Below are 141,471 nucleotides of genomic sequence, written 5' to 3'. Positions count from 1 at the left end.
ATTATAAATTAGAATTTTAAGTAAAATTTTTATATTTATTATTTTTTAGAAATTAAGTTTTTTTATACTAATTTTTTTTATATAAACCTCCAAAAAAATTAACTCATAGTAAAAACTAAAAATTTCAAACAATCAATTTTGATGCTAAGTTCTGAAAAACAAAATTTAGAACTTGCTTTGTGGTTAGAGTTGTAATACCTTGGCCTAGAATTTAGCATGGGATAAAATTGTAAAGACCCGAAACCTTAAAAGAAATGAATTTATAATTTAAATACGGAAGTGATTAATAAAATTAGAGTTTACATTCCTTACACAATAATTTATAATGCCCAATAGGGGTACGGGAATATCTATACTAAAAAACATACGGTAATTAAGAAAATAAAAAAAATAACGAATAAATAAGCCTCCTATGACAACCTTTACTTGCACTTGAAGAGAGTTCGGGTGGTGAACTACTCACAACCCTCTTGCTGATCGGGATCTAAATCTTGATATTCTTGATTTAAAATGGTTAATGAAATGGTGAGCTACACTAACTCAGTAAAAATATCACACTAATAACAAATACGAAAAACTGAAGATTGGTAAAAATCATAAAATAACTAATAAAGCCCTTAATTTGAGTAAATTCATTCAATATAAAGAAAATCGTTTATTACATACTTACTGTAATGAATTTTTCAAAAATAACCTATAAAGACCCATATTCATATTACTTTTTATTTTCATACATAAGAGAACAAGAGATGATAATTTTTCTTTCTTATTTGTTTACTGGTATCCCTATGGATCCATAGAGATGTTCATACTCGTAAACTCAATATCTAATTTAAATAATTAACTGACCATCTCCATACCCCGTTCGATAATGGGCGCCAAACGTTCTATCGTCTCAATATTTCGTCCGGTACGAAGGTGAACTATATCTCTCATACATTCTCGGTAAGGGACTTTCCAGTCTCGTTCGACTGAGGTAACGTTCATAATAGAGTTCTTTATATAACGGGTTTGTCTGCTCTTTCCCTAAGTACTCAGTAAGTCTTTTACATAAAGATTCTCATCAACAAAACAACCAATCACACACACCAATATCTTATATTACATTTACAGATCAATTAAACTATATTCATGCTATATAATCGAATAAACCAGATAAATCGATAAGGCTATAAAAAATATAATTTAAGAACATGCACCATATAATAACAAGTGAATAGAATAGTACAGGAAAATAAACAAGAAATTCGGACAATCTTGAACTAACCGGTTCTGTCTTCACTAATGACCTGTAATTATTTTTAGAGTTCTTTAATTTTTTATAAAAATACGAATTTATACAATGTTAAGCCTCATTTTATCATAATAAAGAATAGTCTGAGGGATCTTATCCAGATCGGTGTTTCGAGACGTCACTATCTACTACGCCTCTCAACGGGCACCAGATTTCCTAATTTTTCTTGTGAAAATCCAAAACATTCGTCACATACCTAAAAATTCAAAATCAGTGTCCAAAATTCTTTTTAGTCAATTTTGGAATTCTGGCACGGTGGCATCACCGTGCTCCAGCGTCAGCTCTGTTGTCCATGGCGGCGATTCACCTCAGCTTGGCTAGTTTTGACCGATTTTAGTCGATTTTACACATATCCCTGCAGAAAAACACGTTAGGAGGCATCGATTGGTCGAAAAATTATAAAATTGAACCTATCGATGGGGGGCACCTCCGGGTGCGGTAGCTCCACCGGTCCTCCTTCGCGGTCGAGATTCTTTCTTCAGCTAATTTGCACAGAAAAAGACGGTGAACACAATGACCAAAACATTGCATGAAATGGGAAGCGGGAATGGGCTCATCGGAGGAATTTTTGGGTTTTGGCCGCAACGGCTTCGCGGGACTTTGCCCATAGTTTTCGGCTCACCTGTCGTCCCTCTTGCTTTGACTTGGCCACAAGGATGCTCGGAATTGAATTCCGAATGGGTAGAGAGAATTTTTACCTTTTTGGTAGTCGGTAGTGGCTCCAGTGCAGCGGCGGTTAGCGGTCGACCTCATTATCTGGTGCCTAATTTTTCTTCTCCAGCGGCGGCTGGCGGGTAGGATTTGAGCTCTCATGCCACGTGAAGTATTTATACCCATCCTGCGTCGATCTGGGCCATTCATTACGATTGATATCGTCTGTTCGATCGTGTCTAAAGATAAAACGAATCTGAATTGTTCATCGCGATTGATCTCATCCGTCCAATCGCGCCTAAGGAAGGAATGAATCTTAGTCGTCCACGCGCCGGGATCGAACCTGGGCGGTCCGATCGTTAGGCATGCGGATCACTTGTGTTGCCTCTTGCGTGGCACGCGTGGCACCAACGTCAACGTGTCTTGCCACGCGGCATGCTCCGATTCGTCGTAGCTATTGACTAGACCATCCTACGTAACCAAATTTTCTCTTTTTGTATTTTGACCCCCTATTTCTAATTTTCTTTCAAAAATACCCCCCGAACTCAAATTTTTACCTATTTTTTCTAAAATTATTTTCGATTACATCTCTAACATATTTTTTTAAATAATTTAACAAAATTTAAATTAAATTAATTTAAAATAATATTTTTATTTATTTTTAAATTGCCAAAGTTGATCCCGGGCAAATTTTTTAGCTTGTGTATTACAAAAATTTTCTCATTTAAAAAATATACATAAATAATTAAAAAATTATTTTAATTTTAATTTTATTAAATATTTGAGAAAAAATGAATTATGGACGAAATTGAAAGAAATTTTGAGAAAAATTAGTGAAATTTGAATAAGCGGGTATTTTTGAAAGAAAAATTAGAAATATGGGGCGAAATCACAAAAAAAAATGATCACGTGAGACAGCTACGTCAACAGTCACGGCGAACCAGAACACGCCGTGTGGTCGAGATGCTAACATCAGCTCCACGCGAGAGGCCATATGGGCAATCTGCGTGTCTGAGCGATCTAACGGTCCAGACCGCATCTCGCACGCACGAACGACTCAAATATGTTTCTCCTTCATGCATGATCGAATGGTTATATTCGATCCGATCATGCGGTCCAGATTTATTCTCTGAATAAGAAGGATCCAACGGACAGGAGAAGGCAACGTGTCTCTGCACGGACGGTCTAGATCAACTTGGAGAGGGTATTTAAACATCACGTTATAGGGAACCCTAACCCTAGTCGCACCAGTCCTCGCCGGAGAAGAAAAAGAAGGGCGACCAGAAAAGAAACCGACCACCATCGTCGCCGCACCGGAGCCACCGCCGATCGCTAAAAAAGATAAAATTTTTCACTTCCCACTCAAAATTCGATCCCGAGTATTCGTATGCCTAAATCAGAGCTAAATGGTCGATGGATGAGCTAGAAATCGCAGGCAAATCTCTATCGAGCTGCTGCAGCCAAAATCCAAAACCCTCTCCGATGACCCCCTTTCTATTTTTTGTTTTATGTGATTTTATGACCACTGTGTCCACCATTCTTTTCTGGTGCAAGTTAGTTGAAGAAGAACCCCAATCGCGAAGGAGAACTGGTGGAGCCACAGCACCCGAGGACTGCCATGCTGGTAAGTTTTGATTTTTTTGTCTTTTCAGCCAGCCGTGGCTTCCTAACTCATTTTTTTGAAGGTTTACGCGTAAAATCAGCCTAAATTAGCCTAAACTAACCGAAACAAGCCAAGCCAAGGCGAACTGTCACTGTACGGCGGTGGAGATGGCACTGGAGTACGGCAGCGCCACCATGTTGAAACCCTAAAATTTACCGAAAAGATTTTAAAACGCCTATTCTGATCTTTCAGGGTATTTTTTAATACTTGACAGGCGTTTTAATTTTCACATAAAAATCTAAGAAATTTAGGGACTGCCAAGAGGTGCAATAGATAGCACAGTATTTCGAACACCGATCTGGAGTAAGAATGTAATACTTTGGCCCGAAATTTAGTCCGAGATTAATTTTAACATCAAAAAGTATATAAAAACTTATTTTTTAAATTAATAAATTTTAATTTAATGTGGAATTATAAAAAAAATAGGTTAAGAATGAAATTGAAAATAATTTTGAGAAAAATGGATGAAAATTTATGTTCGGATGGTGTTTTGAAAGAAAAATCGAAAACTGGAAGTCAGAACGTAATTAAGAAAAATTCTGCCATGTAGGACTACTCAGTCAGTAGCATCGACGAACCAGAGCGGGCTGCGTGGTAAGGCACACTGACTCGGTGCCACGCGGGAGGCCAAGCTAGTGATCCGCATGCCCCACAAATCAAAAGGCCCAAAAGCGTTCCTTCATGCGTGGACGGTCCGGATCCATTCCCTCCTCAGGCGCGATCGGACGATCACGATTAAATGCGATGAACGGTCCTGATTCGTTCTCTCTTTAAACGGAATCGAATGGTTGAGATCAAATCACGATCAACGGTTTAGATCATTTTCTCTTTAAACACGATCGAACGATCAAGATCAAACACGATGAACGACCCAGATTAACGCGAGACGAATATAAATATTTCACATCACACCAAACCCAAATCCTAGCCGCCAGCCTCCTGCCGAAGAAGAAAAATCAGTCGTCGGAGAAGGGAGTCGACCGTTGCCCGCCACTGCACCGGAGCCACCTCCGACCACCAAAAAATGTAAAAATTATTTTATTCGCTCGAAATTTGATTCTGAACACCTTCATGACTAAATCGGAGCAAAAAGAATGGCGGGTGAGTGAAAAATTATGGGCAAAACCTGCAACCTCCTCCAATGAGTCCCTTCTCATTTTTTATTTCGTGCGATTTTTTCACCATTGTGTTTGTCGTTCTATTTTCTACAAGTTGACTGAAAAAAAACACTCAACCGCGAAGGTGAGTCCGCGAAGCCGTCGTACTGAAAAATCTTACCACCGGTAGATTTCTATTTTTGGACATTTTTCGATAAACTGAGGTCCTCTAACATGTTTTCTCATAGGGATGGGTATAAATAAGCCAAAACTGGCCGAAAACGGCCAGACCAAGGCAAACTGCTGCCGCGGGTGGTAGTGCTACCGCGGGCGGCGGTGCTGTCGCAGGCGGTGGTGCTATTGCGGGCAACGGTGCCGTCGCTATAGCACATGATGCTGCTATGCCAGAATTCTAAAATTGACCGAAAAAGATTTTTAACACCGATTTTGAATTTTTGGGGGTATTTTTAGGTATGTGAAGCGTGTTTTAATCTCCACATAAATATTCAAAAAACCCGAGAACCGCCAGCAGGCACAGTAGAAAGTTCAGTATTTCAGACACCGATTCAGGTAAGAATCTCTCACCTTATTCTCTGTTATGGGATTGAAGCTTAATAATCGATAATATACTATTTTGTGTAATTTAGAAAACTTGAGAATAATTACAGGTTAGTAATGGAGTCATAACCGGTTACTTATTTATTTGTCATATTTAACTGATTGTTGAATTTATAGCTTAAAATACATGATGAGGAATGGTTGAATGATTTAGTTGTGCTTCCTTAATATATATATTACTTGTCTTGCATGATTTACGGTTGATTTATGAAATTAAAAATTAATATGCAAACGAAAAATTATTTGGTCATGTGAATTAATAAATGGCAGCCTTATTGGATATCCTAGAAGATGGTGGATGGACTGGGTACATAAAAACTCTACCGTGAATGTTGCCCCATACTGGACAGGGTATCGAGGAATGGTATTTTTGATGCTCATACCAGACAGAATATGGGGACGACTCGTTTAACCCTCATATCGGACAGGGTATTGAGGGATGGTACTTTTGATACTTATACCGGATGGGGTATGGGGACAGTCTGTTAGTTAACAATGTTGAATATTGGTTCACGTATAATGGGGCATCCTTATGGGCCCTCAGGGATACTAGTAAGCAAATAAAAAGGAAAAGTGGTTGTTATTGCTTACTTGAAAATAAGATTGGAATTTTATTTGAGTTATTATCTCTATAGGTCGATTTTGAAAATCTCGCAACGGTAAATATATGCAATAAATAATTTTTCTTATGGTAAATGAATTTACTTAAATCAAGAGCTCTATCGATTGTTTAATTGATTTTTATCAACATTCAGTTTCTGTATCAGTGAGTAGTGTGAATTTCTTACTAGGGTAGTGTAGCTCACTATTTTATTAACTATTTCATATCAAGAGGACCAAGACCCAGATCCTGATCAATAAGAGGGTTGTGAATAGTTCACCGCCCAGACTCCCTTCAAAAGTTAGCAAACGTCATCCTAGAATGTTCAATATATTGTCTTTTGTTTATTTCTTTGATTTTCATTTCTTCTTTGAGAAAGAATATTTCTGTAATTCTATTGGGCATTCTAAATTATTGTGTAAGGAATGTAAACTCTAAACTCTATTATTTCGCTTCTGCATTTAATTTATGATTTTATTTCTATTTAAGTTCCGGGCATTTACAGTTGGTATCAGAGTTGCATTTCTCGGAACTATTTCTTACACAAAGATCTAAGGCAACACCAAGAAAATGAATTATCAGTCAACTATTTCTTATGAATACAGTTACAGATAGATGAGGAGAGGAAGACCCCCACTAAACCGAGTAGCCTAGGAGGGTTTACTTCTAGAGAATGTTGACCGACTATTTGAAATGCTGGAGAGACTCATCGTTGCCCAGTAAGCTCGAGAGGAAAGGAGGGAGCTACCTGACCTTCTCTCACTACCACAGTTTGAGCCACCCCTGCAGCGGGAGGATACTGAGCCACCCCGATACAATCCTGCTCCTCCACAGTATCATCCGGCACCAACACAGTATAATCTAGTGCCCCAACTGCATCATCCGGCACCACCACAGTACAATTTAACACCTCTACCGTATCATCCAATACCACCACAGGGCCTTCCGGGCCCTCTTCAGCATATTCCAGTCCCTCTTCCACGGGACCCAATTCCACCCATGATGGATCCAGACTACATCGAAATGTATAAAAGACTAAACTTATCTAATTTTGTAGATGCATCCTCATTTGAAGAGGCCGAGTACTGGTTTGCTGAGACAGAGAAGGCTTTCAAGACTCTTGTGGTGGTTCCCGAATAGAGAATCATACTTGCCACCTACATGCTGGTGGGAGATGTAGGTAGCTAATGGCAGCTCAAGCAAGCCACCGTACCCATTCCAATCACTTGGGAACAGTTCCTGATGGCTTTCAATGCAGAGTACCTCCTAGAGCATCTCCGACATCTGAAAGAAATGAAGTTTGCACACCTAATCCAGGGTGATATGACTATCTCAGAGTATGCTCGAAAGTTCCTAGAGTTGGGCTAGTATTCTCCCTGAAAACATTATGGATGAAGGCAGAAAGGTTAGAAAGTTTGAGTGGGGCCTCCATCCTGAGATTAGACAGCAGTTGTATGTGTTCGAGCTCAGTACTTACTCAGCCGTTCTGGCCAAGGGATAACTAGTGGAGAGGAATCTTTGTGTTTTTCCTCCTGCAGTAGGGAACCTCAAGCCCCCAGTTTCATATCGCAGACCAGCACCCACTGCAATTGTTCAATAAAACAAGAGATCTAGACTAGTGACCCAGGCTCCTTCTCATATTCCGGTAATAGGACGCAATAAGACTTGCCAATATTGTGGCAAGGATCATGAGGACTGACTCTACTATTATCTCAATAATATTTGTCGTATATGTGGGAGTGCCCAGCATTACATGAGAGAGTGCCCGAGGAATCAGAACTAGGTTAAACCTCCCATCTAGGGCAGAACTTACAACCTCACTTAGCAAGATGCAGAAGCCGACCCAGACGTGATACAGGATACATACACTATCTGTAATCATTTTGCATATATTTTGATTGATACTAGTATCTCACATTCATTTGTCTCATATACTTTTACATCAAATTTGAATATATTACCTGAAAGAGTTGATTATGTGTTGTTTGTGTCTATTCTTGGGAGTAGGACACTACTATGAGAGGTTATATACAAAGCCTGTATCATAGATATAGCAGATAAGAAATTGAGTATAGGTCTAATAGAGATTGATACAGGGGGACTTTGATGTAATCTTAGGAATGAATTGGCTAGCAGCGTATTACGCCACCGTATATTATTTTTACAAGAAACTTGTATTCAACCATCCTAATGAAGAGTTATTTACAAATTAATGAAATTCTTAAAACATTATTCCCTCATAGAAAACTTTTTATTACCAAGTGCTTTAACTCGGCTGTTTTCTCTAATTAGGTAAACCTAAGAAAGAAATTTGCATTCGAGAGATTCTGGTAGTCCAAGACTTCCCAAATGTATTTTTTGATGAACTACCCGGATTGCTAGTGGACAGAGAAGTTGAATTCACCATAGACCATCAGCCAAGTACCCAGCCTATCTCGATTGCCCCTTTCTGCGTGAGTCGTGTTGAGATGGAAGAGTTGAGAATACATATCAATGAATTGCAAGATAGTGGATTCATCTGACATAAGTGTCTCCTTGGAGTGTTGGAGTCACATTTATAAGGAAGGAGGATGAGACGTTAAGGTTATGTATTGAGTACAAGGAACTGAACAGGGTCATGATCAAGAACAAATACCCCCTCCGCAGGATCGATAACCTTTTTGATCAGTTGCAGGATGTTCAGGTCTTTTCTAAAATAGACCTGCGTTTGGGTTACCATCAGGTAAAGATCAAGGTAAAAGATATTCCCAAAATAGTTTTTCGAACTTAGTACGGACACTATGAGTTCCTAGCCATGTCATTCGGACTAACCAATGGATCAGCCATCTTTATAGATTTGATGAACAGAGTTTTCAGACAATTCCTGGATCAGTTCGTCATTGTATTTATCGATGCTATCCTATTCTATTCAAAAAGCATAGAGGAACACGTTCACTATCTGACTCAGTTTTTGTAAGTTCTTAAACAAAAAAAGTTGTATGCAAAGTTGAGTAAGTGTGGATTCTGTCTCGAGTAAACTACCTTCCTATTGCGCACATATCAAGGGATGAAGTGTCAGTGAATCTCAAAAAAGTTAAGACAGTGCTCGGTTGGGAGAAATTTACGTTGGTCAAGGAGATTCGTAGCTTTATGGGGATGACAGGTTAATACCGCAGGTTTGTGAAAGGATTTTCTAGCCTAACTACTCCTTTGACTCGACTCACAAAGAAGAACGTCAAGTTTGAGTGGAACTAGGACTGTGAAATGAGCTTTTTATAACTAAAGAAATGGTTGACTACTGCATTTATGCTGGCTTTGCTGAGTGGGATAGGTAGATATACAGTTTATAGTGATGTCTCCTACCTGGGGTTGGATTGTGTTCTGATGCAGCATGGGAAGGTCATAACCTATGGGTCCAGACAGTTGAAGAGTCACGAAAAAAACTGCCCCACCCATGACTTAGAACTTGCGACGATTATTCACGTCTTGAAGACTTGCACCATTATTTATATGGGGAGACTTTCAGATCTATACCAACCATAAGAGCTTGAAACACATACTCACTAAAAATAATCTCAACATGCATCAGAAACGATGGATAGAACTTCTTAAGGACTACGATTGTAACATTTTATATACGGATAAGGACAACGTGGTAGCCAACGCACTCAGCAGAAAGAGTGCAGGTATGTTAGCTCACCTAATAGTTTCAGAATGCAGGGTAATAGGGACCACACAACATGTATGACTTCAGGACCTGAAGAGAGTTACATATTTGACCCACCTGACTGTTCAACCTGAGTTGATCCAGAGAATAAAGGAAACCAAGTCCACCGATTCCACACTAGCAGCTATCAAAAAAGATACAAAATATGGAGTAAATTAAGAATCTCGAGTCTCTGCCGATGGGTTACTCAGATTTCATGACAGAGTGTGTGTTGCATATGACAGTGAGTTGAAAAGAGACATCATGATAGAGGTTCATAGCTCAAAGTGCATCCTGGAAGCACTAAAATGTATCAAAATATGTGACCCCGATTTTGGTAGAATGAGATGAAAGAGAGGTGACCGACTTTGTTTCCAAGTGTCTAGTGTGTCAACATATCAAAACAGAGCATCAACATCTAAGCAGGCTAATTCGGCCATTACCGATTCTGGAGTGAAAGTTGAAACACATCACAATAGATTTCGTGACAAGATTGCCTAGGGCACGCTCAAAACATGATGCCATTTAGGTAATTATTGACCGGCTCACCAAGTTTTCTCATTTCTTGGCTATCAAGATGATCGACCCCTTAGACAAGATAGTAAGAATGAATATCCGGGAGATTGTCAAATTACATAGAGTGGCAGTGACAGTAGTATCTGATAGGGACTGCAAGTCCATTTCTCGATTCTAGTCTAGTTTTTAGCAAGACATAAGAACGAAACTGTCTTTTAGTACCGTATTCCACTCTCAGACCGATAGACAATCAGAAAGGACAATTTGTACACTAGATGATATGCTTCAAGCTTATGTTCTTGACTTTGGAGGCCATTGAGATGATCATTTACTCTTAATAGAATTTGCCTATAATAATAGTTACCAAACAAGTATCGACATGGCTTCATACAATGCGTTATATGGCCGCCCATACAGATCACCGATCTATTGGGAAAAGGTGTGTGATAGAAAATTATTCGGCTTAAATCTTGTGGAGGAGACTACAACCAAAATAGTTAAAATCAGGAAGAACATCTAGACGGCTCAGAATAAGCAGAAGAGCTATGCGGACACCGGGACGAAGGACTTGGAATTTGAGAAAAGTGATCTAGTGTTCCTTAAAGTCACCCATTTCAAGGGAATCAGTAGGTTTGGCAAGAGAGAGAAACTAAATCCTCCGCTTTATTGGACCATTTGAGATCTTAGACAAAATTGGTACCGCCGCCTACAGACTGACACTACCTCCAAAATTATCCAGAGTCCATAATGTATTTCGTATATCTATGCTGCACAACTACAACTCGGACCCCTCTCACATCTTGGCTCTCGAGTCCTTTTCATTCCAAAAAGATCTGTCCTATGAGGAGATACCGATGGGCATTATGGACCGAAAGAGAAAAGTATAAAGCAACCAGAAAATTTTATTCGTTAAGATCTTATGACAGAATCACACACAGAGAGAGGTCACATGGGAGCTAGAATCAGACTTCAGAGCCTAGTATCCCCAACTGTTTGATTGGGTAAGAATCCATCACCTTATTCTCTGTTATGGGATTGAAACTTAATAATCGATAATATATTATTTTGTGTAATTTAAAAAATTTGAGAATAATTACAGGTTACTAATTGAGCCGGAACGGGTTAGTTATTTATTTGTCTTGTTTAACTGATTGTTCAATTTATAACTTTAAATACATGATGATATACTGAAATAGTTGAATGATTCAGTTGTACTTTCTTGATATATATATATATATATATATATCTTGTCTTGCGTGATTTATGGTTGATTTGTGAAATTAAAAATTAATATACAAACGAAAAATTATTTGGTCATGTGAATTAATGAATGGCAACCTTACTGGATATCATAAGAGATGGTGGACGGACCGGGTACATAAAGAACCCTACCGCAAACATTGCTTCATACCGAACGAAGTATCGATGAATGGTATTTTTAGCGCTCATACAGGACGGGGTATGGGGACAACGCGATTCACCCTCATACCAAACAGAGTATTGAGGGATAGTACTTTTGGAACTCATACCAGATGAGGTATGAGGACGACCGGTTAGTTGACAATGTTGAATATTGGTTCACGCGTAGTGGGATATCCTTATGGGTTCCCAAAGATACTAATAAGCAAATAAAAAAAGAAAGTGGTTATTATTGCTCATTTAAAAATGAGATTGGAATTTTATTTGAGTTATTGTTTCTATAGGTCGATTTTAAAAATCTCGCAATGGTAAATATATGCAATAAATAATTTTCCTTATGGTAAATGAATTTACTTAAATTAAGAGCTTCATTGGTTGTTTTTATGATTTTTACCAACTTTCAGTTTCTGTATCAATGAGTAATGTGATATTCTTACTGGGTTAGTATAGCTCACCCTTTCATTAACTATTTCATATCAAGAAGACCAAGACCCAGATCCCGATCAATAAGGGGGTTATGAATAGTTCATCAGCCAGACTCCCTTCAAAAGCTAGTGAAGGTCGTCCTAGAATGCTCAGTATATTGTCTTTTGTTTATTTTTTAATTTTCGTTTGTTCTTTTAGAATGGACATTCTTGTAGTGTTATTGGACATTCTAAATTATTATATAAGGAATGTAAACCGTAAACTCTATTATTTCACTTCCACATTTAATTTATGATTTTATTTCCATTTAAGTTTCGGGCATTTAATAAGAATTTTTCACCCGATTCGCTATTATATAAATTGAAGATTAATAATCGATAATATTGTATTTATTGAAAATTAAAAAACTTTAAGAATAATTACAAGTCTCTAATGAAGTAAGAACCGATCAGTTCATATTTATCATGGTTTACTATTTATTTTACCTGTACTACTTAAAATGTTTACTATTATATTGTGTGAATTAAATTGATAGACTTAATTGCTCTCTCGGTTATTTACGTTACCTCACTTCATATCCCTCATTTGTTGGTTCATTTTACAATAAATGTTCAATTAGATTTTCTGATGTACGTATCACCTATTTGCATTACCTACTATTGATATGTAAATATAAGTTACTAGTATGTAACTAGTAATCAGTTTATGCTTGGAATTTATGTAAGAAAGGCTTACTGGGTACCTTAGGAAATAGTGGACGGACTCAGTATATAAAGAACCCTACTATGGATATTGCCTCAGTTGAACGGGACAGAGAAGTCTCATACCTTAAGGGTTTAGGAAATCTGTTTCACCCTTATACCGGACGGTGTATCGAGACGATAGTTGTTTGGCACCCATTACCGGATGGGGTATGGAGATGGCTGGATTAATTGACAAATCTGAATATTGGGTTCACGAGTAGGGGAATATCCCTATGGACCTCCAAGAATTTCAGTAAGCAGGTAAAAAGAAAAATTGTTGTTTTTTATCACTTGTAAATGAAATTATAACATTATCTAAGTAGTTGTGTTTATAGGTTGATTTTAAAAAATTCATAACGGTAAGTATGGAATAAACAGTTTTCTTTATGTTAAATGAATTTATTTAAATTAAGGACTCCATTAGTTGTTTTATATTTTTTACCAACCTTCAGTTTCTGTATTAGTAATTAGTGTGATATTCTTACTGATCTAGTGTAGCTTACCATCCTATTAATTGTTTTAGATCAAGAAGACCAATATCCAGATCTTGATCAGTAGGAGGATTGTGAATAGGTTTCCTCCCAGACCCTACCAAGTGGTAGTGAAGGTTAACCCCTTAAAATATTTATTTACTATTTTTAGTTATTTATTTTGTTTCTTTTTACGAACCGCTGTAAAAAAGACATTCATATAACTCTATTGGGTACTCTAATTTACAATATAAAGAATGTAAACTCTAATTATTGTTTGCTTCCGCATTTAAAGTATGAATTCGTTTTTTTAAGTTACGGGCCTTTACAAGATTAATATTTGTAATATCATTTTTTTTTTTGTTACTCAAAAACAAAATCCGGTATATTATTAAGATTATCCATGAATATTTTAAGATAAATTAAATAAAATTTTTGAAGTTTGGATATACCATTTTTTTTAAAAGTAAAATTACCTATTATATTACAATTTTTATTACTTCATAATCTGATAACTGCAATATTATAACTTAATATTGTTTAAGATCTATTAGAAAAACTAAATTTAATTGCAAAGCTAATTATAATTATACTCAAATCTGGAAAACTTCTAATTTACCATAAATAATGCAAAATCAGTAGCCTATATCACTCATCATAAAATGTCACCAGTGATTTCTTGTTTAGATGGCTCTCTATTAAAAAATTATATTATTATTTATATATATGCTACCTACTTAGTAAAATATATAAATTTTCGTTAAAAAAAATATTTGCTCAAAAATGTTGAACTGCTTCCTTGAGTTAAACTCATAAAATAATTTTTCTTTTTATTAATATTACTTCTGTTGTTGATAAAATATGCAAATGTGAATTTGGCATGGATTCAGAACCAGCAAATTTCTGAAAAGACAAATTCAATTTCTGCTGCAAATGCATCTGAGCTTCCCATCATGGACAATTAGGCAATTGTTAGTTCAATCTCCATTTCTTATCACACACATTCCATGAAAATGGTGTACCAAATGTCTGCATTTCTTACAGTTTTGGGTTACCCATAAAAGTCATGCCAAATACCTACTAGGCATTTTAGATACACAGATCATATCCTAAAAAGTAGAAATTTACAAAAACCTTGTATTGATAAAATTTCCAATCAAGTTGGTTAATCCACATTCGAGGGAGATCTGATGCACGGATGAAAATACCTCCAAAACATTTACTTCAGGATAACAGCTGCATTTCTAAGAGCCAAGTACCTTTGCACGTATTCATTGGGAAGGGATCGTATGAGCTTGAAGACATCAGCATTCGCGTAGCGAAGATTGGTCCTCGGATCATAGTAAGGTGCCTGCATAATGTACCACCCAGTTATCCTCCCCAGAGAAGTATAGATATATAAAACAAATAGATGATTCATAGACCAAGATCTTGAGGACTGATGATCAAGTCCTCGCCTCCACACAAGGGAGGCATAGGTTTCACTGCCTACTAGCAATTTTATGCCCAAAAGAATAGATTAATGAACCGGAGCTTATTATGGTAAATGCTGTGACATTTATATGCACAAATTTGTTATTAGTAGCATCTGAAAGAGATCTGTTGATGATATAAAGAAGAACGTCAAGTAGGTAGTTATTTTCTGAAGGTTAAAATAACAGAGCTATAAGAAGCAGTTGCCACACTCCTTGACAATCCAAGCACAAGCTGAGACATTAACCTTTCAATTAAAAAAAAGAAACTGAGACATTAACCTTGACTCTTTCAAGGTTAAGCTAAATAGTATGAGTGCAACTCAAACAGCAGACTAAACCCATAGCTACTTTCAAAAGTGCAGAATGCATAGGTTCGCTTAACAATAGAATTTCCTGAAACAATTTTGGAAAGAGGAAAAATGTAATCATAGTTCTGCTCTGACGATATAGTCAATAGTTCCACGTGAACACTCAAAAAATGGTCCATGAAGCAGGCACTTTGTTGACCAGGAAATCCATGAGGAAACTCACCAGCATTTTGCCATAAGCGTTCTTTGAGGAAAAGAAATTAGAGCAAGGATGGGTGTGAATAAAGGGGATTTTGTTGAAGGCATGAAAGATACAACTGCTCATCTTGGAACCATGTGTGGGAATATTCTAGAAAATCCCTCTAACTAACTATTTATAGTCACTAGAGCTGCATACCTCGTATCCAGTTATATCGCAAATTCTCTTGCATGGATGCATTGAAGGTGGTGACTCTATATTGACATCTGCATCCATAGATGAATAGTTTGTATTAGGATTACAGTTAATATCGATTTCGGTAACCGAATTAACTAAAGAGCTAACAGGTTCTCTTTTTCTAGATTCAGTCACCAATTTAAGCAATTGAAATGTTTAAACCAAACTCGTGTCATCTAATCTTAGATATCTGCTATTTTAACAGCGCTCAATTCCACCCCGCTATGCAGGTTCGGTAAGATGCAAGTCTCTGAGTAGACCTACTATCCTATTTCTGAAACACTATTTAACCAGATAAATCTATGACCACCTACCTGTACAACTATCACTAAAAGATGGAAAAGAAGAATAAATAAGAATCCCAAGAAGTTGTTAGAACACCCTATCATTGATATTGTTTGAACCTGAGTAATCTTTTACTACTTATAGTTATCATCAGTGACTTTTCCTTGTAAGGAAACTTATGGTTTAAAGTAACGGAACTTTTAATTAATTGAAGAAAAACTGATAGCATTGCTTGAGCTACTAGTCTAGCTAAGTAAAGCAGAAAAGGCAAATCTAATGCAGTAACATATTACATCAAAGGAGAAAATGCAAGATTCAGACTGGTGTATAATGCAAACTAAAGTTGCAAAAAGCAAATACTTAAGCGAAAAAAAAGAAAGAAAAGAAACAACAATTCCAGCAATCAATATGAAGGATCATTTAAAGCCATCATTATGTTAATTTTGATTAGTCGATAAACATCCATCTAGAAACACCAGTTCCATATTTTAAACCTATTCATCCGGAACAAAATCGACTAAGTAACAAATATGAACCAAAATCTTCAGTCAATTCAAAATCAACAAAAAAGGAGATAAAAAGCATGAGTTTTTCTCCATTCTTCCTCAAACATGTACTCCCGGTTTCAAAGCAAAATATTTTTATCAGGCCTATTTTGATTCTGTCTCCAGGTTAACATCCGTGAATTATATTTTTCTCCCTAAAATTGCTCTCTTTACCTCATCAGATAGCGTTAAGTATGCAGTTATCTCTATATTTTGAATTCATCCAGAAAAATGCATTCAAGTAGAATGTTTAGCTTTCAGGTTGGGAGAACCTTGGCCACTTGTAACTAAAAAAGATATGATCACAGCTAGAGTAGCCAAGAGATATATAAACTGTTACAGATCCTCGTTAACTTGAAATGATATCCCTTGATAGAAACCTAGATTCTAATGGGTAGAAATCATGAACCAAAACTATGCAGCCATTTTATCAGAATCTTAATAACACCAAAGTAAAAGAAAAGAGGATGCATACTAACAATTGGGTTCATCAGGAGAATAATTTTGGTAATTCTCAGCTTGGAGGATCTGCTTGAGATGTTTCCAATGCCTGCCTCTTGATTGGCCTTTTGGATACTTCTCATACATCTGTATCTTCTTGAAACTAAGGTGAGTTGGCAACACTAGCTCTGCTTTTATAACCTCTGGTTCCATATCTCTATGATTGGATTGAATGACCCAGTATAGAGAAACTCCAGAAGAGATATTGCAGAAACCAAATTCAATAAGCCTAAACACCAAATTAAACTAGTCGAACGAGCAACTATGCAACTAATATATCACTCGGAAATCAGATGACGAAGAAAAGAAGTACAAAATGAAAGAAATCAGAATGTCGAACACTGAAACCCTAACCCCACCCGAGAGACGAGAAAGAAGAAGGACGAAGATGAAGAAGACTATAAACGGCACCGTTTGGTTATACTCTGTAAGTCCGTATTATTACGCGGCAACTATCCGGACGCAAGAACGAGGCAGGCAGGGAGCAATATGGCCGTGGCCCATTACGACGCCGTTTAGTTCTTCTCTCTGATTCGATTTCGTCCCTCTCTTATAAAATTTAATTTCTGTAACTTTATTTAGCAAATTTTAAGTTATATTATGATTTTTTCTAATTTTGTCTTCCAATTTATTTAATAAAGTAAATATTGAGAATTAGTCAAGTAAACAATTCAAATTCTCTCTTCAATTAATTTTCTTCTCAATTAATTTTCTTCTCAAAGAAAATTTATGAGAACAAAAATTAAAATTAGATTTTAAGTGTAAGGTTATTTTCGCATTTACTTATTGCATTTAAAATTATAATATAAAAATTAAACCCAAATGAATAAAGTAAAACCCACATTTCCTTAATCTTATTTGTTTCTGGGTATTTTATATTGTTCAACTCAAAAGGGAGGAAAACTGGCATGATAAATGCAAAATACATATCTGGATCTGCTCACTCCAATTTCATTAATCAAATTCTACTAAAACCTAAAGATGAAATCAAGATATAAATCATCTTTCAAATACTTTAATACAAGTGAAATTACCCACAAAACAAAAAAAATTGTGTTCCTGTTCCCATATATATAAGTTTATTGATCTCTTTCTCTCAGTTCCAAACTCTTCTGAAATGCACATGCAGTAGATATCTAGCTAGGCTGACCAAGAAGTGAAGGCCTGTAGAAAGAATGGGTCTGTGCAATCTCAATGCGTTCCCGAGGATCATTCAAAGTCTCATCTCTAAGTGCTTGCAGAATAGCTTCTGACGATTCTTCCCTGCAGAAATTTCCGAAAACATCAGCGTTTCAAATGAAATAATCACAATTCAAATTTTCAATCTCTAACTTTAATATCATATCAAATAAGTACTCCAACTTTAGCATTTATACCGTAATGAAAATGAAATTATTCTATGTAAATTAGGCTAAAAAGCATTAAGATAAAACACACTATATGTAAATAATTATTTTTTTATTTAAAAAAAAAACTATATATATAAAATTGTAATATTTGATCAAATACATATTTAATCATTTTAAACATTTGCAAAACAATAATCGTTTTTTATTGTCGAAATAAACCACAAAGTCATAAGGGATCAGCCTTCATTGTCCACCACCACCACCATCCAGTTGCTAACTCCAAAATCAGCCTTCACTGCTGGTGCCAGAATCCACCAGCCATGCAGCCAACATCCTTCTGCGTGCTGTCCAACCAGCTCTGTTGTTGCTTCTGGCTGTTGCACCACCACCAGCATCTGTCTGCGTGGAGGTTGGACCTCCACTGGCGTCTCCGCCACGCGCCCAAACCTGCACCACATGCAAATAACTGCAGCTAATCCCTACAGCACATGCTACCAATAGTTGTCCCCTATAGCCACGACCACCAACCATGCCACCATCCGCAGATCTACCTCCCTATCGCAACAGTAGTCACAGTAGCCGAGAAACAGCCAGTCATCACCGTGCAGCTCCCCTATGCTACGCCAACCCAAACAGCGCCTTTGGCCATGTGTTTGATGCCTCCAACCGCACCTCCTGCTCAGCAACGCGATCAATCTAGCTGCAGGTATGTCCTTTTGCGCGCAACCAACAGCCATGCAGCCTCCACTTGATGCGTCTGCTTGCTGCACATAGTCCAGAAGCACAATCGATTCCTCACACGCGTAGCCTTTTGCTGCGGACAACTTGAAAATTATGTTCAAGCCTAATAGTTCCTAAATCTTGTTCTATTTAATCGGCTTCAGGTCACGCAAGAGGTTATATTTCAAGTTACTAGTGCAAAACCCACTCTAGTTACTAGTGCAATCGATTCCACAGGTACAGGCTTAGTAATATGTTCAAGTACATTTTCTTTCTCATATGGTTTAAATGTCTTGGATAACCTTTTTGAGAGGTCATGGATTATAGATTTAGGATTACTGACCATAAGACCAACTTTTGAAAATACTTCTGCATATATATTCCATGTCCAAGTAGCAGAGAACTTACTAATACTGATGGTTCGCTAATCACCATTGCAAGAATGGGCAACATTAAGTAAATTTAGTTTTACCATACTTCGAGAAAATATGTTACACGTTCCTAAACTTTGTACTAATTTTGTGTCAATCACTAAAATATCAAATATTTGAATTATAAAGTAAGCTTCTTCCCTTCTCATTATGCCTTCCAAGACTAGAGGTTGAGAAAATAATTGAACATTCAGAAGCTACAAACAGATTACTTTGTAGCTCAAATCTTTGCTTATTTATGGATTGTGGGAAAATAATTGGATATGTTCAAGCAAGAAAGGGATTATACTACTTGGAGCACCTAAGTTATCTTTCTCTGCCACTACATCAGATCCTATTAACAAGTTTTGACTCTACCACAAAAGATTTGGGGACATATTTTTCAATCTTAAAAATTATATTTTTTTTTTTATTTAAAAATTCTGTTGATAAAAAATTTATATTATGATATATGCGAATGTGCCAAATATAAGCGTAAAATATTTTCTAATAGTAACAAATGAAGTATATTCCCATTTTTGTTAATTCATAGTAACATTTGGAGACCATCACAAATTCTTAATATTTCTAAGGTTAGATGGTTTGTCTCGTTTATTGATGATCATATAAAGTCATATAATTTTTTCTACTCAAATCTAAATCAAATATTAGCCATATAATTCCTCAATTTTGTAATATTAAAAAAAGACCCAATTTTGAACTTAGCATAAACTAATTCTGTAGTAACAATACAAAATACTTTTTAATCACACATGTTCATCGTTTTTTCACTAATAAGAGATTCTTCATGAATCATTTTGTATCCATACTTCACAACAAAATGGATAGCAAAGCTCAAAAATAATGATCTTCTAGCCACCAATAGGTCTTTCTCTTTCAAAACAACATTCCAGAACAATATTATGGCAAAGAAGTGCTTACAGCCACCTACACTACTAAACTCTTGCCCTCTAGTGTCCTAGATTTCAAAATTCTTCTAGAAGCACTCTCCAAGTTTACCTAGAAATAAGTGTTACAAACAATCTGATTTCTCAAATATTTGGGTATGTAGCCTTCATTCATAATCACAACCATCAAATGAAGAAACTTGATCTCACAACCTTAAAATGTGTGTTTCTAGGGTAACCCTCATCTAAAAAGTGATACAAGTATTACCACCTAGCTACACAAAAATTCTGTGTCAATAAAAGCCATCTTGTTGAACAAGTCCCTATATCATTCAATCTTATCTTTAAGAGGAATCTATAATGGAAGATAAGAATATAAATTTCTAACTGAATTTACTCTGCCATCCTTGTTATATACTCAAATACCATCAACACCACCATCACAAGAAAAATCCATAGAACTCTTTAGATAAACTATCTACTCAAGAAATTGTCCTGATTCCAAATTCACTCAGGTCTATACAAGGAGGAAGAATCTAAGTTCTTAGTTTAAGCCGGTCCAAGCATCCAACCTTAATTTTGGAACTAATTTAAGTCTTGAATCTACACAGTCTAATTATTTACATATTGTACTTCATAAAGATATAAGGAAATGCACTAAATGTCATCTTTATCCGATATCACAATTTATATCACTCGATAAGTTTTCACAATTCCATAAAAATTTTCTTACAAGTTTGAATACTAAATCTATCTCTAAAACTGTATTTAAGATACTATCCTGTTAAAAATAGAAAAATGTTATGAATATAGAAATGCAGCCAATAAAAAAGAACCAAACAAGGAAGTAGTGGACATACTCGAAGGAAAAAAAAAACTATGAGATGCAAGTGAATGTTTACAATCAAATACAAGATAGTAGGAATAATTGAGGTATAATGCAAGATTGGTGGCAAATGACTATACATAGACTTATAGAATAGATTATCAAAAAACATCCGCACGAGTAGTCAAAATGAACATAGTGTGAATCTTATTATCTTTATTTACTCATTTTGATTGGCAATTATGATAATTCAATGTAAAAAAAATATCTTCCTGCATTGAGATCTGGAACAAAAAATCTACATAAAAACTCTACCAAATTTTGCCTGAGAAACAAAACCAAATAAAGTTTGTAAGCTGAAGAATGCACTTTATAGACTCAAGAAATTGCCAAGAGCATGATTTAATAGATTTGCGAGATGATGATAGGTTTGGGATATAGATAGACTCAGATAGACCATACTCTATTTATATATGTTGATGACATTATTATAACAAGAAAAAAATGAAAAAAAAATTTAATGCTATGGCAACGCCTAACATAAGAGTTTGAAATCTAAGTGTTAAGTTGAATTATTTTTTTTTGGAATTGCAATCACTCCCTCAAAATCCAAGACTTCCCAATCTCAACCAAAATTCATTTATGACCTGTTAAGAGATATTTGCAGACTAACATATAAACCAATTAATACTTTCATTAAATCCCAATTATAAATTGGGAGTGGTAGAAGAAGATACACTAATAGATAAAGAATGCATAAGATATTGTTTGCAGATTGATATACCTGTTCCACAAATGACCATACATCATCTATGCAATAAGCGTTATAAATCACTTCATGCACAAGAAATATACTTACAGGAAGCCTACAGAGTGCTGCATTACTTAAAAAGATCACCTAAAAAAGAGACCTTATTCATAAAGTGATAGATTGCTCCTAGAAACTTATATGGGATGCAAATTATGCAGGGTTAGTGCTGGTCAAAAACTTTACAACAGATTATTGTATATTCCTTTGGGATAACCTAATTAATTGAAGAAGTAATAAGCAAAATATAGTTATAAGATTAAGTGCAGCATTTGAGTTTCAAGCAATAGTCTAAAGGGCGTGCGAATTATTACGAGTAAGAGGAATTTTAGAAAATCTAAGAATCAAGTGGGAATACTCTATGCACTTATATTATGACTATAAATTGAGCATAAACAATGGCCTAAAAGATATGTGAATTATTATGGTTAAAATGAATTTTAAAAAATCTGATAATCAAGTGGGAATACTCTATGCATACAATCCGATACAATATAATCGTACTAAACATATTGAAATCGACAAACACTTTATTAAAGAAAGATTTGACAGTGACCTACTATGTATTCCATACATGAGAAAATTTTCTAGGAGCAAGAAACACTTTTCCATTTCGAACCAATGCTTCAATTGGGAGAAAACTTTCCATTTAGGTGAAAGTCCCCAAAGTGGCACTAGAAGTCCCTTAAATAGGAGTTCCCCGAATGATCAGAATCCCTTAGAGGGAAGAAAATTTTCTAGTGTGATAAATTTTCTCACATAGCAGGCAGGTTTTCCGAATAAGAACAACATTTCTTAAATAAGAGACATTCCTTAAGTGGAAAGAAAATCCATCGAGTGAGAAAATTTTTCAATATGAAGAAATTCTCAAAATGAGAGAAGTCCCCAAATAGACATACTCTATCTAACAAATTTTAGACCTAATAGGAACCAAATGACGATTTAAATTTTTATAAAAATTCTCGTTGCATCCCTCTATGGAAACAAATACCCTCACTATTCTAAAATTCTTTTCCAATTATGTTTAAAGACTCCAATAGTAGTTCTGAATTCTAGAAAAAAAAATAACCATATTCTTAAAAATTAAATTGTCATCCCAGGAACTAAAATCAAACAATGTCTAACTAGAATTCTCATTTTTAAGAGTTCTAATACTCTTAGGAAAATTTTGTAGGTGAGGGATATAGTTGTAGGAGTTGTGCTCACATCCAGCTATTCAACAAATTTTCAATGTGTTTCCTACCAAAGTAGCACAACGGAAGTGTGATGAACCATCACCACACCAAATGATTTTTTTCTTCAAACCAAAAAGAATAAATTGATGGTGTGATAAACCAGTAATTCATATCTTAGAATCATACTTAAGAGCAGTCTTTTGGAATTCTTGAGAACTTGGAGTGTACTTGCGAGAATTAGAACTAAACATAACTACTTGCAACAAAACTAATGATTAAATATGCTATTAAAAGAATATCTAATCACCTTAAAAAATAATCATCAATTCTATAACACTCTAATCCCATTTCAACCAGTCACATATTAATTGTTAAAAGTTAGAAAACCAATGAATTAAACTAGGCACTTAAGGATTGATATGGTTTTAGATAAAATAATATTTTTCTAACTATACCAACTGTTTTTAAGAAAATTTGAATAAAACACCATCCCGTTTAAATTCGCAAATAGAGAAACATGCTTTAGAAACTAATCCAATGAAATGAAATTAAGAAAAACATGATTACGATTTCACTAAAGATATTTTCACCCAATGAAAATATTATAACATCACCACTTGATTGGAATTGAAATTTCTGAATGATCGTGCTTATGAAATTAAATTCTTAAGAGAGAGGAAACAAAGTTCCTAAAGAAGTGTTCTGATAACATAATCATTACAACAATAAATTTTAAAAAATAAACTCCCTTGCACTGAGAAATAAAATAAAAATAATTAGGTAAAAAAAAACACCCTTAAACCTACAGACCTTTACTAATAAGAAATTAAAAAAGAAAATATCTGAAAATAAAACGATTCCGTTAAAGAATATGTCATAATCGCTCTAATTTGTTGACGAAAATGTCAATAGAATACATAGATGGTTGTTTCAAGTTCTCGCAAATGAAAATTTAAAAGATTACATTTCTTAGGAGGAGAAGAGATTCGCACATGAGAAGAATTTCTCTAAGTAACAAATAAAAATTTCCCCAAGTAGAGAGATGAGTGATTCCAACTTCTTGACAAACAATTTGGAGGACCAAATTGTTTTAAGGGGGAAAGATTTGTAATATCTAGCTGGGTACAAAAAAAAACAAAAAAAAATCTATGGAATATATATATATATGTATATGTATATATATAATTAAACAAAAGAAAAGAAATTAAAGAAAGAAAGAAAACAAAAACCTAGAGTGTGCTCTGGGAGCAGAAGAAGAAAACATGTGACCATATATATAATATATATATGTATATATATATAATTAAGTAACAGAAAAAGAAAAGAAAGGAAGAAAAAAATATAGATGGAGAAGAGAGAGGGTCGAGCGGCATCGACGAGAGAGAGAGAAGGGTCGCACGGTGTTGCACGACGCTGCAATCGAAGAAGAAAGAAAGAAGAGAGGAATCGCCATCGGTTAGAGAGAGAAAAAGAGGAGAGAGAGAGAAGACACACGGTGGGTAGAGAGAGAAAGAGAGAAGAAAGAAGAAGAAGAAAGAAGAAGGAAAAAGGAATAAGAAAGAAATAAGAGAGGAATCGCCATCGGTTAGAGAGAGAAAAAGAGGAGAGAGAGAGAAGACACACGGTGGATAGAGAGAGAAAGAGAGAAGAAAGAAGAAGAAGAAAGAAGGAAGGAAAAAGAAAGAAGAAGAAGTAGAAGAAGAAGAAAGGAAAAAAGAAAGAAGAAAGAAAAAAAAAGAAGAGGAGTTGTGGGAAAAGAGGAAGAAGAAGAAAAAAAAACGAAGAGGAGTTGCAGGAAAGGAGGAGGAAGAAGAAAAAATAATGAAGTACGAGAAAATGGAAGTGTGGTGACCAATATGATATTGATGCGCCACATGCGATAACGCGCGCTAATTCAATCATCAGCGCTTGACATTTTCGGTGACACGCGTGTGATGGCATGTGGTGACGCTGGCGACTGGCACCGCGTGTGCGAAAGTAAAATCTCTTCCTAATTTTGCGTAATATAGTTTTTAAAATTATTTATAATTTAACTTATGTGTTTTCTATTATAAACGAGAAAAATTATCCAAACGGTATTTAGATTTTCGAGAGAACCGTAGATCAAGTTAGAAAGGATTTCCAAAACTTTCATGATCACACCATAAATAAGAATTATGTGTATTCTGTACGGAGACATAATATTGTGCTTATAAATTATATATGATGTGTGTAAATAAAAATGTGTATAAATTGTGTGTATGTATGTTTTGTGTAGATATGAATTGATAAGAACAGAATTAATAAAAACAAATACGTTAATAAATATATATATGATATGTTGTCTATGATTGTGTGTACGTGTTTAAGTATGAACGTGTGCGTATGTATTTGTAGAAATTGTGTGTGTATAAATATAAATATATATTTTATTTGAGATATGTAATGAAAATACATGTCTGCATTCTAATATATATGCGTGTGTATTAATATGTGTGTACATATGTTATATATGTGAAATGGATAACCAGTGTATGCATGTGAAATTTGAGTACACTGTACTTGTTGTATGATCTGGTGCAGATATAAGACACATTGTACTTATTGTATGATCTAGTACAGTTGTGCGAGAAATCTGAGTATCATGTGCTTGCTGTGTGATCTGGTATAGGATGACTCAGAAAGTGGGTTGGAAAATGTATGGTTCTTATGTGCGTGATGATATCGTGTATTGTCTGTGTGTTTGTGTTTAATTATGTATAAAAATTGAGATCTTATCTATGAAATGAATGAATTAGGAATAAGAGACATTTGGAAAGAGTGTAGAGTGTAAGGACCCTACATACCTACTCGTTTAGTCTGAATTGAGGAGGGGAGGATGTGTGTGTGCCTGAAGTTCAGCAATCATGGTAAACCTGCACATGGATAGAGTTTGAAAGCTAATCCAAACGTGGATGGGTATTTGTGACAGTGGGTAACCTAGGAAATATATCTGCTGTGGTCATTGTAAAATTTATGTGTGTGTTATCCATGCGATTGGGAGATCCATTTCGCCTCTCCTCGATGACAATATAAATGGCATCGTGCGATAAAACCTTAGATATGATATTTCAAGTGTATTGTGATATTTCAAGTGTGAGCATGATTTGAAAGGAAAATAAGAATTAGATTAAAAGAGTGAGATTTGGAATGTGTTTCGTGTGATGATTTGTTTTGTTATATATTTTAATTGAGATACTTTATTTGATATTTTCTTGATTATAAATATTATTATATTTTACATATTGCGTAAATGTATGTACGTAAATTTCCATTATAGAATTTTTTTCTTATTGAACTCGTGAAACTCACCCCAATTCACCCTCATCCAGATCAGAATAAGTCAAAGATCAAAAGAAGATGACGAAGAAAATTTTATTAGCTTTATTTTAATATTGTAAATTAATTTATATGTCTTAATTATTTTAAAATAATTCCGCTGCATATTTAATTTTTATCTGCTCCACTAGTTGAAAATGTTGTGATAACGTTTATACCTACTGACATTAGAGTTCGAGATGTTATAGGTGGTCTTAGCAAACATGTTGACCAAAAGTTTGATCATTTTAGCATTCTAAACTATTAATGGCAAGTTAATAATGAACAATATCTATTCTCCAACTTAAGGAACAATGTTAAAGAGAGTGTATTGTATGTAAATTAAGTTAAAGAGTATTAGGGTTAAATACACCCCACATAATTAATTATTTATTTTCTTTTTCTATCCTCAAAAATTTGTATATATCTTAATATTCAATAAAATACATGTTCAACCATTCCTATTAGAAACCACGATTGACAAAAAAGAGTTGTCGGTCTTGCATTTTAACTCAGAATTCATTAAGGAGATTCAGAGCTTTTCTCAAATCTTAAGAAAGTTAGAAGTACCTTGTTATCAATATCTTGTATAGTGTCTTTAATATAGGACACAGCTCAGCAGGAGCCACAGGCTTGTTTTCCTCAGGATGCAATACACTTAAGCTTGACTGACTGAGGAGTTCATAGAATGCACCGACTGCAGAGACACCCTGGAAAACAAAATTTCAGGCAGCTATTAATCTAGGTTTCCTAGCATATAAATCTTTTTTTCCTTGGTCTTTTTCTTGTCTTTTTTTTGGCTTAAGCACACAAAAATTAATTAATGAGCAATATTAAATTTCTTCCTGAACTTTTTCACATTCACCAATTATTACGACACTTAAACACAGCAAATAAATTGAAACTATAAGAAGAATCCATCCCATACTAATCAGAAATGAAATAGAAAAAAGTCAGCATCAGTACCTGAATCATTCCTTTGCCCCTAATGTTCTCACCCATATCCCGGCTGATTTCCCCCTTGGCTAACATTTGTCCATACCAAGCATTACGACCCTTTAGTAAGGTTACGTAAGTGTCAGCCAGCAAAGGTCCTGCAAGTTTCTCAGGTTCTTCTGCTAATAAATGAGTTATAAATATCATCTCTGATGTACAATGTGCAAAATATACGGATTTGCTGGTAGCACTCTCATTGGTAAGGGCTGCAACCATTCCTGAAAAAAATCAATTTAAAGTTGAGTAATGTGTATAGGTCCATGGTTAAAACCTACTATTGTCGTAAAAGATTTACAACTGGTGGATTGTTTTGTTCACATATAGATACTTAAGTTCTTCTCCAAGGAAATTGATAACATAATGTTTATTATGTGTTTCCGATGTGCAGATAGAATTTTGATCATATGCATCAACTATTAAATCCTCTGCTTTTAGGTGCATGTTGCGCTTTATAATGTCCCGTCTGCGAAGGAAGAACCTAAGATCATACAAAACGTTTTCCCCACTGAGAGAATCTACAAGACACCCCCCCAACCACTTGATGCCAGTTCAAACTTGAATCTTATGTGACTAAGATTGACAGGCCAAAAGATATAACCCCAACTACCTAATTTTATAACAATGCAATATAGAATGTCATACTCTTGGTTGATTGTGCTGCACCTGTTTATTCCCTTGCCAATCTATAAAGAAAGCATTTGAAATTTACATATCATAACTTGAAAAGTCAATATCAAGAACATATCCAAAATAATGAATTAGTTCATAACTTATGGAAGATCGGTTACTTAGTGTTGTGTTATTAATAGGCATGTATTGGTGTCTAAATATACTCAGATTGTCTTTTTAAAGATCTTGCTTTTATGTCAAAAATAAACATCAAAAGCTTCTGTTGTTATTGCTGAGGCTTGTCTAATTGCAAAATGCAAAGTAAGTTTTCAGTTCTACCAGCAGCCTACTCATTCTATGAGGCCAATTCAACATCAATCTGAAATTACAGTTCACTATATGAACATTTTTGTTGACAAGTGAGGCAGTGAACTTACCAGCTCCGATAGCATATACATTCTTCAGGCCTCCCATGACTTCATGAGTGACTAAGTCACTGTTATCCCATACTATGAAATGCGGCTGTCTTAAAAATTTTGCTAGTGGTTTCCTCCACTTTTCAGCTCCACATATCCGAGCATTAGCATATTCTTTGTTGTAAATTTCTGAAGCAATATTCGGTCCACCAAGGTAAAGTATATTTTCTATAGGTAAGCCAGCTGCCAGGCACAAATACTACAAAGCTTAATGAAGGAAGTTAAGAGGTTCTCAAGTTAGGAAAAGATACTATGAGAAGAGACAGATAATTAAGCAGGTGAAAAGGAGTGGGACTTGAAACTACATAGATCAAACAAAATAGCAGCAGAAATAGGAAACAAATACTTGTTAATACGTTTTAAAGGCAGAGTTGGAATTCTTTCTTGAATAAGGATTGAGTTTATCAAAACCTCTGTCCATATCCAACAGAAAAATAACAAGATCCTTGTTAGTTCCAAATCACAGATAAGCTGCTAGGAATTAAATATCAGTGTTGTCATTATCTCATCATAAGAGCAAAATATGACTAAATCAATGTTGGTTAGAAGCAGTGAATTCTTCATGATGAAATTGCAAAAATGCCCAGATAAATATTAGACATCCAAGTCTGGAGGTTAAGGTCAATTTGCAGTTAGTAGGACCATATTCAAAAGTTTGATCTTGGCCAATCTTTAGGGGTCGTGTTCAATTCTTTCATTCTACCTTACAAATTTATATCCTGCTCCCATTATGGACTGACTACACAATGATTGAAGAACAAATAACTGTAATTAACAATAAAAAAGTTCAATGGGGTCATTTGTTTCAGAATTCTGTTAATCTTCAAAAATGCTGCTAGCAAGATGAGATACGAGAACCTATTAGTTGGAAAGAAACCTGGAGTTGAATTTATCCTTGGCCCTATTAGGTGGAAAGAAACCTGGAGATGTTTTCAACTTCATTTATCCTTGGCAAAGACAAAGCTAAAAGAACACAAAAATGGCTGGAAGTAACATAGGATAATTCTTACTTGCGCTGTTGATCATTCTTGTTGGTGTAATTATGTGGGGAACCGGCTCCAAAGCAGCTTCTATACCCTTTGCCAGAGATATAATGATGGGAACTGTAATCCTCTCCTTCCAATACTTATTGATTTCTTCAAACACTTCACGTGTTTCGGTTGAAGGCAAGCCATTCACCACAATATCAGCATCCCATACAGCCTCTTGAAGATTAGTCACAACCTTCAAAGGACAAAGTGGCGTATCAATCATGTTCAAGCAAAACCCATCTTTTAGAATTTCATCTGCATAAAGAGTCCGATCACCTAACCTCGCTTCAACATACTTCAAATATGCACAGCGCCGGATCAGCCTCCTCAGTACATCCTCTCTTGAATTGATTACTTCGAAAAGATGTTCAGCCGTGGCTCTATCAACAGCCCTTCCTGGCCTTCTCCAAATCCTGATTTGGAACTTGTCCCGAAATGAGCCATAGCTATCTTGCAACAAAGCTGCAAAAACACTTCCCCAAGCACCAGCTCCTACACTGACAATCCGCAAGGGATCACCATCAGCCTTTCCAAGAAGGCCTCGAAGCTCATCGAGCTTCTCTTCCAAACCATTACAATTATGGAAAGACCCATTTGAGTGCAAACTGTTCACCTCAATACTACCCACCATCTTCTCCACCACCGATAAATTAACTAACAATACCAAAAAAATGCCTTTTCTTAAGCTCCAATTGATGTTGAAAAAAATCTCAATCAGAACATATAATGAGAACGAGTGACCTCGGATGTTATATCATTTTCTTCTATACTAATCCAACACTAAACCATTTCTAGACTTGAAATAACAAATACCAGCTTCCCAAGTTGCACTTTGCATCAAAATAATAAAAATTTTATTGGTAACTTCCTTCACCAAAACCAAAGCTAATCATTTCAGATCTCTCCACTCAGATTTTCTTACCGACCCATCAAAGATTATTATTGTAACTTCAACACAAAAAGTCCAATGTCTTAAACAGCAGACTAATGACAGCCCATGAATCTCTCTCTAGCAATTATTTATTAGCAGTACATGCTGAGCCCATCCCAAAGAAAAAAAATCCAAGACTATGTTCAAGTCTAGAGCTTTGTTTTCTCCGTCTGAGTTCGTTCATCTACCCAACAGTAAACTTCAAAAGAAAAACAAAAAGAAAAAATCTCATATTAAAAAAAATAATAATAAACCGTGTAGAAAAAGAACAATTAGTCAAACTCCTACCTGCTGGTTTTTCGTGTAGGTAACTACAAAGGTCAGGGAAGGGAAAAGGCAGGAATTAAAACAAACACCATGCGTGGACTCTGCAGAAAGAAAAAGAGAGCATAAAAGGTGCATGAAAATGGAGAAGAAATAAGAAACTTATGAGCCATAATAAAGAGCTTCACATTGCTGACCATCTTACCCGATTGAGAAAGAAAGAGAGAGAGAGAGAGAGAGAGAGGCATTGATGGGTCACAGAAGAGAGAGGTTGGTGTAGAGAGCAGAGGAGCATTAAGTGTTTGGATGCTGCCAACTCCCTCAGCGATCATTAATGTTATATAATGTATATATACGTATGTATACAGTATCAGTATATACATTGACATGGAAAGGGTATCAAGAGAATTCCAGCTAGTAAAATTTCTTAATTCATACTTATTTTTTAAAAATACAAATAAAAATATAAAATTTACATTAGATTGTGAGTTCAGTCTCTAAAAATTATGAATTTGGATTGAGTTATAATTTTTTTTTATATTTTTAATAAAAAAATATCGTATATTATTTAATTAATAAAATACATAAATTAATTCGTATCTATTTCTTTATTTTAATATTATAAAATTATAAGCAATTTTATTAATTAAGTAAATAAATCTTGCATATTTTTCTTTTTCTTTTGAATACTATAAGATTATAAGCAAATTCTTAATAGAGCCAAAAATACAATAAGATAAGTTTTTAACTTTATTTATCACCGTATGATCTCATTAAGCATTTTAGATGATTATTTTAACACCATAATAAATCTAATACTTTTAGAACGTATAGCTTTCTTAATAGTTTAACACAAATGATCATTATATGTATTCGTACCTTATTATAATATTGTTTATTATCTAAGAATTTCACCTTTCAACTTTACTCTGTGTGTGTGTGTGTTGTATATATATATATATAGAGAGAGAGAGACAGAGAGAGAGTTATAGTTAAGTATTTGATAATTAATGATTTAATACCCAAAATTAATCATAATTCATATTACATAAAATATATAATTTTATTTCTTGAATTCCTTTCACACTCATTAAAATTTTACATTGAGATATTGTGTTTTCACCTATTAATTAAAAATTTACCAAAAACATATAAATTAAATTAATGACTTAAAATTAAAATGTTATTTTTACTATATCTCAATTTTTGTTCCACATAATTGAAATTTGAACTAAATAAAACATAAAAATTTGTGTATGTTAAATTATTCAAAACAAGATTTTAAGATTATTAAAACATGTAATAATTTCTCATAATATTAATTAATACATACTATATATTTCAATGGGATAATAACTACGAATCAAATCAAAACTTGTGCAACGATTGAGATTACATATTATGAATTTGGATTTTTTTTTTAAATATTTTATTTAATAATAATAATATAAATTTTTATTTAAGATATATTTTTAATGGGAGTTAATTTGATCTTCAAACGGGTTCTCCAATGTGATAATTATATATCTCATCATTTATTATTTTTTTTTCTTTCTCTCCAATTAAATGTTATCCATCTTTTTTCATAAATGAGATGAGCTTGAATTTCATCAATTGCAGTATTTTAGAATGTAAATAATAAAATAGGATTATTTATTCTAGAAATTTTAAATTTTTATTTGCAAAATTAATTATATTATGAGAGTTTAACAGTCAAGAGTACGTTGGTATCAGGTAAGGCTCTAAAATGATTTAACCAGAGCCCGTTAGAACTAGACAACTCAGATTGTATCCGGTCTAAATTGTAAAACTAGCTTAATGTAACCCACCGCTTAATTTTCCCTTTTTTTTTTTTTCTGTATAAATATTATACATATATCACTAATTCAGGAAATTCTTTTTTTAAAAATGAATTTACGAAACAGAAAACAGGCAATCACATTAAGTTTCCAATTTAGGAATGAGAGAGACACAACATAAAATATGTATACATTCTATTCTAACCTTAGATTGATCCAAAACATCTTCCAAGTAATGGATGTTCTTCCTATTCAACTCAACGAAAGTGCCTTACTGATTTAACTGCAAATTTACAAACACAACCACTTGATACCTCATCACCCGAAAATGCCACCAGGCATTCATAAGAATGATGAGTGATGGACAGCATCATATTTATTTCTTAAGACAAACAGGCCCTTGAAAATGCAAAGGACTTTCAGTTCTAAAAAAGACTCAACCTTATTTAGAAAAGCTATAGCCTAAGGGCTTGAGCATGATGGTGGATATGGTCATCGATGAAGGTTGCAATAAAATAGTAGGAATGGTCATAACCAGGCTGCAATCGCATTAAAAGTGGAACATTAACCTTCCTGCATGCTTCCTCAAATTTCTGGGGCAGCAACTGATTGTGTAAGAATGTGTCATTCTCCCCCTGAAATTACAAAAGAGTATATTAGTAGACGGGAAAGCATAAAATGCACGAGAACATAAGAAGGTTACTATCTAACTCGAGCACTGAGCTATCTTACTAATAAAAAAGTATGTTTCAAGGAGTAGCAAAGGGAAAAAAGAGCTAGAAAACTGAAGAAAAAATGCAAATTCAGTTGTCCTCTGAACAATGGAATCATAATGAAAATAAATGAACACTATTGATTATTGTTCTAAACTGGTAAGTTAGCAGCCATAACTTATGTTGTAAAGTTACTAAACTAAAACAACTTGAACCAAAGAAAAAGGCAAATGAAAGTCGATGCATTGTTACCTGATCAATTAAAATGGTCGCAGCTAAATCATTGAACTTGGAAATCAGAGAAGCAGCATCATATTCCTGCATTTTGTGAGTAGATTTGTTGAGTTTAGGACACCACTAGAATATGACAAAGATGCATGTTCACCACATATAATGAGGTCATACCTCCCAGTCACCTTTGTTGTCACCTAGATAATTAGTGAAAGCCTTCTGGCCCCAGGGACAGTTTATAGGATTGCAGATTGGTGCAAAGGCAGAAACTGACTGGAATTACGCATCAAAAAGGAAAGAAGGTCATTGCAAGTTTGAGCGATCCAAAGTCTTTACATTCAGAGAAACCATCAGCCATGTTCAAAGAATTAGTTCAAGAAAAAAAAAAATTGTGTCCGACCAACAGACACAACTTAGAGATCTGAAAATTCTAATGAATTTCAGTCTCCATGGGAGATTATTTACAGAGATTAAAAAAATTCAATTAATAGACCTAACATTTAAGTTCACAAAAAGCAAAAATTCCAATCAATAACCTTATATTTATCAAGGTTTTTCAGATATATTGTAAGAGCACCATGGCCACCCATAGAGTGACCGGATATTGATGCCTTTGATGTATCAAGCTGTGGAAAATTTTCACTCAGAACTGTTGGCAACTCCTTGACAACATAGTCATACATACGCCAATTCTTCCACTTCTCCTGGGTAGCATTGAGATAAAATCCAGCACCTAATTGTGAAAGATGGAAAAGAGAATCTCATTAAGAAATTCATATACTAATCGGAGATGAATCACCAGACTGACTTTGACCAACTATGAAGCCTTGCTGCTTCGTGTAACTCCTGCTCAATCAGATATATATTTAAAATGAACATCTAACACTTATTCAATTCTTCCTAACAATTAATTCATTTATGAGTAATTTATCTTGGATAAAACATTCCTAAAGCTCAACTTACCAGGAAGTGCATGCATTTTGACAGTTTTGGGTGCAACGTGATACCATTAGTGGACAGATATATGCAGCATCTACTTAATTGTCTAGTTCTTTGTTGTCAACCCATAGGCTACCATAAGATGAATTATTCCAAAATCCAAAGCATTTAATATTGCTAGGAAGTAGAACATAGCACTCACGTGAAATTTAATCCTACAGCACCATCTTACTTACCTACACCAAAATCCCAGCTGTCTGCCTCTCCTTCCACATTGAGGCCCCCTATTTCAAGATTTAAAGCAGAAAGAAAGAAAGAAAATTAAACAATCAGCATTCTGCATCCTCGAAACCATAAAATAAGGTATTTGCAATTTGTTTCTGAGTTTGAATTCTTGATAACCCTATTTACATGATATCTTAACAGTTACAGGCTCACAGCACCTACTGGATGAAGAAATGATAAATGAGATGTCAAAGTGTTCATTCCCACAATGTAATACCAGACAATGAACAATATCAAATTTATTGGTTGGTAGCATAGGCATCAAATGAATGTTGGACTACCATGCACCTGCTAATCCTACATAACTAAAACAGTTCATCGTCCAAGTTATTAGTAAGATTATCTGAAGGGAATCCGTTAGACGAATTCCAGTAAAAATGAAAGGCAACAAACACATCCTTTTGCAAGCTCTTTACTGAGAAAAATTAAGTTTTCAGGTAAATTATCAAACGAATCAAATTGTTCCACTAAAATGGACTTCCTCAACAACAAAGAAGTTACAGCTAAATCCCTACAGCCCTACTTTATCTAGAAATCTACAATTACCCCGTAATTAGCTATTACCCATCTATAATATAGTAATGGAGCAGGTAATAAATTGACTGAAACAAACAGCTAGAACAAGCATTCTAGAAGATAACGATAACTTGCTTGGAGATGTATCTGGAGCAACTAAAGCAACCCCTTCAGCAGAAGCGGTACGTTGAGCTCCTGACTTGATAATAAAGTTCTCGTCTGTGCAAGTAAGGCCAGAAAGCCAGTACAGAACCTGTTTGGTTTTGTAAAACCCAGATCAGATTAGATCGGATACTCGTAAACTTTCCACAGATAAAAGTTATAATCACACACAAATGAAGTGTAACATCATCAAAACACGGATTTATTTACATCCAATCGAATCAAATGAAGCAAGATTTTGTACCAATTAATCAAGCCTTAATTGAAAAAAGATAAAAAAAGGGGGGGTGTGGGAGGGGGGGGGGGGGGGGGGGGAAGCTTATATAATGATAACAAGTAACAGCAAAGAACACAGTATTTTGCATTAAGGCGTGTAAAACTAAGTCGAAACACGAAACAGGTATGGGAAATATAATTAAATTAAAAAAGAAAAAAGAAAAAGGAGAAGAAAGGAGAGAGAGTTACAGGAAATTTGTGAGAAGAAGAAGGAGAAGGAGGGAAGTAGATGTGGAAAGTCATAGAGCAGCCAAGAGTGGGACTGAAATGTTTGAATCTCTTGTTGTATCCTCCGAACATCTTTGAGCTGCCAATTTCCACTGGTTTTGTCTCCATTTTCGTTCTCGCTGAGTTCGGATTTAGATCTCGATCGAGAAAATTGATGAACAGAGAGTGAGCCTCAAGTAGGGGTGGGGTGTTTTCCGGAGCAGAAGACTGGGAAGTATCCGCATTATCAGGTGGAAACCTGGATGGGACCCGAGACGTGACCGACTGGGCGGTGCACAGTAGGATATTACCATATGCTTCTTGGGCTGGTCGGCCCTCAAGTTCGACCAGGAAGGCGATACAGGCCGAGCCAGGAGCAGATCCCATGGTTCCTGGTTTAGTTAATTTTTAATTTTAAAAAATTGATAATTTTTTACTACTTTTAGTGCATTTTAAATATTTTAATCATGATTTTGGTATAAAGTTTAAATATTTTTTTTTTTATCTTTATTATACTATCAATAATTTAAAATTTTTAATTAATATTTCTCGATTAATAAATATAATCCTCAGATTTTTCCAACTTTATCCCCTTAAGATCACAGTTGCAACCATCTCATTCTCTCTTTTTTTCTTAATTAAGAAAAACAAATTCAACAGAATCTCAATAATGAAGAGTAAATTACATATTTCTTTTTATAGATTAACATACTTTTTAATACTCAACTCATACAACATGTTCATACACATAATTCTATTTCTTCTTACACTTCTATTGTTACTTACTCTTTATAATATAAATTAAAACTCATCTTTTTTAGTTGGAAATCATACCCTCACACAGTTAACACTTCTTACAACTCAAGAGGATCTGTAAATTAAGACCCAGATCAAGCATAATCATACAATAAGACCCACATCAAGCATAATCTCATTAAGCAAATTCTGTTACTTGCTAAGCACTTCACCCTTGAATAGCAATCATGAAACTAGTGAAGTCAATTGCTCCAGACAATGAGGGAGGGGTTCTGAACAGTTCCCCTCGGTTTTTTGTTGATAATAGAAGTCCCAGAGAAACTTCCTAACACATTTTCTTCATGTGTTAGATTAATTACAAGATAAAGGAGATTCTAATACCATATGTACTCTATTCTGCATAAGAGGATGGGTGACTTTAGCCCATACATGACCAATAGTTTTCATGAGTAGTTAACCAAAATATTTATATATATAAAAAAAAAAAAAAAAAAAAATTAAGGCATTTACATAACTATACAACTTAAGCTTGGCTGCCCCGCCCCGCTATATGGCTCCGTGACCTAACTAACAAACATGACAGAGGCAGGCAAAACTTAAAATGACCTGCCATCCAAATCAAATGACATCTGCAGCTGCTCATCAAGCAAAGACTTGGAAGCAGCTTAATCAAATGGGACAGAGCCTGTGATGCTACTGCTAACTTATGTGTTGCCAGACATTGAAAGGTTTTGTTCAGCCGCTGATCTGGAACTGCCATAACCAAACTCATGTGGAGGTGGATGTGGGCTATTCTCTGGAGCCACAGTAGGTGTTGCAGTGAATGCTGGTTCGAGATTTTCATTTACACTCTTCTTCTGCCTTTTAGGCCTTTTTGGTTTTGGCATCTCGGTATTTTGAAGGTCATTCAACTCGTTGTCAATGGAGTTCGTTTCACTTATCATCTGAGGATTCCTTGACTTGCCAGCAGTTTGCTTTTCTGAAACAGATTTCCTCTGCTCACCACATATTTGTTGATCAACCATTAGTGAAGTGCTTTTAGTGAATGCACCAAATACTTACTAAATAAATTTATCTTTAGCTACAAGCTGCACTGCTTTGTCAAGATGACAAACCAGAACAAGACAATAAAAAAGGTGATAAAATACCAAATCTTAGAATTTCTAGCCCTCGTTCTAGAAAGAAATATTTTTTGTTTGCTTGTAATTTCTAGAACACTAGAAAACATCTATGATGGTTCACCTAACAAGTAAGAGTAGCAGATAGTATTCGACAAAAGGAAGAGAAGAACGAACCAAAAGATCCTATCAATCAATATTGTAATGCCTGATAAAAAGCTCTTTTTCTTTACCTAACTATAAACATTGAATTTTATACTTCATACAGAATCTGGATATATGATGTGAAAAGACAAAAAACCTATCAAGGAAAGGATAATAGAAATTCTTAATTACTTTAATTTTAGATTTATACATTCTACTTAAAGAAAAAGAATTTGATTTTTTTGAGTTATCTCATCACCTGATACCTTATTTTCTTCTTAATTGAGATCCTATGTAAATGAACCTGCTCAACTATTGAATCTACGGAGTCAAAACTGAAGTAAATTCCATATCCAATTTTGGTACTAAGTATCTGCCAGGTGCCAACACCTCTTGGGTTTTGGTCACTGCCAAAATATCTTCTATTAAAATGCCAAAAACTCATTTCAGCCAATAGGAAGTAAAAGTGAAGTCCCAATACCTTTTTATTACTTGATTTTGCTTTTTCTGGATCCGGAGATGTATCATTTCTGGTTTCCTGAGCTTCACTGTTTGTCAAATCTTCCAAAGAGGCATCACCTTCTGCATCTAACCGTATACCTCTTGCTGGCTGTTTTTTCTTTTGTCTCTCTTTATTCTGGATGGTTAAAATAAATTAGAAAGAAGTTACATAATACTGGAAGCAAATCAGGATCTTTCTTTGTTACTTTTCAAGGAAAATTTTGATTAACCTCCTTCAAGTTCATGAGATATAAACTAATAGTTTCAGAAATTGCACAATTTGTTTTCACTCAACAATAATTCATGGACACCTTTTATGCTTTTGTAGAGCTTCAAGGGTTTGCTATTACATCTTTCATATACTAACAGGGGCTTACTGATACAATTCTGTTTCTTTTGTTTTTAGGCTAATGTAATATCACTCTGATAAAGTTCACAACCATAGACAAAAGAGTGATTTATATAGGTTAAAAAATAGATGGCTTCATTATTTTGGGTTTATTTTGTTAGAACATTACATAATTAGTGACTAACGCTTCTCACATTCAAATAATTAAAGGACATTCAAATTCAAATATTCCCAATCTCTCTCTCCCTCCTCTCTCCTAAATTTCTCCTCTTTCTGCTTCCTCTCTATTCTCCTCTTTGAATTCCTTCTTCTCTACTTTCTCTCTCACTCAGTTACTTCACTGAGCTTGCATCGAAGCTAAATGACTAAGGCTCTTACCAAGGTGCCAAATATGTCCACGGTTCAAAAATTTTTACATCGTCATGTTTCTTTTACTTTTATCTTTAAATAAAATGTTCCCATAATATATTTTCTTTTCATTTTTAGTGTTTTTAGTTTTAGTTGGTTGCTCAAGCATAGTCCAAGAAAGTATACTTGCTAAAAGGGATATTACAGGTTTCAACAGATTTCAAGGAGAGTCCTCTTTTTTCAGACGGTTAAAAGAGATGAGGATAGGGAGGAGGCACAGGAGAGAAATTTAAGGATAGTTCAATTAAATGGTAGATAATATAAGCAAGACCCAAATACCTGTAGGGGAATTTCTTTCAGCTTCTGTTCCAACTGTGCATCATCAAGAAGTAATGACACAACATCCTCAGGGGCCAACAGATCACCTTGAACATGACCACCTGTCATAACAAGCTGCTGGACGGTGTTTTTCTGACTAGCTCTTTGCAGGATTTTCTCTTCAACAGTTTCTTTGCAAATAAGTCGGTAGACAGTAACCTACAACAAGTGCACCTTTAAGTCTAATAGCATCCAAATGAAAATAAGCAGAGAATGCTAGATTTCGTATCCCAAGATAACTGATGAGCACACATGTGAGTACACGCACGCGTCTATGCATATTCATCTCTACAAAAGTGACAGAGAAGATGATACATACGCAAGGATCTCAATGAGAACAAAAATCAATAACTAACTCAACCAGAACAGAGCGTCCAAATTTCACGAGGGAAGGATAGACAAGAGGGAAGAGAGAAAAGTACTAACATCCTTTGTCTGACCCAGCCGATGAGCTCTATCCATTGCCTGTAAATCCAGGGTTGGGTTCCAATCATTTTCATAAAAGATGACAGTATCAGCAGCTGTCAAGTTAATACCCAGTCCACCAGCTCTGGTACTAAGCAAGAAGACAAAAATATCATTCCTGCAACCAAGAAAAAGAAAAGTGAATCTATCAAATTAGACTTCAATGGTAATCCAATGACAAGATGGCAAATGCCTGAAAAAGAAGAGGTCCTTGAAATTGGGTCATGTCCCTACCGAAGCTGGAAGTCTCTAACCATGTCTCGACGATCCATTATGGTGGAGGACCCATCAAGTCGAAGATACCTATACTTTCTATAGTTCATGTAGTCCTGCAATGATATAGGGTTAATAATCAGAACCAACTTTACATAGGAAGTAAGCAAACTGATAACATGCAGTAAGAACTTCTTTGCATTAGAGCATTTATCTAATAAGAACTGGCTGAAAAATTGTCGTTTCAAATGTCAACCAGTATAGTAATGTCTCGGAAATTCCAATACCTCAAGAATATTCAGCATTTTTGTCATTTGTGCAAATAAGAGTACACGATGATTTTCAGCTCGCAGGCGTTTTAACAATATATCAAGTGTTTGAAGCTTCCCGGAGTCCTATATAGAATGCAAAACATTAAATTTAGCTGAGATATTAAGAAAAATTGGCACATAAATGCAAAATAACCATAGGTAAAAACATGTTCTTACAGTGAGCAGCTTTGCCGGGTCAAAGCTTTGCATGGGCGGACAAGACCCAAATATGTTGTATGTTAACTGAAGAGCAGGTTGTGAAACGGGTAGTTCAGAATCAATCTCTTGAATTAAATGATGAGGTGAAATATCCGGCTTTCTGGGCCCATTATGTTCAGATGTGCGTGCAAATCCAATCAGTAATCTTTTGATCCATGGATGATGTAACTCTTCAATCATTTTGTACATGAAGTTTCTGTCCGAGCATTGAGCATTTATCTAACAAGAAAAAATTTATAATATTTGCTTTTAGAAATGTTCCTGATAATAAATTATCAACATATGAAACAAACAGGGCATACCGGGGGAGCTCTAGCTCTTGGGATGAATGTATATGTTGAATGAAGAAGCTTGATATTTGATAGAAGCCTATCCTGATCAGACATAACCAGAGCCTCAAATGGAGAATCACCAGGACCCGTGGCCAATTTCCTTCTAAGAGAATTGGTTTCAGATCTTGATGGCATCAACAACATTCTTGTGACAGCTCTTATTTTTCCCCTCTCAATGTTGTCGGATTGAAGGTTATCATCAATTGCATCGATAAGTGAGTCCAACATTCCATCCAAAAATTGGTGGCCCCATCTCAAAATAGAAAATAAAAGCTTCTCCATAAAGGAAGAAGTTGCCAAAAATCCAACTTCTTTGGGAGACAAATCTATTAAATGAGTAAAACCAAACGAACCACTTCTAATTGACAAATCATCTGACCTATTCTCAGGTGGAACTATTGATTGATAAACATTACAGGGGGAAAATATATTAAAACGTTTCAGAAAAGATTCTCTGCATACTCCACGCCCAGTGGTAGTACAAAGTAGTTCAGAACTTTGGAGGACCTCCTGGTGGACTAGTTTAGGTATCTGCAAAGGAAAAGTAGGTCTCAGTAACAAAATAGACAAGTTTCTCAATCAATAGGCATTTTCGATTCCAATTTCATGAGTACCATGTAAGTTATTGGATTGTGACCTCCTGCATAGTATATATCTTCCAACTCTCCAAAGGGAGGAGGAAGGAGGGAATTTGAAATCTCCCCAAAGTAGAGATACGTGCTTCCCTCATTCCTTTCAAACAATTCTGGATGGTTGCAAACCTGTCATTTATAAACATGAAAATTTTCTGAGAGTAGTAAAAATCTATAATAGACATTATTTCCAAACATCCAAACACATCCCATTCCATTAAATATGACAGTGTACATTTATAGAAAAATATAATATATACATATATATATGATAAAGATCTAGAGCACTAGAACAGCCACAGAATCAGTAACCTACCTTCCTTAATTGAATAACAATGTTCATTAAATTTAAAATTTTCTTGTCATTAAGATGCCCACGGTTGCTGTCAAACAACTCTGCCAAAGATATCTTGTTTTTAATAGCTTGATAGAACGCATGCTGACGAGAACTCAGCTGGCAGTGCACAGTGACCTCAGTTTTCTTTGTCAGCTCAGAAATTACATCTTTTTTCACTCGCCGTAGCATAAAAGGCTTTAGAATTGCATGCTGTCAAATATAAAATGGAGAGAACATACGAGGATCAAATATGTTTCAACATGCTGAAAAAATCTAACTCATTTTTAGTGGGTGGGAGATTTCTTTCTTGTAAGAGCACTAGTTATGGTAGTTCGAACTAGAAAGAGAACTTACCAGTCTGTTAAGCTGGTGCTCATTCAAAGTACCTCCATGTTCTGCATGGTTCTCAATCCTGATGTGTTCAACAAAAAATCATAAGTAAAAAAGGTCTTCATCCGACTTTTTCAGCTTATGCATGTCACTAAAGTAAACAGAAGGCTAGCAGAAAAAATACATACCCTTTCGAGAACCACTCGTTGAACTGTTCATGGCTGTCAAATAAAGTTGGCATGATAAAGTGCAGTAGAGCCCACAACTCTGCCATATTATTCTGGATAGGTGTACCAGTTAGAAGCAAGCGGTTCCGACAATTAAAACTCAGAAGAGTTTTCCACCTTATGCTGTCAAATCAACAATTGTGAGATCTGAGCATACGAGAAAATCCAAATCAATGAAGATGAGTATAAATACAAGTGATAGTAGGATTTCAGAAGGACTACTAGCTCATGCTAAATATGGCCATCTGATAGCATTAAGTTTCCTGTTCTCTTTTTTATTTGGAAAATAAAGGCATAGAAAAAAAGTATTAAGGACATTATTTTTAATTTTAGTGTTTTTGAAAAAGAAATGAAAAATGATCCAAAATCCTACACTCTATCGTCACTCTACACCAGAAGTTGCCACCATGATATCTTACAGTATGATGTGAATGATAGAATACAACATCAATTATTTAACATAAAAAGTTTTGATCAAATATCAAATTAATTTCCATATTTTATCAACTTTGGAAAATAGTTCATAGCCTTTCTATTGCATCAAATCTAGAGTTTTCATATATCTCCAATCAGGATTGGCTAGTCGCTATTCTGATAAAAAAATGATTATCACATACTTTAAACTATATAACTAAATAATTGTTAGATAGAAATTTGATTCTCATACATACCAAGGAAGGCTTTAGCCTTTTATACAATTCCTAGATTTTGCTATAAAACGCATTTTTATTTCTAAAGAATTTCAAAACAAAAGAATTGCAAAACAGAGCTAGCATCACTTTCTACGAACTTCCTGATTATTATAGATGCAGCACAAATTTTAATAATAGCTTGCACCGACTCCACACGGTAGCTAAATCAAACACATAGGTTTGACATGCATGCTCTCTAATATCAGTTAATATATTTAAATTTAAACTCAACTGCCACCAAAGCATAATCAAGACCCAGGCAGCTTAGTCAAAGTTGTCAGCCATGTGGGAAATTCTTTTGAGTACCTGGAGTTCAACTCTTACAAAACATTCACGCTCAAACAAAAGGAAAAATAAAATAAAACAAAAAAGTCAATGCAAGAAATAAAATCAAATTATATATGGAAAACATCAAGGTCAAAAGAAGAATAGACACTTTGGAAATGATTTGATAGATGAGAAGGAAGCTATAAATAACCATTGAGGAAATGATGCAGACAACTAGTATTTCATAATTTAAAATCATAGTTTACTAGCTAGTTATAATATTTCATTCTTGAAAACTTTTGATATCCGTTCCTTGTCATGGTAGTTAAGTCAGGTCATCCAACTTCCAGGAATGTGGCTGCTGAAGGGGGAACAAACCTAGCAGATACGCCTCAATTATCATGCTAGTGAATAACAAAAGGAAAAGGAAAAAAAAAACTCATTAGCTTGATTCCCTCTACGGCTTTAAAGATAAGATGGAAACCTGTTAGAACTTTTGATTGCTTGAGCTTCATCTAAAACCATATATTGCCATTTCACACGCCGAAAATACTTCTCGTCAGAAACTAGTAGTTGATAGCTGGTGATAAGAATATGAAATGCAGCCTCCCTGTATTTAAAAATAATAATAATAACAATTTTATTGATAAAATAAGTTAATGACTTTGAACAAACACTAATCCTGTGAAATTTCTTGAGAAGTTTAGCATAAAACATTAATACAAGAGTCAAAGACTGATTCCCTGTGGATGATGTTGATCAATCCCCTGGACCCTTACCACATTAAGGTGGGTTTTGGAGCCCCAACCCGCTGTCCCTATATTTTTCCCCCATCACATACTAAAAGAAAATGATTCCTAGCAGAATGTGTTATCATCAAGAGAAAGTGAATGACTCCTAAAGTGAATAAACGTCGACCCGATGCTGGACCATCAATCATACTGTTATACGATATTACTAGCAGAAGGCTATTAGAGTTTGAATAAGTTTGCTATTTCTAGTTAGAGTAGAAATCTTATTTGTAATTGTCTCCCTATCTAGGTATTATTGACATATTGTTCCTAACAACCCTAATGTGTAAACCCTGTGGTCAACTTGCTTTATTCAACAAAGTGATCAAGCTTTCTAACCACCACAGATCAGCCTCATGTACGCATTCGCCAAAGGCACCACTTGCCTTACTAACAGAGGGTTTCTCACTCCAGAATCTAAATGAAGAAAAAAAATAAGCCCACTTGCAATATTAGTTGAATTCTCTTTCTACACGCACATAAAATTCTCTCTCTAGCATTTTTGGAAAAAAAAAAAAAGAGCCTTCTTGCCGTCTCCCACTCTGCTAGGGAGCCAGCAGTGAACATATTCACAAATTTCGATTACTCTGTGCTGAACCACACTCTATAGTGTTCAAGTCAATCAAGTTAGATGGGAAAAGTGAATACAAACTGCATGAAATTTCAAAGACATTTAACCAAATAGTCATAATCAGAAAAGGGAAAAAAAAAGTCTGAATCAGTAGCTATTACTCTAATAAACGTTAGACAGAAGTTAACAATCAAAAATACAAAAGCCAAATTACCTTCGATAAAGACGCTTTGGATTGATGTTCTTCCTCAATATCATCCGCTCCTGAAGCCCACCCCAATATGGAAGAGTTTTCAGGTCAGGGCAGAATCGTTTGACTTCGTCAGCCCAGTTATTCAAGACCGAAGCAGGTGCAACAACCAGAAAAGGCCCCCATATATTTTTCTCCTGTAAAAGAAAAGAAATTCAACTCACCATGTGGAATAGCTACAAAGACATAAGAATCAGTATAATAATTACCTCAGCCAAATGTGCCAAGAATGCCATTGCTTGAATAGTCTTCCCAAGGCCCATCTCATCAGCTAGTATACCATTCAGACCCTGAAAGAAAATGAGATCTTCAGTGAACAACCATCTAGAAAAAAAACCAGTTAAACGGTATTTATATCTGAATTACAATCAGTACTATATACACACAGATATATATCCACAACCTGCTCATAACAATTAACCAGCCACTGGAGGCCCTTTAGTTGATATTCTTTGAGGGAACCTTTGAACAACTCTGGTGACTGAACTGTTGATGTTACAGGCATGGTGGAGCTGCAAATTCAAAGTGAAAAGCTATTAACTAACTGAAAAGCTCCAGAGAACAAAGTAGGTTGGGTGAAAGGAAAGCATCAGCTAAAATGAAGACCAAAGCATAGCTCACGGATTATGAAGATCTATGTTGCTTGACCCAGCTACTGAGATATCATTTGAAGAGGCATCAGTCTCAGCAGCTTGGCGTAGCCTCAAGCATTCAGTATCAAAAGCACTAGTTAACTTTTTTTGCTTAGAGACTGCATTTTGGGCAGCTTTCAGAGCCTCTTTTTTCAGTTCAGCCTCCTCAGGATCTTCTTGTTCACTAGGCTCGGCATCAGAAGGGCTCAAAAGCATTTCTTGGCTGCCTGGTTTTTCATCTCCAACTGACATGGGTTCCAAAGGCTGTGAATTTGCCTTGTTCTGCATAAAATGACTGTAAAGTTCTGTTTGTTGTATGAGAAAATTGAGTCTTTGCTGCTGTCTCTTTGCTTCTCGAAGCTCCTGTTCACGCCTCAATGCTTCAGCAGCTTCTCTTTCCTCTTTTTTCTTCACTTCTGCCTGTGCAAGGGATTGAACATCAGATAACTCCATGTTCAAGTTGTTTAGAAGAATAAGGAAAAACAAGAATAATGACAATAAATAATAAAAGAATCCGTAAAATAGGTTAAGCAATTAGGTCCAGCCTCCATTTATTTTCATGCAGAAAACGTGCCGCATTAAGGTGTCAGCTACATCAACATGAACCAAAAAACAGGCAGTCATTTTTTTTAAAATAAAACAGGCAGTTGTATATTACCATTCCTAAGCTTTAATGAGAAATTTTTATTCTTGAATTTAAATTTTTTTATTAGTAGACTAGTTGAATAAAAATTGTCATCCTTAAGAGCCCAAGCAAGAGCTTGGACCAAACAGGACCTGACCTGCAAGTTCTTACAGATGGCATTCAAGTAAAAATATGAAAAACAAAGAAGCAAGAACTTGAGAATGCAACAATCACAGACATGTCACAATTCTAATCAAAGGAACCTTCAAAAGGGCAGGAAAGGAGTTACCATCTCCTTGTCAACTCGCTTCCAATACAACAGCATGTCTCTAGCCAATTTCCTAGTGCGAATTGAAGAACCCCTCATGAACTTAAGTGATCTGCTAACCTTCAGTTTTACCTGTCAATCAATTTGAGTGTTAATAGACCACCAAATTTTGAGATAATGAAGTCCACTGAAAAATATTGGAGCATTATATAAACAATGATACAGGTTTAATCATCACTGACTATGAGAATATACATGCCTCTCTTTGACAATTTTCTGAGAATCTCTTAGCATCGATTATTTGCTTTCGGTGAAAAGTAGTGAAAATTCTATGATGCTTTGGTAGGTCTCTCCTGACAATGTTAACCCAAACTTTCCCAATTTTCTCCATTTCCTCTTTCTCAATAACAGAAGGGTCTTTCTTCACCTTTTGCTTCTTGGGTAAACTTCTTTCAATTATCTGCAGCCAATGTGTTGAAAACTGAGAAAGAATGACATAACCGGCTCCATTGAAGGACTAAAACGATAGTCATAATCTTTACTAATCTGAAAAGAAGACAGACCTCATATGTATCTCCTTTCTCCAAAACCTTAACATAGTAAACCTGCAATACACCACCCTCTGACAGAATAGACCGCTGTATATTTCCAGCAGCCCCTTCTGGGATCGAAGAGTTTAAACCAACATCTGACACCTTGAGACTGAACTTTGCAGCTGAATTGGAAGCCGCCAAGGCCTTCAATCTTGCCTGAAGAGATTCATATTGGGGTCGGGGCTCTCCCATCCCTGCTCGGCTTCTTGGTCCAAACCTTTTATCACCCGCCATCATTGTTGCCAAGGACCCCAAATCTAAAGTACTTTTTAAGTAAAACTCCTCCACCCTAATATCTGAGAAGCTTGGCAAGTTCAATGACACTGCAAGCTTGTCATAACTTGGAGGGATCTTGTAAGTGATACCCTCTCCAATATCCAAATAAGCAGGTTCATACATCAGTCTGCAAAGCATACATGGATCATATTTCTTCATAAAAAGAAATTACCTTTGTGAATATAAAAATCAAGATATCTACTAAAGTTTCGTACATCATAATGATGAAAAGAGTAAGTAAACTGTAAGCAGCAGTTGAATGTTAAAATTAAAATGTGTATAAGTATCATACTTTGGTGTAACATCTGCTTCAAGATAGTTTCCAGGTTTCTGAGAACTAAAATCATTGAGCCAATCAGGTTCAATGTCCTGGAATCCTCCTCGCTGCTCATTCCCTAATCTCCCAGATTTTGAACCACCCAAGTTGCTCTTGGAAACTGGGATCCCAACCCGAACTGGAGCAGGAGTAGAAGAGGAGTCCCTAAACCTCCTCTTGTATTTCTGTATGTGCTCTCCAAGCATTGATCGATATCTCTCTTCTGTGATGTGAGTCCTGTAATCACCAACCTCGTCCTCCACGTCACTTCCGTGAGACCACCACTTTCTCTTTGCCAAGCTCAATTCCCTTTCTGAAGTAGAGCCATTGACATGGTTTACACCTGTCAATTAATAGTAAACCAACCCAAGCATACAAAGAAAGAATACTAAAGTTAGTCCATGCCTCTCCAGATCACCTTTCTCACTAAAGAAAACCTAAACGCAGGGCACATACTACAAACACAAATTAACAAAATTTAAACGATATACACTTGCAAACAATCTTAACTGAGTTTTTCAAGTAACTACCTTGGCTACCTCTGCTCTCATCCTGACTACTATTCCCGTAATAATCAAAATCATCATCTGGTTGTGGAACCTTGAAGTTCATCAAAGACTACATTACAAATTTAAAAACGAAAATAAAAAATTAACAATAAAATTCACAACCTAAAAAATAATAAAATAACATAAATGCAGAAAAATACAGCTCAATCCGGAAAGCTGAAGGAAAATTTTCAAGAAATCACAAACCTCAAGATTGAAAAGATTCGAATATGATAACGAATCCTTCGGTTGCCTCCTCCCCGGGTCCATGAGTAACGACGCGAAGAGACGGCAAAGATAACCCTGATGAACTAAACCCTAGGTATGCGAATAGCATGGAGAATTGAATGCTAGGAAAAAGAAAAAATACGAAGCGAAATAGGAGTAAAGCAGAGCCCTAGAGGATAAGAGGGGAGAATGACGAGGAAGGAAAGAGGGGTGCGTAGGATAAGGGGGTTAGAGAATATTGAGAGAAAGAGAAGAACCGTAGCGGACACAGACGGTGTAGGGCGCACCGGGAGTTGCTAACGTGCGCCCCATGAGTTACAGCCGTTAACATGTACTGAGGTTTCGTCGTTTCCTTTTTTCTTTTCTTTTCCATTTTTATTTTTTTAACCTTCGACCCAATTTTGTCGTCGCCAGAGAGACACAGAGAAGGTCCGCCGTTTGACGACATTTTTCGAAACCTGAAAATGTAAGCATGAAATGGAGAACGTGGGTGCTGATATGGTAGAGGCCTGTTCAGTTTAGGATAGTTTTTTTTATCCACGTGGCATCTTAGATGAAATCGCAACCGTCAATGTTCTAATCAGTATGACGTGTCAGCATTAGCTTAATGCCCTTTGACTGTTTTCTTATTTCTGTTAGTCAGATGTTAGCTTTTCTTCTTTGAGAAATTTTAGGTCCCCTTTATAAATAGAAATTTTTTTCATAATGAGAAACTTAATAAATTTTGTTGAAGTACACTCAAATAAATTGATTTTTTTTAATTGTTCAATCTTTTTAGCGAGTACTTATAATTTATCATTTAATATGATTTCAATACTTTATATCTTGATTTTTGATTAAATATTATATTAATATTTTGTACGATAATACAATACGCTTTTAAAAAATTAAATTTTTTGTAAAATAATATCTTATTTTAATTTAAAATTTTAGATTTTAAATTGCATGTTTTGGATTTTTTTTTCAATTGTATAAATATTTGTTTTATTTGTTCCTTGAACTAAAGATATATTACTAAAAATCTTATGTAAAATATATATATATCACAATAAGAGAATGTAGTAAATATGATCATTTAAGCTTTAATTTACATGTTTTTTATTGCTATATTGCAGTAATGATTTTTTTATTTTATTTATAGATCAAATTCTAGATAAATTTCCAACATAAAAGCATATGTTTTTGTTTGATATATAATTAAAGTTTAGAATAAACTCAATTTACGTATTGTTTTTATACAAGTTTAGTATAGATGATTTTTTGGAATACATTTGCCTATTCGAGAGATATTAGCAAATAATCATCTATAATTAGTTAGGATTGTCAATGAAATATAGTCCATTATTGATTTTTATTAGTATTTATTATTATATTAATCATTAATTATTATGTCGATCAATATTATATAAAAAAAATAGTTATTATATGAAATAAATAGTAATGAATCATAATCAATATTAAATAAAAAAAAAACTATATTAATCGATGACAAATTTGATGCATAAGGAAATAGTAAACTATATATAGTTGTTAACTAGCAATGAGTAGAACCCATCAAGCTGAAGATGCGGGTATAAATACAATGACAAAAAAAAAAAAATACAAATACAAATACCATGTAATATTTAGATAATATTTATACATTGTTAGCTATTAAATAATATAAAAATATCTTCATCTTATTTGTTATAAATATCTTCATCTTAGTTGCTATATAACACTTATTGCCTATTTAAAGATATACATTACTTCTATAAGTAAATAATAGTTACATAAGTTTATTTATCCATCACAAAATGAACAATAATGATATAAAACCTTAGAGAACATGTGTTATTAGATATTTTAATTTTAATACTAAAAATACTCAAACATTAAACTTTAAATTCAAATATTAATAAATTACCTGAAAATACTATATATGTTTTAATTAGTATCATATATATTTATATATATATACACACCCTTTTAAGGACGTGCAAGTTATGTGAAAATAACTAAATTAATCCATTTAAATATTTTTTTTTAATAAAAATTAACATTTGCAACTCTACGTCTATGTTCACTATCTTTTATCTCTTATTTCTTTTCTCGCTCCTAATAGATATGGTCAAATTTATAAATACTCAGACAATTCTTTTTGCTCGTAATCTTTTTTTACATTTCAAAAAATTTATTTTCAATTGTATTTACTAGACTAAAATTATGAAGCAATAGTTATTAATTTATACAATTTTTTTAGTACCATTTATAATATTTTCTCTGGTTCTCATGTAAAATGAAAACCTAAAATCATAAGATTTGATGTAGATCTAGTAAAATTGGTGAAATTTGAATTTACTAATGAATGAATTATATTGTTAATAAGTGACAAAATTTGGAGTAATTATTGAACTAAGCACTCTTGAATGATGGTGACATTGGTTCATGTATCTCATGAGTGAACCATGAAAGCTTATCATACTAGAGTTGGTTTGATTGATCTAATATTGCTTAGGCATAAATGTAAGTATTAATGCTCATACTATAGTTGTTATATTTTATTCTATATTATGCGAAATATTCTTTTTACCAATAAATTTTTAACTAAATTATTGGTATACATCTATTTCTATAAGATGTTTATGGATTTGTGGTAGGTTGTAAGCTTTGTGCATCATCTATAAAAACATGTTGTATTATAAGATTTATATATGTATCATATAATTAATAAAATGTATATTTTTATATTTAAAAATTGTGAAAACTAACTTAATTTAAGTAATTCTTTTTAAAAATAAAAATACGTACATTTATAAATTAATTAAAATAAGTATAATGAGTTAAAAATTTAATTTAATTTTTTAACTAAAATATAAAAATATGATGTACTACACGCAATAATGTGTAAAATATAATAACATACATGATATATATGAGCGTTAAAAGTTTATAAATTTTTAAATAAATCGTACAAAGAAATTAATATAAAAATAAATTTAAATTTAAGAGTTAGATTAATTAAAAAGCCATTGATGTACAAAAATTTTAAATGTGTGATAAAAAGTAAAATATTCCTTGCGAATCTAATTATTCTATTTTTAATTCACATTAAAAATATCATATTATTAGGCCATAGATCATTGATCATTTAGGATATGTTCACATTTTGTTTGATTAATTATCAACAACAAGAGTGTTTATGAAGTATTTTAAAGTGTTTACATATTATAAAATATTTTTATTTTTGAATATCTAGCACCAATTTGATATCTTCTTCAAATTTTAAAAAGCTAAAAATATATATTTATATTTAAAGTTTTTGTCATTATATAGTTAACTTCTTTTATCAGTATAATTTAAGTAGTTCCCATAAATTTTTAAGGTAATATTTTATAAAAAAATTAAGAACAATCAGAAAATATATACATATAGATATTTCTCTATCTTACTAAATTTTTTTTATTATTGTTTATCTTTCTAACTCATGTATTAAACAACCAACTCTAAGTAATATAATTTTTTTATTAATTATATTTATTTAACACGTGTAAAGTTTATTAAAATAATTTAATGGTATTAAAGCAAAAGTAAACTTGTAATTATTAATTACAAAAGAAATATCTAGTAAATTTAAAATGCTTTTTGATAAAGAAAGTTAAATTAGAAGTGTTCAAGAAGTTTAGCTTGCAATCTTCATCATTTTTAAAAAAAATTACGATTTTTTAAAAAGAAATAATTTGATATCAAGTTACAAGCATTCAACATCTAGAATGTTGATTATATAGCTTTTCATCTTTTAAATTTTATTAACTATATTATCTCCTGTATAACATTATATTTTTTTTATTAAAGAACTTTGTTTAATTTAGATTTATCTAATTAAGTATTTTATTATAAACTTTTAAAATAACTTACGTAATATTATAGGTTGATGGTAAATAACCTATAATGTTCGATATAATTGATGTGATAGCTCAAGAATACTTCCAAATTAATTTCTTGTATTTGATATATTTAATTTAGTATTTCTGTGCATTTGAAAATATACAATAAGATTAAGAACATAGTTTAGGTCAAACGAAAAAAATAATGGATAAGGCTGAATGAGGTAGAATAAATATGAAGAGACATGAAAAAAAATGTGAAAACTTTTTAGATGAAGTGGTATAATAGAAACTGATAATTTTTAAATGAAATGACATAACAAAAAGTGACAACTTTTATATAAAGTGACATGTGAAAAGTTGTAACTTTTACATGAAACGATATAACGAAAAGTTACAATTTTTAGATGAAATGACATGTAAAAGTAGTAACATTTTAAATGAAGTGGTATGTGAAAAGGAGTAATATTTTAGATGAAGTGACATGTGAAAAGTGATAATCTTTTAGATGAAATGACATGATGAAATGTGACAATTTTTAGATTAAGTGGCATAACAGAATGGTAACAACCGTTCTCTCGTGGCTCCTCACTCTTATAAATAGGGAATGAGAGAATGGAAGAAGAGACATTTCATATAAGAGAAAAATAGTGAGAACCATAAAGATGAGGAAAGAAGAATGAGTACGAAGTGTGTTATTTTTATGAGTATTGTGAGATTTTAGATAAAAACTTTGGAAAAACTCTACTAAATTCATGAGTAAAGGAAGAGATAGAAAAGAGGCAAAAGGCTCACAGTCAAAAGAATGTTATAAACTGTTAGAAATATAAGCATTTTCTTAAGTTTTGAAGTTCAGTTTCTCTTTAAATTTTGGGATTAGTTTTTGAGTATTGTGTTGGATATTTTTGAGTCGAGAAAGTGACAAAAAATCATCCTAAAATTTTGCTAGATATATGAGAGAAAAATATCATAAATAAAGTCAGAATTCTATCGAAATTAAGATTGCAACTGCTAAGGACCTAAGGTAAGTGGATATTATGGATTCATTAGTCTACATAACTTTAAATTATTTTACGTATTTTCAGTATAAAATGTGCAAATATTTAATTTGTTTTTCGTATTTGCTAAGTAAGTATTTGTTAAAGTTTTATTTCAATATAAGTGTTATTTCACTTTGTGTTCTTAAAATATGATTTTGATATGTGTGCATAACTCATAATGGAAAAGAGTTATTCCGAAAGCATTTGCATTATGCTAAGCTTTAATGTGGCCATATATACCGTTCCATGTTCGATTGTATTAGCGAAGTGATAACTGTGTACTCATATATAACTGTTTTGTGTTCAATTGTATAGAAAAATAATCTGATATGCGTGCCCTAACCGTATCGTGTTTGGGGGGTAGCAGTGTTTAAAAGTACTTATGTATGTCGTTTCGTATTCGGTTACATGGAAAACCAGTGATAAGTATGTGCACCTATGCATAATGTATGATAACTGATTGATCCTCTATAATAGTGATGAAGTATACAACGAAACAATTGTGAATCTATTTTATGATTTATGCATTTGTCTTTTGATTTGTATATTTATTTTTTTAGAAAGTATATGATATATGTTTTTATTGTATGTAAAGAAAACTATATATTATATATATTATGTTGTGATTTTATAATATTGTTTATTAAGATATTTTATTTCAACCCCCCTATTACCCTTCAGATATCGAAAATACCGTTGCAAAGTGAGCGGTGATACAGAAAAAAGATTTGAAGCTTAACTCTGATATTAAAGTTACTGTCTCATATTTTATTTAGTAATGTATCCAAGAAAATTTAGAGTCTCATATATATGTTTATGTTTTATATTTAAGGAATGTAATGTTTCTGCGACTCTGTTATGATTAATAAAGTTAAGTTATTTTACTTAATTTGAGTTTATGTTATTTAAGTAAGTATACTCTAATAATTACCTTATAAGACGGGATATGGTCCATAACAAATGATATTAGAGCACGATTCTAGGACAACCCTTGAATACGAGACTTAAATAAAGTTATGAAACATAAGAAAACACCTTTAAGTTTGAATTTCATAAATGTAAGAAATGACAAGGATACCGAGAGAACATATACATCAGGTTCCAGAAGATCAGATCGAGTAGAGTCTAAATGAACTCATGCGTTTAATCGAAGGCTTAGCTATAATGGTAGGTCAACACGTAGTCCATAGCCAAAAGGCTACTAATGATAATAATGCTAGTACTAGTAACACCCAGCCGGTGGAGAGAAATAATAAAAAACTCATTAAAAGATTCAAGAGGATGAACCCACCACTATTTGTTAAAACAATTGATATGATATTAGCCAAATCGTGGATCATTGAGTTGGAGAAGATGTTCGAGGTTCTCAGCCCCACTTTAGAGCAAAATGTATAATTAGCCACATTCATGTTCAAAGTAGCTGCAAAACACTGGTGGTGCATGAAGAAGGGATCCGTAAAGGCACCAATGATTTGGGAAGTATTTAGAGCGAGTTTCTACAAAAATATTTCCCTGATTTTATTCAAGAACAGAAGCAAATGGAGTTCTTAGAGTTAAAGCAAGGGAACATGAGGGTGGCAGCATATTCGAAAAAGTTCATAGAGCTAGCTTAGTTCGCGCCCAACTTAATAGTAGATGAAAGTCTAAGAGGCAGGAAGTTTCAGAGAGGAGTGCGTAAAGAGATCTGAGATAAAATCTCAAATTTAAAGATTAATGAGTATCAAGAAGCACTGAAACAAGCCCAAATTACAGAAGATGCTACAAGTCTAGTCCCACAATTGATTCAGCGGGTTTGACCATTCATACTAAACAATAAGATGAATGCCCAGGAGCCACAACAACCTGATAAGAGAGAGAAGATGGGTCTCGTAATCCCAGCACAACGACCAAAGAAAATATGCCTCCATTGTGGAAAAAACCATGGTAACAGACCCTACTATAAGTTGATAAATAGATCCTTCAGATGTGGTAGTACTCAACATTGAATTAAAGAGTGTTCTATCAACAAAGAGCAGACTAGGACAAGAACTCAATTAATAGTATATGCTATTACAAAGAGAGATGTTCAAGCCTCATAGGATATAATCCAATGTACATTCACTATCTCTAGTACCTTGGCTAAAGTTTTCATAGATCTAAGATTTACATACTCTTTTACATTATATGAGTTCACTTAGTATCTAACCATTAAGAAGTCACCCTTAGATTATGTATTAGTAGTCTATACTCTACTTAACCACTAGTATAGTCTACTGAACATATATTGTAGAGATTGCCAACAGAGAGTTACCAGTAGATCCCATACTCTTATATATACATGATTTTGATGTCATATTAGGAATGGACTGGTTGGCAGTTTACCATGCCAATATAGATTATCATGGGAAGACAGTGACCTTTAATATTCTCAATGATAAAGTCTTCAAATTCAAAGGGATTATAGAGTCCTAATATCCATATCTCATATCTTATATTCAAACTTAACAATTACTTGAAAAGAGATGCATAGGGTATTTAATTACATAGTGGAGAATAAAGGTAAAGAAGTCAATCTACAAAGATACCCATGATGAAGGAATTTTCTGATGTTTTTTCAAAAATCTTCTAAGTCTACCATTAGATTGGGAGATTGAGCTCTTTATTAACTTAATTTCTGGTATAGGCCTTATCTTTAAGGCTTTATATCGAACGTCAAAATTCAAACTAGAGGAACTCAAGAAACAACTGTAAGAATTATTGAATAAGGGTTTCATAAGATCAAGTGTATCACCATGAGGAGTCTCAATACTATTTGTAAAGAAGAATGATGGTACCATGCGACTCTGTTTCGACTATAAGCTACTAAACTAAGTTACCATGAAGAATAAGTATATGTTGTTTCGTATTGATGATCTATTTGACCAACTTTAAGGAGGCAAAAGATTCTCAAAGATTGATATACGTTCTGGATATCATCAATTAAAGATTAAGAAAGAGAATGTTCCCAATACTGGCTTTAGAACCAGGTATGACCATTATGAATTCTTAGTCATGCTTTTTTGGTCTAATAAATGCTCCTGTGATATTTATAGATTTGATAAACAGAGTCTTCCAACCATTCTCACATAAGTTTATCATTCTTAGATGAACAGAGTGATACTTCAAAGTAAGGGTTGAGATGCGTACTAATGCAACACAGAAAAAGTGATAGTTTATAGTTCTAGACAATTAATGAATCATGAACAGAATTATTCTACTCATGATTTAGAACTAGCTGCCATAGTTTTTATCTCAAAGATCTGACATCATTATCTATATAATAAAAATTCTGAGATTCATACAGACCATAAGAATTTGAAGTATTTATTCTCGTAGAAAGAACTTAATATATACCAAAGGAGATGTACGAATTTACTTTAGGACTATGATTATAAGATCTTATATCATCCAAGAAAAGATAATATGGTGGCAAATATACTTAATAGAAAGAGTGCTTGCACTCTTGTCTACATGATTGCCTTAGAGTGAAGACTCATAGAAGAGTACTAGAAGTTAAATTTGAATGTCTGAAAGAAGAAATCAAGAGGATACTTAGCCAATACAAAAGTACAACCCATTTTAGTGCAAAAAATTAAAGAAGCCTAATAATCTAATCTTGTCTTAAAGTCGATCATAGAAGAGTCAGTAAAGGACTTAGTCTAGAAATTAGACTATAAGAAGATGATGTATTAAAGTTTAGAAATAGGATATGTGTGTCGAATAATAGTAGTATGAAAAATAAGATATTAGAAGAAGCACACTGCTTTAGATTTGTTATGCACTCTAAAAACACTAAGATGTATTAGAACTTGAGGACCAAATATCGATGGAGTGGGATAAAGAATGATATGATAGAGTTTTTTTTTCCGAAATATCTCACTTGTCAACAAATGAATGTTGAACGTCAGAGGCTAATAGGACTACTTCAGCCCTTGCTAGTAGTAAAGTGGAAATGAGAGCATATTACCATGGATTTTATGGTGGGTTTACCTAAAACAAGATTTTAATATGATTTCATTTGGGTTATTGTTGATAGATTAACTAAGTCTGCTCATTTCTAGCTATCAGAGTAAATGATCCACTGGACAAGTTGGCTAAGCTCTATATCAAGAAGATTATGAGATTGCATGGAATTTCAATTATAATCGTTTCCATCGAGATCCTCGTTTTACTTTAAGATTTTGGACCAGTCTATAGAATGTCATTGGGACCCAACTGTCCTTTAATATAACTTTCTATCCTCAAATGGATGGTCAACCAGAATGGACAATCCAATCTCTAGAGGATATGCTATGAGCCTGCGTTATTGAGTTGCGAGATAATTAGGACAATCATTTACCTCTGATTGAGTTTACATATAACAATAGTAATTAGTCCAATATTCAAATGACACCCTATGAGACTTTATACGAAAGACCCAACAAATTATCTATCTATTGGGAAGAAATTGGGGAATGAAAACTACTTGGACTTAAATTAGTGAAGAAACTACAAAAAATGTGAAATTGATCATGAAACATCTTCTGAAAGCTCAAAGTAGGCCGAATAGTTATACCAACAATTAGAAAAGAGATTTAAAATTTGAAGCAGGCGACCATGTATTTTTAAAAATCTCACCAATTAAAGGGATCATGAGATTTGGTAGAAAAGAAAAACTTAGTCCCAGATTTATCAGATTTTTAAAGATATTTGATAGAGTGGGAGTTATTGCCTACCTTTTAGCATTGTCACATGAGTTAGCCAACATACACAATGTCTTTCATGTGTCAATGCTGAAAAAATATCACTTAGATCCATCACATATACTCTGATATGAACCCCTTGCACTTTAGAATAACCTATCCTACATTGAGTTTCATGTGTAGATAATGGATCGCAAAGAAAATATATTACGGTCTAAAATAATCTCCTTAGTAAAGGTACTTTGGCATCATCATTCGACTGAAAAAGCCACATGAGAGTTGGAAGAAGAAATTAAGATCAAATACCCTCATATGTTTGTGACCATTGGTAAGTCCAATTTAGATGACCAAATTTCTTTTTAAAGGGGTGAGGATGTGATCGCTCAAGAATAGTCTCGAATTTTTTGTATTTGATATATTTAATTTAGTTTTTTTTATGTGTTTAGAAATATATAATAAGGTTAAAGGCATTGTTTAGAGTCAAACAAAAAAAATATTGATAAGGATGAAGAAGTATGAAAAAAGGTGGGAACCTTTTAGATGAAGTAGTAAAATAAAAAATGGTAACTTTTACATGAAGTAATATAATATAAAGTGACAACTTTTAGATGAAGTGACATGTGAAAAGTGATAACTTTTAGATGAAGTAACATAACGAAAAATGACAATTTTTATATGAAATGACATTTGAAAAGTAGTAACCATTTAAATAAAATGATACATGAAAAGTAGTAATCTTTTAGATAAAGTGACATATGAAAAATGGTAATCTTTAAGATGAAGTGACATAATAAAAGTTGACAACTTTTAAATGAAGTAGTATGACATAATGGTGACAATCTTTCTCTCGTGGCTCCCCATTCCTGTAAATAAGGGATGAGAGAATGGAGGAAGAAACATTTTAGATGAGAGAAAAATAGTGAGAAACATAGAGATGAGGGAATAAGGAGTACAAAGTGTGTAATTTTTGACAGTATTATAAGGTTTGAGATAAAAATCTTAGAAAAACTCTACTAGATTATGAGAATAAAAGAGGAAGAGAAGAAGAAGAAAGCTCACAGTCAAAACAAAGTTATTAACCGTTAACAAGGTAAACATTTTTCTTAAGTTTTTAAGTTCGGTTTCTCTTTAATTTTTTAGATTAATTTTTTGAGTATTTTGTTGGATATTTTGAATAAAAAAAGTGACAAAAAATTATCCTGAAACTCTGCTGGATTTTTTTTTAAATGTCATAAATAAACTAGAACTCTGTCGGAATTAAGATTACGACTATTAAGGTTTTAAGGTAAAGTGAGTGTTATGATTTCATTAGCCTATATAGTTTTGAAATATTTTACGTATTTTCAGTATAAATAAATGAGTAAGTGGATATTATGGATTCATAACCTATGTAGTTTTGAAATATTTTACGTTTTTTCAGTATAAAAACGTGAAAGTATTCGATTTATTTTTCGTATTCGCTAAGTATTTGTTAAAGTTTTACTTTGATATGAGTGTTATTTCACTTTTTGTTTTTAAAATATGATTTTGATATGTGTGCATCACTCATTGTAGAAAGAAGTTATTTTGAAAGTACCTACATTATGCTAGACTTTAATATGATTGTACATAACCATTCTGTATTCGGGTGTATTACCAAAGTGATAAATGTGTACCTATAATTAACCATTCTGTATTTGGGTGTATTTAAAAATAATCTGATATGCGAGCCCTAACAGTTTCGTATTTAGAGATAGCAGTGTTTCAAGGTACTCATGTATGCCATTTCGTGTTTGGGTACATGGAGAACTAGTGATAAGTATGTGTGCCTACATATAATGTATGATAACTGATTGATCCTTCATAATAGTGATAAAGTATACAATGAAATAATTGTGAATCTATTTTCTGATTCTTATATTGATTTTTAAAAATATTATATGATATACATTTTGTTGTACATAGAAAAACTATATATTGCATGTATTATGTTGTGATTTTATAATATCTCTTATTGAGATAGTTTATCTCACTCTCCTATTACTCTCAAGATACCGAAGATACTGCTACAAAATGAGCGGTGATATGGAGAAAAATTTTAAAGCTAGACTCTGAGATTAAGATTACTGTTTCATACTTTTGTTTAGTAATGTAAATAAGAAAATTTAAAACCTCGTACATACGTTTATATTATACATTTAAGAGATATGATGTTTCTGCGACTCTGTTATGATTAATAAAGTTAAGTTATTTTACTTAACTCGAATATATATAATTTAAGTAAGTATGTTCCGGTCATTATCCTATAAGACAAAGTATGGTCCGTGATAATTGAATCGATAAATTAACTTATTAATGCATTATTGGTACATTATGATCAAATTTTGCTAAATCTTATTAAATTGATAATGTTTATGAATAAAAAAAATTATGGTAACTTTACTTTTATTATAAACTTTTACTTTCTTAAAATAGGGTAAACTTTTATTATTAACTTTTTTGGGTAGTGTTTTGTTTATTTACATTATCTTAATTGGTGAAATTTTACATAAATTTTAATTTTTTTTTAGAAAAAATTGGGTAAACATATATATTATCTTGATGTGTCCTCTAATATGAGGCCAACATGGTGAGGTTGATGCATGAACATCCACATTTTTTATATAAATCAAAATGATGATACAAAAATTGTAACATACTAAAATGATAAATTATGTTTAATTTTTATCATCAAATAATTAATTTAAAATAAATAACGAAGAGTGACTGTATCATTTTTTAAAAAGTTATTACCATTAAATATTTATTTAATAGGATTTATGATTGTGTTGTGAATAATAAAATTAGTTTTAAAATTTTAGTTCAAAAGGATAATATATTCAAATATTTTTTGTCAACCAAATAATAAAAAATAAATGAAGCAAAAACAATAAATTACAATTGTATTTAATAAAAATTATTAATGAAATAATAAACTAAGATATGGATAAAAATATTTTAGCCATAATTTATGATTTATTTATTTATTTATTTTTTTAAAGTTTCAATTTAAAAAGTAAAAAGTGGAGGTAAAGGAAAATTGCGAAACCGTCATATCTCCGTTTCATGGAACCGTGATGGCAATTTCGTAATAAATTTCAAGATTGAGCCCAAACATGAATCATTAAAGCCTATAAGTATCCAACCGAACTTTACCAATAAAAATCGAAAACCATTTAAACATTTTCTGATTTCTCCCCCGCTAACCAGAAGATCATCATTATAATGTCTGGGTTCTCTCATCCTCACCCTGTCTATGGCTACGTTTCGACGAGTATCTCGTCATCATCCCAGTCCCAAGAACCCTACGGCTCAATCACCTCCTCTTATGCCTCCTCCTACGGCGGTTCCTCAGCGCTTTATACTTCTTCCTCAGCGTCTTACACTTCTACCACAACGCCCTACATGGTTATTGAAGAAAAGGTCCCCCAAGAAATAATCACACAGACCGCTACAGTCGGATACCTGCAAAAGAGTCCGTTCACGACGCTGAAGCCGTCGGCCTTCCCTCCCGGCACCGACCCCAGCGTCGTGGCTAGCTTTCAGAAGGCCGATCAGGATAACAGTGGCTTCATCGACGACAAGGAGATGCAGAAAATGCTCACTGAATACAATCAGAACTTCAACATGAGGACTGTTCGTCTTCTCATTTTTCTTTTCACCAATAATAATTCAAGAAAGATTGGTGAGTCGCAGTTGTTGCATCTCCCCCCAACCCCTTCTATACACTTGTAGGTGCACATGTTAACAGTTCATACATTTGGCGTGCATACCTGACTAAAATGCGCCTAGATTTACGATTTTCAATCGGTTTTTATCTCTTTATTTACTTGTGAATTGTTGTTGCAGGTCCCAAGGAGTTCATCGCGTTGTTTTACAGTCTTCAGGAGTGGAGAGTAAGTTGGATATATGTACATATATATGAATAGACATATACTTACTATAACCTGTAGAAAATGTAATGAATCCTAACTTATTTCAATTTACAAAGATTATTGCTGTAATAAATATAATATATATCTATACTGTTATATCTGTTCTGTGGACATTGAGCTTCCATGATTATATATATATATATATGTTTGGCTTGTAGACCATTTTTGAGAAATTCGATAAGGATCGGAGTGGGAGGATTGATGCAAGTGAATTGCGAGACGCACTTTTGGGCCTTGGATTTGCAGTTTCGCCGGCGGTGATTGATTTACTGGTGTCTAAGTTCGGTAGATTCAGAGGCACCAAAGTCCAGGCCATTGAATATGACAACTTCATTGAGTATGTTTCACTCATTATTTTCTTTTCTTTTCTTTCCATTTTTTCTCTGTAGTTTTGATCTTAACTCCATTAATTTTAACCACAACAAATTCATTTTCTCATGATGCAGGTGCTGTCTTCTGGTCAAGGTGTGTGTTAAACTCGAACGAAAGATAATACATTATATATATGTGTGTGTGTGTGTATAAATATATATTTTTTAAAACAAAAACTAATTGTAATACCGCATCTTACAGGGATTAACAGAGAAGTTCAGAGAAAAAGACGACTCTTATTGTGGCACTGCAACTTTTAGTTACGAGTCTTTCATGCTTACTGTCCTGCCATTCCTTATTGCATAGAGTTTTAAAATGTTTGTAATTTCAAGTTTGGATTGGGTGTTTAACGTGGCCTCTTTAGCCAGTTTCAGCTGTCCTATATAATAATAATATGTTGCTATTAAATAAAATCATGTAATTTACTTTTATGTGTTGAGAAAAATTTATTTGTACCTCCCAGAAAAACATACATATAATTTAAAATCACTTGTTGAGAAATTTCATCCAATCTATGCAATGCTATATTCTATTTTTATTAACTTACATAGCTAAAATTAAGATTTTTTTTTTTTGAGGGTATTAAAAAGTTAACTTTAAAAAATCAATTAATGACTTGACATTATCATAATTGAAAATATATACTTACGAAAATTAATAGTGAAAGTAGTGTAAAGTTGTCTTAAAATTATTATTTTTAATCAATAATCATATAATAAGAGATATATAGTTTAGTATTTAAATTGATGTAACCAAAGAAATATATGAAAATACTGAACATTCAATTAATAATAATTTATATCTTAAAATGCACCTATAACTATAGTTAAAAATTTAGAAATTTAATAAGCTCAGTTTATTAGTAATTGGATATTAGGTGACATATATCCATGGGCCAGATGGCATGCTCAAGTTTCTAAATACAACTATTATCCGTAGTTTTAAATATATATTTTAAGTCCGTGGATTGAATAAAAAAACAAAAAAAACACACACACACACAACAATATGACGTAATTAAGATTTATTAACAGAATGTAGATTTCAATGTGGTATACTTTGAAAGCTTTCTGACAATATGTAAATTAATATAATTTTTTTTTTTAAAAAAAAAATTAGTCGTAGTAGTACAATCTTTTAAATTATATTAATAATTTAGTAATATATATGTAGCTCATCAGTTGTTGATTATTTTAAAATAATAAAAAATACTTAATTTTTCATGTCAGTACTCCCAACAAAGTTTTCCTCATCTTTCATGGCGTCTAGTAATTGATAGTGTTGGAGACTTGATTGTAGAAGAAGAGATGAGGAGAGGAAAATAGCAGACATCGATTACAAGAATAATATTTTATAAAAATTTTTTAGAAGAAATCAAATTTATATGGGATGGGAATTAATTAATTAATTAGTTATAATTTTACTTGATTATATTAGAGATATCTACAGTTAGATGATTAATTAAATGAGTTAACTGTAGTTAAGTTTTTTTTTTTTTTTAGTATGATTAGTTGTAATAAGCCCATAACTTGAGAATTAGTTATAATTACTCTTCTGTATATATAAATACTGAAAGCTAATAAATGAGAAGCACACATTTCCATTTTCTTTTCCATCAACTCCAAGTCTTGTTTCTCTTTACTCTTTTTACTCTCCCTAACTTCGAAGCTCCGATCAACTCATCAACATGATGAATTCGTTTTCAGTTTTCTAACATGCTATTAAAGCATACTAATTCTTTAATCATATAAGAACAATCTTTCTTTATTGAAGTCTAGCACGAAAAAATCTTAAGTAGCAAAAATTGGTGTATTCTTCAATTATTCGATAGATTACTTAAAAAAAATCAATTTTCTTCTTTGAGATCCATGGATACAACATCATTTGTCACAAATTCTTCGAGAATTGAAGAAACTCTTGCCAACCCATTTTAGTTGCACCTGAACGAAGATTTGTCTTTGCAACTCATATTGACGATGCTCATAGGGAATACTTCTCACTCATGGTCAAGATCGATGAAGATGACACTAATCTCAAAGAATAAGCTCAAGTTTGTAGATGGCACCATCTAAATTCTAAAAAAGGATGATTATATTTCTGGAGCCTGAGAGAGATGCAATACAATCGATCTTTCATGGATTATGAGATCATTATCGCTGTTAATTGTTTTAAACATGATATGGATTGATTATGCTAAAAATTTATGGAAAGATTTACACAACCAATTTGCACAGGGACACATGGGAGGTTATCTAACCTATAAGAGAAAATATATTCACTCAAACAAGGTAACCAATCTACAACCCAATATTACACAAAGCTGGAAGTTTTATTGGATGAGTGTTAAGAATATATCTTGTGCTACACAAGATGCTGCTGTCAGAGATAAGAATTACTAGCCATGAGTACTATAATGATTTGGGAATATTTAGCAGAAATCTGTTATAACAAAATTTGTCTTGTGGTATAAACTGTAATTATTGTATATTGTACACCTATCATTTATTCATGATTAAACAAGTCTATGAATAAAATGCTATCTTCTTAGCTTGAGTAAGTGTTAAGAATTATTCTCATTCAAATATTTTGTTATTCTTTTCTATGAACTAATAAATTTTTGCCTAGTGTATACAATTCTCAATGCTTGTTTAGTATAGCCACTATTTCACAAAAGTATTAGGAGAAATACAAAGTCATTAGATTTCTATAGGGACTGAATGAGTCATTTGCCATAGTTAAATCACAAATTTTGCTTTTAGAACCATTACCACACATAAAAAAATGTCTTTGCAATGGTCCTTCAGCATGCGAGAAGTTTAATTGGAGTTGTCCATTTTTAATAATTTAAACCTAATATTCTGTACACAAGCAAGGGAATATCTAGTGGAAGCTCAAAAAATGTGAATCCATATAATAATTTGGGGAATGCTAGAAAACCAATCACTGGTGAAAATGGTAGAAAAGTTACCTATGCAAATCGTAGATTAATTGGATATTGTTATAAATGTTATAAGAAGCAAACATGGGTATCCACCAGGATACAAAACTAGGTCGAAAGCTTCTATTGGTGTTAATTAATCCAATGCTTATGAGAGTAAAACAAAAGACAAATATTCAAATGTAGCTGATTCTCATGGGAGTTTTAGTAATTAATGTGGTATTTTAAAAGCGTTACCTCTTTTATTAACCAAAGATCAATATATAATATCTCAGCCTTAATATAACCAGTAAACCCTTCAATCAATACAACACTTGACTTGCCTAATGGTATAACTAATACACCACAAATAAACATTATCTTAGAAAACTTCAAACCTTTAACAGAATAAGGTAAAACCCTTACCCTTATAATACAATTACAACTAAAATAGATGCTTTTAATTATATTTCAAATACTTGGATAAGTGATCTAGGGGAAACAAATCATATAATAAATTCCATTGAGTTGTTCACATCTTACAGACTTGTAAATTATATATTAAGTTACCTAATTCTTGAATAGTGAAAGTGTAACACTTAATAATATTTTTTAATTTTATTTTTTTTATTTTAATACATTTATTTATTTATTTATTTTGTTTTAATTTAATGAAAAATAAAAGGTAAAATTTGTTAAGGATTAATTTCAAAACAATTTTGGAGAAAATGGGTGAAAATTTGGGTTCTTGGAGTATTTTTGAAAAAAAAAATAAAAAATCGGGGGTAAAAATATAATTTAGAGAAGTTACGCCACGTCAGATGCCCGGTCAGCAGCTCCGACCAACCAGGACGCGCTAGGTGGCAGAGGTGCTGATGCGAGAGGCTACGCGGGGGGAGCCACGTTGGCGATCTGTGTGCGCGCGATCGAATGGCTGAGATCTGTTCTCGCGCGCACGGACAACGTATATTGAAAATGCGCACAGACATTCCAGATTGCATCGCGTGTGGACGGCCTAGATTGAATCACGCATGGACGGTACAGATTGAATCGCGATGAATGGTCTAGATTCACTTCCTATTTAATCGCAATCGGACGATCTAGATCAAAAGTGATGGAAGGCCCAGATCAAAAGCGAATGGGTATAAATAACCCAATCCGCACCCAAACCCTAACTCTACCCGCCAGAGCCCCTCACCGGAGAAGATAGCCCAACCGTCGGGGAGCCGACCGCTGCTACCTGCCGCCGCACCGGAATAATTTTTGACCACTAGATGAGGTAAAAATTTCTCTTCTTGCACGAAATTATATTTCAAACCCACACATGGCTAAATCGGAGTGAAAGAACCGGTCAATTGGCCGAAAAATACCGCTGAAGCTCGGCGACGCTGCCGCGGGGTGTTTCAAAAAATGCATCCGATGAGACCCTTCCTGATTGCCGTTCAATGTGATTTTTCCACCGTTGTGATCACTGTTTCCTTCTCTACAAGTTGATCGGAGCAAACACCCAACCGCAACGTGAGCCAGAGGAGTCGCCGCACCGAAGAGCCCCACCGCCGGTGAGTTTCGATTTTCTACATTCTCTTGGTCCATTGAGGGCCCTAAATGTGTTTTCTCGTAGGAACTGATGCAAATTTAGTGGAATTCAGTCAAAAACAGCCGAAAACAACCAATTCGAGGCGAATCGCCGCCGTGGGCGGTGGCGCCGTCGCCGAAGCACGACAAAGCCACTGTGCCGAATTTCTGAAATTGGCCAAGTAGGCCCTGAGACTGATTTTTGGGTTTATTTGGGACATTTTTAGGTACTGTAAGCACATTTTAGTTCCTGAAGAAAAATTCAGGGAACCTAGGGATCGCTTGTAGGGGCAGTAACTACTTAGTTTTCAGCGTCGAATCAAGTAAGAATCCCTCACTCTATTTCCTATTATGGAATTGAAGTTTAAATAAATGATAATATTGTATTGTGTACAAATTAAATAGATGTACATAATTAATTACATATTGCTATTGGAGCCTGAACCAGACATTGTTCTCTGTTAATTTCTGTTGATTGATCTTACAGTCTAAAAGTATAATAGTTTCTGGTTTATCTATTTTATGGTTTAGATGCATGTACTATTACCTTACTTGACATGATTGCATTGCTGGATGCATGTTTATTTATTTATGTAATTATGTTCGATTTGGTAACGGAGACTAAGAGAAAACATGAAAGTGGTGTGATTTAATAAACAGATAAGATAACAACCTTACTAGATATCCTGAGAGATGGTGGACGGACCGGGTTCATATGGAACCCTACCGTGAATGTTGTCTCATACCGGACAAGGTATGGAGACTTGGTAATTTGGCGCTCATATCGGACGGGGTATGTGGACAACCCACTTGACCTTCATATCGAATGGGATATTGGGGTTTAATGTCGTGGCGCTCATACCAGACGAGATATGGGGTCGGCTATATAATTAAGACTGTTAAGGGAAAGGGGTTCACGTGTAGCGGGGACACCCCTATGGATCCCTATGAATACTAGTAGACTGGTAAAACGAGAAATGGTTACGAGTTCGTCTATTGTTAATAAATGTGAATTTATGATATGTTCTATATTGTTGGTCGTGCATGAAGTTATGATCTGTATGATATTATTGCTTCTATAATTTATTTTCATAAATTCCCCAATGGTAAGTAAAAGGGTAAATGGTTTTATTTTTAAATAAATATGTTGGTTTAAATCTGCTGCTCCATTGGTTGTTTTGATTTTCTACCAACTTTTGCTTCTATGATGGTAATATAGTGTGATGTCCTTACTGGATTAGTGTACCTCATTCCTTATTTAACTATTTCAGATTAAGAGGACCTGGCTCCCGAGCCCGATCCACAAGAAGACTGCGAGTACATGCTAGATATTTTATAGTTTCCTTTATTTTTCTCATTTCTTGTGTTTCTTTCAGAGAATTCATTCTGTGATGTTTGTTTAGTACTTTTAAGTTATTGTGTAAGGCATGTAAACCTTAACTTTTTATTTCGCTTTTGCACTTAAATTATTATATATTTCCTTTGGAATTTTCGGAGTCGTTACAGTTGGTATCAGAGCCGCGTTCCTCGGACCCGTCCCTTACACAATAATACTTAGAGAAACACAAAACCAATGAATTATTACTCAACAATTCCTTGTGAAATGCAGGTACAGAGAGATGAGAAGAGGAAGACCCCTACTAAACTGAGCAGTCCGGGATGGTTCGCTTAGGGAGGATGTTGATAGGATATTTGAGATGCTAGAGAAACTCATTGCTGCCCAGCAGGGCCGAGAGGAGAGGAGGGAGCTACGTGACCCTCCCTTGCTGCCACAGGTTGAGCCACCACTACAGCGAGACGATCCTGAGCCGCCCCGTACGACCCTGCTCTTCCACAGTACCACCCGGCACCACCGCAGTATGATCCGGTGCCCTAGCTACAGTACCGCCCGGCACCGCCACAGTACAATCCGGTGCCCCCACCGTATCAGCAAGTACTACCACAGGGCCCCCTAGTCTACCCTCAGCTTGGCCTAGTCACTTTTCCACGGGATCCTGTTCCTCCCACGATTGATCCGGGCTACACAAAGAGGTACAAGAGACTAAACTCATCCACTTTTGTAGGGGGATCCTCTTTTGAAGATGTCGAGTACTAGTTGGCAGAGACAGAGAAGGCCTTCAAGACCTTAGGGGTGACTTCTGAGCCAAAGGTCGCCTTTGCTACCTACATGCTAGTGGGAGAAGTAGACTGCTGGTGGGAACTCAAACAGACTACCCTACTTGTTCCAGGTACTTGGGAATAGTTCCTAGCAACCTTTCATACAGAGTACCTCCCCGAGCATCTCCGACATTTGAAGGAGATAGAGTTCATCCACTTGGTCCAGGAGAACATGGCTGTGTCAGAATATGCTCGTAAGTTCCTGGAGTTGGGCTGATCTTCCCCTAAGACGTTGTTGGATGAGGGCAGGAAGGCTATGAGGTTCTAGTGGGGTCTCCACCCAGAGATCAGGCAGCATTTGTTCGTGCTGGAGCTCAGGACCTATTTGGCCGTTTTTTGCCAAGGCACAGCTGGTGGAAAAGAGCTTTTACACCCTCCCTCAAGTACTAAGGAAACTCAGACCCTCAGCTCCACCCTACAGACTAGCACCTACTGTCTCTGTCCAACAGAACAAGAGGCCCAGGCTGGTGATCTAGGCTCCCCCTCAAGCTCCAGTGGTAGAACGTGGTAAGATCTGTTAGCATTGCGGCAGGGATCACGGGGACCGACCCTACTACCGCCTCAACAACACCTGTCGCATATGTGGTAGTGCCCAACATTATGCGAGAGAGTGCCCAAGGAACTAGAATTAGGGCAGACCTCCTATGCAGGGCAAGACTTACAATCTTATGCAGCAGGATGCTGAAGCCAACTCGGACGTAGTACAGGGTATGTACACTATCTGTAACTATCTTGCTTATGTTTTTATTGACACTAGTACATCGCATTCATTTGTTTCACCTGTTTTTGTATCCAAATTTAATGTATTACTTGATAAACTTAATTTTATGTTGTTTGTGTCAACTGCTGAGAGTATGACACTATTAGGAGAAGTTGTCTACAGGGCTTGTGTCGTAGAGATAGTAGATAGGAAATTGAGTGTGGACCTAATAGAATTAGACACGGGGAACTTTGATGTAATTTTAGGAATGAATTGGCTAGTGGCGTATCACGCCACCGTAGATTGTTTTAGTAATAAGGTTGTATTCAATCCTCCTAGTGACTCAATTTACAAATTAATAAAATCATTTAGTACTTATTCCTTGATGGCAAGCTTATTCGTCGAATACTTTAACCCTACTATTTTCTCTAATAAGGCAAACCCAAGAAAGAGAATTGTATTCAAGAGATTCTGGTAGTCCGAGACTTCCCAGATTTTCAAATGAACTACTCATACTGCCAGTGGATAGTTAAGTCAAATTCACCATAGACCTACAGCCAGGCACCCAACCTATTTCGGTTGCTCCTTACCACATGAGTCGCATTGAGATGGAGGAACTGAGGAAATAGATAACTGAATTGCAGGATAGTGGTTTTATCAAACATAGTGTGTCCCCTTGGGGTGCCGGAGTCACTTTTGCCAGAAAGGGAGATGGAGTATTGAGACTATGTATTGATTACAGAGGATTGAATAGAGTCACAATCAAGAACAAGTATCCCATTCCCAGGATTGATGACCTCTTCGATCAGTTGCAGGGTGCGTAGGTCTTCTCCAAAATAGACCTGCGTTCAGGTTACCATTAGGTGAAAATCAGAACAGAAGACATCCCTAAGACAACTTTTCGAATCAGGTATGGACACTATGAGTTCTTGGTCATGCCATTTGGGTTAACCAACGCCCCAGCCATCTTCATGGATCTGATGAACAGGGTCTTCAGACAATTCTTAGATTAATTTGTTATCGTGTTCATCGATGATATCCTAATTTATTCAAAAAGTAGAGAGGAACATGCTCACCATCTAGCTCAGGTTTTGCAGGTTCTTAGAAGAAAGAAGCTGTATACAAAGTTGAGTAAGTGTGGATTTTGTCTTGAGTAGACCACCTTCCTAGGATACATCATATCTAAGGATGGAGTATCAATGAACCCTGAAAAGGTTAAAGCGGTGCTCGGCTAGGAGAAATTGACATCAGTTAAAGAGATCCGTAGCTTTCTGGGAATGGCGAGCTATTACCGCAGGTTTGTTGAAGGATTTTCTAGTCTAGCTACCCCCCTGACCCAGCTCACAAAGAAGAATGTCAAGTCTGAATAGAATGAGGACTATGAAAGAAGTTTTTCAGAACTAAAGAAACAGCTGACTATTGCACCTGTGCTAGCCTTACCAAGTGGATGGTGAAGATATACATTTTATAGTGATACCTCATATCTAGGCCTGAGTTGTGTTTTAATGCAGCATGGAAATGTCATAGCCTATGAGTCCAGACATTTAAAGAGTCATTAGAAAAACTATCCCACCCATAACTTAGAGCTTGCCACAATCATACACACCTTGAAGACTTGGCGCCATTATTTATATGGAGAGACATTTCAGATCTATACCGATCATAAGAGTTTGAAACACATATTCACTCAAAAGGATCTCAACATGCATAAGAGAATGTGGATATAACTTCTTAAGGACTATGATTGTGACATCTTGTATCATCCGGGTAAGGGTAACGTGGTAGCCGATGCACTCAGCAGAAAAAGTGTAGGTATATTAGCTCATTTAATGGTTTCAAAATGTAGGCAGATTGGGGCCACACAACAGGTTTGACTTCAAGACTTGAGGAGAGTCACATGTTTGGGTCATCTGACCATTCAGCCTGAGTTAATCCAGAGAATAAAGAAAACTTAGTTAGTCGATCCCGCCTTAGTAGCCATCAAGAAAGATGCAGAACAGAGAGTTAGCTCAGAATTCTGAGTCTCTGCCGATGGGTTGCTCCGATTCCAGGACATGGTGTGTATTATAGGTGACAGTGAGTTAAAAAGAGACATCATAACAGAGGCCCATAACACAAAGTTTGTCATGCATCCTGGAAGCACTAAAATGTATCAAAGTATGCGACCCCAATTTTGGTGGAACAGAATGAAAAGAGATATAACAGATTTTATCTCTAAGTGTTTGGTATGTCAGCAGGTCAAGGCAAAGCATTAGCGCCCAGGTGGGCTACTTCAACCATTTTCGATCCCAGAATAAAAGTGGGAACATATCACCATGGACTTCGTGACAGGATTACATAAAGCACACTCAGGACACGATGCCATCTGGGTAATTATTAACCCGCTTACCAAGTCTTCCCACTTTTTGGCCATCAAGATGACCGATCATTTGGACAAGTTAGCAAGAATATATATCCAGAAAATAGTCAAATTGCATGGAGTCTCAGTGACAGTGGTGTCTGACAGGGACCCCAGGTTCACTTCTCGATTTTAGAGTAGTTTTAGCAGGTCATGGGAACGAAGCTGTCTCTCAGTACTGCATTCCACCCTCACACTGATGGACAGTTACAAAGGACGATCCGTACACTTGAGAATATGCTCCGAGCTTGTGTTCTTGACTCTAGGGGCCATTGGGATAACTATCTACCCCTGATAGAATTCACCTACAACAACAGCTACCAAGTGAGTATTGGCATGGCTCTATATGAGGCGTTATATGGGCGTCCATGAAGATCGATGATTTGTTGGGAAGAAGTGAGCGATAGAAAACTATTCAGCCCAGATCTAGTAGAGGAAACTACATCCAAAATAGTTAAGATCAGGAAGAACATTTATACGGCTCAAAGTAGATAAAAGAGTTATTGGACACCTAGAGGAGAGATTTAGAATTTGAGGAAGACGACCGGGTGTTTTTTAAGGTCACTACTTTCAAGAGAATTAGTAGGTTCGGCAAGAGAGGGAAACTGAACCCACGATTTATTGGACCATTTGAAGTCTTAGACAAGATTGGTACTGCTGCCTACAGACTAGCACTGCCTCCAAAATTTTATAAGGTCCACAATGTGTTTCATGTGTCCATGCTACGCAAATACAACCCGGACCCCTCTAATGTCTTGACCCACAAACCTCTTCTACTTCAAGAGGATTTATGCTACGAAGAAGTACCAGTCGATATTGTGGTTCGAAAGAGCAGATTACTATACAATCGAAAAATTCCCTTTGTAAAGGTCGTATGACAGAACCACAAATCGATGGAGGCTACATGGGAGCTAGAATTAGACTTTAAAGCCCAATATCCCCAGCTGTTTGATTGAGAGTGAGAGACAAATTTGAGGAACCAAATTTCTTTTAAGGGAGGGAGAGTTGTAACACCCAATAATATTTTTTAATTTTATTTTTGTTTTTTTAATTTATTTATTTAATTTGTTTTAATTTAATGAAAAAAGAGTGAAATTTGTTAAGGATTAATTTGAAAATAATTTTGGGGAAAAGATGTTAAAATTTAGGTTCTCGGGATATTTTTGAAAGAAAAATTAGAAACCGGGAGTCAAAACATAATTTTAAAAAGTTACGCCATGTCAGATGCCCGGTCAACAGCCCCGACCAACCAGGATGCGCTAGGTGGCAGAGGCGCTGAGGGGGGAGGCCAGCGGGGGGAGCCACGTGAACGATTTGCGTGCGGGCGATCGAACGGCTGAGATCCGTTCCCACGTACATGGATGGCCCAGATTGAAAACGTGCACAGACGGCCCAAATTGCATCGCGCGCAGACAGCCCAGATTGAATCACGCACGGATGGTCCAGATTGAATCGCGATGAACGGCTCAGATTCACTCCCTATTTAATCGTGATCGGACGGTCTAGATCAAAAATGATGGACGACCCAGATCAAAAGCAGATGGGTATAAATAACCCCATCTGCACCCAAACCCTAACGTTAGCCGACAGAGCCCCTCGCCGGAGAAGACATCCTATGTTTGTTTAGTACTTTTAAGTTATTGTATAAGGGATGTAAACCTTAACTTTTTATTTTACTTCCGCACTTAAATTATTATATATGTCTTTTTGGATTTCGGAGACTGTTACAGAAAGTCACCCACATAGGTGATGTATATATTTTTCCTATTTTTATTCTTCATAATGTTTTGTATTACCCCATTTTACTTTCAATCACACATCTGCAAGTAGTTTATTGAAATACTCACCCTATTACTTAATTCAATGCTAATTAATGTTTCATTCAGGATGTTTATAACTAGAGGATGATTAGTTTAGCTATACAACATGGATTGTAAACTCTTGTGCACCCATATGATAAAGTTCATCCACTATGAGTTTTGTAGTAAAATCAAAATTTCCCATTTCTTCCAATAATGGTCATAAACAACTTTGTGGCATTTTCATCTTCGACATCTTTTTTCTCCAAGACTAGATTTACTTCATCAATTAGATAACTTTATTACTTCTTATTCCTTATTTTTTGTGACATTTGTCAATTTGCCAAAAAAAAAAACAAATGATTATCATTCCAGTGAGTAATCCAATAGTAGAATAGTCCTTTGATCTTATGTGCTTTAACATTTGCAGTACTATATCTACTATTTCCTTGTATGATCATTATTGTTTTTTAACAATTGTTGATGATAAAAATAGGTTTGCATGGATTTTGCCTATGAAGAACAAAGGAGAAAGACACAACATCATAATGAATTCTTCAAGACATTGATACATAATTCAATGAAAAGATAAAATGTGTTTGATCAGACAATGAAAAGGAGTTCAACATGTTAAAATTTTATGATAAGAAAGGAGTTGTGCATAAGAAAACATGCCAATATACATGAAAAAAATAGTGTGGTGGAACGATAACATAGACATGAATTTGGCTCAAGTTTTGAGATTTCAAATAAATTTGTCGTTGAAACTTTGGGCAGATTGCATGCTTTATGTTGTCTACCTAATCAATCGTGTACCTTCTCCTATCATCAATGTTGGAAAAATAAGAACAGACTAGTAAAATGATTTAAATCACAGATGAATCTTTTGTTGAATACTTGAGTTGATTTTTTGGATATTGATAAAAAAGGAAAGTGCTTATTTATAGGCTTATAAAGTAACTGTATTTGCTAAAAAACCATTTCATAAATCCTATCACTATACTGACTACCAAACTAAGAAATACATGCCTAACAAATAGGAGAAAACTAATAACAACTTACTCAAGCAGATTGACTCAATAAAAATTACTTAACTGTAATTTTGAATCATTTTTCAATAATCAACAATGAAATACCCTTCTAGATCCTATACAATAAACCTCTAAAATTTATTCATCTAAGAGTCATTAGTTATCAATATTATACTTCCAATACTTTACGTTGCTGAAAATTTGATTCTCGAGCTATAAAATGTGTATTTCTAGGATATCCTTCCGCTATTAAAGAATACCATGTATATGATCTCAACTCTCAAAGAGTATATGTTTTCCAGGGTGTGTTCTTTATTGCGAATATGTTTCCTTTTCCATCACCTAGTTAAAATTTAGATAATTTTGTATATCCTCGTATTAATGGTGTTATGACAGAATAATACAGTGATATTACACAGTCTTCAACCTGGCAAAATGATGCTGAGCCAATAAATTCTGGTAATACATATATTACTTATTCTATGTAGTATACACATTTTAATCGTATATTTGATTTTGATTACACCCACAATAGTACTTATATTGATCAAAACAATGTTTTGCAGAGTCCACTAGTACTTATATAACATACACATGCTCATCATGAAAAAAAGGAGAGAAAGTTTTGGGGAATAATAACTGAATTGTATTGCTGCTAACCTTCTTAATATATATAAGAGGATTTCCTATTTAAGGGAAGAATCCTACCAATACAAGAATCCTAAATAAAGTAAACCATCATTCCTATACAAGAGGATTTCCTGAATAAGGAATCCTAAATAAGCTTGATACCCCCCTTAAGTTAGAGCATGAGGATTGTGAATACCCAACTTGCTCAAAAGAAAATAAAATTGAGCTGTGCCTAAAGCTTTAGTAAAAGCATCAGTTGGTTGTCGAGAAGTATGCACATATATTGTTGCAATATTGCCATCATATATCTCATCGTGAATGAAATGATAATTCACCTCAATGTGCTTTGTGCGTTCATGAAAAACCGGGTTAGAGGCGATATGTAGAGCTGTTTGACTATCACAATACAAATTCATAGGTTTAGGATGTACAACATCAAGAAAGTGTAATATCCTTTTCAGCCATTTGAGCTCACACGTTGTAGTGGATATGGATCGATATTCAGCTTATGTTGACGAACGAGATACAATGTGTTGTTTTTTTTTGTTTTCCAAGAGATAGGTGAACTTCATAGAAGAATAAAATATCCAGTTAAGGACTTGCGTGTCAAAGGGCAACCTACCCAGTCTGAGTCATAATAACCAGACAGCTTCAAATCGCAGTTGGCTTGCAATAAGATACCCCAACCTGGATTGCCTTTTAAAGATCGCACAACTCTGAGTGTTGCTTCCCAATGAGTTTGCTTTGGTAGGTGCATAAATTATGCAAGTAGATGAACATAATAAGACAAGTCAGGCCGAGTAATTTTAAAGTAAATAGATCGTTCAACTAAGTGTCTATACTGAGCAGAATCGTCCATGGTTGCACTATTAATAAGACCCAACTTATGATTCTGTCCAAAAGGAGTCAAAGCCAGTTTTTCTCCTAGCAAATTGATTTCAAAAATCAGATCCAATACACATTTGCGTTGATTGAGAAAAATCTGTCTTCGTGCCCTTTAATACCCAAGAAGTACTTCAGCCGACCCAAATCCTTCATATGAAATCACTGATTTAAATAATATTTAAATTATTGGATTGATGTCCCATCATTGCCAGAGATAATCAAATCGTCAACATAGAAAAACATATTTAATTGAATATTCTTATTTTGAAATCCAAACAGAGAATAATTTAAACATGACTGAGTGAATCTATATTCCTTAAAAGAAGAAGCTAATCTGGTAAACCAACATCTTGGTGCATGATGTAACCCATATAAAGACTTTCAAAGCTTACATACTTTTTCTAGTCGTTGATAAGCAAAACCAGGTGGCATCTTCATGTAAACATTTTTTTCCAAGTTCCATGCAAGAAGGCATTTTGAACATCTATCTAATGAATTTTCCAATATTTTGTTGTAGCAATGACAAACAAAGTTTGCACTGTACCCATATTTTTTTGTTAAAGCAAATGTTTCATAATAATCAACGTATTCAACCTGCTTATTGTCAAAAATCATCAAACGCGCTTTGTACCATTTAATGCTCCCATCCAACTTGTATTTTATTTTATAGACTCATTTGCTTTCAATCGCTTTCTTCCCAGGAGGTAAATCCTCAACTATCCAAGTACCATTATCTTCAAGAGCTTGTATCTCTTTTTTCATTGTTGTGCACTAATGTTCATCCTTAATTGCCTCTGTATATGTGCTAAGTTCATGTCTTGTGGTCACATTTGCCAAGAAAATATGATGTTGTAGAGAAAATTTATCATAATTCACAAAATATGTTATAGGATAAGGATTACTTGAGGAATTTGATTGAAGTGATGAACGCGTAAAGGGATTTGCCATGATAGTATTAGTCATATGTTCCCTCAACCTGATAGAAGGTTGTTTAACTCGATGTTCCCTGTCAAATAGCTCCTCTCATGAGACATTCTGTGTCATTACATTTTCTGCTTCAATATTTACATCAGTAGTAACACTTTGCATCATTTTCGGAGAGGTTTTGTCATATCTTTCTAAGCTCAATTCATGCTGCACTTTTAAATCATCTTCGTAACTGACTTCATCATTATTCTAGTACATACTTCTAATGTTAACATCATTTGTAGCTACATAAGAAAATTATGTCTAGACAAACACTAAATCTCTAGAGACAACATATTTAGATATTTCTAAATTATACAACCTCCAAACCTTCTTCCTAAATGGGTACCCAACAAATATGCATTTTCTAGCCTTACTATTAAATTTATATTTTTTCGATCTAAATGACATCATTTGGATGAAGGTGCAAAAATGCTATTAATTTTCTAACATAGCATAGATAGCCGAATATTCTAATGTTATCATATGAAGGTGCGTGGCCAAAAAGAACTTTATATGGGATTTTATCATTTAACAACATACTAGGTGTTCTATTAATCAAATAACTAGTTGTGAGCACACATTCTCCCCAAAAATCAATAGGCAAATGGGTTTGGAATCGCAATGCCCTTGCCATATTGAGAATTTGCCGATGCTTTCTCTCCACTTACTCGTTCTATTGGGGGGTTCCAACACAAGAGGTCTGATGTAATATTCCTTGCTCTTTAAAATGATTGCTTAGACAAAGAAACTCACTATCATTGCCACGTCTAATATACTTTACCTCTTTCTCAAATTATCTACGAATCATATTAAAAATCCTCTAAGAACATTAATAACTTTAGATTTTTTATTCAATATATCCACACAGCACGAGAATAATCATCAATAATTTTCAGAAAATAATTTGCCCCACAAGAAGTCGAGACTTTGTAAGGTCCCCACAAATCGTAATGTATCAAATAAAAACATCTTTTGACTCTACTATCACTAGAGTAAAATATTTCTCTTGTCTGTTTTGCTCTAAAATAAATATAATTTTTTTTATCATTATTCCTATCACAATTTCTAACTTGAGATATTAGCTCCACCACTTTAGTTGAGGGATGACCCATATGTTTGTGCCACAGTTCAAAAGATGTTTTACTTCTGATTTTTGAAGCTGCCACCACTCATTTGAGAAAGTACAGCTCTTTGGGTCGTTTACCTGCTCCAATCAGCTTCCTTAAAATTTGGTCCTATATAACATAAACTTTGTTAGTGACTTAAAGAACAAAATCAGAATCATCAAGAAGCTTTGACACAAAGATTAAATTGCATTGCATATTTGGAACAAAAAGAACACGTCTCAGTTTCAGGTCTCCTCTAAGAAACACGGTCCCTTCTTTCATAGACATGGTTTCCTCTCCATTAGGTAGCAATACTGGGCATGGTACAATATTCTTCATATCTTGTAAGCACTTCAAGGTCCCTGTCATATGGTGTGTAACCCCTGTGTCAATAATCCATGATATAGATTCTTGCTTACCCATTAATCTTTTATTGGTACCACTCTTATGCGCACTTAGCATCTTAAGTAGTGTTGTCCACTGCTCATCATTTAATCCAATAAGAGATTTTCTATCAGATTTTGTCAAAGTGTCACGTCCCCCACCAGGTAGTTTGTGTTGTATTTACTAAGCTGTTCCAATCTTGGTTCGTCCTCCACCATTATCACCTTTCCTTCCATTGCCTTGTGAAGAAGTAGTCATGCATGGTCTATTTCCCCACCATTAAGGGTATCCTATAAGCTGAAAGCAATTATCAGTTTTATGTCCTTTTTGGTTACAATTAGAACACACACCAGTTTTGTCTTTCTCTTTATCCCCCTTGAATATCGACCACCTCCTTGAACCACAAAACTCATAGCACTGCTTCTGTCCTCTTTTGTCAGTGTAATGGTTCTTACTCGTTCTTGTTTAACAACCATGGCATAGGCTCGATTCAAATTTGACAAGGGTTCTGTACTTAAGATATTGAAATGTACTGTTCCATATCCATCTTCATCCAATCCCATAAAAAATTGATGAACTCTTTCCTTCTCATGTTTTCTTTCTGATTTAGAAATGAGGTTGCATATGCACCCAGCACAAGTGCACATTGGTATTTGATCACAGTTATTCAATTCATCCCAAAGATTCTTGAGTTTTCCAAAATAAGTCACCACCGCTTGTTCATCTTGTTTGTAATTTGCCATACATGTTCTCAGCTGTTGTACTTGAGGACCATTACCGATGTGAAAAATGTTATCTAACATCTTCCCACAGATCTTTCATGGTTTCTATATACATTAAGGTTGATCGTAGAGTAGGCTTAATGGTATTGAATATCCAAGATACTAGCATAGAGTTGACCGTCCACCAATTTTCAATTTCAGTGGAATCGTCTGTTGATTGTTTCATGGTTCCATCAATGAAACTGTATTTCTTTTTGGTTCACAAAGCGATACGCATTACTCATGCCCACTCTTCATAATTTTTGTCTTTTAACTACACTTGAGTTATTAAATTTTCAGGATTGTCGTTTGTATTCAGAGTATACAGGGCTAGCATTTTTTTGTTTGAACTAGTCCCTCTAAGATTTTTCTTTTCTTCAGTCATGGCTCTGATACCATGAAAAGAAGAAGAGAAAATTTTGGAGAATAATCACTAAATTATATTGCTGCTAACCTTCTCAATATATACAAGAGGTTTTCCTATGTAAGGGAGGATTTTACCAATACAAGAATCCTAAATAAGGTAAACTATCATTCATATACAAGAGTATTTCCTGAATAAGGAATCCTAAATAAGTTTAATAGATGAAACCAATATTACATAGATTCATTAATAACCTGACATTCTAGCAGGTCTATAAGGCAACCTCCTCATTTACATGATTATCATATATATGATCTTAAGTCCCATAATAATTCAAAAACATCTAAATCTTATTCCATATTCAATGTTATCTCTTACAACAATATACTTTTAAAATATAGACATTTCATATTAGTCATAACCAATCATAGAAAACACACCTCATATAATGAAGCCATCAAATACCCTTATTGGAAAGAGGCAATGTTTAATGAAATTAAAACATTAGAAAAAAAATTAAACATGAGAATTAACTACCCTACCTCTTGACAAAAGGCCTATTAGATGCAAGTGGGCATACAAGACTAAGAGAAAAACAAATGGATTAATTGAGCATTATGAAACTAGGTTAGTTGCTAAGGATATATATAGAATCTGACATAGAATACTTAGATACATTTAAATTTAACTATAATTAGGACTCTATTTGCTATTGAGACCCCCAAGGGTTGGTTTGCATTTTTATATGGTGATTTATTTAAAGAAGTCTATGTGACTCATCCTCCTAGATTCCATGTTCCTCAATCTAAAGAGTCAAGGGTTTATTCAAGCTCATTCAAATTCCTCTCTTTTTTTAAAGTCTAGTGAGGATTGCTTTATTGCACTTCTCATTCATGTTGATGATGTTATTATTGCTAGTGTTAGGAATCCATATAATTAACATATAATTCATAAATCCATTATGTAACTAATTTTCTAAGATCAAATGTGCATAGCAACACATACAATCACGTTAACACATAATGAACTGTATGTAAATATTCACGACATAAATACCTCTTTTAAAAACCCAAACTTTTGAAGAAAAATCAATAAAAAAATTCCTTCTTCTTCATAGAAACATAACTTTTTGAGAGAGAAAGAGAGAGAGTGAATGAATTTCTTCTCTGTACATTTTTTTTTCTTATGTTTCCTTTTTTTTTTACAGATTACTAAATGGGTAACTTTTTCTTGATGTGGTAACTAACCACGATTTTAATTTTGAATTTTAACTATGTGGGTAATCCTAACCGAGTCAGGTCCCATCATAGATGACCCACTTGATTAAATTCAATATCTCCTTGACAAGTCCTAGTCAGAAGCAAAAGTGTGATTGATAATTATTCTACTTGAGGTGAGAACAAAACCACTTATTTGCTGAATAAAATTTTCCTACTTTATTGCTTGTGCTATGTTTGTTTAAATACAAGAAAATCTAACTACTGCTTCCGACTGCAAAGGAAGGTGCTGAAAACTAACAAAGGAAAAGAAATTAAATTAAAAAAAAATAAGCAGTGGTAGGCACGACTGATATTCTGGCTTCTTCCACGTTTTTTATTTTCCTCATGTTTTTCATCTACATTTATCACACTTTTCATCTGGTTGTTCTGCTTCAGCTACATATCTCTATGATCCACTTCAGACTGCATATCTTGGGTTCCTTCTCTGAACTCTTTGTGATTTTCTTGCTCTAACATTATCTCCCCCTTTTAGAGGAACCTTGTCTTCAAGGTTCAGATAGTTTCCCATGTGGCATCGACCACCTCTATCTTTAATTCTACAAGACTCATACGTAAATAGGTTGTGTGACCATCTATACTTCGAGAGCACTTTAGCTATATATCTATTAGGAGTATGTAGTTTCTTGAATAGTGAAGCTTGGAGTATGTAATTTTATGTTATACCCTAGATCACATATTATATTTATGTCTCTAACGATCTCATTTAACTAATAAATCGAGTACATTCATAATTATATTTTTCTACAGATAAACATAATTGGTCGACTAATGAATGTACATCAATGATGTGACATATTCTTTAACTTATGATCTTCCCATTATCTTGATTTTCTCACCTTTTATTTAATTCATTTTTCTAAAGATATCTCATTGGACTGAATTATTCATGATCCTTTGGTTATTTCCTAAGATAACGAACCTTAATTAAAAGGTTTAGGAAATATATTAAAGTCATGAAAGTATTAGATGAGATTCTCTTAAAATCTCAGGGTCTCACACAATATTAAAATTGAGATCTCACTTTTATTACCTGTTGATCAAATTAGTCGCCCATGTGGTGTGAATCACATGTTATGATATTCTCTCATTTCACGTGGAGTGCATGTCTTTTATTTCTTATAAATACCATACATATTGTAGTAAGATATACTCAATATCTAACTCGAGTTCACTTACATATCTTTTCAACTATTTAGAACTTTAAAATGACAATAAGATAGATAAATTGATAATAATTAAATTATTTACTTATTATCATAAACTTAGCAATTTTATTATAGCTTAGTTTCTCACCCTGATGAGTGGTGACAATTATTAATATTTAAGCGGTCTCTCAATTACCACCTAGGTAATTAGCTTAATTTGTTTCATCTTTGCCATACCAAATGACGAAGGCGATTGCCTGTGTAAGAAGACCATTCTTATATTTGTCTGACATGCTTTCTCTAAATGTATAGATGTATACGACATAAATACACATGTTTGTATATGTATGCTCTACAAAAAATATAAGGCAATAAGAAAAAAAATAAAGTTTTTCATTGATAACATAACCAGTTAACATTTAGCACCTATCTAAACCTAATGATTTAACATGCCTATGATGTGGTATAGGCTTTATAAATGGATATGATACCATATCATGCATAGATATGTACTTCACTTCTTCTTCACTTTATTTTGTGCGACCATATCCTTCACAAAATTGTATTTAATATTTATATATTTTATTTTTCCATGAAATTTGGGATCTAGTATATGTTATTGATGTTTGGCTATCACAGTTCATAATTACTAGTTTACTAGTAATATTATTGACTCCCAAATGGTCCATAAACCTTTTTAACTAAATAGTTTCTTGTACTGCAGTTGAAAAAGCTACAAACTCAGCTTCAATTGTGGAAAGAGCTATACATGATTGTTTCTTACTACTTTATGATATGGCACCACCATTTAGTAAGAAATCATATCCAGAGGTAGATTTTCTTTCATCTAAATCTCGTCTCTAATTAGTATCTGTATAATCCTTCAAGTGTAAACCGATTCCTTGATAACAAAATGAGTAATCAGCTTTGCCTTTGAGATAACATAGGATTATTTTCATAATTTTCTAATGCATTTAACCAGGGTTAGATTGATATCTACTTACCATTCCAACTGGATGACATATGTCAGGCCTTATGTACATCATAGCATACATAAGGCTTCCAACTACACTTGAATAAGGAACTTTATTCATTTGTTCTTTTTCTCATGGTGTTTTAGGACAAACCTTTGCCTTAAAGCTTCACCTTTTGTGATAGGGGTATTAATGAGTTTACAATCTTGCATATAAAATCGTTCAAGAATTTTTTTAATATACGACTCTTGTGAAAGAGATAGTAAATTCTTTAAATGATCTATTGAAATCTTAACTCCAAGGATATATATAGCCTCTCCCATGTCTTTCATCTTAAAATGAGATGACAACCAATTCTTAATTTCTTTTACATACCCCTTATCATTTCAAACTATAAGTATGTCATCCACATACAATAATAAGATGACAAATTGATCTTTAGATCTTTTAATATATACACAATAATCTTCTTCAATCATATTAAAGTTATGTGACATTATCGCATTATGAAATCGAATCTAACATTGTTTTGAAGACTGTTTAAAACCATATATTGACTTTAAAAGTCGATGTACTTTATGTTCTTGGCCATTTTCAATGAAACCTACTAGTTGTTCCATGTAGATCTCTTCTTCTAATTCTCCATTGAGAAAAATAGTCTTTACATCCATTTGATGTAATTCAAGATCCATGTATGCTACTATAGCTAGAATTAGTCGAATTGAGGTAACTCTAACAACAGGAAAAAAAGTTTTTTTGATAATATATTCCTTCCTGTTGTGTATATCCCTTCCCGACTAGGCGAACTTTGTATTTTTCAATACTACTACAAACTTTTTGCTTAATTTTGAGAAACCATTTGTTCCCAATGGCTTTGCATCTTTTAGGTAAATCGATCAACTCCCAAACTTAGTTAGATTTCATGGACTCCATTTCCTCTTCCATTGATTTCATCCATTTTTCCTTTTGTAGGGCATTTGAAAGCCTCATTTACTTTCCTTAACTCTTCCTCATCTTTTACAGTAACTAAGAATATTCCCCCTTCAATCTCAAAATGGTGACGAGGAACACTTTTCTTATTTGTTCAACGTATTTGAGATTATTCTAAGTTACTTCCACTAGGACTAGTTTCCATACTTGACCTCACCATCATTTGTGATTAGGTTTCAATTGAAACAGGTTCATTGAATCTCATATCACTCCCACTCAAATATAGTTGGTCTATTTGTATCTGTGAGGTGAAAATAGTTTGGTCTTGAGTTTCTTCAAGAATGTGACATCTTGTGAATCAAATTCAGTTGCATAACTATTTTCTTGTGTTTCTATGAATACATATTCTTTTGATTGTTCGGAATATCTTATGAAGATAATCTTTTTTCCTCTTAAATCTAATTTTTCATATTTGTGGGAAGATCATGAACATAGGTAGCACAACTCCAAGGTTTTAGAAAACTTAAGTTTGGTTTTCTGTTAGTCCATAACTCAAATGGTGTGGTGAAAATTGATTTTAAGGGTACACAGATAAAGATATATGTGCCATATAATAATACATCACCCCAAAAAGTAATTGACAAATAAGCTTGTGCCATCATAGATCTAACCATTTCAAGTAAAGTTATATTTCTTATTTCTGTAACACCATTCTGTTATGATGTTGCTTGAATAATTAACTGATGTTCTATTCCCATTTATTTCATCACAAATTTCTCTGAACTTATCAGATAAATATTCTTGTCGTCTATCGGTTCTTAAAGCGTTTATTTTATTATTTAATTGATTCTCAACTAAATTCTTATATTTTTGAAAGTAACTAAAAACTTTATATTTGTGAGATATGAAATAGACATAACTAAATAGAGTATAATCATCCATAAATATGATAAAATAAATAACATCACGTCTTGCCCTCATATTCATTAGACCATATATGTTAGAATGAATTAGTTACAATGTAGTATTTGTTATTACGGCTTTTTCAAATGGTTTTCTTACTGTTTTTCCAGCTAGGCAATGCTCACAAGTAGAGAATTCTACTTTTTTATATTTCTTAGTAAGACTTCTTTAGCTAATCTATTCATTCATTGTTGACCAATGTTGCTATGGTTAGCATGCTAAACATTTACATCAATTCCAACACTAGTAGAAGATGTTAATAAGGAAAAACTAACATTATAAGAATTATAATCAACATCTAAAATATCAAAACTATCTAGAAAATAAGCATGTCCGTAATAACTTGTTTTAAATATAAGTTTACACCACTAGGTTTAAAGTTCAAACTGAAACCAAGTTTAAGTAAAACCAACATAGAAATTAAATTTTGAACAAATTTTTGGAGCAAATAGTACATCATGTAGGAATAGGGTTCGACGTTCACACATCACCAACTTGCATGTACCAATACCATTTACCTCCATTTTTGATTTGTGTCCTACATATATCCATCGTGCTCTATACAAAATGCGTTGCGAAGACATTTATGTCATTCACTATATGGTCTGTGGCTACTAAGTCTACAGTCCATAAAGGATGAGATTCAGTTAGAAAGACAGAACTAGTAACAAAAATTGCACTCACACGTGCAAACATGTCTTTTACCTTTTTGGGCATATTGCAATCATGAGAAAAATGTCCTTTGTTGCCACAGTTATAACATTTTACCTTTGCTAAATTTTTCTTCTTAAAAGGACGTTTTCTTTTCCCTAGTTGGTGAAACTTTATTTTCTTATTAGCTTTGAAACCCCTTTTTTCTTTTTATTGGGACCCACTATGGAACTTGCGCTCATGTCCCCCAGCACCTGTGAGCTAAAACTGGTCATGTACATATAAATACTTGACTTATTGGCCTCAATTCGATCATTTTCTAGCTCTAAGTGTTTCATGGCATCTTTCAAAGATCTAATAAATTCCTTACGGGTTAGGTGGATCTTTGTATGTTCCCAACTTTAGGGCAATGAACGAATCAGAACTTAGACTTGTTGTCCATGAATAAGAACATGACCAATATTTTTTAGCTCACTTATCATGTTTGACATTTTTCTTAGATATTTTTTCATTATATGATCAAGACGTTTCTTATAAGTGTCAAACTTGATAGTAAGTGACCGAAGTTTGATCAAGGACATACCACCAAACATTTGAGCTAATGCGGACCACATGTCTTTAGCTAGGTCATACTTCTTGAACTCTCTCATGATTTCATTTTCCACAATATTCAATAATGTAATGCGAGCGAGATAGTTCTTTTTCTTTTAAGTCTCAAAAGTTGTATGGTTCCTCCGATGCTAGGCTGTGTTCCTTTCTTCAAGTTCATTCATGGATTCATTCAAAGCTTTCAGAGCCTCTTGCTCTTCAAACACATATTGGATTTTCATACTCCATATCTCATAATTGTCGTCATTCAATTATTTTCCTTTGTCAAGTTCAGCAATAATGTTTTTCGATGCAGATATCATTTTCAATACATATAAATATTATGCATGTTACTCAATGTCTAACAACATACATATATGTCATTAACATATATTAATTATTTTAATAATAATCTCATATTAAACATATAATTAAAAGGATATTATATTTCCAATCATCACTAGAATTCTAATATTTGATTATTATTAGTGTAATTAATTATGTAAGGTGCTACTTTTGGTTACTAAAACCTCTTAGTTTTATAGAAATTCATACGAGCCAAATAAAAGAAAAATATGCTATCGTGTATATACATAAATAAATATGAAAAACATGAATAACATTTCATTAACAAGAATAAAGTACACAACCTATAAAAAGTTCACAAAAAATTAATAATATAAAATAGTTATCTTATTCTAATCCTATGTTTAGGAAAAAATTTCCTAAGCTTATTTTTAAGGTCATCCTTAAGAAAATTTGTGTTTGTTTTAGGTAAATGGATACCAATAATTGTATGATGTTCTCTTCTTGTGAAAACCCCTATTGAAGCACCAACTATCTTTTTAGCACTCCAATTAACATATTTTTTGATAAATTTGTTAATTATGGGTTTATATATTTGTTCTTTATCCCAATAAAGCTCAAGCAAGCCTCGATGACTAAGGATATATAAATTTTCCTTGAGAGCATCATACTTTTCTTCATCTTTTAAAAGATCTCATTTTCACACAATTTTTTTTGAATCTTTACATTGACTTTAATAATATGGTTCACTAAAAATTCAACTTCGGTTTGTCTTCAAATATCTTCCATATGAGTATTTTTAAGTCTTATATTATACGATTAACTTTCTATCTCTGTTAAAGAGTCTTAATTGTCATAGTAGTTCTTATTATTATCACTATTGATTTTCTGTAACACATACAGAAAATAAAAAACATATTAATAAACTATCTTTATAAGTTAATTAACTAATAATTAATTCATTTAAAATAGTTATTATAATAAATTAATCAACTAATAATTAATTTTTTCAAATATGACACAATTAATTAACTAATAATTAAAATATTCAAAGTGACTATCATAATAAATTAATTTACTAATAATTAATTTATTCATGTATGATAAATTAATTAACTAAAAATTAATTTATATAATAAGACCTATTTTATTATACTGATCAGAGGATAAAAAATTAAGTTTTCATATACTGTCTTATACAATAGTAGGTGTGTCAGAGTGATTATCTAGCATGTCTAGAAATCATGCGGGCTTTGCACACAAATGTTCAAATTTTGCCACCCACATTAATTTTGCTTTCAATTATATTTTTTTTGCTTTACTTCCAATTATCTTGTAAAATTTGTCTAGTTCAATTGGTGGAGCACAAAACGTTTCACATTGTGGTTGCAAGTTTGAGCCCCCTGGTGGTCTAAAACATATTTTTTTATAAAAAAAAGACTAAAAAATTAAAATGTCCCAATTTTTAACATCTGTACGGGTAAAAGAAGAAATATGCAGAATGTTTATTGACACAACTTTTTTTTTTTTCTAAACAAGATTGACTCTAAAAAATGCATAATTATCTCATTTTTTTTTTCAAAAATTACAAATAATATGTCAAATTAAAGCTCTTGACACTTTTGTTTAAGACCAATATTATACATATTTGAGTAATAAAATATAAAATTATTTTATCACAAAAGCAAAAAACAGCTTTTATTCAAAAATTTAATAAAAATACAAATTAGAATAAAATTAAACATGCAATTAACTAAAATACTATGATACCAATGTTAGAAATTCATAAAATTAATATATAATCCTTAAATCCATTATGTAACTAATTTTTCAAGATCAATGTGCATATTAACACATATAATTACATTAATACATAACGAACTGTATATAAATATTCACGATATAAATATCTCTTATAGAAACCTAAAATTTTGAAGAAAAATTAATAAAAAAGTTCATTTTTCTTCTTTACAGAAGCAGAACTTTGAGAGAGAGAGAGAGAGAGAGTTTATTCTCTCTAGGTTTTTTTATTCTTCTATTTCCTTTTTTTTTTACAGATGACTAAATGGGTAACTTTACTTGGATGTGTAACTAGCCACAATTTTAATTTTAAATTTTCAACTAAGTAGGTAATTTTAACTGGGTCGAGTCCCATCGCGGGTGAACCCCCTGATTAAATTCAATAGCTAGTAATAACATGCCTCAAATATAATTAATCTATGATTTTTTATACAATATATTCAAAATAAAATATCTTGGCACACTAAAATTTTTCTTGAGCTTAGAGGTAACACATCCACAACAAAGAGTCAATATTTATCAAAGGAAATACATAACTGATCTCTTTAAGGTGTAAATGCTCCTACACCTATGGTGTCCTCTGTCAGGCTAACTTAAATAGATAGTACATAACCTGTAGATTCAACAGCTTATCGACAATTGATTGGTAAACTTATATACCTTACAAGTGCAAGACCATATATTTGCTATACAATATAAGAACTTTCTCAATTTCTAGACTCACCAATACAACAACATCTACGGGCTGCACATCGTATCTTAAGATATCTTGAAGACACGCCTAGATAGAGAGCAATCTATCATTCTAAAAAATATTTATTTAGTAATTCTGATTGAGTAACTTGTCATGATTTTTACAAATCAATAACTGAATTTTCTGTTTTATGAGATGATGCTCTTATATTATGAAAGTTAAATAAGCAACGAACCATCTCTTAGTCATCATCAGAACCAAAATACTGAACATTTACAGTAGTCACCTACTAAGTATAATGGTTACATGCACTGACCTACCGCTCCTTACTTCAACCATTGGTCTTTATTTTAACAATCTCTTAGCTAATCAAGATTGTTGAAAATCGTATATTTTGCACGCATACCAAGCATATAAAAATTGATTGCCATGTTATTAGACAAAAAATTGATGGACTAATTCATCTTTTACCCATTTCATCAATTCACCAATTGGTAGATTGATTTAAAAAAACACTTCTAATTCTTATCAGCTAGCTCGGTATAAAAGACTTGCATACTCCACCTTGAAAGAGACTATTAGAGATAACTAAGTTAGATAGTTGGTTTAATGAGTTAACTGTAGTTGGAATCTAATTGTAATTAGTCTATAATTAGTCAGAGGATTAAATTAACTAATCTTGTGTGTATAAATACCGAAAGTTAGTTAATGAGAAACACAAGCTTTCATTTTTTTTTTCTCTCAACCTGAAGTCTTGTTTCTCTTTACCCTTTTTATTCTCTATAAAGTCTTCTTCCATGGTTTCAAAATTCTAATTAGTTAATCAAATTCCTTGTGATTTCATGATGAATTCAAATTCAATTTTCTAACAAATTATGTGAGTTTGGTAAATTTTTCTAAATAATTTTTAAAAAAAGAAAATTAATTCTTTCAATTAATATTATAATTCGAAGTTAGATAATATAGTTTCAAGTAATATGTACTTAAATATGTTAATTAATTGCCTTTTCTTTTCAAAATATTCGATGTTATATTTTTTAATCATAACAAATACTATACTTGATAAACTAATATATATTCTTTAATTCCCATCTTACGACTTATTACGTAATTAATAATATATTACTGTCAAGAAAAATAATACAACATAGGAAAACAAATTAAATAATAATTTTTTATTTGGTTAAATTGTATTTTGAAAATACTTGACTTTATATTATGATAACAAACTTTTTAATTAAAAAGCTAATAGTTAGTATATAAATTTTTTTTTGTGTTTAAACAATAATTTCATAAAAACATTTAAATTTAATAAAAAATACACTTATTTATATTTAAAAAAAAAAAAGGACAATATAGGAAGTACAAACTAAACCGGACTCTCAAATAAAAGTCCAAGTGGGCATGAGGCCATGTGACAATAAAGAGGTGGAAGGAAGCCGCCTCAGGGAGGTCAACTAGGGAATTGGGGCACATGTAAACGCTGACCAACTTTTAAATAATTAAATTAATTGTCCAAAATAAAAAAAAAATATAGATTATATATTTAATAATTATAACAAAATAAATTAATTAAATAATCTCAATAGGGGAAAGAGCGAGACATTGCCCAAGTCTTCATTAACAAATATTGCATTTACACATAATATGATAAAACCCAACCCCACTTATTTAGCATATCTAGCTACTAAATAAAGCTCTTAAATGGTTATTTAAAAACAAAATAATTACAAATTTAATGTGGTTTCTTAATAATATTTTTCTTCTAATAAAAGTTTTACATGTTAAATACTAGTTATTATTATTATTATTATTTTAAATAATCTAATGGTGGATTTGGTTATGTGATAAATTATTTATTTCTTTTTATATTATTACTTAATCAAGTTACCTATCCCAATTTGGAAACACGTATCTAACTAAAAAATAATAATTATTAATGAAAAAGAAAGTACAAAGTTCTTGAATCCACTATCAAACACAACATTGACTTCGTTTTAAAGAGTGCGTAAAATTCCGCGGTCTTACGGAAACGACATCGTATCCCACGTATGACAATTACGTAATAATTCACAACTTCCAGCCCAAATATCAGTAGCTGAATATTATTTATTTATTTATTTATTGCCGATGATTATAAATACCATCATACCGCATCCATACCAGAAAACCAAAGAATAAAAAATCCAAAACCATTTTAACATTTGCTGATTTCTCTGTCCCGTTACTGGAATATCATCATGTCTGGATACCCTCACCCTCAGCCCGGCTATGGCTACGGCGCGCCGCCGCCGTCACAGCCCCAACAACCGTACGGCGCGCCGCCGCCGTCCCAGCCCCAACAACCGTACGGCGCGCCCGCTGCTCCATACGCCGCGCCTTACGGGACTCCATCAGCTCCCTACGGGGCTCCATCAGCGCCCTACGGGGCTCCATCAGCGCCCTACGGAGCTCCTCAAGGCGAGAAGCCACCTAAGAACAATATGCAGGCCCCGGCCGGCGGATTCCCGTACGGTAGCCCGTTCGCGGCTCTGTTACCGTCGGCCTTCCCTCCCGGCACGGACCCTAGCATCGTGGCTTGTTTCCAGATGGCTGATCAGGACAGCAGCGGGTTCATCGACGATAAGGAGTTGCAGAGAGCGCTGTCTTCGTACAATCAGACCTTCAGCATGAGGACTGTTGGTCTCCTCATGTATCTCTTCACCAATACTAACACTAGAAAGATCGGTGAGTTTCTCAGTTTCATCTCTCTCTCTCTCCCTCTCTCTCTTTATTTCTCTGTCTACAAGTGTAGGTGCGCATGTTAACAGGCCGGTCGTTTAGGCGTGCGTAGGTGACTAAATTGCGCCTAGATTGACGGTTTCCATTCGGTAGCTTTTAGTTTGGAAAAAATCAGTGTCAATTATTATCTCATTAATTACTATATTTTCAAACTTGTCAAGCATTTAATGACAGAAATACCCCCAAACTTGCATGATTATTTCATTTTGGACACGGCACATTTTACTTTTAACTAATCCTTTTCTATTCATGAATTGTTGTTAATGCAGGACCCAAGGAGTTTATTCAAGTGTTTTACAGCCTTCAGAATTGGAGAGTATGTGGGCTATTTTTTTTTTTATATTATAAAAAATGTAAAATATATACATAAATGAATATACCCACACACCCAGATATCTAGGATTTCTGTTTTGTGGAATGAAGTGTGTTCTGGTAATTAATCTTATGCAATTTTGATTGTATGCGATTTGCTGTTTGGTTTTCCAAATTTCAGGCCATATTTGAGAAATTCGATAGGGACCGTAGTGGCAAGATAGATGCAAATGAGTTACGGGAGGCACTGTTGAGCCTTGGATTTTCAGTTTCACCAGTAGTGCTTGATTTACTCGTTTCTAAGTTTGGAAACTCTGGAGTCACCAAAACTAAGGCTACTGATTATGATAACGTTTCTAAGTTTGGAAACTCCGGAGTCGCCAAAACCAAGGCTATTGAATATGATAACTTCATTGAGTATGTTTAACCTGTTTTCCCTTCTTTTTTTTTTTTTTTTTTTTTCCTAATGAGCTTACCTGTCTCAGTTTTTATAATCTTGAAAGATTTTTAACCCTATTTAAAATTTCTTTTTCATGATGCAGGTGCTGTCTTACTGTTAAGGTAAGCTAACTTTTATTTTTGCTTTTACTCTTTCTCATCTGCCATTGTATAAATTTAGAACTTATCGTGTTGATTAAAAAAGTATATGTTAGTTGGAACAAAGTAAGAATACCTTTAATAAATGGGTGGATGGAGAATGATTCATGAGCCAACTATACAAATTGATAAGATTCATCCATTCAAATGCTTAGTTGTATTTGAATAGATGCTGCAAAGAGAAGGGGAAATATGGTAAAGTTATTTTCTTCAACTTAAGTCAACTGTTGTCAATCTTGAAAGTTTCCTGGCTTTTTGGTGAGGTGGAGTGCATTCCTTGGTTTTGGTTTTGACTTTCCTCAATTTCCATTTATTTCAAGTTGGTGGTCCATTTTTTACGCCATTTGGACTTTTCAACCTTGAATATATTCTAATTCCGTGTCATCACTTGCTTTGAATATTTCAAAATTTAGTTTCTTCTTGATCTGGTATGGGCACTAAATCCTGAATTGTTTACCAAATTAATATAATTGAATTATTCTTCAACTAAATCACTCAGTTATCAGACACTGAAATTCCCTGTAATATACTTGTTGCATGTTAATTGACTTTAAGTTTTTACATGTTGCAGGGACTAACAGAGAAATTCAAGGAACGGGACACCTCTTACTCTGGTTCAGCAACTTTCACTTATGAAGCTTTCATGCTCACTGTTCTACCATTCCTCATTGCATAGGGTTTTAAGGTTTTCGGTTTTCAGGTTTGGCTGGGCTGTTTGATTTAGTATACTGGGTTTCTTCTGCAAAGTTGGTTTTCAGGGTTGGGTGGGCTGTTTGATGTGGTATACTAGGGTTTCTTCAGAAAAGTTTGAATTAGTTGACTATAATTTGTTAGCCCCTTTTTGGCTTACATGTATCATCTAAGTTGAATTTGTTAATAAAAGTCTTGAATAAATTGTGTGCCCCAACGAAACAGAAGATATTGAGACTATTTTTTTTAGACATTTCATCCAATGAATGCAATGCAGGAAACTTCTATGACATCTAAGAGGAATTATATTTCCGCGATAATATTTTAATATTTCTAAGTATATGTTTTGTGTTGAACAGTAACTTACTATTACATAGTAATCCCGAAACAATATGCTGTGAACCCGGTGTAATACCTAATCTACTTTGATCTACGAAGAAAAGTGAAGACAGATTCAAGAAAATCGATGGAGATCGAGAGAGAACAAAATAAGAGATGATGATTTCAAGAGAAATTATAATTGGATTTCTGTGTTTTTGCATTTCAAATTGTTCGAATGAGAGAAAGAGAGGTATTTATACCTCCAATAAATGAGGTGGATGTGCATCTCATGTATTGTATAATTAATTCTCCGTTTCAACCTAATACACATATGTACACATGATTAAAGAAAAAGAAAACACGTGCCCTAAATGGGGGTGCTGTAGTCCATTTATTTTCACATGTGAGCCTAGGTAACCCAAACACTTTGACATCCCTTCTCAGGACAAAGAGCAGATATTTAATATGCTTAGTTCTTTCATGAAATATTGAGTCGGGTTGCTTGTAGGTTGCAGTCTTGTTGTCACAATGTATAACTGTTGCTTATGGGTGGTTAATCCTTAAAGCATTCAAGAGGTATCTTATCCAAGTTAGTTTAAGACACATTTAGTGTTGAATAGTGACTTGATATTTACGTAGTGATCCTGAAAGAATATGTTGTGAACTCGTTGTAACCTGGTCTACTTTTATCTGCAAGAAAAATGAAGAATAGATGCAAGAAAATTGATGGAGATCAAGAGAGAATGAAAAAAGAGATGATGACTTTGGGAGAAAACTCTTATCAGAATTTTTGCGTTTTTGCATTCTAGATTGTTTCGAATGAGAGAAACAAAGGTATTCATATCTCCAATAAATGAGGTAGATGTGCATCTCTTATACAATATATTAATTATCATTTTTAACCTAATATACATACACATATATATGTACACAAACTTAAAGAAAAAGAAAACAAGTGGCATGAACAGGTTACTACGATCCATTTATTTTCACATGTGGGCTTGGTAACCCATATGCTTTAAAACCCCCTTCAAGATAAAGAGTAGATATCTTTTGTTCCCCTCTTGGCTATGAGTTGATTAAGAAGAGTGCTTGAGAGTGCCCTAGTGAAAGTTTATGCAATATGATTTAATTATATTACCCTATTCTTCCAATCATTCTAAAAAATACATCACTCTACCTTTTACTCAAATATCCTTTCATTGTTCTTTCCCCATTCCTTACTCAATCATGCTATTAAAAATACATTATCATACATATAGACTACACACATATACTATAACATTGAGTAAAGATACACCCTACATACTTACATAATTATCCATAATTTATATACATAAAAAAAGGCACATGCACATGGTATACGTACACAAACATGTAGAAGCAAATAAATATTTATAATATGTATAAAAATACATGTATAACTCCATCAGCACCAAAAGTGGAAGTGGAATTATTTTAAAACAATTTACAATTTTCAAATATTTTAGGATTAAGCCTAATTAAAGAGAAAGATTAAAGTATACTTACCCAGAGTTTGACTAGAAAATGTGTCGGGATCCTCACTAGATTCAGTTTGTGGTCTTGTTTAAATGTGGCTACCATTTGATTAGTTTTCTTGTTTACAAACAAAGAATATGTGTATTAGATAGTAATTTTAGAAATAAACACAACACAAAAGGAGGTAATTTTATCTTTGACATGCAGTCCTGGTTGCTAGAGGCACTATGCGCCACCATGCGCGCCGCCACTCGTGAGTAACCAGAATCACCATGCACTATCATGCGTTGAGGCATGTGCTACTGCCTGTGCCTACACAAGCCGCCGCACACGCCGTTAAGACCACCCTGGACGATGCCATACATATTCAGATTTGCCTCGCCTCCTATCTCGTTTGGAGATCCAGAATAGATTGTGCTGCTATCATGCATGCTACCTCTCATCTCACTGGATAAAACCGATTTGCTGCGACGCTGATCTTCTACTTCCACAGCATGCAGAGACGGTGTTTTTTGGCTGCGCCGTGCACTAACAACTGTGTATATTTAGATCCGAGCTTTACTTCTCCTCATGTTGCGTGCCAATCAAGCCTCATTCGTCTCCTTTTTAAATCTGGTCACATCGGGAACAAATTGCCGCTTCTACAGATAAAAAATGGCACAACACCGCATCAATGCCGCCACAATGCCTGACTGTGCAATTCGTCTTCCTTGCTATACCTCTTTTTTTTTTTCTTCTTTTATTTCAATTTAGATTTTCTGACTTCTTTATTCAATTATACGACAAATGAAATATAAAATTCATACAGGATTTACTAGTCTATGTATCGTTCCATTCGATCTTTTAGGTCCTGCATCACTTCTGGTTATGTTGTGATAAAGCCTATATGCGATGTATAAACTCCTGCAATCATGACATATTTGTTTCCTTATTTTATTGAACATAAAAAAAATTGCATTCGTTTCTAAAAAAAAGAGGAATGGTTAATTCCACAAAAAGAAAGAAGGGTTTGTCGATTTCCTAAGTATCCTCCATATCATGATAGATTTAGGGTCTCTTGAGATTCATATGTCCAAATTATTTTATTTACTTTCTAATTTTCAAAAATTAGTACATGATTACATAGAATAAGTTCTCTCTAAACTCTCTAAATACATCAACATATGTATTGTCTTTACCGGCACGAGGGTTTAACCTTAGCATTTCATTTCATGTTTTAATTCTTTCCGGGTAGGTGAGTATTAAGATTTAACAAGTGTGGTAATTTTTGACTTCCAAATATTATTTATAAATTTTATACAATATTAGGTTTTTAAAAATCTTTTCTCCTTCATATTCGATGACTTGATATCTATGTGGATTATCCTTTTGCCAAATCGTATTGTTTCTCTAAATCCATTGTAGGGTAGATGCCTCATAATATATCTCAACACTTGATTTGCTTTTGTTTCCAAGGTTTGGTAGACTATACGTGGTGAGCTGTGACATCCATAGTTAGTACCGAGAATCATTGGAAGTTCTTTAGATGGAAGGGCCATTTAATAGTCTTGGTAGTAATGTGTAACTTGGTTTTAAATTCTTCTAAGGCTAGGTATTAAACCTTTTTTTTTTGCTTTTATAATTTTTGTGTGATCATTCATAAGTGGAGTCTTATGACATGTATCTCATGTTTATCCCATCACAATTTCTCTTTCCCCATTTAAAGAGAAAGCTTTTATGTGTGGTGGTTCATGGGTTCATACCACTCTTCCACTGCATCACTCTAACAGTGTTAGCTTTGAGGGTTTATCTAGGTATATTGCATCATTATAGTAACTTCTATGCAAAACCTTGATAAGAATTTGAATGGGTAGGGCAGCCCTTCTTCCTAGAGGATATTCATAAGGGATTCCTAAAAACCAAAGTCTTGATAATTATTTGGTCACATTTGGTCACCCAACATGCTTGGTCTTAGGTCTACTTATTTTAGGATTTCCAATCTTTCTTGGTCTTTACTGGATTTAGAAGAAGTTCCTTAGAAACTTATCTACTTTCCTTCACTTTGTAAAATTTTCTTTCACTTGAGGGTTTTTCTCTTATTTAGGAAATTTTTTTTCTTTTTTAAAAATTCTCTTACTCGGAATTTTTTTCCCAATTGGGGAATTTTCCTACTAATTGGGAGATTTTTCTCTCACTTTGGGTTCACTCTTTAAGATTTCTTTCCCAAACTCGGGGGAAATTCATTGTCTTTCTAAAATTCACATTATTCATTTGCTCATATTAGGTGATTTCTTTGATAGTATTTGAGCTTCCTATGGTTTCACGTGTTATGATCGATTATAGTTGTTGCTTATTCGCCATCTTTAGTTGGCTTTAGAGTGAAGCCCTAATTCTTTAATTCCCAAATTTATCACATTCCAATCCATGTAATTCCTATATCTCCAGACTTTCAGAATTACAATTTTAGTTTCTTATACTCACAGATGCTTCGTAGAAAGTCCTAAAACATCTCCTAAGGTATATATCACATAATTTCTTTTTATTGTAAACTTTATGAGAACCGTAAGCCTCATAATATAAGGGATGGGTCCGAGAAACACGATTTTAATACCAACTGTAATGACTTGACTTCTTTGATGAGAATTGACGCTATTACACGTGTAGGAACCACTAATGTGCAACAATATAATGGAGCATTATATCACACATCCTTTGTATATGTAAATTGTAATCGAGTACCATTATATGAGGTAGTGCACATAAGCTTCTATTACTAGAATTTAATAGGTTTATTAATAAAATTAAAGTACTTTGGCTTTACATCTTTGCAGTTATTCAAACTTGGCTCACTTATTCTTCTCTAATAGGCTGATACCTCTTGATAGTTTATCTTGATCTGAAAAATTAAAATGGTAATTTGAGTGAATACACACTTGCTCAGTAAAGATACAAAAACCAAAAATAGTAACGACTCATCAAATATATTATTAATTTAGAAACTCTTTCATTTGTCTCTATACCTATTAAATAAAATGTTTCGTTCTCAATAATAATAGTCATCAAAGCATATTAATATTTCAAAAGTCATACATTTCAATCAAATGAAATCATTAATCATGTACCATCTTATATTTGAATTAAAATTTTATTTACTCTTTACATTTCATCTCGCGGTACCATTGATTTGTATTATCGAGGACTCACAAGCATCCCCTCTACATGTGGATACTCAACATTTCCATAAAAACAATCGACTGTCCTCATACCATAACCCGTATGAGCACCATAATCATCGGCATCCTCATACCCCAACTCGTATGAAGGGCCACAATAATTGACCATCCTCATACCCTAATCCGTATGAACGTCATAAGATCGACCATCCCCATACCCTAACTCACGAGCGCCACAGTTACCAGCATCTCATACCCCAACCTATATGAGCACTGATAACCAAAACTGTGATTAGATAAGACTGTATCCCACAGTAGAGTTTGCCTGCTTGCTTCGCTAAACTAATTTCCTTGTTGTTTCAAGGACCGTTCAACTTTACTCTTAATTCTTTATTCACAACTACTATCAAATCATATTAGGTTCATTTCCAGATAACTTCATCCTTATTCACAATACCATCAGATTATATCAAATTCATATTAAGACAATTTTATTCTCATTCACAAATACCATCATAATATATCAACTTCTTATTCAGATAATTTCATTCTCATTTACAAATACCTTCATTCTCATTCACAAATATTTTCATATCGTATTAGATTCATATTCAGATAATGTCATTTTCATTCACAGATATCATCATAACATATCAAATTTATATTCAGATAAAATATATAACATCAAATCAGTCACTTTCCTTTTTTATTTGAGATTAAGAGTTTTATTCGACTTTTAAATTTCATCGTCTTTTAAAGAAATCCTTCATTCTTTATGCATTTTACTCTTGATTTCTCTTTCTTATTTCCTACTATATAATTTCTTATGGGCTCATCTATTAGTATCTCTAATAGTTCATTGTTTTCTTACAATTATTCATGAATCATTTATTTTTAAATCCTTAATTATTGTACCTAATTTCAAGTCGTATTTTCTTACTATATTATTTGGTTAATTTAATTACATTACTCTATTCTTCCAATCATTTTCAAAAATCCATCGTTCTACCTTTTACTCAATTATTCTTTCATTGTTCTTTCCCTATTCCTTACTCAACCAAACTATTAAAAATATATTATCATACATATAGACTACACACACATATATTATAACATCGAGTATAGATACATTCTACATGCGTATATCATTATCCATATTTATATACGTAGAAAAGGTGTACCCACACGGTATACATACACAAACATGTAGAATATAATATGCATAAAAACAAATGTATAACTCCATTGGCACCGAAAGTGGAATTATTTCAAAACAGTTTACAATTTTAAGACATCTTGTTCGATGTAAGGATTTCATTTAAAATAGAAATTTTTTTAAAATAAAGCTTCGAACAGAGAGGTAGCAGAATGCGTATAGAACACCGACATGTATGGAGTTTAAGATTGTTTTAAATTCTGTGTTTAAAGTTTTTTTTTTTAGAATTCGAATTATGTTTTTGGAATAGGAGTCTAATTTAATTCTATGTATAAATACTACTTCAAATCAATCAATAAACTTAAGTTTTTTCCTCTCAAAAATTTCTAGAGTTTAAGAGAAACAAGAAAACAGAGGACTCCGCATACGCACACTCTGTTTTCTTGCCCTCTCTCTCTCTCTAAACTCTCTAAAATTACAGTAAAAATTGTGATCGTTTTTTATTCAAAATCTACAAGTGGTATCAGAGCTGTATGATCTTAAGGGATATGTGAGAAGAAATCGACAAAAAAAAATACAGAATGACAACAAACTCGACTGACACTAAATCCTCCTCTATTTACGGGAAAAAATTATCACATATGGGCAATAAAGATGGAGATGTACTTGCGAACCCATAGCCTATAGAAGGTCGTGGAAGACGATGCAGAACTAGCATCATTGAAAGATGATGCAACAATAAACCAACTAAAGAGGTATGAAGAAGATGTCTTTAAGAAACCTCGGGCTCTATCTTGTTTGCATGCGGCAATATCAGATTCAGTCTTCTCCAGAATAATGAACTTGAGAAACCCAAAGCAAGTATGGGACAAGTTGAAGGAGGAGTTTGAAGGTGATGAAAGAATCAAGATGGTGAAAGTTCTGAATATGAGAAAGCAATTTGAAACACTGAAAATGGCAGAGGCAGAAACCGTAAAGGAGTATGCCTCAAAACTACTTGATACAGTAAACAAGATCAGATTGCTCGAAGAAGATTTCGAAGAGAGAAGAGTAGTCGAAAAAATGTTGGTGAGCCTCCCTGCCAGATTTGAGGCCAAAATCTCAGCGATAGAAGAAACATACAATCTCAAAACTCTCTCAGTTGCAGAACTATTGGGCAAGCTACAAACATTGGAGCAGAGGACAGCCTTGAGAGAAGCAAACTCCACCTAATGAGCACTAGTAGCTACACAAAACAGAAGCAAGAATCAAGGCAGAGGAAAATGAGGAAGAAGAAATCAAGATGATCAAGTTACACGATCAACACAAAATTCAAACAATCACAACAATAAACAGTAAAAGGGATTACCAAACTACAGAATATGTGCTCGCAATAACCACTTAGAACAAGACTACTGGTATAAAGGGAAGAACCCGATCAAGTGTAACTACTACAAGAAGGGCGGACACGTCGAAAAGGTGTGCCGATAGAAAAAAAAGAAAAAATGAAGGGAACACAGCTGCTTCTTCTTCTCAAAATCAGTCTCAACAAGAAGTAAATTATACCAAAGAAACTGAAGAAGAAGAGTGGATGTTTATGACACTTAGTGAGCAACTAGAGGAAGCTGACACCCATTGGATAATTGACAGTGGTTGTACCAGCCACATGTGCAAAAACGAAAGAATATTTTATGATCTTAACAAGGAGACAAAACTCAACATAACTCTAGGTGATGGAAAGACATTAAGAGCAAAAGGAAAAGGAAGCATCGCATTAACCACGAACCAAGGAAAAAGGGTCATACCTGATGTCCTGCATGTGTTTGGCATGAGGCAAAATTTGTTAATTGTGAGCCAAATAATCAGAAGAGGATACACCGTGGTCTTCAAGGAAAATTCATGCTCCATAAAAGACTCACGTGGGTATAAAATTGCAAACATTCTAATGATCAACAAAAGCTTCATCTTAAAGCTGTAAGGAGCTGAAGAAAAACTAAGGTGAGCTGCTCAAAACGACACCATTCTATGGCATCAAAGATTTGGACATGTGCATTTTGAAGCCCTCAAGAAGATGAACTCATTAAAATTGAGTCCAGATCTCCCTGAAATCATAGGAGAAAACTGGATTTGCCAAATCTGCCAACTTGGGAAGATGCACAGACAACCCTTCACTTTAAAGTCATCCTGGAGAGCAAATACCAAGCTTGAATTGATCCACACAGACATCTGTGGTCCTATGAGCACAGAGTCACTAAGCGACAACAGGTACTTCATCCTGTTTATTGACGATCACTCCAGAATGACATGGATCTACTTTCTAAAAACAAAGAATGAAGCTCTGCAAAAGTTCAAGGGGTTCAAAGCTGAAACAGAAGCAGAAAGTGGAATGAAACTGAAGTGTTTGAGGTCAGATAATGGTTTGGAGTTCACTTCAACGGAGTTTAAGGATTTCTGTATTAAAGAAGGCATAAAACGGCAGCTAACAGCCCCCCACTCTCCACAGCAAAATGGAGTATCAGAAAAAAAAAACAGAACTGTGATTGAAATGACAAGAAGCTTACTCAAGGATAAACAGCTACCTCTGCAATTTTGGTGTGAAGCCATGAACACTTCTGTATACTTGTTGAACCGACTTCCCTCTCGGGCTGTTGAGGGAAAGACCTCATATGAATGCTGGAGTGGAAAGAAGCCTGCTACAAGGCATCTACTGGTGTTTGGTTCCATTTGCTATTGTTATGTAGCAGAAGAGAAAAGGAAGAAACTTGATGACAAAGCATAAATTTGTATTTTTTTGGGTTATAGTACAGAAACAAAAGGATACAGGGTCTTCAATTCTAAAACCAAAAAAGATTATGATCAGAAGGGATATGGTAATTGATGAAGCATCTCACTGGGATTGGAAAGTTGAAAAAATAATCTCTGATGATATAAATTCTACTTCAAAGCAAGCTCAAGAAGAAAATGAAGAAATGAATAATCAAGAGTCACAAAAATCACCAAATAAAAGGACAAGAAGCTTATCTGACATCTATGCTCAGTGTAACATTACTGTTGCGGAGCCAACAACTTTTGAAGAAGTTGCTCAACATGAGGTTTAGAGAAAAACAATGGAAGAAGAATTGAACATGATCGAGAAAAATGCCACTTGGTCCCTGGTTCCCAAATCAAAAGGTAAAAATGCAATCGGGGTTAAATGAGTCTTCCGGCTCAAAATGAACCCAGACAGCTCAATCAATAAGTACAAAGCACGCCTGGTAGTGAAAGGCTATGCTCAATTGCCAGAAGTGGATTTTGGAGAGACATTTGCCTCAGTAGCAAGACATGAAACGATAAGGTTTCTGCTTGCTGTGGCAGCACAAAGAGGTTGGCATATCTTGCACTTTGATGTAAAATCTGCTTTTTTGAATGGTGAATTGGAAGAGGACATATTTGTCCATCAACGGATAGGATTTGAAGTAGAAGAGCAGATTGATCATGTGTATAAATTACATAAAGCACTGTATGGTCTGAAGCAAGCACCCAGAGCATGGTATGACAGAATTGATGCATACCTGCTCCACTGTGGGTTCAAAAGAAGCAAGAATGAAGCAACCCTGTATGTCAAATACCTAAAGGATGGAAAAATGGTCATCATATCACTGTATGTTGATGATATTCTCATCACTGGAAATGATGAACAAAGAATGGAGGAACTCAGAACACAACTAGAGTAGGAATTTGAGATGTCAAATCTTGGGAGAGCGATCTATTTTCTGGGAATGGAGATCGCTCAATCTGAGAAAGAGATCTTTATATCATGAAAGAAGTATGTGAGGAAATTGCTCAAAAAAATTCAAGCTTGAAAATTGTAAAGCCGTATCTACCCCTCTCATACCACATATTAAACTGTCAAAAGCTGAAGAAGAAGAAATGGTGAATGAGTAAGAGTTCAGGAGTAAAATTGGCAGCTTACTCTACCTAACTGCCACTCAACCAGATCTAACTTATGCAACCAACCTGTTATCTCGGTTTATGAATTCACCAAGACAATCACACATGACAGCAGTTAAGCATATCCTAAGATATGTAAGAAGAGCTACTGATCTAGGAATCCATTTTCAAGCTCACACATAAGGAGAGCTTCTAGGATACACGGACAGTGATTGGGAAAAAAGTGTGGAGGATGCTAAAAGCACATTGGGATATGTTTTTTCACTTGGTTCTGGTGCGTTTTCATGGTCATCAAAGAAGCAAGAAATTGTGGTACAATCATCCGCCGAAACTGAATACATAGCAGCAGCAGGAGCTGTAAATCAAGCTCAATGGTTAAGGAAAATACTAGATGATTTACAAATACTTTCCACTGAACCTACAGTCCTCTACATCGACAATAAATCAGAAATCCTCATTGCTAAAAATCCAATGTTGCATGGAAAGACTAAGCATATAAAGATTAAGTTCCACGCTATAAGGGAAGCATAAAAGGAGAAAGAAGTAAGCCTAGTACACTGTGCAATAGAAGATCAAGTAGCAGATATCTTTACCAAGTACTTGCCAAAAGGTAAATTTGAAGAATTAAGAAAAATGTTGGGGATGAATAAGATCCTTAAGGAGAAGTGTTCGACGTAAGGATTTCATTTAAAATAGAAATCTATTTGAAATAAAGCTCCGAACATAGAGGTGGTAGAATGCATATAAAACATCGACATGCATTGGGTTTAAGATTGTTTTAAATTCTGTGTTTAAAATTTGTTTTTATTTAGAATTCGAATTATATTTTTTAAGTAGCACTCTAATTTAATTCTGTGTATAAATACTACTTCAAATCAATCAATAAACATAAGTTCTTTCCTCTCAAAAATTTCTAGAGCTTAAAAGAAACGAGAAAAAAGAGGACTCCGAATACGTACACTCTGTTTTCTTGCCCTCTCTCTCTAAACTCTCTCTGTAAAATTACAGCAAAAATTGTGAATGTTTTTTATTCAAAATCTACACATTTTAGGGTTAAGCCTCGGTAAAACGATTACAGAGAAAGGCTAAAGTATCTTTGCCTGGAGATCGACCAGGAAATGTGTAGGTATCCTCATTAGATTCGGTCTATGGTCTTCTCTAAATGCGCTACTGTTTGATTAGTTTTTTCGTTTACAAACAAAGAACATGTGTATTAGAGGGTGAGTAATTTTAAAAACGAACATAACACGAAAGGATGAGAGCTAATTTTACCTTGGACATGCAGTCTCGATCGTTACAGGCACTACGCGCCACCATGCGCGCCACTACCCGCATTTAACCATAATCACCGTGCACCATCACGCTACGAGACACGCACTGCCGTTTGTGCCTACATGTGCCTTCGCATGTGCTTTTAGGAACCCCCTGGATGGTGTCGTACGCACTGCCTCGTCTCCTATCTTGCTCTGAGATTCAGAACGGATTGTGCTGCAATCGTGCACGCTACCTCTCCTCTCACAGGACGAAACCGACTTGCCGCGGTGCTGATCTTCTTCTTCAACCGTGCACAGAGACGGTGTTTTCTGGCTGCACCACGCACCAAAAGCTGTGCAGATCTTGATTTGAGCTTCTGTTCTCCTCGCATCACACACCAATCAAACCTCCTCTATCTCCTATTCAAATCGGGTCACGTCTACAAAAAATCGCCGCTTCTGCAGATGGAGAATGGCACAGCATCGCGTCGATGTCACTGCAACACCCAATCGCACGATTCATCTTCCCCGCCATGCCTCCTCCTCCTCATCTTTCTTCTTCTTCTTCCAGAGGCGAGCACTTCTCTCTTTCTAAAACCTTAATTTTTTTTTTCTTTTTCTTTCATCAAAATGGCGCCCTTCTCCTCCTCCTCCTGCTTCTTCGAGAGGCAAGCACATCTCTGTTTATGAAACACTTTTTTTTTTTTTTTTTTTTTTTTCTTCTTCTTTCATCAAAACAGCGTCGTTTTGGTCCTTTTCAACTTCTGATGCCCAGCTTCAAAATGACGTCGTGTTGAAGCTGATGGACTGGCTCCTGTTTCTCTGGGCCTGGGTGTTGTAGTGGATGAATGGCTAATATAAAGCCATGCTAAAGGAGGGGGGGGAAGGCGTGATCGGGACATAGTTCTTGTGTGATTGAAATAAAAAATTGTTAGGAGTAACGTGTCTGGCTATGTAAACTTGACTAGATTCTTTGTCCAAAATGATTAGTTGAAGGACCCAAATAAACGCATGGTTGACTTTTGAAAGAAAGCTTGAGCTAATTGTAGGGTCTTAGTAGTTGAACCAAAAATATGTAAATTGTTTGTAAAAGAGTTTGCTGATACCATTCAAAATTTCAGTGGGCAATAAATGATTAGCATATATGGCTATTTGAAATGCATAAGGCCAAAACCGAAAAAGAAACGCCACTTTGAGCTAAAAATGTGAGACTTGTTAACTACAATATTAATTTTTCTTTCAACAACTCCTTTATGCTCATGTGTGCGAGGCGATGGAAAATGGTATGTCTAGGCAAATAATAGTGTAATTTTTGCGTATCCACCGCCCTAATAGCACTAAAAGATCTTTGATTTTTTTAATTAAACTGATTTTCAAGTAAAGATTTGAAATCAAGAAAACAATCATAGACATCATTTTCATTTTTAAGAAATGATGAAAACTGAGATTTTATGTTCTGATTTTCAGGTTGGGCTGGGCTGTTTGATGTAGTATACTAGGTTTTTAAGCAAATTTGAATTAGTTGAATATAATTTGTTATATTAATTTTATTTTTTTTTTGTTATCTCATCAACAGAATTGAAATATCACACGTATCAATTATTATCTTTGATTATAATTTTCATATCTGTTTTGATTTAAATTTTTATCACAGGTGGGATGATAAGAAACACTAAAATTGAAAAATATATTTTTATTTATCAAGAAACACCATAAAAGACATGTAATTATTTAATTAATTTCTTTTTATGTTAAATTGCTGTCTAATTTTCGTAATTATTCTCTCTATTTCAATGAGAAGATGCTTCAACCAGTCGCCCATGAAGATGTTGGATTGGTCTTGCATTTTCCCGAGATTCCTGTTAATGAAATGATTCATTAATCTTGAAAGTTTCATATTCATATGCAATAAAACCTAAAAGACAAACATAGTGATAAGACCAAGGAAACTTTTATACTTACATCACTAAGAGCTTCCTTCAATGCTTGAACTTGCTCCGCTGAAAGTGTCTTGGGCTGCATAAGAAAATTGGGGAACAGAAAAACTTCAAAGAAGATATACACACACACACAAATATATGTAAGAATTAATTAATTAATTACATGAGCGAAAATGGTCCAAACAACACCCTCAGTGCATGGAGGAATTGTGAGCGATCCAATGTATCTGTAATATTTCCCTGACCAAAATCCTATTGTTCCTGGATCAACAATCCCCAATTTTTTCTCTTCATTTGGATGAAGTGACTTTATGTGATTGAACAGCTGTAGAAAAAATAAATCTCATTAGATTCCACCAATTTTCTCACTTCCCAAACAACCTCTCAGATGTGTATATACGAACAAATAGAACATCATTAATTAAAATACCTTCGAAATGAATGGATCGGGTGAGCCGATTTTGAAAAGCACCGAGATGACTGCTCTCACTCCTTTAGAGTCTTGGTGAAGTATGTGAAGTTCTTCGTCGAATCTGATTTTTTTTTTTTTTTTTTTAAGAAAAAGAAAATTTGTTATTACGAGTTTAATAGATTTTTTTTTTGAAAAAAAGTTAAATTTTGAAAGAGTATGAATATACGTAATCCCATTGATTTTATGCTCTGAAGGCGAATGCCAGTGACACTGAAGCAGTTTATAATCAACCCCATTTATCTTAATTTTTCCAGCATTTTGTCCTTCCCATGAGACCTGAAAAATTAAAAGCAAATAAAATTTCAGATCAACAAACCCAAATTATTGATAATGACGTACTCAAATCCTTATATATATATATATATATATACACACACACACATATACTATAGAGAAAATCATAATGATACCATAATATCATGTCCTCTGTCCTTTAAAATGGCTGGTGCTGGTTTATAATCTCTTTCAATATGACCTAAATTATGTGAAATTTTCACAGCAGAATCAATAATGTCAATAGGGGATTGGGCTTTTCCAGTTTCACAAGTTGCCCATTGTGGATTAATTTTGCCCCAGTTCTTTGGTCCTCTTCCTGTTTCCTCTCGATAAGAAAACTCTTCGTCGGCTCCGTTTGAAAGAAAAAAAGAAGAAGAAAAAATAAGTGAAGCAATAAAAAACAAGAGAAAGCTTGAATGATTTTTCATGGTTGCTTTTCTCTCTTGTTTGAGTTAAAGAGATGCATGTGACATATTTATAGATATATAACTACAAATCAGAAGAAAGGAAATATTTTTTGATTTGAATTTATTTCTTTTGAATCTTTTTTTTTTTTTTAAAAAAAAGGAAAAAGACTCCGAAAATATATAAATTATGATAAATACATACATATTTAGAGTAAAGAAATTAGGTAAGTCGATCATTAAAAGTAAGATTTTTATTGGAAATCAAAAGTTTCTTTTTCTCAATAACCAGGAAACTTACAAATTTAATGGTAGGAACAAAATATTTGATTTTTTTTTTTTTTCTTTCTTACTTTGGAACAGCTCTCTCTCATCCTTGATGCATCTCCGTGTATTAATCATTTACCATAATAATTTTTGTAATGAATTTATCATTTTTGAACAAAAATCAAAAGAAAAAATAAGAATAGCAGATCACAAAATCAATCAAAAATAAAATGACTTAAAAAAGAAACAAACAAATATATATATATATATATATATATATATATATCTCCCTCTCTTAAGTGTATTACCAAGAGTTTAATCAGCAACAAAATTATGTAATATTGAACTTCAATCATCCCCTACAAAATAAAATACACCTCTGAGTAGTATTGATAAAAAGGGGTCGACACTCCAACATTAATCCTATACGTACCAACCTCGTCCATTAAATAATTAACATTTGGTATAATGACGTTTAATAAATAATAAATTAAAATTTATAAGTTGACGGAATTCATGAGTTAGCAGTGAGAGTAAATAAAAAGTGTGTTGGGTTTGTATGTTTTTTTTTTTTTTTTTCATTTATAAACTCTAAATACATTAAAAAAATACATTTGTGAATTTAAAAATAATAAAATTATTTTTATTATTTCTAAGTTGTTCAGCTCATAGTATCACGTAGCTCCCCACTCCTGTAAATAGGGAATAGGAGAAGGGAAGAATAGACATTCCAGATAAAAGAAAAATAGTGAAAAATATAGAGGTGAAGGAAGAAGAGAGAGTACGAAGTGTGTGATATTTGAGAATATTTTGATGTTTTAAATAAAAATCTTGAAAAACTTTTCTAAATTTGTGAGAGTAAAGAAAGAGGAAGAGAAGAACAATGAGGATTACGATAAAAAAGAAGTTATAAACTATTAAAAATGTAAGCTTTTTATTAAGTTTTAAAGTTCAATTTCTCTTTGATTTTTTAGATTAGTTTTTTAGTATTGTATTAGATATTTTTGAGTCAAAAAAGTGACCAAAAATCATTCTGAAACTCTGCCAAATTTTTTAGAGAAAAAGTTATAAATAAAGTCGAAACTCTACCAGAATTAAGACGACGACTGCTAAGGGTCTAAGTTAAGTGGATATTTTTGATTCATAACCTACGTAGTTTTGAAGTATTTTGCGTATTTTCAATATAAAAATGTGCACGTGTTTTATTTATTTTCTGTATTTGGTAAGTAAGTACTTGTTAAAGTTTTACTTCGATATAAATATTATTTCGTTTTGTATTTTTGAAATGTAATTTTGATATGTGTGCATCACTCATTGCGGAAAGAAGTTATTTCGAAAGTATCTGTATTATGTTAGGCTTCAATCTGGCCGTATATAACTGTTCCGTGTTCGGATATATTGGCGAAGTAATAAGTGTGTACCCATATATAACCGTTCTGTGTTGGGATGTATGGGAAAATTGTCTGATCTGTATGCCCTAACCGTTCCGTATTTGGGAGAAGGAGTAGCAGTATTTCAAGGTATTCATGTATGCCGTTCCCTGTTCGGGTACATAGAAAACCAGTGATAAGTATCTGTGCCTACACATAATGTATGATAACTTATTGATTCTTTCTAATAGTGATGAAGTATACAACATGAATTTGTTTTCTGATTTGTACATTCGTCTTCTTATTCGTATCTATTTTAGAAAGATTATATGATATATGCTTTATTGTCTGTAAAGAAACTATATATTACATGTACTATGCTGTGATTTCATAATATTGATATTGAAATATTTTATCTCACTATCACCTTATAAATACTGAAGATACCACTGTAGAGTGAGCGATGATACATAAGAAATTTTTAAAGTCTAGACTCTGATATTAAGGTTACTGTTTCGTACTTTTGTTTAGTAATGTAAATAAAAAAATTTAGAGACTCGCACATATATTTATATTTTATATTTAAAGGATGTAACGCTTCTGCGACTCTTTTATTATTAATAAAGTTAAGTTACTTTACTTTACTCAAGTTTATATGATTTAAGGAAGTATACTCCGGTCATTACCTTATAAGACAGAATGTGATCATTATAATAATTTTAAATTGGCTCTTTTGGCTTATATGATTTTTTTATAATTTCAAAGTGGATAGAATTTTAAGATCGTTAAAGTATTATTTTAAAATAATTAAATAATGTGTTTGATATTATTTAGATTATAAGTTTCACATAAATCATCCACATTTGATACAAATATACTTATAAGTTACAAAATTAACAGAATTACTCAAAAATTATATATAAATACACTTAATAATGTTTAAAAATATTATTGTATAGCTGATATCTGAAATTAAAGTAGCTTATGAACTAATTTGATCCAAGTAAAATGTAAGTCAACCCAAATATGGTATATATGAACAGGGTCAAATTGCTATCAATTGGGCCAAACTACTGCTTTAATTGGAATTATAAATGATTACAATATATTAACTTTGATAATATAAATTTAATTCTTGAAATATAATATTTGGAGAGTAATTAAATATTTAAGGCATTGAAAAGAAAATTTAAAAAAAAAAACTAAATATTTTAAGTAGAACAACTAATAAAATGATACCTTAATACTTAAAATTTTTATATTTTACTTAAAAGTCACTAGTGTATTAGTTAAACTGCAGTAATCAAGTTGAATTAAATTTAAATAAATTTATTATATTTTTACTTGTCAAATTGAATTAGGTTTCAATGAATTTGTTAAATATTTAGATGAAAAAAGAGTTTATTATGTATCTAAGGAAAAGAAAACTTTTACTTTCAATAACCGTTTTTTTTTTTTAATTTGAAAAAATAAAGAATAATTTATAGACATGAAGAAACTTTACAACCGTTCCTCAAATATTCATATGAAGTCCTAGATTCAAAACAAAAAGATCTAAGTACATTAATGTTAGCAAACCCACGTAAGAATGAGGAAAAGGAATCCAAATACCTGTAACTTAATTATGTATGTAATACCTGAGCTCGAAAATCAGTTCGGGTTGATTTTCTTAATTTTTAAAAAAATATTTTTTAAAGTAATTTTATTTATTTTAATTTAGTTTTATTGAATTTTTTGAGAAAAATAAATTAAGTACGAAATTGAAAGTAATTTTAAAGAAAATGGATGAAATTTTGAGTTCGGAGAGTGTTTTTAAATAAAAAATTAGAAATATGGTGTTAAAATACAAAAAAAAAAAAATCACGTGGGACCGGCCAGTCAACAACCATGACGAACTAGAGTACATCGCGCGACAAAACACGTTGACAACGGCGCCACGCGGCGATCCGCTTGCCCAGCAATCTGACGGCCCCGATCTAATCCCACGTGCATGAACGGTCCAAATGTATTTTCTCTTTAAATGCAATCGAATGGTCAAATTTAATCCGATTGTGCGGTCCACATTCATTCTCCGAGTAGGATAGATCAAACGGAGGAGAGAGGACCATGCGTACCCGGACGGACGACCTACATCGATGCAGAATGGGTATTTAAACATCGCCTCTCAGGGAACCCTAACCCGAGCTGCACTTTTCCTCGCCGGAGAAGAAGAGCCAACTGCTGGAGAAGGAGATCGACCCCCGACCACTACCATACCAGCGCTACTGTCGATCGCCAAAAAAGGTAAATTTCTCCATTCTCACTTGGAATTAGATTCGAGTCTCTTTGTGGTCATATCTGGACAAAAGAGATAGCGGGTGAGCCAAAAATCGCAGACAAAGATTGGTGAAGTTCTCGCTGCCAAAATTCTAAAATTTCATCGATGAGCCCCTTTTCGTTTTCTGTTTCACACAAATTTTCAAACATTATGTTCATTATAATTTTCTGTGCAGGTTAGTCGAAGAAGAAACCCTAGTCGCGAAGGAGAACTGGCAAAGCCACCGCACCTGAAGATCCCCCAGCCAGTAGGTTTTGTTTCTTTTGGTTTTCTAGCCAACTGAGATCCTATAACGTATTTGTCTACAGGAATACGTGTAAAATCGGTCAAAATTGGCTGGGCTGAGGCATACTACTATCGTGGGCGGTGGAGCTAATGCCGGAGCATGGTGGCAGCGTCGTGCCGGAACCCTAAAATTTTTTAGAAAGGATTTTCAACACCAATTTTAGGTTTTTGGGTATTTTTAGGTATATGACAAGTATTTTATTCCTGCAAGAAATATTTAGGGAACCCAGGATTTGTTAGGAGGCGTAATAGATACACGACGTTTTAAAACACCGATTCGGGTAAGGATCAATCACCCTATTCTCTGTTACGGTAAATTGAGAATTAATAATCGATAATTGTGTATTTTGTAAAAAAATAGAAAAACTCTAAAAGTAATTATAGGTCACTAATGGAGGCAAAACCAGTTAGTTCATATTTGTCTTGATTCCCTGTTTATTTTTTCTGTACTGCCTAAATTGCTTCCTATCATATTATGCGTATTTAAATTGATAGTTTTTATGGTCTTATCGATTATTTGGTTGCTTCTGCATTGTTTATTTGGCTATCTGGTTACTTGATTATTCAGTTATGTTAAACTGTATCGCTTGCTTAAATGTCGTTTAAATTAATTAATATAAAATGAGACGTTGTTATGCTTTGGTGGTTATTTGGATGATGAGAAGTTAAATAAATGAAAACTTACTGAGCATCCTAAGAAAGTGTGGATGGACTCGGTACATAGAAAACCCTATTATAGACATTACCTTAGTCAGACGAGACTGAGAAGTCCTATATCGAAAGGTTTTTAGGAGATATGGTTCACTCTCATATCAGACGGGGTATCGAGGTGTTAGTGTTTTTGGCGTCCATTACCGGATAGGGTATGAGGACGATCAGATTAATTATCAAATCTTGATATTAATTCCACGAATAGAGGGATATCCCTGTGGACCCCCAGAAGTCCAAGTAAGTAGGTTAAAAGGAAGAATTACTGATATTATGTACGAAATTAAAATGTTACCTGACTATTTGTCTTCATAGATTGTTTTCAAAAAAATCTGTAATGATAAGTATGGAATCAAACGTTTTAGAATTAAAAATATTTATTTAAATCAAGAGCTCAATTAGTTATTTTATGATTTTTACTAATTTTTAGTTTTTTGTATCAGTGACTAGTGTGATATTCTTATTAGGATAGTGTAGCTCACTTTTTTATTAAGCATTTAAGATAAAAACGATTAAGATTTAGATCCCGATCAGTAAGAGAGTTGTGAGTAGTTCACCTCCCGAATTTTCTTCAAGTGCAAGTGAAGGTTAATTCTTAGAATATCTATTTATCTATTTTTAATTATTGGTTGTCTTTTTATGAGTAAATGTAGAAGAGACATTCTTATATTTCTAGTAGAAATTTTAATTTATTATGTAAGAAATATAAATTTTAATTTTATTATTGGTTTCTGGATTAAAGATATAAATTTATTTTTTTTAAAGTTTCAGTTGGTTACAATGTATATGTATACATATATATATGTATATATATATTTCATAAAAAAATAAATGAATTTATAATTTACGTGAGGGAGCATATAATTGGATCGGTCTTCTATGTAGTTTCTGGATTGGCCTTGCATTGTCCTCAAATCCCTAATAACATAAGAATCAACAAGATGATCAGTCATCCAAAATTAAAATAAATACAAAAAATGATAGATTAAATTATAAGAAATAATAAAATTAAGAGACTAATTGAATAGTTTATTCAAAATAATACTTAATTTATTTGATGTATAACCCTAATTTGACTTAATGAGAATAATAATTTAAGAGAAGCAGCAGGCTTACATCATGAACAGCTGCCTTCAATGCTCTAACTTGTTCCCTCGAGATTGTTATCACCTGTACGAGAAAATTAGTATATATATATATATATGTTTGTGAAATAATGAAAAAGAAAAAGAGTTGATAAGATACCTTCTTGAAAACTGTCCAAACAACTCCCTCAGTGCAAGGAGGAACAGTGACTGAGCCAATGTATCTGTAATATCTTTTCCCACATTTAAGTTGTCTTGGATTAATAATCCCCAACTCTTTCTCTTCCTTTGGATCAAGTGGCTTTATATGGCGGAGCAGCTGTTCAAAATGTGACAAGGAAGAAAATAATTTGGGAAAATACTGGTATTTTCTCACTTCCCAAACAATATAACACTCTAACTCAAACCGTTACTTCAAATACCTCTGAAAGGAAAGGATCCGGTGAACCATATTTGAAAAGAATTGCAATAACTGCTAATTTACCATCAGAGCTTTCATGAACAAAGTGAACTTCTGCATCGTACCTAGAGTATAAAATTATACATGAATAATTCAAATCATCTTTAAATCATGAAATATTTGTTTCTTGATGATAAGAAGAAAAGAAGACATTACATATATAAATAAGCATAGAAATTGAAAATGGAAGAAGGGTATAACCTAATTCCATTGACTGTGTGTTCTGAAGGTGAATGCCAGTGACTCTGCATCAGTTTATAATCAGTCCCATTTATCTTAATTTTTCCAGCATCTCCTCCTTTCCATGTAACCTGATGAAATTGCAGATAAATAACAATGATCTTTTGAAATAAAATTAATTCCAAAGAATATTTTTTTGAAAGACTTGACCAAAGAAAAATTCTCAATAGAAGGGTATATATATATATATATATATATATATGGATATTAATAATGGTAGTGTATATATGTATATACCATGATATCATGTCCTCTATTGATGGCAACGGCGGGTGCAGGTTTATAATGTCTTTCAAGTTTTCCTAAATCCGGTACTACTTTCACTGCACGATCGATAATGTCAATGGGGGACTGTAATTTTCCAGTCCCACAGGTTGTCCAATTTGAGTTCATTTGGTTCCACTTGTTTGGTCCCTTGTTAGTTTCTTCTTTGTAAGAAAATCCATGTTCATCCTCTGCACCCATCAAATATTCATAAACATATATACACATTGAAGATTCCCCATGAAATTTTCATGTATACATACATATAGATTAAAGACGAAGAAGAAAGAGACTTACATACCAACTTCAGAATGATCAGAAGCTGTGGAGATGTTAGGGAAAGAAAAAGAAGAGAGAAGAAGAGAAGCAATGAGGAAGAAGAAGACAAAGTTTGAATAACAATACAACTGGGTTTTCATATTTCTTAATTGATTACTAAATAATTCTCTCTCAGTTAAACCTTTTTCCTCTTCCCATTATTTCTTTCAGAGACTTTCTTCAGGGACTACTACTACCTGCTCTATTACCTGTAAAATTTCAAAATTAATTTCATCTTACACTCTTCCTATATTTATACGCCTATACATGTATAAAATTAGTATTTCTATTAATTTTGTGAATTTCAAAGTATTCTAATTTTCAAAATTTAACATTTCTTATAATTTGATTTATGATATATATGTATATATATATATATTTTTCGATATACTCTCCAGCGTTATTTAAATGCTAAACTTGTTATAATTTTTTAATAAAAAAATAATTTTAATTAATTAATTAAATTAATAATAATATTAATCCGAAAATACCCTCCCTAAAATAGTGCATATGACCATTTCGGAATCGCAATTTTTGGTCAACGACTCCTGAAATTGCTAATCAGATTTCTTAAAATGTTTTTTAATAATATATATATATATATATATATTGCGAAAAACACTCTCTGGTTTTTAAAGGAAGTTAAAATTTCTAATTTTTGTTTTTGAACGATTAAGATTTGGTTTGTATTTTCTAATCCAGGGGCTAAAACAATTTGTTTTAAATTCTGTGGTTTAAAATTGTTTTTTTTTTAATCTAGCTTTTGTACATGGTCCAATTAAGTTAGATTTTAAATTAAAACAGAAATGTTGTTGTATACTCCAAATATATTTACTTAAATCACATGAATAATTAATTTAAATTAATTATCTAAAACTTTAATATAATAAAAAAGAATTATAATCTATATGTTAACACAACATCTTGAAGTAAGAAACTTCAGAACATACCAACGGAAATTAAGTAAACATTACTTTAGTTTTATCAATTTGAATTTCGTGATTGGAAACAATATTTGAAAGGAAGTTTATTCTACAATATATTATATAAGTGAATTTATAAAAGAGTAGGAGTGTATAATCCAATTGGTCTTCCATTCAGATTCTGAATCGGCCTTGCATTTTCTTCAAATCCCTAATTACACAAGTTTTTTTTAAAAAAAAGGTTATAATAGAAATAAGAAAAGATTAAAAATAATAATAATATGTTGTGTTGTATGTACATCATGTACAGCTTCCTTTAATGCTCTAATTTGCTTCCTCGAGACTGTCCTCACCTGTAATACAAATACAAATATTAATTAAATAAAATATTATTAATAATTTAGAAAATTAATTTAATACCTTTTCAAAAATTGTCCAAACAATACCCTCGGTGCATGGGGGAACAGTGAGTGAACCAATGTATCTGTAGTATTTTCTCGTTCCAAATTTAAGTTGTCCAGGATTAATAATACCCAACTCTTTCTCATCTTCTGGATCCAGTGGTTTTATGTGGCCAAGCAGCAGCACCTGTTGAGAAATAATTAGATGAAGTGATTTGCATTTGAAAATGTTGTTAATTAATTTACCTTCGAGAGGAAGGGATCCGGCGCACCGTATTTGAATAGAATTCCAACAACTGCTATCACTCCATTAGAGCTCTCATGAACCAAGTGCATCTCCGCATCGTACCTGTAACAAATTGAGTCAATGTATTTTATGACATGGACAAATTTTAACTCTCTCTTCTTTTACATGAGAAAAAAGTCTACTCCGATTTATGTACAAACATAATAATACCTGGCTCCCTTGATCTTGTGCTCTGAAGGTGAATGCCAATGAGTCTGGAGTAGTTTGTAATCAGTCCCATTTATCGTAATTGTTCCCGCATCTCCTCCTTCCCATGAGATCTAATCAAATACAAATTTCATTTATTTTTATGTTTTTAATGATATTTTTAATTAATTAGATTAAATACAATAGTTAACTATTTTTATTTTAATAGAATAAAATTTATCACAAAAAAAACCATATATTCCAATTTCACCACTTAAAATGCAAAGCTCCTACAACTCTTTTACTAGTAAGTGTGTGTGTATATATATATTCAATCAATGATATGATAAGGACGGTATATTTTATAATGGACATATAAAATTTTTTTGGAATATGTTTTACCATAACATCGTGTCCTCTATTCTTGGCAATAGCTGGTGCTGGTTGATAGTCTCTTTTCAATTTTCCTAAACTAGGTAAAATCTCCACTCCATGGTCAATAATGTCAATAGGAGACTGTAATTTTCCAGTTCCACAAATTTTCCAATTTGGGTTGATTTTCCCCCAATTCTTTGGCCCTTTTCCACTTTCTTCCTTGTAAGAAAATTGGTGTTCATCCTCTGCACCATATCCCATCAACAGTTGATATATAAAATGTTACATATATATATACATATATAATGTATAATCTATATGTGTGTGTGTGTGTGTGTATGTATCTATGTATGGGTTGAGAGGAAAACTGATCAAAGTGCAACAATCAGAACACAGAAAGAAAAACTGATCAAATATGTAACTTGAGAATGATTATTATATTAACTCATGAAGAAAATGCATTTAATTAATGGGTATGAGTTACAACCATATAAACATGAAAAAAAAAAAAAAAAAGAAAAAGAGAAGAAGAAGAAGAAATACATACCAACTTCAGATTCAGAAGCTAGGCATATGTTAAGGAAGGAAGAAGATGAGAGAGTAAGAGAAGCAATAAAAAAGGAGATAAAGCTTGATTTGCTGCAGTGAAATTTCTGATTTCTCATGGTTCTTCTCTGCCTATGGTCTTCCTTTGCAATTGCTCTATATATATATATATATAGATACATAGATGTATATGTACGTGTATGTATCAATACGATTTATGGTTACAAGTGCGTGTATATATATATATACACACACACACACACACGCACGCTGAGAAGCTTTCTTGAGAAAGTTGTATTACATTCATGGAAATTAAAAACCTTACGAGTACTAGTTAATTTGACTCTACCACATGGATCACGTCTACAATTTCGTTTATATGGAATAATACTGATCAAAATTAGACCCTTTGATTTTTTTTTTTTTTCAGAAAATCATGATCAACCAGAGGAAAATTTTGTGGAAGAACAAGAATGGAATGTTTATTTAATTAATTACCTAAAGGACATCCGTTTAAGCATATATGTCTTAAGATGGTGTATTAATAATTAATTAATTTTCTGTGTGGAAAAGTCCAATTAACAAAATCTACAGGTTACTATTTCCTCAAAAAACAATTATATCTTAGATAATTATGATATTAATTGTCATGGTTTTTTAGATTATGTACATTATTTGATCGTATACTTAAAACAAAATAATACTTATTTTAAAAGACGCATTGAATAAGATAAAATATTAGACTATTTCATAAATTCCTTTGCAATTTTTTCTAAAAACCATTTTTGGGAAAATACATAAAATTACCGTATATTAGTTGGAATTACAATTAGCAATTAATTCACTAAATTTATAATTAAGAATTAATTGGTAAATACATTTTGAAGCCTCAAACATCCAATGGGCACTCCCTTAAAAATTATATGAGAAATTTACAATTATTATATAAATATATTTTCTTTACTAGTTGATCAATTAAATTAAAGTGAGAATGGTGGGTTTAAATTGTATTAAATATATATTTTCATGGAAATTGTATTAATCAACGGCTGAAATCATTAACATCTGAATTTTCAGAAAAAAAAAAAAAAAAATGAAGTTGATCAACACACGTAAACTAATGGAATATATTTTTCTTTTCCTCTTTTTAAGAAAGGAATATATTTTTTATTTGAGTTGATATACATACATCCTAATCACCCAAGATTCAGGCTACCTACTTTGTCTTGTCAAAAGTAAACACTCCCAATTTATTTATTTTTCCACAGTCTGTATAAAAATTTTAACCAAAAAATAGTAACTCAAAAGTTAAATCTATTTCTTTAGTTGCAATTTTGAGAACAAAACTAGAGCAGGCATATTAATTCATTATAGTTATCCCTAGACTAAATAAACTTGGGTACTGCTAAGTGTTTGATTCACCCAAATCATAATAGTCTACTAGAACGAATTTCAACTTTATCACAAGAGTCACACCAAATAAACTAAATATCCTCTTATTGATAGTAAGTTCGATATTTCAAACCTGTATAAAAAGGGTTTACGGGGACTCTTTCTACACTAGCCTGCTCGCAATCTAATTCTAAATCTCTGCTTTAACATGCAGATTTGAAAGCAAACAAGATGCACCTGTTTCAAGAAGAAAGCAACCTTTCTTCTAACCCTCAGCCAGCCAATGCCAGCAAGTGAAAACTCCATACGCCTGGCTTCGTAAGCTCTTCTACACACAAACCACCCGAATAACTGCGCAGCAAACCTAGAACTTGACTGCCAAAAAAAAAAAACCAATCTTTATCGCATATTGCCCTCCCTCAAAACATCTATCATATTGTAGATCCTCTTGTCTGCCTTCAACCGAACCTGCATTCACATGACATGCCACAAATTCAGTCTGAGTAGTTGTAAAAAGGGCATTTGGAGCAAACGACTTGACCTTTGGGATTAACATAACAAACTCCTCTTTCGCACTCAGTCACAAAAAAGATCGAATTATTTTTCCTTCCCATCAAATCAGAGCATATCGGATTTTGATGTCACTATTTTACAGACTAATCAATATTTTTTACTGACAGATTCTAAGAGCATGTGACCGTTAAAAGGTGTTAGTAGCAGAAAACATGGAAATCAAAAGGTAACTTAAAGTATAATTATATTGAATGCTATCTTGTATATAAAAATTAAGAGTACAACACAATACTAATAATTGGAATAAAGAAGTACAATGAGGACTTGGTAGGGTATGCACCTTCTTAGCAAGAAAGAGTATAGCATCAACCGTGCCCTCTGCATAAATAGATCTACCACAAACATTATGTTGGAACTCGAAAGAAACTCTGCACAAACAGGATTCAAAACAAAATTTAATGGGGTGAAGACTCAATTTTTTTTTTGGAAAATATGAGATTTTACGTTTCATCAGGCGATGTTAGATGATATAAATGGAAAGCATGACCAGCCAAATGCTCCTCTGGAACTCCCACCATTTCAATTTGTTGCTTTGCATCGCGAATCAATTGTACCTGACAAACCAGGACAGGTAGAGGATTAAGTAGCCAGATTTCCACCAATAAAAGTCAAATAATTTGTTGGTGACATACATGTCTTACTCCGAAATCACCATACTAAAAAATCTGAACGGGTAAAAGATTAACAGAATCTCATTTCATAAATCATTTCATTCTTATCATATAATGATGTATATACAAGTTACACAATGTAAACTTGACATAGTAAATAGTGAAACGTGGGAACTGAGCAAGAAGAACAGAGCCATTTTCGAGGCCAAAACTACATAATTTCTGAAATAATTCAGGCACTTAAAATGCTAATACTCAAGATATACCCTAGGGTGGGCAGGAATCACCAAGATCCAAGGTGAAGAATTTCCAGAACAAAATAATAACTTCAATGTTCCAAAAAGAAGTTGCATAAGTAAACAATTCAAGAAGCAAACCAAACACTCTAAGCCAACCAAGTATACATCTAACTGCATCTTCTAAGTTTTAGGTTGCTCCTTACTGATTAATCTCTACGTAGTACTAAAAAGTGAGCCACAACTAACTTACATGATTCATGTCAAAAGACACCCCCAATTTCTGAAAGCAAGAGATGACAGCCTTGGCTGTGCCAGAGATGTCCAACTTTCCTGCTTGATGAGATTCCATGACCTAAATTATATACAAAAGCACAAACAGTTACTTTTGATGCAGAGAAAATAGCATGTGATGGATGTAGAGGGGGTGAAAAAAACCATTCTAACAAGACAAATACAGTACTAGCAAACTGATAGAAAGACAGGAACATGAAACATTTTTACCCAATTCCATTCTGGATTTCATGACATTTACAATATGCATTCCAAACAAGCCTCAGCCAGGGGCGACCTAGTGTTCAGCTGTCTCTAGAGATGGCATTGTCTGAGACCTTTTCTCTTTGATTCCTCTGTTAATAAATCTCTCGCAAATTTTTCATCCAAATATTTATAGAAAGAAATATCATAACATAGAATTTTATGGTTTTCCTTCAATTAAGTTCCATACAACATAAGCCTTCATGCCTCTTAATCAACTTTATAAGCTCAGGGGTCACTAGCCAATAGCACCTGTAAAGTTGCTTGTCATGTGCTTGAAAAGCAAATTATAGAAGAAGGCATAACTAGGAACTAACAATTTTGAAGAAGGAAATGCAACATAGAATTTTATGGTTTTCCTTCAATTAAGTTCCATACAACATAAGCCTTCATGCCTCTTAATCAACTTTATAAGCTCAGGGGTCTCTAGCCAATAGCACCTGTAAAGTTGCTTGTCATGTGCTTGAAAAGCAAGTATAGAAGAAGGCATAACTAGGAACTAACAATTTTGAAGAAGGAAATGCAGGTGAGATGAAGTAAGGAGTTGAAAAGACCCAGTACATAAGGTAATGTTATCATTCATAAGACCAAAAATGAAGGAAAAAATGAAATCAATTCTCAACCTGAAACAGCTTAGAAGTGAGAGAGGTACTAAAAGTACAGCAAATTTTGATCAGCTGGAAACAAATTAAGCAGAAATGGTAAATGAATTAAATAGCTATATGGTATAGAAACCATATGTCAGGTCATGCCGAGTAGAAATTAGTACAAGGAGATATATGTATAGAGTGAGAGAGGGAGAGATAGATAGATAGATAGATAGATAGAGATAGAGAGAGAGAGAGAGAGAGAGAGAGAGAGAGAGAGAGAGAGAGAGAGAGAGAGAGAAGAAAGTAAAAGAATATATTCCCTAAATAACTTAGCCGTTCCTAACTGAAATCCCAAGAAAACCCAGAAGAAAAAATTTCAGCAAAATCCAGCTCAAATTCACTTAGTTCCTGGCCCATTCTGGTTAAAAACAAATCAACTAAGATGGGATGAAAATGCCAACTCCAGTGTCAAGTTCTTGGTAAATGATTGGCTCTTAATACAATGTACGAGATCAATATGTAAAGTACATAAAATAAAGATCCATGTCAAACAGAAATTTGTCCTCTTTTTTTTTTCTTATGGTTGCTGATAATACCTTGCATCTATTGCAGATATTAAAATTCTGATATGATTAGGGGGAATTACCTTTAAGGAATACCCAGAGAAGGCTCCAGGAAATTGCTTGGCCATAATTTCCATGGCTGCAAGAAATGCAACAACCTGAAAAACCAACAAAATATATGGGGCATGCTTTGTAACTCATAAAATACATTAGAACAACTAACGTCCAGTGAATATCAGATCACCTGTTTCCCCATTTGTGGGGAGATCACGGCGTAGATCTTAGAATCCTCTACAGTTTTATATAGCAGATCCCTGTCTCCACCAGTGGTTCCCATAACAAAGGGCACTCCAACTTTGCAATAGAGCTCAGCGTTATCTAAATATCATAAAGCAAAACCCACCAAATGACTAATAGATTGGCAAACAACATGTTAAATAATAGTAAACACAACAAGGAAAAACAAATTGTATGAGCTATTACCATTCACAGCATTAGGCACGGTGTAGTCCACCACAATCAAGTCGGGATACTCGTTAAACACAGATGAAAGGATGCTTACTCTATCAGCTGGACCATGCACCAGAATTTCCTTTCCACATATTTCCACGGTTTGCCCTGCCTCCTCTGCAGATCCAAATGACATGGGAACAATATGGAGTCCAGCAGATTCTGCCGCTTTTATAACAGCCTTTCCCATGTTGCCACTGCATCCATTTACCTGAAGTTGATTGAGTAAGATCACAGGCAAGAAGTCACTAAGGGGAAATTGTCCAGCAAATACCCTTGAATCTCCAACATTAACAGCTCTAGCTACTGAATGTTCACAAAACATATTAAAGCCTTTTCTCTTAATTTCCACACCTAATCTTTAAATCAGAATTGTGAAACAAAATAAAATGTCATTACTGTAACAATCAATGTAAAAGAAAAAAAAACACTTCCTAACGATCACATAAGACGACTGAAAATTCATGTTATTTTGATAAACTAATGCCTCCAGGTGAAAATACATTTCATATATACATATAAACTGCCAAACCATGATAGGGATGCCGATGCTCTTTGAACTTGGCTTCTCTACATGTTCAATGGGCAGGGTCGACATAGACACCCGGAGAGGAAACCGACGTTTTTGCTTACAGACAAAGCTAATGCCAGTATTGCAGCTAATGCTCCGCCCATTTCCTGCATAGAAGAAATCCACGAGCTTATGTTCTCGTTGAATGACGGGATTTGCAGTCGCCATTAACCTGTAGCCATAATCACAACAAAGAAAACAACTTTTAAGCTCTGCAACATTTTTGTTTCCAGATAAACAGGAAATGCGGTTCCAAGATGGTACCCATTCGCTCTCATTTTGAAAATGCTGATAATCAATGTCGTCACTGGGAGTGTGAACTTCGGAAGGCCAGGAGACGGAGAAATTAAATTTTGATTGGGGTTTAGGGTTTTTGAATCTTTTGACTATTATGGGCCCTATTTCGTCTTTCGGTTCAAAACTTAATCCGAACTGAACCGGGTCCACTCATCGATCCCTCGGTGTGGTGCACCGTTTAATTATAGGTACAATATTTGGTTACTAATTAGTAATTTAGTATATATTTAAGTAAAAAAATATAATAAATTCTAATGACTATATATTAATTAAATGTCAAATAAAGTTTGATGTAATTATTTTAATTAATAAAATTATCATATTATATTTTAATTTTATAAAATTATAAACTTTAACATGCATTATCTTATAAACCCTTTAATTATTGAAATTATTCACGATTTTTCTTCATACTTCGTTTTCAAAATTGAAAGGAATCATTGACTAATTAATAATATTTTTAAATATTAAATTTTTATCACTACTACAAAATTTCCAAAATTAAAATTGTACAAAATTAATAATTTTTATTATTTTCATAAATTATGGAATAAAGTTGAGCCCACCGTAAAGCCCATACTCTTTTATTTAGGGCCTGTTTCTGTACGTGTCCTTTTTCCAATTCTTCTCTCTTTATCTTCCCCGCTGGTCCTCTTCTGTGTAACTGAACTAATCTAGGGTTAGAGCGAGCACCAGCTGAAAGCATGGCAACTCACGACCTGACCCCTAGGGTGGCGCCGAACCTGGACAGACATCTAGTGTTCCCCCTTCTGGAGTTCCTTCAAGAGCGCCAGCTATATCCAGATGAGCAGATCCTCAAATCGAAGATCGAGCTTTTGAACAAGACAAACATGGTCGACTACGCCATGGACATTCACAAGAGTCTCTATCACACAGAAGATGTTCCCCAAGGTCTCTCCCTCGTATGTGTATTCGTGTGTTCGTTTATTTATGTTTTGTTTGTAACAAAAATTGGCTATTAACAGATATGGTTGAGAGGAGGGCAGAGGTGGTTGCAAGGCTTAAGGCCTTGGAGGAGGCGGCGGCGCCTCTCGTAGCTTTTCTTCAGAACGCAAATGCTGTTCAGGAGCTAAGGGCTGATAAGCAGTACAATCTTCAAATGCTCAAGGATCGTTACCAGGTTTCTCTTTTTCTATTTTAGTTTATTAAGAATTGTTTTCTTCCTGTCACGTTTTTGCTGAATTTATACTGAATGAATTTGTGTTTTTTTAAGATTCCTCTTTATCCCAGCTTTTTATGTTAGGTGGTAATGACATGTGAATTTTTAAACTTGTTATTTTAGGTGGAATGTTTATTGTAGCCTGAAATTATTAAGTATTCAATCTTGTTAACTTGGTGATGAAAGATTTCAAAGTTGCTTACATCTAGTTTCTTCATTTTGTGACGTCTTATGGAATCTATATAAGCTAGCTGATCTATCTTCCTCAGTGGCTTTGCAAGCTTCAGAATTGTTGTATATGTGTGCTTGATTAAGAAAATTAAGATTATATGATTCTGCACAGTTTTGACGAAGATTTATATTTGGATGGGCTTTGTATCCGTCTCTTAAAATTGAATTCTGATGTCGAAAGTTAGTGACTTGACCTGTATCGATCAGAGACATTATTGATTGATTTTTGTTGTTATGTCAAGTAAGATACAACTAATTATTTAGGTGAAAGAGAGAAGTTTTGTTTCTATCTAGCTCTGTCTCTTTCCCTTATTGATGGTTTTAGCTCTAACTATATATTGTATATTCAGATTGGACCCGAGCAGATAGAAGCACTATATCAGTATGCCAAATTCCAGTTTGAATGTGGCAACTACTCAGGTGCTGCTGATTATCTGTATCAGTATAGGGCTTTGTGCACTAACAGTGAAAGAAGTCTGAGTGCATTGTGGGGAAAGCTTGCAGCTGAGATATTAATGCAAAATTGGGACATAGCCCTTGAGGAACTAAACCGATTGAAGGAAATTATTGACTCAAAGGTTCTTGTTTCTCTGCAATAATGTGATATCAATTTTACTTCTATTATGCAATCTGTTTATACCTAGTGATTTTTGTTGCAGAGTTTCTCATCACCATTGAATCATGTGCAAAGTAGAATATGGTTGATGCACTGGAGTCTCTTCATTTTTTTCAACCATGATAATGGAAGAACACAAATAATTGATCTGTTTAATCAGGACAAGTATGTCTTCTGAATTGCTATCCTGCTTATTTATAAGTGTTGGATTCTCTTGATTAATTCTTTTTATTAAATCTGGAGCATCTTTTTGGTCGCTTGGGTTCTTTTTTCAGGTATCTAAATGCTATTCAAACCAGTGCACCCCATCTTCTGCGTTACCTTGCTACAGCATTTATTGTCAATAAAAGGAGGAGGCCTCAGTTCAAAGATTTTATTAAAGTTATTCAGCAAGAGCAGCATTCATACAAAGATCCAATCACAGAGTTTTTAGCATGTGTTTATGTCAATTATGACTTTGATGGGGCACAAAAGAAAATGAGGGAGTGTGAAGAAGTAAGTTATCCTTGACCTTAATTTGACTCTTTTGTGAGAAGGTTTATACTTTCCAAGTAGCATGGTTTATTAGAAATTCTCTTTGGCTTCTAGATTGGAGTGCCAAAAGAAAACTAGCTACTGTGCTACTGGCTCAAAACATGTGCACAGCACCCTAACTTATTACTGTGATGTAGGTCATATTAAATGATCCCTTCCTCGGCAAGCGAATTGAAGATGGTAACTTTTCTACTGTCCCTTTGAGGGATGAATTCCTCGAAAATGCTCGGCTTTTTATCTTTGAGACCTATTGTCGAATTCATCAGCGCATTGACATGGGGTGAGTGTTTGCTGTCTGAAATTGATTTTTGCTTGGCTTGACACGTAGATATGTTATTTTGGGATGGATCAAATTCTATGTTGAGCATGGGGGTTTTTTCAGTAGCATATCCTTGCATTGGATTTTGGGTTTGTTCACTACCATGCCTTTGTACTATCCAATAACTAACTGAATATCTATTTTTAGTTGTCAAAAAGTAGGATTGTTAGGTGTCTCTGTCGCTAATTATTGATGAAAGTCCCTTTATGATATTTTTTATTTGAACCTTGTGAATTTGGTAGGATTTTCAATTTAGAAGTCTTAAACCATTTTCTTTCTTTGTGTAAAAAACTTATTTTTATATCCACTGCTTTACGTTGCACCTTCATTTTGCACCCTGAGGAAGAGAACCCTACCTTCAATGCTAAGGTTTGGATATTGACTTGGTCTACGAATGTTTGTGAGATATTTTGTAGGATTTGTTTTCTGTTTGATTGTTTCTCTATTTTGAGCTACCAAAGCATTTAGCATACATTTCCTATTCTATATGGGATAATATTTACAATTTCCTCCAAAAAAATTGTCAGTTATCACAAGTTCATAAAATCAGGTTATATCAATACTATCGAGAAACTATGTATTTTCTCTACAATAGAAGACAGTACTTTTTGTTGTAGTTTTCTGAAGTAGATCTTGTTTACATTTCCAATTTCCTCACTGTGCTAATGCCACTTTATTTGCTTTTTTATTGGCAGAGTCCTTGCTGAGAAGTTGAATTTGAATTATGAGGAAGCTGAGAGATGGATTGTGAATCTTATCCGAGGCTCAAAACTAGATGCCAAGATTGATTCAAAGACAGGAACTGTTGTCATGGAGCCAAATCATCCCAATGTGTAAGATTATAGTTGTTATATTCAACACTTTGGTACTCTTATCTTGTGTTAAATATTGACCTTTTGCATAAAACAATCTTGACCATACGTATTACTCCCTTGTGAGAACACTTGTCTTCCATTCCACCTATCCCCGATTTCATTTGTATGCTTGTGTGTTTAACTAGCTGTCACAAACCAGAAATAATTTATCGTAATGCAGGTACGAGCAATTGATTGACCATACTAAGGCAATGTCTGGGCGTACTTACAAGTTAGTCAGTCAGCTGCTAGAGCACGCACAGACACACGCACAGACACAGGCTTCTCGATAACTTTGCCGATGAATTCAGGTAGGTATTTCATTGAATTTTGAGTATCTGGAGATTGCTTTCCCTTGCCAACGAGTATAGGTCGAAAATTAGATAAATTCTACTTTTGTAAGAATTCTCAAATGTGAGCTAAAGCAGTCATTAGTTTTGAAAATTTATTTACTTTTATGTCAAAAGAGCTCGACATTAGCTTTTTTGTATTTGCAAAGTTTAGAATCTGTCTTGTGTTTGAATGGGTACATGAATACTTTTCTTTAGCCTTATTTTGCTTCTACTTTTGTTTATATGTAGATTCCATTAATTTGATAATGACCATTTTCAGACGATTTTATTGGATGATCCTCTGAGTTGCTTTTGCCTTTCAGATTTATATTTATTTGTGATATTGACATGTTTTAGAATGTTTAATGGAGCTTTGGGCTGTGTTTGGAATAAGAGATTTTTCTTTTGTTATCTTTATTTGGAAATATATATTTATTTCAAATATTTAGGGGGAAAGTAATAAAAAATGTTTTTAAATAATTTTAAATTTTTCAGAAATTTAATTTAATTTATTATTTAAGGAAAGTCCGTTTTAAAATAAATGTAACTCTAAAAAAAAATTTTACTAACTAAAATTATTTGATATTTAATTTTTATTTTACAAAATATATTAGTTTTAAATTCATAATAATAAAATTATGATGACATATTTTATAATTTTTATTACTTATAAAAATAATATACTAATTGTAACAGGCTTAAAAATATTTGTCTTTAATTTTTATTCATTTTTTTTCTTATTTTAGTTTTTAATTTTTAAAGTATGTTCTTCAAAACTTAATTTTTTAATTACCTTTTTAATTTAGTCATGATGTCAAATAATTTTTGCTAAAATTAAACTAGTTTCCGCATATTTGGTTATGGAAACCTGTAAAGATAACAAGAAACTATTTATATAAAAGGCCACAATTTTATTAATAATTCGATAAACATCAGAATCAATTAATAATACTTATAAATAAGATTTTTATTAAATTACTGATTAAAATATAATATAAATTGGATTACTAATTAAAACAAGATTTTTTTCTCTTAAAAAAATCCATGTGTAATAATCAAAGTTTAATGTGGTAATATATTTGATTATTTTAAAAGAAAAAACTGCTAGAAAAATTATATTCATATCAAAATTAAATTTCAAAATGTTAGACAGCAAAATGAATTTAGATGAAAGAGAATTCGAAGTTTCTGTATTTTATTTTTGGTGCAAGTTTATACTTAATTGTTATAAAAAAAAGAGTATATAATATTAGAATAATAATACTTTTTAAATTAACAGATCTCTAAATCTAAACTTACAATCTCGTACTGAATTAATGAGAAATGTAACTAGAAACACTTTTATATCCATCGCAGAAGAATTTGTTACATTTTACGGTAAAATCTTTCGAATCAACATGATATCTAAAAAATAGTTTTTTCTGGTAACGAGATTTCAAAAAAATAGAATCATAATCAGATAATTCGGGGACCATATGTAATAATTAGGTCTGAAAAACGATCCGAGATAAATTTTGTATTCTTTAATTATTAATTTAAAATAATTTATTAATTTAATTTAGTTTTATTTAAGTGAATTTTTGAAAAAAAAATGAATTAGGGATGAGATTGAAAATAATTTTGAAAAAATTGAGTGAAAATTTAGGTTGTATGGGTATTTTTGAAAGAAAAATTGAAAATAAAGGAGTTAAAGTGTAAATAGAAAAAGTTCGGTCATGTAGGATCGCCCAGTCAGCAGCTTCGAGGAATCGGAGTGCGTCGTGTGGCAAGGCGCGCTGATGTCGGTGCCACGCGGGCGATCCGCGAGCCCTGCGATCGGACGATCTATGATCGATCTCCCGTGCGTGGACGACCTGGATTTGTTTCCTTCTTAGGCGCGATTGGACAGTTGAGATTATTTGCGATGAACGATCCATATTCGTTTCCTCTTTATGCGCGATCAGACGGACGAGATTGATTACGATGAACGGCTCAGATCAACACAGAATGGTTATAAATATTTCGCATCACACGGAAACCTAAACCATGGCCACCAGCCCCTGCTGGAGAAGAAGAACTAGATGCCAGAGAAGGAGGTCGACTGCCGACCACCGCAGTACTGGAGCCACTACCGACTGCCAAAAAAGATAAAAATTCCCCTTACTCACTCGGAATTCGATTCCGTGTACCTCTGGAGCTAAATTGGAGCAAAAGGGACAGCGGGTGAGCCGAAAACCACGAGCAAAGTCCGGCGGAGCCGCCGCAGCTAAAATTCCAAAATCACTTCGATGAGCCACTTTTCGATTCCCGTTTCATGTGATTTTTCGATTATTGTGTTCACCGTCATTTTCTGTGCAAAGTAGCCAAAGAAAGAGCCTCAGCCGCGAAGGAGGACCGACGGAGCCATCACACCCAGAGGTTCATCAGCTAGTAGGTTCGATTTTTTTGTGATTTTCTGATCAATCGAGGCCCCTAACGTGCTTTTCTGCAAGGATACGGCCAAATCGGCCAGGCTGAGGCGAACCACCGCTGTGCCGGAACTCCAAAATTGGCCGAAAAAAATTATGGACACCGATTTTGGACTTTTTGAGTATTTTTTAGGTATATGACAAGTTTTTTGAATTTCTATAAACAAGATTCAGGAAACTTAGTACATGTAGGAGGTGTGATAGACTGTGCGACGTCTCGAAACACTGATTCGAGTAAAAATCTCTTACCCTATTCTCCATTACGGTAAATTGAGACTTAACGATGTATAATTTTGTATTTTGTGAAAAATTAGAAAATTCTAAAAATAATTACAAGTTATTAGTGGGGCCAGAATCGGTTAGTTCACAATTATCTTGATTCCTGTTTATTTTTTTGTACTGTTCTACTTGCTTGATTTTCGTATAGTATATGTTCTTAATTTATAGTTCCATAGTTTTATCAACTTATCTTGTTATTTTGTTTATATACCGTTAGCATGAATGTAGTTTAATTGATGTGTGAATGTGATATGAGATATTGATATGAGTTTATTGGTTGTTTATTGATAAAATCTGTATGTGAAAGACTTGCTGGTTACCCAAGGAAAGGGTGGACGGATGGACTCGGTACATAAAAAACCCTATCGTTAATGTTATTTCAGTCGAATGGGGTTGAAAAGTCCTTTACTAGAAAGGTTTGAAAGATATTGTTCACTCTCATATCGGACGGGGTATCGAGGCAATGGAATATTTGCGCCCATTATCGGACGGGGTATGGGAACGGTTTGTAACACCCAAATTTTTTATTTTATTTTTATCGGAATTATTTTGATTTTATTTTATTTTAATAATTAATTTATTAGGTAATAATTATGTGGTTTTAATTTAATTTAATTTAATTTAATAGAAATAAAAATAATGATAATGATAAAAAGGGGTAAAATTATTTTTTGGATTTAATTGAAAATGATTTTGGAAAAAAGGATGAAAAATTGGATTTTAGGGATGTTTTTAAAAAGAAAATCGAAAACCAGGGGTCAAAATGCAATTTAAAAAAATTACACCAAGTCAGCAGCCACGTCAGCAACTCGGTTAGCAGCTTCGGTTAACCAGGACACGCCGCGTGGCAGAGACGCTGACGCGGGAAGACCACGCGGAACGGGCCATGTGGGCAATCCGCGTACGCGTGATCGGACGGCTGAGATCTGTTCCCGCGCGCACGGACGACCCAGATCAAACGCGCAAATGGACGACCCAGATTGCACGCGTGCGGACAGACCAGATTGAATCACGTACGGACGGCCCAGATCGCATCGCGATGGACGACCCAGATTCATTTCTAATTTAATCACGATCGGACGGTCCAGATTAAATCGTGATGGACGGCTCAAATTAAAAGGGGAGGGTTATAAATAATCTCATCCACACCCAACTCCAAACCCTAGCCACCAGAGCCCTCGCCGGAGAAGAAAGCCCAGCCACCAGAGGAACCAACCGCCGCCACCCACCGGAGCACTTTTCGGTCGCCAAACGAGGTAAAATTTCTCCCTTTAGCTCGGATTTCGATGCTGAACCCCCCTGTGGCCAAATTGGAGCCAAACGACCGGCCAATTAGCCAAAAAATGCCGCCGAAGCCTAGCGGCGCCGCCGCGGGTTTTCTCAATTTTTGCCTCCGATGAGGCCCGTCCCGTTTCCCATTCGATGTAATGTTTATACCACTATCACCACCATCCTTTTCTCTACAGGTTGATCGGAGCAAAATACCAAATCGTGACTCGCGCCGGAGGAGCCGCCGCACCCGAGAGGTCCGCCACCGGTAAGTCTCGATTTTTTGAGCTTTTTCGGTCCACCGAGGGCCTTACGTGTGTTTTATCACAGGAACCATTGCAAGTTTGGCCGAAAACGGCTGGAAACAGCCAACCCGAGGCGGATTATCGCTGCAAGCGGCGGCGCCATCGTCGAAGCATGGCGGAGCCGCCATGCCAGAATTTCAAAATTGGCCGAATAGGCCCTGGGTCTGATTTGAGGTTTTTGGGGACATGTGCAGGTACTGGAAATGTGTTTCAATTTTCGGAGAAAAATTTTGGGAATCTAGGGATTGCCCGTAGCCGTAGTGAGAACCCCATTTCAGACTCCGAAACAAGTAAGTATCCCTCACCCTATTTTCTATCATGGTATTAAAGCTTAATAAATGATAAAACGATATTTTATGAATTAATAGATATATATATATAATTAATTAAGATTGCTAATGGGGCCCGAACCTGATGTATTTGTCGGTCAGTTCCTGTTTGATTTATTTATAGTCTAAATGCAGTATAGTATCTGATTTATTTATTCTGTGGCTTCGTATGCATGATTCACTGTTTAATTTATTATGGGTTGATTATTGTGAACCCGATGTTATGTTTGCCTGGTTTGGTGTTCGTTACTAGTTTACGTATTCATGTTTGATTGGGTAATTGAGACTAAGAACAAATAAGAATAGGATTGATCTGATAAATGGATAGGTTAACAGCCTCACTAGACATCCTGAGAGATGGTGTACGGACCGGGTCCATAGGAGACCCTACCGGGAACATTGTCTCTCATACCGGACGGGGTATGGAGACTTTAAATATTTTGGCGCTCATACCGGATGGGGTATAGGGACGGCCCGCTTCACCCTCATACCGGACAGGGTATTGAGGTTTATTATTTTGGTGCCCATACCGGACGGGTTATGGGGACGACCCTGGAATTAAGTTGTTAAAATAAATAGTTCACGTGTGGCGGGAACCCCTATGGATCCCCATGGATACTGGTGGGCTGGTGAAAGAGAAAATTTGTTGCTTGATGATTGAAATATTAAAAGTATGATATGTGTTATGTTACAGAGTGCGTATGATTTCATAATATTATAATGTTAATTATTTTCATAAGTTGTTTTCATGAATCTCACTGAGATAAGTGGACAGTAAAGGGTTTTATTATTGATAAATGAATTTGTTATAAATTATGCTCCATTAGTCGTTTTTGTTTTCTACCAACCTTTACTTCTGTGACAGTGAGATAGTGTGACATCTTTACTAGGCTAGTGTAGCTTATTCCTTACTTAACCATTTTAGATCAGGAGGACTTGGTTCCCGAGCCCGTTCCGCAGGAAGATGGCGAATAGAAGCCTAAAGATTTATTAATTTTCCTTATAGTATTCATTCATAATATTTCCTTTAGTTAGTTTATTCTTTCATATCTTTAATACGTTTTGATTATTGTGTAAGGGATGTTAATCATAATCTATTTTATTTCGCTTCCGCACTTAGAATAAATATATACATTTCCTTTTAATTTCTGGGGCCGTTACACGGTTGGTTAATTGTAAAATTGGATATTGAGTCCACGAGTAAGGGGACACCCCTATGGACCCCCAAGGGTACTAGTAAGCAGGTAAGAAAGGAAAGTTATTGCTTCTCATTCTCTTTTGTGTTAAAATGAAAAGTGATATGGATATGGATATTCATAGGTTGTCTTTGAAAAACTCATTATAGTAAGTATTAAACAAATATCTTCAAGTTTCAAATGTATTTAAATAAAGTAAGGGCTCCATTAGTTGTTTTTCTAATTTTTTTTATATCAATTTTTAGTTTTTTGTATTTGTGATTAGTGTGATATTCTTATTGGCCTAGCGTAGCACTATTGCATTAACTATTTTAGATCAAGAGGACTAAGATCCAGATCCCGATCAGTAAGAGGGTTGTGTAACACCTAGATCCGAAAATTGGCCCGGAATAATTTTATGGATTATGAAATATATATATAAATAATTTAAAAAATTCATTTTATTTTAATTTGATTGAATTTTTTAGAAAAACTGAATTAGCAATGAAATTGAAAATAATTTTGGGAAGAAAGGGTTAAAATTTGGGTTCGGAGAATGTTTTTGAAAAAAAAATTTAAAACATGAGGTCAAAGTGCAAATATAAAAAGTTCGATCGTAGACAGTCCAGCGCCACGCGGGAGGCCACGCTAGCAATCTGCATGCCCCGCGATTAGATGATCCAGGATCGATCCTGCGCGCGTGGATGATCTGGATATGTTTCCACCTTAGGCGCGATCGAACGGTCAAGATTAATCATGATGAATGGCCTAGATTAGTTTCCTCCTTAGGCGCGATAGGACGGATGAGATTCATTGCGATGGATAGCTCAGATAAATGCAGAATGGTTATAAATACTTTTCATCACATGAAAACCTAAACCCTACTCACTAGCCATTGTCAGAGAAGAAGAACCAGATGCTGGAGAAGGAGGTCGACCGCCAACCACTACCGTGCTGGAGCCACTGTCGACTGGTAAAAAAGGTAAAATTTTCTCTTACCCGCTCAGAATTTGATTTCGAGTACCACTATGGCCAAATCGGAGTAAGAGAAATGGTGGGTGAGCCAGAAATCACGGGTAATGCCTGGCGGAGCTACTGCGGCTAAAATAAAATCCTTCCGATGAGCCCTTTTTTGATTCCCATTTCATGTGATTTTTCAATCATTGTGCTCACCGTCCTTTTCTGTGCATGGTAGCAGAAGAAGGAACCACAATCGCGAAGGAGGATTGGCGGAGCCGCCGCACCCAGAGGTCCCCCCACTGGTAAGTTTAGTTTTCTTTGAGATTTTTCGGCTAACAAGGGCCCCTAACGTGTTTCTCTACAGGAATACAGCGAAAACCAGTCAAAATAGACCAAAATTGGCTAAAAACCGGCTAGGCCGAGGCGAACTGTTGCCGTGGGCGGCAGAGTACAGCGCGCCTCCGTGCTAGAACCCCAAAGATTAGTCGAAATGAGTTTTGAACATTGATTTTGAATTTTTTGGATATTTTTAGGTGTGTGACGAGTGTTTTGAATTCTACATAAAACTTCAAGGAACTCGGTACTCGTTAGGAGGCGTAGTAGACAGCTCGACATCTCGAAACATCAATCCGGGTAAGGATCCCTCACCCTATTTTTGTTACAATAAATTGAGGCTTAACGATGTATCATTTCATGTTTTATGAAAAGTTAGAAAACCTTAAAGATAATTACAAGTCACTAGTGGAGCCGGAACTGGTTAGTTCACAACTGTCTTGATTTTCGGTTTATTTTCCTGTACTGTACTACTTGCTTGATTTTCGTGTAGTACATGTTCTTAATTTATAGTTTCAATGATTTTATCGACTTATCTGGTTATTTTAGTTATATACTGTCAGCATTGATATAGTTTAATTGATATGTGAATATGATATGAGATATTGGTATGCATTGTTGGTTATTTATTGATGAAATTTTGTATGTGAAAGACCTACTGGGTACCCAGAAAAAAGGCGAACGGACCTTGTACGTAGGGAACTTTATCGTGAACGTTACCTCAGTCGGACAGAACTGAAAAGTCCATTACCGATAAGGTTGTGAAATATAATTCACCCTCATACTGGACGGGATATCGAGTCGATGTAATGTTTGGCACCATTACCGGACGGGTTATGGGGGATGACCAGTTAATTGTGAAAATTAGTTATTGGGTTTACGAGTAGGGCGCCTCTATAGACCTCCAAGGGTACCAGTAAGTAGGTAAGAAAGGAAATTTATTATTTCTTGTTCTCTTATGTGTGAAAGTGAATAGTGATATGGATATACATCTTCGTGGATTGTTTTGAAAAACTCGATACGGTAAGTTTGGAATAAACAATCTTCTTTATATTAAATGAATTTACTCAAAATTAAGTACTCTATTAGTTGTTTTATGATTTTTACTAATCTTCATTTTTTCGTATATGTGATGAACGTGATATTCTTACTGGGTTAGTGTATCTCACCATTTTATTAACTATTTCATATCAAGAGGACCAAGATCTAGATCCCGATTAGTAAGAGGGTTGTTAGTAGTCCACTATCTAGACTCCCTTCAAGTTCTAATGAAAGTTGTTGTAGGATGTTTAGTTATTCGCTTTTCATTTTATTTCTTTAATTTCCATTTATCTTTTAGAAATGACATTCCCGTAATCCTATAGGGCATTCTATATTATTGTGTAAGGAATGTAAACCCTAACTCTATTAATCACTTCCGTATTAAATTTATGAATTTATAGCATACATAGTTTTGAAGTATCAAAATGTGATTTTGATATACGTGTATCACTCATTATGGAAAGAAATTATTCCGAAAGCAATTGCATTATACTAGGCTTCAATCTGGTCGTACATTACCGTTCTGTGTTTGGGTGTATTGGCAAAATGATAAGTGTCTACCCATACATAACCATTCTGTATTCGAGTGTATAGAGAAATAGTTTGATCTGCATGCTGTAACCGTTCTGTGTTCGGGGGGTAGCAGTGTTTCAAGGTACTTATATATGCTGTTTGGTGTTTGGATAGATAGGGAACCAGTAATAAGTATCTGTGCCTATGCATAATGTATGGTAACTGATTGATCCTCCATATTAGTGATGAAATATACAGTGTGAATCTATTTTTTGATTTATTCCTTTATCTTCTGATTTGTATTTATTTTGAAAAGATTATATGACATATATTTTGTTGTGTGTAAAGAAACTATTTATTGCATGTACTATGCTATTATTTCATAATATTGCTTATTGGGATATTTTATCTCATCCCTCTATCACCCTCCGGATACTGAATATACCGGTGCAGAGTGAGCGGTGATATTAAGGTTACTATTTCATACTTTTGTTTAGTAACGTAAGTAAAAAAATTTAGAGCCTCATACATAAGTTTATGTTTTATATTTAAATGATGTAATACTTTTGTGACTCTTCTATTATTAATAAAGTTAAGTTATTTTACTTAACTTGAGTCTATATAATTTAAAAAAGTATGCTCCTATCATTACCCTATAGAACGGGGTGTGGTCCGTGATAAGTGGTATCAGAGCACGATTCTACATCCCTTGAATACGAGGCTTAGGGTTACATTAGACGTAGATAAAGTTGTGAAACATAGAGAAATGTATCCAAATTTGAATTTCATGAATGTAGAAAATGGTAAAGATACCGAGAGAGCAGGCACATCAGATTTTGGAAGACCGAATCGAGCAGAGTCTAGATAGATTTATGTGTATAGTCAAAGGCTTGGCCACAGAAGTAACATAACACGTAGTCCATAGCTAAAGTGCTATAAACGATAATAATTCTAGTACCAGTAACACCTAGCTGGTGGAGGGAAATAATAGAAAACTCATTGAAAGATTTAAGAGAATGAACCTACCATCATTTGTTGGAGCAATTGACCCAATATTAGTCGAACAGTGGATCATAGAGTTAGAGAAGATATTTGATGTTTTCAGCCCCACTTCAGAGTAAAAGGTACAATTAGCCACATTCATGTTCAAGGGAGCTGAAGAACACTGGTGGTGCCTGAAGAAGGGATTGTTGAGGACACCGATCTTTTGGGAAGTATTTCGAGCGACATTCTACAAGAAGTATTTTCTTGACTTTATTCGAGAACAAAAACAAATGGAGTTCCTAAAATTAAAGTGAGGGAATATGAGGCTGGCAGAATATGCAGAAAAGTTTATAGAGCTGGCTCGGTTCATGCCCAACATAGTTACAGATGGAAGTATAAGAGTTAGGAAGTTTCAGAGAGGCCTGCGTAAAGAGATTTGGGATAAAATCTCTGTTCTGAAAATTAATGACTATCAAGAAGCAGTTAAATGAGCCTAGATTACAGAAGGGACTATAAGTCCAGTCTCACAATAAATCCAGTGGGTTCGACCATTCATATCAAATAATAAGAGAAAGGTCTATGAGCCACAATAACTTGATAAAAGGCAAAAACCAGATCTCTTAGTGCCAGTACAAGTGTCAAGACAGATATGCTGCATTGTAGAAAGAACCATGGTAGCAGACCCTACTACAAGTTGACAAATGGATGCTTCAAATGTGGTAGTATTCAATATCGGATTAAAGAGTGTCCTATCAACAAAGAGCATATTAGACCAACAACTCAAGGAAGAGTATATGCCATTACACAATGAGATGCTCAATCCTTTAAGGATGTAATCCAAGGTATGCTCATTATCTCTAGTACCTTGGCTTAAGTTTTAATAGATCTAGGATCTACACACTCTTTTGCATCACATGACTTTACTTAGCATCTGAACATTGAACACTCACCTTTAAAATATGTATTAGTAGTCTCTACCCCAGCCAATAAGGACTTGACCACTAGTACAGTCTACCGAGCATGTATTGTAGAGATTGCTAATAAAGAGTTACCAATAGATCTCATACTCTTAGACATATATGATTTTGATGTCATACTAGCAATGGATTAGTTGACAACATATCATGCCAATATAGATTGTCATGGAAAGATGGTTACTTTTAATATTCCCAATGACAAGGCCTTCAAATTCAAAGGGATTAGCGAGTCCCAAAATTCATGTCTTGTATCTTGCATTCAAGCTCAACGATTACTTGAGAAGGGATGTGCAGAGTATTTGACTTACGTAGTGGAGAATAAAAGTAGAAAAGTCAATCTATAACAGATACCAGTGGTGAAAGAACTTTCTGATATTTTTTCAGAAGATCTTTCAAGTTTACTAGCAGACCGGGAGGTCGAGTTCTTCATTGACTTAATTCCTGGAACGAATCCTATCTCTAAGGCTCCATATCGAATAGTGAAAGCTGAATTAGAGGAACTCAAGAAACAATTGTAGGAATTATTGGATAAGGGTTTCATCAGATCAAATGTATCACCATGGGGAGCTCCAGCACTATTTGTGAATAAGAAGGATGGTAACATGCGACTCTGTAATCGACTATAAGCAACTAAACCAAGTTACCATAAAGAATAAGTATTTGTTGCCTCGTATCGATGATCTATTTGACAAACTTCAAGGAGCCCAACTACTTTCAAAGATTGATCTACATTCTAGATACCATCAATTAAAAATTAAGAAAGAAGATATTCCTAAAACTGCCTTCAGAACTAGGTATGACCACTATGAATTCTTAGTCATGCCTTTTGATCTAACAAATGCTCCTGCAACATTTATTGATTTGACGAACAGAGTCTTATAGCCATTCTTGGATAAGTTTGTCATCGTCTTCATCGATGATATATTGATTTATTCACGGAAGGAGACTGAACATATGAAGCATTTGACAATAATACTTGGGATACTTAGGAAAAAGAAGTTGCATGCCAAGTTTAAAAATGTGAATTTTGATTAAATAAGGTTGTTTTCCTTGAACGTATATTTTCAAAGGACAGGATATCAGTAGATCCAGTTAAAGTAGAAGTAGTAATAAACTGGAAAACGCCTATAACGGTAATCAAAGTCCGAAGTTTTTTCGGTCTAACTGGATACTACAGGAAGTTTATTGAAAACTTTTCAAAGATTGCTACTCCACTAACTCAGCTCATTACAAAGGATACAGAGTTTGAATGGAATGAAAAGTGTGAACAAAGTTTTCAAGAACTAAAAAAATGGTTGACAATAGCTCCAATATTGACTATTCTTAATGGTACTGGTGGATTCTCTATCTATAGTGATGTTTCAAAGCAAGGGATCGAGCAAACGGCCCTGAACATTGTTCACCTGATCCATCATAGCTACTATAGTATTCATTACCACGGTCAGATCTAATAGCCTAATTTTTTTTTTATCGAGTTGGTTCTCAATTTCTGCTTTAAAACACTTGAACTCATCTAGGGACTGGAACTTCTCACGAATAAGATATAGACAACCATATCTAGAATAACGTTATGAAATATTGTTGACCATTTCAAAAAGCTGTAGAAAACAGTTCACAAATATATATATATATATATATAAATGAGTTCTAATACGTCCATAGCCCTGTTGGTACCTAATCTCTTAATGTTTGTCTGTTTTTCCTTGATACAATGGACACATCTGTCAAAATTTGTAAAATCAAAGAGATCTAGAATTCCATCTAATACAAGTCTCTTAATTCTTTTTTAGGAAATGTGACCTAATCTCTTGTGTCATAATGAAGCAGAATTCTCCTTGGTTAATTTTTCCTTATACCTCTTGTACCAACATGCAAGAATTCATTATAAGAAGCAATTGTATCAAACAAATAAAGATTATCATGCACTGATAAAGAATTAGAACCAACTAGATTTGAATTAAGAAAAAAGAGTAAATTTTTTATTTCTAAATGAACATGAATAACTAAATTTGTCCAATACAAAAATAGAAATCACAGTTCATCTAAATAACGGTACAATAAAAATCTCTTCTAAATTCAAATAAAATCCAGTCCTTAACTGCAATCTAAACTTGCTAATTGCTTCCACCTCAATTGGTTTGCCATTACCCACATAAATGAATTTGGCACCATCACTTAGCTTGCGGCAATGGAGGCAACCCTGCATAGACACATTAATGTGAGTTATGGCACCATAATCCATCCACCAAGTGTGTATAAGTACAAAAGTTAAATTAACCTTAGAACAAACAAAATTAATAATCATACATTTCTTTGCGTGCCATGCATGATAGTTTGCGCATTGCTTCTTCTGATGTCCCAGAGATTTATAGGAGAAGCTAACATTTATTGTCTGAACCTTCTGTTGTTTCTTCTATTGTACTAGAACTACAACAAAATTACCTGGAGATCACCATGAAATGAACACTCTCTCTCTTGTCAGACTTAAGCCTTTCCTTCTCTTGAACACAATGTGAAATGAGTTTATTCATATTTCAGGATTCTTTCTGATAATTGTATGTCAACTTAAAATGATTGAACCGTGGTGGAAAAGAAATCAAAACAAAATACACAAGTACTTTTTCTAACAATTCTACTCTAAGTGTTATGAGCTTTGCATGCACATATGACATCTCTATTGTGTGCTATCTGATGTTTCTATTTCCTTTATACCTCATAGAAATAAGAGTTGACAAAAGTATACATGTCTCAGTCTTATCACTTCTGGCAAAACTTTGTTCTAGAGAATAAAGTAAATCTCTAA

General features: G+C 33.9%; 10 protein-coding genes, 2 long non-coding RNA genes and 1 pseudogene across 20 annotated transcripts; 4 read left to right on the top strand and 9 right to left on the bottom strand.

Annotated features, from left to right (window-relative positions):
- Nucleotides 1-14,144: 14,144 nt before the first annotated feature.
- On the bottom strand, nucleotides 14,145-17,269 carry LOC110807145 (chromatin-remodeling complex subunit). The gene is made up of 3 exons (XM_022032179.2): nucleotides 16,712-17,269; nucleotides 15,364-15,431; nucleotides 14,145-14,534 (listed from the first exon to the last, which is right to left on the bottom strand). The coding sequence occupies exons 1-3, from the start codon at nucleotides 16,884-16,886 to the stop codon at nucleotides 14,403-14,405; spliced, it is 375 nt and encodes a 124-aa protein (XP_021887871.1). The 5' UTR covers nucleotides 16,887-17,269; the 3' UTR covers nucleotides 14,145-14,402.
- A 291-nt stretch (nucleotides 17,270-17,560) lies between these two features.
- GPDHC1 (6-phosphogluconate dehydrogenase family protein) lies at nucleotides 17,561-30,915 on the bottom strand. 6 transcript variants are annotated; one of them, XM_088209021.1, is made up of 9 exons: nucleotides 30,778-30,915; nucleotides 30,597-30,676; nucleotides 29,357-30,507; nucleotides 28,703-28,759; nucleotides 28,308-28,529; nucleotides 27,232-27,479; nucleotides 26,836-26,975; nucleotides 25,755-25,823; nucleotides 17,866-17,996 (listed from the first exon to the last, which is right to left on the bottom strand). In XM_088209021.1, the coding sequence occupies exons 3-8, from the start codon at nucleotides 30,006-30,008 to the stop codon at nucleotides 25,763-25,765; spliced, it is 1,380 nt and encodes a 459-aa protein (XP_088065147.1). In that variant the 5' UTR covers nucleotides 30,009-30,507; nucleotides 30,597-30,676; nucleotides 30,778-30,915; the 3' UTR covers nucleotides 17,866-17,996; nucleotides 25,755-25,762. The 6 variants fall into 6 exon arrangements, with proteins under 6 accessions (XP_088065143.1, XP_088065145.1, XP_021887879.1 ...); XM_088209017.1 differs by lacking the exon at nucleotides 25,755-25,823 and having other exon boundaries at nucleotides 17,561-17,996; nucleotides 30,778-30,914; XM_088209019.1 differs by lacking the exon at nucleotides 25,755-25,823 and having other exon boundaries at nucleotides 17,561-17,996; nucleotides 29,357-30,031; nucleotides 30,778-30,914.
- A 1,570-nt stretch (nucleotides 30,916-32,485) lies between these two features.
- SFGH (S-formylglutathione hydrolase) lies at nucleotides 32,486-36,077 on the bottom strand. The gene is made up of 7 exons (XM_022032196.2): nucleotides 35,683-36,077; nucleotides 35,191-35,308; nucleotides 34,491-34,538; nucleotides 33,852-34,048; nucleotides 33,490-33,588; nucleotides 33,337-33,402; nucleotides 32,486-33,006 (listed from the first exon to the last, which is right to left on the bottom strand). The coding sequence occupies exons 1-7, from the start codon at nucleotides 35,827-35,829 to the stop codon at nucleotides 32,827-32,829; spliced, it is 855 nt and encodes a 284-aa protein (XP_021887888.2). The 5' UTR covers nucleotides 35,830-36,077; the 3' UTR covers nucleotides 32,486-32,826.
- A 526-nt stretch (nucleotides 36,078-36,603) lies between these two features.
- On the bottom strand, nucleotides 36,604-49,056 carry INO80 (DNA helicase INO80-like protein). Of its 3 annotated transcripts, none has more exons than XM_088210187.1 (23): nucleotides 48,397-49,055; nucleotides 48,172-48,259; nucleotides 47,618-47,984; nucleotides 47,020-47,452; nucleotides 46,716-46,916; nucleotides 46,478-46,588; nucleotides 45,553-45,983; nucleotides 45,335-45,443; nucleotides 45,141-45,221; nucleotides 44,896-45,068; nucleotides 43,804-43,929; nucleotides 42,322-42,483; nucleotides 42,158-42,215; nucleotides 41,783-42,013; nucleotides 41,449-41,595; nucleotides 40,805-41,365; nucleotides 40,461-40,721; nucleotides 40,260-40,367; nucleotides 39,994-40,088; nucleotides 39,721-39,877; nucleotides 39,256-39,453; nucleotides 38,200-38,355; nucleotides 36,604-37,451 (listed from the first exon to the last, which is right to left on the bottom strand). In XM_088210187.1, the coding sequence occupies exons 1-23, from the start codon at nucleotides 48,457-48,459 to the stop codon at nucleotides 37,161-37,163; spliced, it is 4,608 nt and encodes a 1,535-aa protein (XP_088066313.1). In that variant the 5' UTR covers nucleotides 48,460-49,055; the 3' UTR covers nucleotides 36,604-37,160. The 3 variants fall into 3 exon arrangements, with proteins under 3 accessions (XP_088066313.1, XP_088066315.1, XP_088066316.1); XM_088210189.1 differs by having other exon boundaries at nucleotides 48,172-48,241; XM_088210190.1 differs by lacking the exon at nucleotides 43,804-43,929 and having other exon boundaries at nucleotides 48,397-49,056.
- Nucleotides 49,057-58,674: 9,618 nt separating this feature from the next.
- Nucleotides 58,675-60,257, top strand: LOC148252753 (uncharacterized). The gene is made up of 2 exons (XR_015813954.1): nucleotides 58,675-59,113; nucleotides 60,054-60,257. It is a non-coding gene; the product is annotated as an uncharacterized LOC148252753 (long non-coding RNA).
- A 933-nt stretch (nucleotides 60,258-61,190) lies between these two features.
- LOC110807172 (putative calcium-binding protein CML50) lies at nucleotides 61,191-62,849 on the top strand. Its single transcript, XM_022032212.2, has 5 exons — nucleotides 61,191-61,726; nucleotides 61,891-61,937; nucleotides 62,135-62,313; nucleotides 62,423-62,441; nucleotides 62,550-62,849. Exons 1-5 carry the CDS (start codon nucleotides 61,267-61,269, stop codon nucleotides 62,652-62,654), a joined length of 810 nt encoding a protein of 269 aa, XP_021887904.1. The 5' UTR covers nucleotides 61,191-61,266; the 3' UTR covers nucleotides 62,655-62,849.
- Nucleotides 62,850-78,627: 15,778 nt separating this feature from the next.
- LOC148252752 (uncharacterized) lies at nucleotides 78,628-80,045 on the bottom strand (annotated as a pseudogene).
- An 11,465-nt stretch (nucleotides 80,046-91,510) lies between these two features.
- Nucleotides 91,511-93,939, top strand: LOC110807161 (calcium-binding protein CBP-like). The gene is made up of 5 exons (XM_022032198.2): nucleotides 91,511-92,082; nucleotides 92,406-92,452; nucleotides 92,630-92,865; nucleotides 92,991-93,009; nucleotides 93,617-93,939. The coding sequence occupies exons 1-5, from the start codon at nucleotides 91,596-91,598 to the stop codon at nucleotides 93,719-93,721; spliced, it is 894 nt and encodes a 297-aa protein (XP_021887890.2). The 5' UTR covers nucleotides 91,511-91,595; the 3' UTR covers nucleotides 93,722-93,939.
- A 1,483-nt stretch (nucleotides 93,940-95,422) lies between these two features.
- Nucleotides 95,423-106,087, bottom strand: LOC110807151 (uncharacterized). Of its 2 annotated transcripts, none has more exons than XR_002538408.2 (2): nucleotides 105,046-106,087; nucleotides 95,423-96,459 (listed from the first exon to the last, which is right to left on the bottom strand). It is a non-coding gene; the product is annotated as an uncharacterized LOC110807151 (long non-coding RNA). The 2 variants fall into 2 exon arrangements; XR_015813783.1 differs by lacking the exon at nucleotides 95,423-96,459 and adding an exon at nucleotides 98,212-98,431.
- Nucleotides 106,088-106,755: 668 nt separating this feature from the next.
- Nucleotides 106,756-108,143, bottom strand: LOC110807162 (alpha carbonic anhydrase 4-like). The gene is made up of 6 exons (XM_088209858.1): nucleotides 107,849-108,143; nucleotides 107,605-107,714; nucleotides 107,397-107,499; nucleotides 107,130-107,291; nucleotides 106,989-107,042; nucleotides 106,756-106,885 (listed from the first exon to the last, which is right to left on the bottom strand). Exons 1-6 carry the CDS (start codon nucleotides 108,140-108,142, stop codon nucleotides 106,817-106,819), a joined length of 792 nt encoding a protein of 263 aa, XP_088065984.1. The 5' UTR covers nucleotide 108,143; the 3' UTR covers nucleotides 106,756-106,816.
- A 5,639-nt stretch (nucleotides 108,144-113,782) lies between these two features.
- LOC110807166 (carbonic anhydrase-like) lies at nucleotides 113,783-118,259 on the bottom strand. The gene is made up of 14 exons (XM_022032203.2): nucleotides 118,112-118,259; nucleotides 117,592-117,809; nucleotides 117,214-117,323; nucleotides 117,003-117,105; nucleotides 116,776-116,943; nucleotides 116,655-116,708; nucleotides 116,492-116,566; nucleotides 115,416-115,581; nucleotides 115,088-115,305; nucleotides 114,812-114,921; nucleotides 114,573-114,675; nucleotides 114,311-114,469; nucleotides 114,182-114,235; nucleotides 113,783-113,983 (listed from the first exon to the last, which is right to left on the bottom strand). Exons 1-14 carry the CDS (start codon nucleotides 118,227-118,229, stop codon nucleotides 113,903-113,905), a joined length of 1,737 nt encoding a protein of 578 aa, XP_021887895.2. The 5' UTR covers nucleotides 118,230-118,259; the 3' UTR covers nucleotides 113,783-113,902.
- Nucleotides 118,260-119,590: 1,331 nt separating this feature from the next.
- Nucleotides 119,591-124,095, bottom strand: LOC110807171 (4-hydroxy-tetrahydrodipicolinate reductase 2, chloroplastic-like). The gene is made up of 9 exons (XM_022032211.2): nucleotides 123,958-124,095; nucleotides 123,655-123,865; nucleotides 123,096-123,333; nucleotides 122,857-122,990; nucleotides 122,696-122,770; nucleotides 121,176-121,277; nucleotides 120,520-120,629; nucleotides 120,356-120,443; nucleotides 119,591-119,970 (listed from the first exon to the last, which is right to left on the bottom strand). The coding sequence occupies exons 1-9, from the start codon at nucleotides 123,969-123,971 to the stop codon at nucleotides 119,902-119,904; spliced, it is 1,041 nt and encodes a 346-aa protein (XP_021887903.1). The 5' UTR covers nucleotides 123,972-124,095; the 3' UTR covers nucleotides 119,591-119,901.
- Nucleotides 124,096-124,621: 526 nt separating this feature from the next.
- On the top strand, nucleotides 124,622-128,271 carry EIF3E (eukaryotic translation initiation factor 3E). The gene is made up of 8 exons (XM_022032210.2): nucleotides 124,622-124,902; nucleotides 124,977-125,131; nucleotides 125,752-125,979; nucleotides 126,061-126,182; nucleotides 126,293-126,512; nucleotides 126,689-126,831; nucleotides 127,566-127,703; nucleotides 127,906-128,271. Exons 1-8 carry the CDS (start codon nucleotides 124,695-124,697, stop codon nucleotides 128,015-128,017), a joined length of 1,326 nt encoding a protein of 441 aa, XP_021887902.2. The 5' UTR covers nucleotides 124,622-124,694; the 3' UTR covers nucleotides 128,018-128,271.
- The last annotated feature ends 13,200 nt before the right edge of the window (nucleotides 128,272-141,471 follow it).

Source organism: Carica papaya, chromosome 8 (assembly GCF_054855325.1).
Source record: "Carica papaya isolate Zhongbai chromosome 8, ASM5485532v1, whole genome shotgun sequence".
Taxonomy (NCBI): Eukaryota; Viridiplantae; Streptophyta; class Magnoliopsida; order Brassicales; family Caricaceae; genus Carica; species Carica papaya.
This window is presented reverse-complemented; position numbering and strand designations above follow the sequence as displayed.

Excerpts from the sequence above, each read along its gene's own strand:
- LOC110807145 (XM_022032179.2), bottom strand. The coding sequence starts at position 16,886 with ATGGAACCAGAGGTTATAAAAGCAGAGCTAGTGTTGCCAACTCACCTT. Across the intron at positions 15,432-16,711 it reads TTCTCCTGATGAACCCAATT|ATGTCAATATAGAGTCACCA; the intron begins GTTAGTATGCAT and ends CTATGGATGCAG. Across the intron at positions 14,535-15,363 it reads GCGATATAACTGGATACGAG|GCACCTTACTATGATCCGAG; the intron begins GTATGCAGCTCT and ends TACATTATGCAG.
- GPDHC1 (XM_088209017.1), bottom strand. The coding sequence starts at position 30,008 with ATGGTGGGTAGTATTGAGGTGAACAGTTTGCACTCAAATGGGTCTTTC. Across the intron at positions 28,530-28,702 it reads TCCAACTCTGCCTTTAAAAC|CTGGCTTACCTATAGAAAAT; the intron begins GTATTAACAAGT and ends TGTGCCTGGCAG. Across the intron at positions 17,997-26,835 it reads TACAAGATATTGATAACAAG|GGAAGAATCGTCAGAAGCTA; the intron begins GTACTTCTAACT and ends AAATTTCTGCAG.
- SFGH (XM_022032196.2), bottom strand. The coding sequence starts at position 35,829 with ATGGAGACAAAACCAGTGGAAATTGGCAGCTCAAAGATGTTCGGAGGA. Across the intron at positions 35,309-35,682 it reads CTTCTTCTCACAAATTTCCT|GTTCTGTACTGGCTTTCTGG; the intron begins GTAACTCTCTCT and ends AAAACCAAACAG. Across the intron at positions 34,539-35,190 it reads TGCTCCAGATACATCTCCAA|GGGGCCTCAATGTGGAAGGA; the intron begins GCAAGTTATCGT and ends ATCTTGAAATAG.
- INO80 (XM_088210187.1), bottom strand. The coding sequence starts at position 48,459 with ATGGACCCGGGGAGGAGGCAACCGAAGGATTCGTTATCATATTCGAAT. Across the intron at positions 45,984-46,477 it reads AGCGAGTTGACAAGGAGATG|GCAGAAGTGAAGAAAAAAGA; the intron begins GTAACTCCTTTC and ends TCCCTTGCACAG. Across the intron at positions 41,596-41,782 it reads TTGTTATTCAATTAAGGAAG|GTTTGCAACCATCCAGAATT; the intron begins GTAGGTTACTGA and ends TATAAATGACAG.
- LOC110807172 (XM_022032212.2), top strand. The coding sequence starts at position 61,267 with ATGTCTGGGTTCTCTCATCCTCACCCTGTCTATGGCTACGTTTCGACG. Across the intron at positions 61,727-61,890 it reads TAATAATTCAAGAAAGATTG|GTCCCAAGGAGTTCATCGCG; the intron begins GTGAGTCGCAGT and ends TTGTTGTTGCAG. Across the intron at positions 61,938-62,134 it reads ACAGTCTTCAGGAGTGGAGA|ACCATTTTTGAGAAATTCGA; the intron begins GTAAGTTGGATA and ends TTTGGCTTGTAG.
- LOC110807161 (XM_022032198.2), top strand. The coding sequence starts at position 91,596 with ATGTCTGGATACCCTCACCCTCAGCCCGGCTATGGCTACGGCGCGCCG. Across the intron at positions 92,083-92,405 it reads TACTAACACTAGAAAGATCG|GACCCAAGGAGTTTATTCAA; the intron begins GTGAGTTTCTCA and ends TTGTTAATGCAG. Across the intron at positions 92,453-92,629 it reads ACAGCCTTCAGAATTGGAGA|GCCATATTTGAGAAATTCGA; the intron begins GTATGTGGGCTA and ends TCCAAATTTCAG.
- LOC110807162 (XM_088209858.1), bottom strand. The coding sequence starts at position 108,142 with ATGAAAAATCATTCAAGCTTTCTCTTGTTTTTTATTGCTTCACTTATT. Across the intron at positions 107,500-107,604 it reads CATAAAATCAATGGGATTAC|ATTCGACGAAGAACTTCACA; the intron begins GTATATTCATAC and ends AAAAAAAATCAG. Across the intron at positions 107,292-107,396 it reads CCGATCCATTCATTTCGAAG|CTGTTCAATCACATAAAGTC; the intron begins GTATTTTAATTA and ends TTTTTTCTACAG.
- LOC110807166 (XM_022032203.2), bottom strand. The coding sequence starts at position 118,229 with ATGAGAAATCAGAAATTTCACTGCAGCAAATCAAGCTTTATCTCCTTT. Across the intron at positions 116,709-116,775 it reads TTTGGACAATTTTTGAAAAG|GTGAGGACAGTCTCGAGGAA; the intron begins GTATTAAATTAA and ends TTTGTATTACAG. Across the intron at positions 113,984-114,181 it reads TGAAGGCAGCTGTTCATGAT|GGATTTGAGGACAATGCAAG; the intron begins GTAAGCCTGCTG and ends TTATGTTATTAG.
- LOC110807171 (XM_022032211.2), bottom strand. Across the intron at positions 123,334-123,654 it reads GCATCGGCATCCCTATCATG|GTAAATGGATGCAGTGGCAA; the intron begins GTTTGGCAGTTT and ends AATCAACTTCAG. Across the intron at positions 119,971-120,355 it reads TACTCTTTCTTGCTAAGAAG|GTTCGGTTGAAGGCAGACAA; the intron begins GTGCATACCCTA and ends ATGTGAATGCAG.
- EIF3E (XM_022032210.2), top strand. The coding sequence starts at position 124,695 with ATGGCAACTCACGACCTGACCCCTAGGGTGGCGCCGAACCTGGACAGA. Across the intron at positions 126,183-126,292 it reads GATCTGTTTAATCAGGACAA|GTATCTAAATGCTATTCAAA; the intron begins GTATGTCTTCTG and ends TTCTTTTTTCAG. Across the intron at positions 126,832-127,565 it reads CATCAGCGCATTGACATGGG|AGTCCTTGCTGAGAAGTTGA; the intron begins GTGAGTGTTTGC and ends TTTTATTGGCAG.